Genomic DNA, 144,179 nt, shown 5'->3' with positions numbered 1-144,179 from the left:
GATGCTGGGAAAGATTGAGGGCTGGAGAAGGGGACAACAGAGGATGAGATGGTTGGATGGCATCACCGACTCGATGGACATGAGTTTGAGTAAGCTCCGGGAGTTGGTGATGGACAGGGAGGCCTGGCGTGCTGCAGTCCATGGGGTCGCAAAGAGTCGGACACGACTGAGCGACTGAACGGAACTGGCCCCTAAGCGGCTCTCAAACACAGCCCTGTGCTGCCACCTGATGGTCGCAGTCGGGCAGTGCATCAGTAGAAGTGTGTCCTGGCGGGTCCACGCGGGGACGTCAGAGCAGACTCCCTGGAGGACGTGACCTCAAAGCAGAAATGAGGGAGGTTAGGCTGGAAAGCATTTCAGGCAGAGACAGCAGCACGCTGCAAGGCACAAAGGCTACAGTCAGGGCGCCGTTCGTGGGGGAACGTGACCAATCTGCCCGTCTTTCCGTTTTCTTTTGGGAGAAGATCCTCGTGTATTTCTAGAACGGGAAAAGGAAACAGGCCCTCGCACCGGGCCTCAGAATTTCCCGACAAGTTTGGGGTGCCGCGGTCACGAGTGCCCAGAAGGTCGTTTTGGAAAACGTGCACATGATCGTGGAGAGAAAGGACCCAGTCTTCGTGCTGCAGAGTTTCATCAGGTGGAAAACCAGGGATGCGAAGGGATGGGGCTCAACCTTGCCCCCCAGACTTCCCATCCCACCCCCAACCCCCACCCTCACCCCGTCTTTTGTCTCCCGACGCTCCTCAGCCCCGGCGACACACGCTCCATTTCTCCTGATCCCTCGGAGGAGTGTAGAGCGCGGTGGGCTACCGCGGGGCTGCCAGAGATGACCTCGCCTTGAGTCCATGTACTGCCATCATGAAAACTCCAAGAAGTTATTTCAGGCCAACTCGTTTGGGCACATGGGTCGGTAGCCTTGTAAGAGTTCTTGGGGGAGGCAGGAAAATTGGGCGCTCTGGGTGGATTTAGATGAAGGAGGTCTTTTTTAGAGCTGAAGGGTAAGTCCCAGCTGACTTGTGAGAATGACCAGTTTCATCCTTTACTGTATCATCCCCAGCATTTTTGGCTCTTGCATGTGGACAAAAGGAGGACTCTCAATATTTTCTTCTTTTTTATGCTTAAAATTTTTTTTATTTGATGAACAATTGCTTTACAGTGTTGTTAGTTTCTGCTGTACAATGTGAATCAGCTCTAAGTGTACATATATCCCCTCCCTCTTAAGCTTCCCTCCTCCCGAGCAACCTTCCCCTTTAGGTGACCACAGAGCACTGAAATGAGCAACCCGTGTTGTATAGCAGCTTCCTGCCAGCTATAACCGTAGATTTTTTATGAAAGACACTGTTATGGGCTGAGTTGTGTCTCCCATACAAAATTCATATATTCATGTCCTAACAATAACCCTTGGACTGCAAGGAGATCCAACCAGTCCATCCTAAAGGAGATCAGTCCTGGGTGTTCATTGGAAGGACTGATGCTGAAGCTGAAACTCCAATACTTTGGCCACCTCATGCGAAGAACTGACTCACTGGAAAAGACCCCACTGCTGGGAAAGACTGAAGGCAGGAGGAGAAGGGGACGACAGAGGATGAGATGGCTGGATGGCATCACCGACTCGATGGACATGAGTTTGGGTAAACTCTGGGAGTTGGTGACAGACAGGGAGGCCTGGTGTACTGCGATTCATGGGGTCACAAAGAGTTGGACATGACTGAGCGACTGAACTGAACCCCAATACCTGAGAACGTGGCTATGCTTGGAGATAGAACCTCTAAAAAGATAATGACAGTTAAATGAAGCCATTGAGGTGGACCCTACTCTAGTATGACTCCTGTCCTAAGAAGAGATTGGAACACAGACATACCAAGAGGAAAGACCATGTAAAGACATTGTAGGGGACTTCCCTGGTGGTCCAGTGGTAAAGAATCCACCTGCCAATGCAGGGGACCTGGGTTCGATCCCTGGTCTGGTAGGATCCCACATGCCGTGGAGCAACCAAGCTCATGTGCCACCAACTACTGAAGTCTCGCTCTCCAGAGCCTGTGCTTTGCGATGAGAAAAGCTACCTCAATGAAAAGCCCGAACACCATAACGAAAGAGTGGCCTCTGCCTGCTGCAACTAGAGAAAGCTGTCGAGCAGCAATGAAGACTCAGAACAGCAGGAAATTAATTAATTAAAAATAAAAAGACTGCAGGGAGGTGGCCATCTACAACCTCCAGGGAGAAGTCTCTGCAGACGTCAACCATGCTGGCACCTTCAGCGTAGACATCCAGCCTCCAGAAATGTGAGACAGTAGATTTTTGCTCTTGAAGTCAGCTGGTGTGTGGTACTCTGTTATGGGAGCCCAAGCAAATTAATATAGGCATCTTGGTGAAATGATAACCCCCAGTGATGGTGAGTGAATAATGTGAGTGGTTTCTCTGTTAGACTCCAGGTCATCTGATGCTTAAGATATTATCCTGTTGACAGGGTAGCTTAGGGAGGTTTGCTGCCATTAACCCATTTTGTGTTCATATCAGGGCCTCACCTGGAGTTTTCAAAAGTAGGTGATTTAGAGCAAGGGTCAGAAACTCATAGTTGAGGCCCAAATCTGACCTGCCACCTGCTTTTATTCAGCCCATGAGCTAAGATCAGTTTTTACATGTCTAATTGGTTGGGGGAAAAAAATCAAGGGAAAGTAGCATTTTATAAGGAGAAGGAAATGACAACCCACTCCAGTACTCTTGCCTGGAAAACCCCATGGACGGAGGGGCTTGGTAGGCTGTAGTCCATGGGGTCGCTAAGAGTCAGACACGACTGAGCGACTTCACTTTCACTTTTCACTTTCATGCATTGGAGAAGGAAATGGCAATCTACTCCAGTATTCTTGCCTGGGGAATCCCTGGGACGGTGGAGCCTGGTGGGCTGCCGTCTATGGGGTCACACAGAGTCAGACACGACTGAAGCGACTTAGCAGCAGCAGCAGCAGCAGCAGCATTTTATAATGTGAGAGTTTTACAAAATTTACATTTAAGTGCCATGAACTTTCACTGGAACCCAGTCCTGCCCATTTGTGTGCTTGCCCATGGACTCTTGTGTTACAAGGACAGAATAGAGTAGTTGTGACATGCACCCGATGGCCTGCAAAGTCTAAAAAATCTACCATCTGGGGCTTTACAGGAAAGGTTTGCCCTGATTTGAGCACAGCATCGGTCAGTGATGGAAGATGGCTTTTTCCGGGACGGTTGTCATCTTCCACAGACCACATGGCTTCAGGACAGAGGTGGATGTGGGGCTTGAGGGAGAGAGTCTGGAGGAGTTGGCAGGAGCTGGACCACAAAGGGCTTAGGGCCACATGAAGAATGTTGTTTTCATCCAAACTGGTGGGAAGCCACGACTGTACATTAATATGACTCCACCATGCCAGCGAGGCCAGGTGCTTATAAATCACTTATTACACTGACCTAGGAGGAGCAAAATCCCCTTTTACCATCTGACTTTTGGATAGACTCTTTTTTTTTTTTTTTGACCATGCCATGCAACTTGTGGGATCTTAGTTCCCTGACGAGGGACTGAACCCAGGCCCTTGGCAATGCAAGCACCTTGTCCTAACCATTGGACTGCCAAGATTGGAATTCCCAAGACATTGGAATTCCCAACCATTGGAATTCCCAAGACAAATTCTCGACAAGAGATGAATTCTTCTCCACTGCTGGTGCTGTGAACTGCCAGAAAAGAGACTGCAGTTCTAAGAATAATGCTGCCAACCCACTGTGGTGAGTGGGTGCGTGCAGAGGGAAGGATCACTTCCTTAGGATTCCTCTGAGCCCCTCACTCTGTCCAGCAGCTTTTGGCCACAACCTCAGTCTGGGTAGAGACACACCCCACCACCGACCCCTAAAATCCCACCGTGCTATCTGGGTAAAAGTAGCCTGTTTCCCCTTGTTGATAACCCCAGACTGACTTGAGAACAATTTAAAAAAAAATATTTTTATTTTGTATTGGAGCATAACTGAAACAAGCAATGTGATAGTTTCACAGTAAAGGGACTCAGCCATCCATACACATGTATCCATTCTCCCCCAAACTCCCCTCCCACCCACGCTGCCACAGAACATTGAGCAGAGTTCCCTGTGCTACACAGTAGGACCTTGTTGGTTATCCATTTTAAATACAGCAGTGTGTACATGTCCATCCCAAACTCCCTAACTATCCCTTCTCTTCATCCTTCCCCCATGGCAACCGTAAGTTCTGAGAATAATTTTTTAAAGAATCATTAAATATGTGTATGTATATACACATAAATATGTGTATCTATGGGCTTCCCTGGTAGCTCAGCTGGTAAAGAATCTGCCTGCAATGCAGGAGACCCCAGTTCAATTCCTGGGTCAGGAAGTTCTCCTGGAGAAGGAAATGGCAATCCACTGCAGTATTGTGGCCTGGAGAATCTACATGGACAGAGGAGCCTGGTGGGCTACGGTCCATGGGGTCACAAAGAGTTGAACACGACCAAGCAGTTAAACACAGCACAACAGCACGTGTGTATCTATATACATGTAGATGTGTTCTGTATATACACATATTTGGTAGTTCTTAAGAAAAAAATACACACACAGAAGGAGCTGAAGGACAGAGAGAAGACTGCCTTATATTCATAGACTCTTCTTGCATTGAAAGCTTGCCTGAGATCTAATACATTACTTTCTTTCCTTGGGGCAAAGAAAAAGTTGAAAGAGTCTCCAAATTTAGGTACCAGTTTTAGGTAGAAAAACTGCAGGTTAACGTCTAAAAGAAAGTGTGAGTTGCTCAGTCATGTCCGACTCTTTCCAACCCCATTGACTGTAGCCCACCAGGCTCCTCTGTCCATGGAATTCTCCAGGTGAGAATACTGGAGAAGGCTGATGCAATTAGACATGAAGGTCCTTTCAAGAGAAAGACACTCCTGTGTGCCTGATGCAATGAAAGGCCAAGCAGGAGAGCACGGGTAAAGGACAGCAAGCTCTCTCTTGTTAGAAATAAGCTTTGTGGTTTCAGAATGCTGCTTGGCCCAGTTTCTCCACTGGTTTTGAAAAATGATAACCTTTGCTTATCCCGGGGGTGGCATGTGAACTGTTGTTTAAAAGTTACAATAATAAGATAAAGGGTAAGTGGGTGGAACAAAATGCAGATTGCTGGGTCAGTGACGATGCGCATTGTCATCATATATCAAAATTTTTTGTCCTCTCACATTCCTCCCCCCCAGTTACAAGACATTAATCATTATTGTCTTCAGATACAACAGGGGAAGCCTCAAAAGAGCTTTCATGTGAAATGGGGAAATGGAAAGAGTGATGAGGTCTCCCTGATTGATTCGTAGTAAAGGTGGTTTAGTCTTCAGGGGAGCGCGGCTCAGGCATCCCATTGTTTTCCACCAGGTCTGCAGTGTCTGGCAGCTCCATGGGCACCAGCTCCTTGGCTGCACCCTGCGGTGGGCACAGGCTGTACATCTCCAGGGCCAAGAGCACCCTTGGGCTCCAGGGTCTCAGGTCCAGGCTGGAGGCAGTGAAGGGTATGCCCACCCATTTTCTGCAAGAGAGGGAAGGAGGGAGGGTAATGGATGGAAGCAGGGACAAGGGTGCTCCGTTGCTCAGTCGTGTCCAACTCTTGTGACCCCATGGATTCTAGCCTGCCAGACTCTTCCGTCCATGGGATTTCTCAGGCAAGAACACTGGAGTGGGTTGACATTTACTTTTCCAGAGGATTTTCCTGACCCAGGGATCGAATCTGTGTCTTTTGCATTGCAGGTGAATACCTTACCAACTGAGCCACCCGGGAAGCCCTCACTGGTGGATTATTCTCTAACAAATTCCTTGAACCACTGTCGACTTTTTTCATAGTCTTACTTCTCAGCTTTTTCTATTTAATAAGTAGTAGGATAAAGAGGTCAGATGAACTCTCCTGCCACTGACCAACATTCAGCTGGCTACACTTCCACTTTCTTCATAATGGGACTGTTCTGTCTTCCGTGGCTAGGGGCATGGCTGGGGTTTGAAGCCAGGGTGCCCCGGGAGATCAGAGAGTGGGCTGGAAGTGACAGCCTGGTTAAATATATGTTTAGTTGCTCAGTCATGTCCAACTCTTTGCAACCCCATGGACTGTAGCTTGCCCGGCTCTTCTGTTCGTGGGATTCTCCAGGCCAGAATAGTGGAGTGGGTTGCCACTCCCCTCTTCAGGGGATCTTCCCAATCCAGGAACCGAACCTGGGTCTTTTGCATTGCAGGGAGAGTCTTTACCTTCTGAGCCATCAGGGAAGCCCATTGGTTAAATGCAGACTCTCCTTTGCCTTAAAGCATCAGGACCAGACTGGCTAACTCCCCGGGGAGACTGTCTGATAATTGACTTTCAAAAGAAAGTTGTGGAATCATAAGATGGGGAGCAGTGCAATTTTGTGACACTCTTTTTCTGCTAAAGTTCATGGGAAGATTCACTCTTGGTGAATACTATTGATATTTTTAGTTTGCTCATTGGTACCGAAAGGGAATGGCTTGGAAATTGTTCCTATGTGGTTTATTGTTTGTCAATAGCAATATACTCTGGGCTCATTTACTAATTTGGAAATTCTTTAGGCCCTGAAACTTTCTTAGGGCACATAGAAAAAAAAGTGTGAGAAATATGTCCTGGAGGTTGTGCAAACATGTGGGATTCCCTCTGTGTCTCGTTCCTCCTCTGTTAGTTCCTGCATGATGAAAGTGTGTTTCTATTTCTGTATCTTCAGGTGAAAGCAATCTAAATGTCCATCAAGCAATGAATGGACAAAGAAAACATGAACTATATGCATATATATGCATTTTATATATCATAATGGAATACTACTCAGTCCATAAAAAAGAATAAAATTTTGTCATTTTCGGCAACATGAATGGACCCAAGTAGTATTAGGCTTAGTGAAATAAATCATACAGGAAAGGACAAATACTATTTGTTTTCACTTATATGTGGAATCTAAAAAAGAAAAAAAAAACCAAAAACTAATGTAGCAAAACAGAAATAGGCACAGAAATACAGAGAACAAACTAGTGGTTACCAATGGGGGTGGGGTGGAGTGAAGGGTAAGATGAGAGAAGGGGATTAAGAAATATAGACTCCTATGAATAGAATAAACAGGGTACAAGGATGTATTGGGTTGGCTGAAAAGTTTGTTCGGGTTTTTGCATAAGCAGTAAGAGAAAAACCCGAACGAACTTTTTGGCCAGCCAATAATATTTTGCACAGGAAACATAGCCAATAAGTTATAGTAACTTTACATGGAGTATGAGCTATCAAAATATTGACTCACCATGTTGTACACCTGAAACTAATATAATATTGCAAGTCAACTCTGTTTCAGTTGAAAAAGAAAACATACCTTGGCTCACCGTTTGGAGGTTAATTGCTTTTAGCATGCATGTTTGCACAAGTTTTGCGTTGTATCAAATAACCACTTGACTTCAAACAGCACACATGGATTGATTCTCTTACAGTTCTGGAAGCCAGAGGTCTGAAATCAGCTTCCCTGGGTGCCCGTCAAGGTGTGGGCAGGACAGGGTTTTCCAGAATTCTCTGGGGGGAGGGTCCACTTCCCTGTCTTTGCTATGGATGGTTTCTGGAGACCTTGTGGATTCCTTGACTTGTAACCCCTTCTTTGAATCACTGCAGCCTCTTGCTTCCACTGTCGCATCGCTTTCTTCTTCCTCTGTAGTCAAATCTCCCTCTGCCTCCCTTTTTTTTAAGATTGTGTGTGTGTGTGGACCATTTTTTAAAGTCTTTATTGAATTTGTCTCAGTAATGCTTCTGTTTTATGTTTTTAGGTTTTTCTGGCCATAAGGCATGTGGGATCTTAGCTCTCTGACCAGGGATCAAAACTGTGCCCCCTGCATTGGAAGGCAAAGTCTTAACCACTAGATTACCAGGGAAGTCCCATCCTCCCTTTTATAAGGACCCCTATGATTACATGTATGGCCTGGCCTGATTTCTGGAATAAATTTCCCATCTCAATCCTTTAATCAAATCTGCAAAGTCCATTTTGCCATGAAAAGTTGCAGGTTCTAGGCATGGGACCTGAACATCTTCGGGGCCGGTACTCAGCCAACCACACCACCTTTTCAAACTGGATGACTCTGAGGATCTTGTTTAGTACAGGGGAAAACTTTGAAAGATCTGAAAGTATTTGCAAAATATAAAGCTGACAGGCTACTCCAAAAGCAAATGTGTTAGCTTTAAGAAGTGTTATTTGGTCAAAGAAAATCCTTTAGGAATTCAACCTGCTAGCAAACAAAATGTTTGCTGAGAAATGCATTTTACTAGAGTAGCAGCTCTTTATTACAATTCATACTTTGTGTATCATTATTGGCGCTGTCATGATGACTTCTGATAATTTCACCCAGCCTTGTCAGATAGGTGTTTTCCTTAGAGTTTCCTCATTTCTGGAACTTCTTTTTCAAACTGATCACGAGTCTATGGAACTTTGGGCTGTGTCAAAGAACACAGGACCTTGTTTTGCACACAAGAACTTGTAGAGGGAGCGCTCTTCAAATGAAGAGAAAGGCTGCTGGGTTTTGGAGGAGTGTTAATTTCCTCCACTTCAGAAACAGTCCTAGAGAATGTGCTGGAATGCTTGAGGAAGGTGGACACATCCTGCATGCCACAGCTAAAGCTCCTGCACGCCCCAGTGAAGATAGAACGTCCAACATGCCACAGTAAAAACCCAGCACAGCCAAATAAAAAAATAAACATTAAAAAAATAAATGTAAGAAACAGGTGAATGTAGTTACTCCAGGACTGATCTGAATAGCAGCAGGTAGGGGTATACGCCAACCAGGTGACTAATTCAGGGCTGGTCCCTTGCCTTCTTTAACCCTGGGCTCCTCACTATTTGTTGTTGTTTAGTCGCTCAGTTGTATCCAACTGTTTGTGACCCCATGGACTGCAGCACGCCAGGCTTCCCTGTCTTTCACTATCTCCCTGAGTTTGCTCAAACTCTGGGGCTTCCCTGGTGGCGCTAGTGGTAAAGAACCAGCCTGTCAATGCAGGAGGTATAAGAGACACAGTTTTGATCCCTGGGTTGGGAAGATCTTCTGGAGAAGGAAATGGCAACCCCCTCCAGTATTCTTGCCTGGAGAATCCTATGGACAGAGGAGCCTGGTGGGCCACAATACATGGGGTCACAAAGAATCAGGCATGACTGAGGGACTTAGCACGTGTGCGTGCCCATTGAGTCAGTGATGCCATCCAACCATCTCATCCTCTGTCGCCCCCTTCTCCTCCTCCCCTCAATCTTTCCCAGCATCAGGGTCTTTTCCAATGAGTTGGCTCTTCACATCAGGTGGCTAAAGTATTGGAGCCTCAGCTTCAGCATCAAGACTCTCAAGCGTCTTCTCTAGCACCACAATTCAAAAGCATCAATTCTTTGCTACTCAGACTTTTTTAATTGTCCAACTTTCACATTCATACATGATCACTTGAAAAACCACTAAAAACATAGGGTTTTGCTAGGCTATCTGTAGGTCTCCTTCCTCCCTTCCCATGCTGGAATTCTTTTAAGTTAAGTCTATTCTTGAACATTTCTTCTCTGGGTCATTATTGAGGTTCTCCCCTTGGGACTCGACTCCTTGAGATCCTCAGAACAATGAGGATCACACTTAAAGCATGAAGCAAACCCATAAACCCAGAACATAAACCAAAGAAAAGAGAGAAAGGGTTTGAAAGCTGTAGAAAGTCATATATTTATTTGCTCTGATTATAACTTACTATATGAATGAAATTCATACTTGTCATTGGCCGGTCCAACCTTGTAAACCATACAGCTTACGCTATTGGCAGAACACTTAACTCTTGTTTGCTACCACAGGCCATAAGGCATGCATACATGGTGTAAGCCAGTGATTGCTTTGTTCTTTAGGTTCTAACTCAAACATTCTGGGGTTCTCTAAGGTCTGCAGTCTCCCCCAGGGCTTCTGACAGTAACAGGGATCTGTGTCTAGCTAAAGTGTCACCTTTCTATCCTTCCCCTACTTTATCATTATAAATCATCACCAGGGTTCTGTTGATTTATTTATATTGAAACTTTTTTTTTTTTAAGTTTTAGATTCATAGCAAAATTGAGAGGAAGGAGCAGAAATTTCACATGTACTGCCTCTTCAGCCCGCTCAGGTTTTCCCACCATCAACATCCTGCAGCAGATGGCACGTTTGTGACAAGTGACAAACCTACATTGACATATCAAAATCACATAATCACTCAAGTCCATAGTTTACACTAGGGTTTGTTCTATGGGCTTGGACAAATGTATAATGAAATTAATCCATTATTATGGCGTCATATTTTCACTGCCCTAAAAACTCTCTGGGCTCTGCCTTTTCATCCCTCTCCCTTCCCCACCCCCAACTCCTGACAACCACTCATCTCTTTACTGCCTTCATAGTATTGCTTTTTCCAAATGTTATATCATTAGAATCATACATTTATGACCTTTTCTATTGGCATCTTTCACTTAGGAATATACCTTTAAATTTCCTCCATGCTTTTTCCATGGTTTGACAACTCATTTCTTTTTCACACTGAATGATGTTCATCACCTGGATGTTTCAAAGTTTGTTTGTCCATTTACCTGTTGAACGACTTTTGACTAGCTTCCAAATTTCGCAATTATGAATAAAGTGGTTATAAATGTCCACCTGCAGGTGTTTGTTCGAACATGAGTTTTCATCTCCTTTGGATTAATACCAAGGAGTACAACTGCTGGATTGTATGGTAGGAGTATGTTTAGTTTTGTAAGAAACTGCCAAACTGTCTTCCAAAGTGGCTGTAGGTTTTCCCATTTCCCCCAGCTAGAGTCTCACTGTTATTTTAATTTGCATTTCTCTGATGACTATGTGGAGCAGCTTTTTCTACTATGTGGAGCAGCTTTTCATATGCTTATTTGCCACCTGTATATCTTCTTTGGTGGGGTATCTGTCAATGTCTTTTGTCCATTAAAAAAAATTTTTTTTCTAAATATGTTTTAAAAATTTTTGTATATTTTGGATAACAATCCCTTATCACAAATCTTCTTGCAAATATTTTCTCCCTCCTTTCTCATTCTCTTGCCCTTGTCTTTTGAGGAGGAGAAGTTTTAAGTTTTAAAGTCCAATTTATCAAAATTTGATGGATTGTAAAAAAAGTTGTCATGTACAAGATTTTTTCCAGTGTTACCTTCTAGGAGTTTTATGTTCATTTCTATTGATTTTTAATGTAAAGCACTTTAACTTTCTCTTTTGTGTCTTTATTTTTGCTTGTGATGAATTTACCCACTGATCATGACATTTTGCTTACAAAAAGAGTTCCCTTTCTGAGAGTATTTCTAGCAACAACGATTACAATTATGACATCTGCATGATTAATAGTATTCATGGGTGAGAGGGTAAATTGTTGCCCAAGGTAAGATAATTTTGAGCTCAATCTGGAATGTAATCTTGCTTGGAAAGCATCACTTTTTTTCTAAGCAAATAACAAAAATAAATAGAAATTTATTATGTAATGATTAAACAGTTCCTTTTCAATAACAGAAAATTATCATCTCTGGGCTTCCCTGGTGGCTCAGATGGTGGAGAATCTTCTTGCAATGTGGGAGATCCAGGTTCAGTCCCTGGGTGGGAAGATCCCCCGGAGAAAGGAATGGCAACCCACTTCAGTATTCTTGCCTGGAGAATTCCATGGACAGGGCAGCCTGGCGGCTACAGTCCGCAGGGTTGCCAAGAGTTGGACACGACTGAGTGACTAACATTTATTTACTTACTTATCATCTCTGGACTTCCCAGGTGGTGCTAGTGGTAAAGAATCCACCTGCCAAGGCAGGAGATGCAAGAGACATGGGTTGGATCCCTGGATCAGGAAGATCCCCTGGAGTAGGAAATGGCAACCCACTCCAGTATTCTTGCCTGGGAAATCCCACGGACAGAGGAACGTGACAGGCTACAGTCCATGCTAAGCTCACAACTGAGCATGCACACAGTTAGTTCGATTGCTCAGTTGTGTCTGACTCTTTGGGACCCCATGGACTACAGCACACCAGGCTTCCCTGTCCATCTCCATCTCCCAGAGCTTGCTCAAACTCATGTCCATCGAGCTGGTGATGCCATCCAGTCATCTCATCATCTGTCGTCCCTTTCTCCTGCCTTCAATCTTTCCCAGCTTCAGGGTCTTTTCCAATGAGTCAATTCTTTGTATCAGGTGGCCAAAGTATTAGAACTTCAGCTTCAGTATCAGATTGAGCAAGCACATACATCATCTCTAATTTCTCCTTTGGCCTTCTTCTTGTGGCTGTGAATCCCTTTCCTTTTAATGTAATCATGAGTAAATTGACCCTTTCTCCATATCTGAACACCTATTTTTTTTTTTTCCCCCAAAGTGAGATGAACAGAGAGAGTGAGAGGTAGGTGAAAGAACTACAGCTTTAGAGTTAGAAGACCTGGGTTGGAGTCTTGGTTTGTCACTTATTAGATAACTCACCCTGGAAAATTACTCAGTTGATCTGGACCCTCCATTTCTTTATCTGAAAGGTGAGTGGCTCTGCTAGATGGCTCTCAAGTCTCTACAAAAACATCTCTGAACTCTAAGTAGGTCACTCTTCATAGCAGGTTTTTCCACATCTCTGTTGACCCTAGAAAGTCCAAATCTAGGTAAACGAGTTTAAAAGAAAGACCAAGAATACGAGAGGAAATGAGTCTACAGTTTTCCATTTCTTAATTATTAAAATCAAAATTCTGGTAAAATCTTTCAGAATTTCCATTAATCGTGAAAAGGGCACTGGGCCTCTCTGCTGTCTCTGTTACTAATTGAAAATCTTTCATTTCTCTTTCACCTGAAATTATAGGAGTTTTCTGTGTTCTTAACCTTCTTGCTGGTTTGGTTATCATAGGGTCACCCATCAACCCTGATTTCTAAGAAATACTGTCTTCACATTTTATTCCTGGCGTACTGGTGTTTCACCTGCTTGGATAGAAACTGGAGAAAAATTCTCTCCCACACCTTGAAAACTCTTGTGAAAAATGATACTAACCGCAAAGGTCTTCCTTGAAATGAAAAGAAAACTGTTGACATTTTTATGTTTTGGTTCAACTTTTTCTTCCTGCATTGGTGCTGACAGGTACAATCCTGACACATATGTTTCATCTTCTCGTTGCTGTTCTTTACTTTACCTCCCTTCAAACAAGACATTTAAGAAGAAAAATAATAATACCTCTATCAGTTCATGGTTTCGGCCTAGAAGATGAGAGTTTTTTCTGGGAGAATGTCTAGGAAATTGCTTTATCAAGGGTAAGAATTCCAGGGGTAGAGCTAGAAGGGGGCCTGCTTCTCCCCACATCAGAGTTTTAGTGACTTAACCAAAAAGGAAATGCTGATTTCTTTAAGCCCTGAGCAGGTAGGAAGGCAAGAAAGGGTTCTCTTTGCTTTCAGATGAGTCGGGCATTTGGAACTCTTCTTCTTCTTCTTTTTTTTTTTTTACAGCTTTATTAAGATTTAATTCACATACCATATAAAGTGTAAAATTCAACATTTAAAAAATCTATTTGGATGTGAGAGTTGGACCATATAGAAGGGTGAGCACTGAAGAATTGATGCTTTCGAACTGTGGTGTTAGAGAAGACTCTTGAGAGTTCCTTGGACTGCAAAGAGATCAAACCAGTCAATCCTAAGGGAAACCAGCCCTGAATATTTATTGGAAGGACTGATGCTGAAGCTGAAACTCCAATACTTTGGCCACCTGATGAGAAGAGCTGACTCATTGGGAAAGACCCTGATGCTGGGAGAGATTGAAGGCAAAAGGAGAAGGGGGTGGCAGAGGATGAGATGGTTGGATGACATCACCAACTGAATGGAGAAGAGTTTGAGGGAACTCGGAGACAGTGAAGGACAGGGAAGCCTAGTGTGCTACAGTCCAGGAGGTTGCAAAGAGTTGGGCATGATTTAGTGACTCAATAACAGCAACAACAAAAGTATATTTACAGCACTGTATGGCTATCATTACAGTCTCTTTTTAGAATATTTTTATCTGTTCCCCCCAAAGAAGCCCACAGACTTTGGCAGTCACTCTTCCTTTTCCTCTACCTCTCTCTTCTGGCAACCATCCATTTACTTTCTATCTCAAAGGATTTGCCACTTTTGGACATTTCATATAGATGGGCTCATACATGATCTCATCTTCTGTATCTGGCCTCTTTCACTCAGTCTAAAGTTTTTGAAGTTCATCCATGTTGTAGGATGTCTCAGTACTTTACTGTATCATTTTTTTGCTGTTAAATATACCATTGTATGGATATATCCCATTTTATTTTTGGTGACTGACTCCCTGACAAGGGGAGGAGAAAGCTGGCAGAGATTTCACACCAAGGATAGCGTGGCCTGGTAGATAGGAAAAAAGCTATAGCTACCTCTTTGAAAGAACTGGGGTTTCCATAGAATGTACATTTCCTAAAGCAGAAATGATGCTTCTTCCGTGTATCATGCTCTGTGTCCATCTGGTCCTCCTCTGCACTCCAGGCTGAGACACCTGGACCCCCACCTGCTGGCACAGCATTGCCCCATTTTAAGGACCTATTTTCAATCTTGGGGCTGGAGAATTAATTTAAGAAACATTGCCTCATTATTTCCCAAGAAGTGTTTTGATATTCCAAAAGCTAACAAGAGATGACCTGTTAAAAAACAAAAAAGGCATTCTGTGATCAAATATATTGGAAATGCCTTACCTTCCCTTTCTGAAGATTTGAAATGAAGCTGAGTACATGACTGTCTCTGCAGTAACAGCAGTAAAGTATTTGGTTAAGTTTGCTTAGCCCAGGGCCACGGACAAGATTACCTATCACCATCTCCAAGGACAATGCAGTCCACAGAAAAGTGTGGAAGATGTGTCCTTCAGGGACCACTGGGACCCCTGGCCCAGCCTGACCACAAGCCACAGCTGTGATCCTGGAGCTTCTGCCCTGATTGCTGGGACTCTGCTTCCCTGATGGCTCAGCAGGTAAAGAATTCACTTGCAGTGTAGGAGACACAGGAGATGCAGGTGGGTCAAGAGGATCCCTGGAGGGGGAAAATGGCAACCCACTCCAGTATTCTTGCCTGAAAAATCCCATGGACAGAGGAGCCTGGCATGCTCAAGTCCGTGGGGTCACAGAGAGTTGGAAATGACTGAGTGACTAACACATGCAAGCCATATCTCAGGACTCAGGCCAACGCTCCTGTCTTATTCTCCGTGTTTTTCTGCTCTTATCAGTTCACCCAGGGACCCCAACCCTCCCCTGAAAACTCAGCCCGGGGCTGGGGTTCGGTTAGCTCCTGATCAGTTTCCCTGTTGTCCTGTGCATACTTACTGGGTAAGTCCCTTCATGGATTGCTTGGGATACTCCAGTTTCTTTCATTCTTTGCATCCCGGCAACACTTTCTTCTTCCTGGATGATCTATAATTTGCACAGCCCCCAATTTCTGTCCCTCCCTGGGTCCTGGTCCCAGCCACCCAGGCCCCTGTCCCACCGTAGTTTAGGTGTCCCAAGGCACCCTCTGGAGTATCTCCCACAAGGTGGACGCATGAGGTCTTTTTCTGAAATTGCAGCAGGATAGCATCAGTCTGCTCATTCTCTCTTGGCTTTGATTCCGTACCATGTCGCTGCTGAAGAACTATGAGCTTTGGAGTCTGGCAGACTCAGGTTTTGTTCTTGGCTCTGGCACTTAATGGTCATGGGACTGTGTGTGGGATGCGAATTTCTCTGCATCTCAGTTTTCCCATCTGTAAAAGAGAGGTTCATATGCTGACCTCACATGGTGGTTGTAAGGACTGGTTTTGAATTGATTTAGAAATCATCATTGTTAACAAGAGCACCATGATTCTGGTATGAGTACTTCCCAAATATCGTTTCGAGGGAGACCAGAATAAATAATAGATATGAAATCTCCTAGCCGAGAATTTATGTATGTTGTGAGTTAATATATGGAAATCACTAAGAATAAGACCCAGTACATAAGGTGTCTGAGCACTATGTAAGTGATAAAAGAAGAGATTTCTCTTTCTTCTACATAGTAAGGACCTTGAGTCATTGGCTTAAGGAAGGAACTGGAATATCACCTATATGGCGAGACTCATCATACCAGGATTTGGGGTGATGGCTCACTTTAGTCAGATTCCATCATGGCAACACTGGACCACAGAGGACAACCAGAACCCCAAATAGCATGGAGGAGCTGGAACTGTGTTGGCCGAGAGGTGAAATTCAAATATACTTTATAAAGTTTTTTCTTTAGCTGGAGTATAGTTGCTTTACAATGTATGTTAGTTGCTACTGAACAGCAAAATGAGTCAGTTATATGCATACGTTTGTTCCACCTTTTTTGGATTTCTTTCTCATTTAGGTCACCACAGAGCATTAAGTGGAGTTCCCTGGTGTATACAATTGCTGTTGTTCAGTTGCTAAGTCAAGTCCAATTCTTTGCGACCCTAAGGACTGCAGCACATCAGGCTTCCTTGTCCTTCACTATATCCTGGAGCTTGCTCAAACTCATGTCATTGAGTCAGTGATGCCATCCAGTGATCTCACTCTTTGTCACCCTCTCCTTCTTCTGTCCTCAATCTTTCCCAGCATCAGGGTCTTTTCCAGTGAGTCAGCTCTTTGCCTCAGGTGGCCAAAGTATTGGAGTGTCAGCTTCAGTATCAGTCCTTCCAATGAATATTCAGGATTGACTTCCTTTAGGATGGACTGGTTTGATCTCTTTGCTGTTCGAGGGATTCTCAAGAGTCTTCTCCAGAACCACAGTTCAAAAGCATCGTGGTTCTCATTAGTTCCTATTTTATACAGAGTGAAATAAGTCAGAAAGAGAAAAACAAATGTCATATACTAATGCATACATGTGGAATCTGAAAAAATTGATATAGACCCTCTTATTTACAAAGCAGAAATAGAGACACAGACCTAGAGACCAAAGGTGTGGCTACCAAGGGAGAAGTCAGGATTGAGATGAATTGGGAGATTGGAACTGACATATATATACACCATTGATCCTATTTATAAATGTACTTTTAAGGAAATCATCTTGCCCAAATGAAAGAAAAACTATGTAGCCATCAAGCATATTTCTGATTCCCAAATCATGTAGCAATTTCCTATGTACTGCCCCTCATCTCAAGTGCCATCTCGAAGACCTCTGACTTTCTTACCAGGAAACCCACCTTGCCCTCCTTTGTCCACTCAACTTCAAGCCCAATATCACAGCCTCTCCCCCTTCACCTGCCTCCCGTCCCCAACTTCACTTTCCCAGATCCCCAGGACACCAGGGAGAGAGAATCCACAGCACTCAAGGACTAGTGTGTTCTGACTGTGTCTGCACTTACCTGAACTTGGAATTCATGGTGGCTTCTAAAGAATAAAATGAGAAACTAGCCATCAATTTCTCCTTTTTGTCTCTCCTGGGGGAGTTGCAGCTGGGAGGCAGAGAGGTGTGGCAGAGTTGACTGGACCCTTTCAGTGGATCATTTCCTACTGGAAAGAAAATGAGGGTGTCAAGGTGCTGAATGGAGAGTCTCCATCTTGCCTGTGGGGGCCCCTGAACTACACAACCAGCAGAAACTGCTGTCAGCTTTCTGCAACAAAGCTGTCTTGGCAGATGTCATATTTCAGTGAGGGGTTTGAGAGCCTGCTGCTGAGTCCAGAAATAGTTTCTACACCTTGATCCATGAAGCCAGTGGGCAAATCTTCAGTTGTGTTCCATTTAAATGTGTCCACAACTTTGGTCTTTATTTACTTTCCTTTTTTCTTTCTGTAGAAGCAAAATTCTTTTCAGAGCAGGTGGTAGTTGGCTTATCTAAACTGTTTGTGTATTATTTATCTTAGGCATCTAGCCAGGAAAACTACTTCCGTATAATATACCTACTGGAGAAGGAAATGGCAACTCATTCCAATATTCTTGCGTGGGAAATCCCATGGACAGTCGGAACCTAGTGGGCTACTGTCCATGGGGTCACAAGGGTCAGACACAACTTGCTGACTGCACTGATGTACCCACATGTTCTTGGTGTTGCAGCTAAGAAAGTGGTACATAAAGTTAGAAAAATAGTGATTCAAGTAAGAAACGAGCATGTGTGTATCTTGAATTTGGTGGTGCACTTTGGCTTAAGAAAAAACTTCTCCTGACTCTAAAGCTAATTAGTTTTTAAGATTTTATCAAACTGTTTGCTGTGTGGTTGGCTTATTTGTTGAGTTGAGTGAATAAATTCTGTAGTATTATCTTTAAAAAAGCAGAACTAAACTTCCTAGATCTGTGATTATAATTTGCAGCAGATGATTCGGAAAAGGCAATGGCACCCACTCCAGTACTCTTGCCTGGAAAATCCCATGGACGGAGGAGCCTGGTAGGCTGCAGTCCATGGGGTCGCGGAGAGTCGGACACGACTGAACGACTTCACTTTCACGCATTGGAGAAGGAAATGGCAACCCACTCCAGTGTTCTTGCCTAGAGAATCCCAGGGACAGGGGAGCCTGGTGGGCTGCCGTCTGTGGGGTCGCACAGAGTCGGACACGACTGAAGCGACTTAGCAGCAGCAGCAGCAGCAGCAGCAGAAGATTGAAAATAGAAAACTGATTTTTTCCTATTTAAAGGAGAGCTGTCACATAAGAGAAGACTAACTGCCTCTCTAACTATAGGGTAAAATAAGAACCAACAGGTAGAAGAGATTTTACTCAATGTAAGAAGCAGTCACTCAGCAGTGAAATGGGCTGTAAGTGAAGTGGTGAACCACTCATGGCTACAGATGTTCTCTGAGAGGGTTTGGGAAAGGTTAGGTCCTCCTTCCCACTCTGCGATACTGTGTTTCTAATATTGTTACTTTCACGCCAAGTAATCTTAGTGACCCGGGAAATCATTGTGCTCCTTCTGTATTCCTCTCTTACAGAGAATTACTGATGCACAATTACTTACGATAATTATTTATATATAAGAACAATTCTTGATATTACATTATTTTTGACATCAAAACAGTAAAAATGCTTGGTAGAATTTTCCAGGGGCGGTGGGGGAGGGAGCGGGCATGAAGTCACAACACTAAAATTTTACTGTGGATCTCAACATTCTATCCTTTTCCTTCCAAACCAATTTTGCATTTCTGATTTGAAGCTCTGAATTGGCAAAGATAGATGACAGGAATAAAGTAGGTCCACATTCTTTATGTTTCCCAACAGGTCTGAGTTTTTCTTTTGGGGAATTGAAACAAACGGAAACAAAAACATAAAAAAACATCACCACCAGGATAAACTGGGCTCTGGTCCCAGCCCCAGGAAACTACCTGCTCAGCCAGGCAGAATAGGGAAATCTAGAGATAAAGGCCCCGGGAACAGCATATCAGATTTTCAAAGGAGGGGGAATTGTGTTTAGCAGGATTATCTGAATGAGGATAAAGGAAAGGAGGGTGGTGCCCAGGCTAGGAAATTACCAACTCGAATCATAGGAATCTGTAATTCTATCCAAGGAAACCACTCAGAGCCCATTTTGTGCTGCAGAAAATCCTTTGGGGAGTTGACAGTCCTTTGCATGGTGGGTTCAGGGAAATGAATTTAAACAAATAAGCACAGATTTTTTTTTTTTTTCCGAGAAAATTTTTTAAAATTGCAGAAATGCGCCAAGGCAGTGATTCTTCAACTCCTTGGAGTTGAAAGTGAAAGTGCTAGTTGCTAGTCATGTCTGACTCTTTGCGACACCATGGACTGTAGCCTCTGTTCACGGAATTCTCTAGGCTAAGAATACTGGAGTGGTTTGCCATTCCCTGAGAGAACCCTGAAAGTCTCTGATGAAAGCTGTGGCCTGTCTCCTCAGAAACATGCACCCATGTCCACAGACCCAACATTTTTTTTTTCAGACAATTTTTTTTGAGCAGTTTTAGGTTCACAGCCAAATTGAGAGGAAGGTAGAGAGATTTTCCATATATTCCCTGCCCCTACAAATTCAACAAAATGGTGCATTTGCTATAATTCATGAACCCAGATGGACACATGATTATCACTCCAAGTTCATAGTTTATGCTAGGATCCACTCTTGGTGTTATACATTCTATGGGCCTTGATAAACGTATAATGACACGTATCCATTATGACAGTATCATACAGAGCATTTTCACTGCCCCTAAAATTCTCTGTGCTACACCTGTTCGTCTCTCCCAACACCTAAAACCCTTGTCAACCACTGTCTTTTTTTTTTTTTTACTGTTGCCATAGTTTACCTTTTCCAGAGTGTCATATACTTGGAATTATACAGTATTTATCCTTTTCATATTGGCTTCATTCACTTAGCAATATATTTGTTCCTCCAGGTCTTTTCTGTGGCTTGATAGTTCATTTCTTTTTGGCACCATTACAGTTGACCCTACATATCCCTGTATTCAGCATCTGTGAACTTAACTTCCCAATGGGTGGAGGGAAAATATTCAGAAAAAAGTTCCAGAAATTTACCAAAAGTAAAATTTGATTTGCTACAAATCAGTAACTATTTACAGAGCAATTTATATTGCATTAGGCATTATAAATAATCTAGAGATGGTTTAAGGTGTATGAGAGGAGGATGTATGTAGATTATAAACAAATGGTGCAGTAATTTAAATGTGGGACTTGAGCATCTAGGAACTTTGGTATTCGTGATGGGCCCTGGAATCCTCCACAGATGCTGAGATAAGAATGTATTCCATTGTCTGGACATTGCTGTTGTCGTTGTTCATTTGCTCAGTTGTGTCCGACTCTTTGTGACCCCATGGATGGCAGCACGCCAGACTTCCCTGTCCTTCACCATCTCCTAGAGTTTACTCAAACTCATATCCATGGAGTCAGTGATGCCATCAGACCATCTTGTTCTCTCTCATCCCCTTCTCCTCCTGCCGTCAATCTTTCCCAGCATCAGGGTCTTTTCTAATGAGTCAGCTCTTTGCATCAGCTGGCCAACGTATTGGATCTTCAGTTTAAGCATCAGCCGTTCCAATGAATATTCAGTGTTGGTTTCCTTTAGGATTGACTAGTTTGATCTCTTTGCTGTCCAAGGGACTCTCAAGAGTCTTCTGTGACACCACCATGAAAGACTGGGAAATATTATAAGGAAACAGAGAGAAGCAAGGTTGTTAAGGTGGAAATGAAAGCAGAAAGTTGAAGAAGCTCGGATTTCAGAATAAGGTTGATCAGTATTGAAATTCTCATTCTACTGCAGAATTATAGCCATGTGAACTTGGGCAAGGGTGACTTAGTACACTTGATAGTAAGGTGTGCAGTGATAATCCTCATCTTTCTCCTTTTCTGATCAATATAGAAGAGGCAGGTGATGGAGAAGCAGCATGAACTGCATGTCTGGAGTGATCTGGGTTCAAATCCCAGCTCTGATGTTATTAGTTGGGTGACAAGGAACAAGTTACTCAATTCCCTAAATCTCTTGTCTCTAAGAGAGGTATAGAAATACTGTACCCCTAAGATGATGCATAGGTAAGTAAACTGTTTTCTAGAGAACATTCAACAGTTAATAGTCATTATTATAATGAAGGAGGCCAACTTAATATCAATGGAAGGTACATCTTGAGAGGAAATGGAAGTTTTACAAAGAACCTAATGCCAAATTGTAAAAATTAAAGAGAAATTAAGGTCTGACAGAATGTGGTCCACTGGAGAAGGGAATGGCAAACCACTTCAGTATTCTTGCCTTGAGAACCCCATAAACAGTATGAAAAGGCAAAAAGATAGAACACTGAAAGATGAACTCCCCAGCTCAGTAGGTGCCCAATATGCTATTGGAGATCAGTGGAGAAATAATTCCAGAAAGAATGAAGGGATGGAGCCAAAGCAAAAACAACACCCATTTGTGGATGGGACTTGTGATAGAAGCAAGGTTCGATGCTGTAAAGAGCAATATTGCATAGGAACCTGGAATGTTAGGTCCATGAATCAAGGCAAATTGGAAGTGGTCAAACAGGAAATGACAAGAGTGAATTTAACTCAGATCACCATTATATCTACTACTGTGGGGAGGAATCCCTTAGAAGAAATGGAGTAGCCATCATAGTCAACAAAAGAATCCAAAATGCAGTACCTGGATGCAATCTCAAAAATGACAGAATGATCTCTTTTCATTTCCAAGGCAAACCATTCAATATCACAGTAATCCAAGTCTATGCCCCGACCAGTAACACTGAAGAAGCTGAAGATGAACAGCTGTATGAAGACCTACAAGAACTTCTAGGACTAACACCCAAAAAAGATGTCCTTTTCATTATAGGGGACTGGAATGCAAAAGTAGGAAGTCAACAAACACCTGGAGTAATAGGCAAATTTGGCCTTGGAGTACAGAATGAAGCAGGGCAAAGGGTAATAGAGTTCTGCCAAGAGAACGCAATGGTCATAGCAAACAACCTCTTCCAACAACACAAGAGAAGACTACACATGGACATCACCAGATGGTTGACACTGAAATCAGATTGATTATATTCTTTGCAGCCAAAGATGGAGAAGCTCTATACAGGCAGCAAAAACAAGACAGGAAGCTGATTGTGGCTCAGATCATGAACTTATTGCCAAATTCAGACTGAAATTGAAGAAAGTGGAGAAAACCACTAGACCATTCAGGTATGACCTAAATCAAATCCCTTATGACTATACAGTGGAAGTGAGAAATAGATTTAAGGGACTAGATGTGATAGACAGAGTGCCTGATGAACTATGGATGGAGGTTTGTGACATTGTACAGGAGACAGGAATCAAGACCATCCCCAAGAAAAAGAAATGCAAAAAAGCAAAATGGCTGTCTGAGGAGGCCTTACAAATAGCTGTGAAAAGAAGGGAAGTGAAAAGCAAAGGAGAAAAGGAAAGATATTCCCATTTGGATGCAGAGTTCCAACGAATAGCAAGGAGAGATAAGAAAGCCTTCCTCAGCGATCAATGCAAAGAAATAGAGGAAAACAATAGAAGGGGAAAGACTAGAAATATTCTCTTCAAGAAAATTAGAGATACCAAGGGAATATTTCATGCAAAGATGGACTCAATAAAGGAGAGGAATGTTAGGGATCTAACAGAAGCAGAAGATATTAAGAAGAGGTGGCAAGAATACACAGAAGAACTGTGCAAAAAAGATCTTCACGACCCAGATAATCATGATGGTGTGATCACTCACCTAGAGCCAGACATCCTGGAATGTGAAGTCAAGTGGGCCTCATCACTATGAGCAAAGCTAGTGGAGGTGATGGAATTCCAGTTGAGCTATTTCAAATCCTGAAAGATGATGCTGTGAAAGTGCTGCACTCAATATGCCAGCAAATTTGGAAAACTCAGCAGTGGCCACAGGACTGGAAAAGGTGATTTCATTCCAGTCCCAAAGAAAGGCAATGCCAAAGAATGTTCAAACTACTGCACAATTGCACTCATCTCACATGCTAGTAAAGTGATGCTCAAAATTCTCCAACCCAGGCTTCAGCAACATGTGAATGGTGAACTTCCAGATGTTCAAGCTGGTTTTAGGAAAGGCGGAAGAACCAGAGATCAATTGTCAACATCTGCCGAATCATCAAAAAAGCAAGAGAGTTCCAGAAAAGCATCTATTTCTGCTTTATTTACTGTGCCAAAGCCTTTGACTGTGTGGATCATAATAGACTGTGGAAAATTCTGAAAGAGATGGGAATACCAGACCACCTGACCTGCCTCTTGAGAAAACTGTATGCAGGTCAGGAAGCAACAGTCAGAACTGGACATGGAACAACAGACTGGTTCCAAATAGGAAAAGGAGTATGTCAAGGCTATATATTGTCACCCTGCTTATTTAACTTATATGCAGAGTACATCATGAGAAACGTTGGGCTGGATGAAGCACAAGCTGGAATCAAGATTGCAAGGAGAAATATCAATAACCTCAGATATGCAGATGACACCACCTTTATGGCAGAAAGTGAAGAAGAACTAAAGAGCCTCTTGATGAAAGTGAAAGAGGAGAGTGAAAAAGTTGGCTTAAAACTCAACATTCAGAAAACTAAGGTCATGGCATCCATTCCCATCACTTTATGGTAAATAGAAGGGGAAACAGTGGAAGCAGTGGCTGACTTTATTTTGGGGGGGCTCCAAAATCACTGCAGATGGACTGCAGCCATGAAATTAAAAGACGCTTAGTCCTTGGAAGGAAAGTTATGACCAACCTAGACAGCATATTAAAAAGCAGAGACATTACTTTGCCAACAAAGGTCTGTCTAGTCAAGTCTATGGTTTTTCCAGTGGTCATGTATGGATGTGAGAGTTGGACAATAAAGAAAGCTGAGTGCTGAAGAATTGATGTTTTTGAACTGTGGTGTAGGAGAAGCCTCTTGAGAGTCCCTTGGACTGCAAGGAGAATCAACCAATCCATCCTGAAGGAGATCAGTCCTGGGTGTTCATTGGAAGGACTGATGTTGAAGCTGAAACTCCAATACTTTGGCCACCTCATGCAAAGAGCTGACTCATTTGAAAAGACCCTGATGCTGGGAAAGATTGAGGGCAGGAGGAGAAGGGGACAACAGAGGATGAGATGGTTGGATGGCATCACTGACTCAATGAACATGGGTTTGGGCGGACTCTGGGAGTTGGTGATGGACAGGGAGGCCTGGCGTGCTGCGGTTCATGGGGTCGCAGAGTCAGACACGACTGAGTGACTGAACTGAACTGAACCGAACTGAATTTTAATTTTTTCCTTTCTCTAAAATTTCAAACTCAGGGTTGTTTCCCCAAATCTCTTTACCTCACTCTCTTTCTGTAACCCTTCTATACTCATTCATTTTTTTCTCTCTGTCATTTATGACTTCTCTTAAGATCTAGCTCCTACCAAGAGATCTTTTCTAGTTTTTTCAAAAAAGGCCCCATAGGGAAGGTAAACTGGTCCATATCTTATTTTCCTCTCCTTGGGAACCAAACAAACAGAACAACGGACAAGTTTCTCCATATCATTATCATAATAATCTTAAATTTTTTTTAATTGGAATATAATTGCTTTGCAATGTTATGCTAGATTTTGCTGTACAATGAAGTGAATCAGCTATATGTATAATTTATCCCCTCCTTCTTGAGCTTCCCTCCCTCCCTCCAGCTCCCCATCCCACCCACCTACATCATCACAGAACTTCAAGCAGAGCTCCCCGTGCTATACGGCAGCTTGCCACTAGCTATCTGTTTCACACATGGTGGTGCAAGTATGTTCAACACTACTCTCTCAGTTCGTCCCGCCCTCTCTCCCCCCAACCTCCACCTCCATGCCTGTGATGGGCTGACAAGGCATCAGAAAAGTACCATATTAATGCAGACGTGGGAGTTCTGAGAACTGAGGGCAGGGCAGCTGTGATGGGAGACAGAGAAATGAGTTGGAAGCAAAGTGTGTAAGAGAATTAGTGGCTAATAGAAGTGGGGAATGAGGGGTGAGAGTAACCAGTGGTGACTTGGATTGGTTGAGTCATCTGGCACATGTTCTTGAACATTTGGCCTCCATCAGGCACTGTACAGAAAAAGACTAGTACAGGTTCTTATGTGATATGAAAAGCCAAGTCTTATGGGAGTTCAAAGTGAAGAACCTTTTCATCCAATTGTGGAAACTGCCCTGGAAAAGTAGCCTTTGACTTAGGTCTTGAATGATAAATAGGACATGGACATCTAACAACAGTGATGGACCAGTTAGGGGTAGAGGTGACATAAGGAGTTATTCCAGAAATGAGGCTGATACACAGGAGAAAGGCCTTTTCTTTTTTTTTCTTTTTTAAATTTTTTTCCATTTATTTTCATTAGTTGGAGGCTAATTACTTTACAATATTGTAGTGGTTTTTGTCATACATTGACATGAATCAGCCATGGATTTACATGTATTCCCCATCCCGATCCCCCCTCCCATCTCCCTCTCCACCCGATCCCTCTGGGTCTTCCCAGTGCACCAGGCGCAAGCACTTGTCTCATGCATCCAACCTGGGCTGGTGATCTGTTTCACCCTAGATAATATACATGTTTCGATGCTCAAAACATCCCACCCTTGCCTTCTCCCACAGAGTCCTAAACTCTGTTCTGTACATCTGTGTCTCTTTTTCTGTTTTGCGTATAGGGTTATCATTACCATCTTTCTAGATTCCATATATATGCGTTAGTATACTGTATTGGTCTTTATCTTTCTGCTTACTTCACTCTGTATAATGGGCTCCAGTTTCATCCATCTCATTAGGACTGATTCAAATGAATTCTTTTTAACGGCTGAGTAATATTCCATGGTGTATATGTACCACAGCTTCCTTATCCATTCGTCTGCTGATGGGCATCTAAGTTGCTTCCATGTCCTGGCTATTATAAACAGTGCTGTGATGAACACTGGGGTGCACGTGTCTCTTTCAGATCTGGTTTCCTCGGTGTGTATGCTCAGAAGTGGGATTGCTGGGTCATATGGCCGTTCTATTTCCAGTTTTTTAAGGAATCTCCACACTGTTCTCCATAGCGGCTGTATTAGTTTGCATTCCCACCAACAGTGCAAGAAAGGCCTTTAAATCAACATGTCCTTATTGAAGAGCTGACTCACTGGAAAAGACCCTGGCGCTAGGAAAGACTGAGTGCAGGAGACGAGGGGGGCAACAGAGGATGAGATGGTTGGATGGCATCACCAACTCAATGGACATGAGTTTGAGCAAGCTCTGGGAGGTGGTGAAGGACAGGGAAGCCTGGTGTGCTGCAGTCCCTGAGGTCACAAAGAGCCAGACACAACTTAGTGTCTGAACAACAGCAGTGTTGCTGAGTGATAGACAAGACCAGAAGGACTCTTAGGTTTCTGAAAACTTCTTATGATGATAAGAGTTGTACGTTGCGGAGTGTGGGCAGAGCTCCCGCAAGCAAGGACCTCCCACCTTCTGAGGGTCTCCCCCAAGCCTGCAGATATGTATGTTGAGTGTTGCCCACTCTGGTTGCTGTCCCCCTCATAGTGGTTGGGGCTCTGAAGGCCTGGCTCCAAAAAGGGTGTGACAACTCACAGAGACAAGCATAATTAATCCCTCTGCCCTCCAGTTTTCACTCTTTTTTCTTTTCCTATTTCCTCTTGATCACAGCCCTGGTGTTGGTTCTAAGAAGTGCAATGCAATCCCTATCAAGCTACCAACAGTATTTTTCACAGAACTAGAACAAAGAATTAACAATTTGTATGGAAATACAAAAAAACCTCGAATAGCCAAAGCAATCTTGAGAAAGAAGGGAACTGGAGGAATCAACCTGCCTGATTTCAGGCTCTACTACAAAGCCACAGTCATCAAGACAGTATGGTACTGGCACAAAGACAGAAATACAGATCAATGGAACAGAATAGAAAGCCCAGAGATAAATCCACGTACCTACGGACACCTTATCTTCGACAAAGGAGGCAAGGATATACAATGGAAAAAAGACAACCTCTTTAACAAGTGGTGCTGGGAAAACTGGTCAACCACTTGTAAAAGAATGAAACTAGAACACCTCCTAACACCATACACAAAAATAAACTCAAAATGGATTAAAGAGCTAAATGTAAGACCAGAAACTATAAAACTCCTAGAGGAGAACATAGGCAAAACACTCTCTGACATAAATCACAGCAAGATCCTCTATGACCCACCTCCCAGAATATTGGAAATAAAAGCAAAAATAAACAAATGGGACTTAATGAAACTTAAAAGCTTTTGCACAAGAAAGGAAACTATAAGCAAGGTGAAAAGACAGCCCTCAGAATGGGAGAAAATAATAGCAAACGAAGCAACAGACAAAGGATTAGTCTCAAAAATATACAAGCAGCTCCTGCAGCTCAATTCCAGAAAAATAAATGACCCAATCAAAAATGGGCCAAAGAACTAAACAGACATTTCTCCAAAGAAGACATACAGATGGCTAACAAACACATGAAAAGATGCTCAACATCACTCATTATCAGAGAAATGCAAATCAAAACCACAACGAGGTACCAATTACACGCCAGTCAGGATGGCTGCTATCCAAAAGTCTACAAGCAATAAATGCTGGAGAGGGTGTGGAGAAAAGGGAACCCTCTTACACTGTTGGTGGGAATGCAAACTAGTTCAGCCACTATGGAGAACAGTGTGGAGATTCCTTAAAAAACTGGAAATAGAACTGCCATATGACCCAGCATTCCCACTTCTGGGCATACACACCGAGGAAACCAGATCTGAAAGAGACATGTGCACCCCAATGTTCATCGCAGCACTGTTTATAATAGCCAGGACATGGAAGCAACCTAGATGCCCATCAGCAGACAAATGGATAAGGAAGCTGTGGTACATATACACCATGGAATATTACTCAGCCATTAAAAAGAATTCATTTGAATCAGTTCTAATGAGATGGATGAAACTGGAGCCCATGATACAGAGTGAAGTAAGCAGAAAGATAAAGACCAATACAGTATACTAACGCATATATATGGAATTTTAAAAGATGGTAACAATAATCCAATATGCAAAACAGAAAAAGAGACACAGATGTACAGAACAGACTTTCAGACTCAGTGGGAGAAGGCGAGGGTGGGATGTTCAGAGAGAATAGCATTGAAACAAGTGTACTATCAAGGGTGAAACAGATCGCCAGCCCAGGTTGGATGCATGAGACAAGTGCTCAGGGCTGGTACACCGGGAAGACCCAGAGGGATGGGATGGGGAGGGAGGCGGGAGGGGGGATCGGGATGGGGAACACATGTAAATCCATGGCTGATTCATGTCAGTGTATGGCAAAAACTACTACAATATTGTAAAGTAATTAGCCTCCAACTAATAAAAATAAATGAAAAAAAAAAAAAGAAGTGCATTTTGAATTCCTCATTAGAGTTTGTGAGCCTCGTTCTCACCGCCCTGGATAAAGTGATCAGGTAGTTCAAGTGTGATCTTGCTAAGTTGCTCTTAGTCACTTCTGGGAGCTGGATTTGGTTCAAGTTCTAAAGCTCTGACTCTGACTTGACACTGACAGATTACTTTCTACTCCCACAATCAAGTCTCTTCTTGGAATACAGGAAATGGTAAATATGTCACAAGTCAGGCAAAACTAAAAAGATCAGCAATCTTTAAACTGCAGGTATTGAAGGCCAGGAGGAAGCCGTGGTGTCCTTGCCAGACCTCCTGGTGGAATGGCCCATGTGTTGGGGAAAATTGTCAGGTGGTGTCATGCATGTGGTGGGTGGACTGAAAACTCTTTTGGAATAACAGGATGGGAGTGTGGCATGACTTGTTTTTTTCTTTTTCTAATTTGAGAAGATGCACGCAAGGAATTTTCACATGTGCCCAGAGGTGATCTTTCCACATTTACGAAATTTCATAGTTTTTTTGAACCAATATCGAGTATGTTTTATTTATTTTTAAAGAAAGAACTTCCATTTCCTCCTTTTGGGTAAAATGTCCATGTTAGATTCCCATATCCCACCTTATTTTTTTTTCTTTCTTTCTTTATTTTTTATTAGTTGGAGGCTAATTACTTCACAACATTTCAGTGGGTTTTGTCATACATTGACATGAATCAGCCATGGAGTTACATATATTCCCCATCCTGATCCCCCCTCCCACCTCCCTCTCCACCCGATTCCTCTGGGTCTTCCCAGTGCACCAGGCCCGAGCACTTGTCTCATGCATCCCACCTGGGCTGGTGATCTGTTTCACTATAGATAATATACATGCTGTTCTTTCAAAACATCCCACCCTCACCTTCTCCCACAGAGTTCAAAAGTCTGTTCTGTACTTCTGTGTCTCTTTTTCTGTTTTGCATATAGGGTTATCATTACCATCTTTCTAAATTCCATATATTTGTGTTAGTATGCTGTAATGTTCTTTATCTTTCTGGCTTACTTCACTCTGTATAATGGGCTCCAGTTTCATCCGTCTCATTAGAACTGATTCAAATGAATTCTTTTTAAAGGCTGAGTAATATTCCATGGTGTATATGTACCACAGCTTCCTTATCCATTCGTTTGCTGATGGGCATCTAGGTTGCTTCCATGTCCTGGCTATTATAAACAGTGCTGCGATGAACATTGGGGTGCACGTGTCTCTTTCAGATCTAGTTTCCTCAGTGTGTATGCCCAGAAGTTATCCCACCTTATTTTTAATAGCATCACCCTCACTTCTCTAAGGACAGAGTAGTTCTTAAATATCATTATTTCCCTGAGAATGCTCATTGGAGTAGGTTTTCAAAAGGTTGTTCGTTATCTAAACAATAAACTTCCTTTAATACCATACTTTTTTTCTTCTTTCTCTTTACCTTTCTTCTCTTTCTCTGCCTCCTTTTCCTCTTTTTCCTCTTTCCCCTTCCCTCACTTTATCTCCCCTTTACTCCTGGATTTAAATTTCACTTTTCATACTACCTGTGACTCTGGGAAATTTACTTTATATTTCTTTGTATATTTCACTTGTTAAGAGAGAATAATATTAGTCATTCCTATATATGTGAGAGATACATGTATAAGATATATATAAGACATATACATGCTTTTCATCTTATAATGTTATGTAATGACTGTTGGTGTTTAGTTGCTAAGTTATGTCTGAATCTTTTGAGATTCAACCCCAGGGATCAAACCCATATCTCCTGCATTGGCAGAAAGATTCTTTATGCTGAACCACCAGAGAAACTCAAATATTCCTATTATCTGTAATTACATTGAATAAATTTCAAAATACATAAAGAATAGATGAAATATAAGCCCATTTTGGCCTTTGGTATACTCTTTAAAAAATTCATGTATTTTTATTCATGAAAAGCATATGCTTTTCATCTTATAATGTTACTGTAATGACTGTTGGTGTTTAGTTGCTAAGTTATGTCTGAATCTTTTGAGATTCAACCCCAGGGATCACCAAACTATGTGTTAAAATAACTATGAGGCCATAATCTTCAGGGTCTGCGACAGTCCTGGTAACATTCACAAGGGCTGCTCTCTCTTGTCCTTCTCAGACTAAAGCCCAATACATAAGGCTTCCCCTTTAGATTTGAACATAGAAGAGAAATATAGACTTAAAAGAAAAGTTGCTTTGCTGTTAAATGTAAAGTCAAGAAGAAAAAGAAAAGGAATAATGACAAAAAATTTTTAAACAGGTATGGGTTATATAGAACCTATTCTTCATTTACAAAAGGATTTCAAGCACTCCCAGGAATTAGACAAAATTTAAATCAACCAAAAAGATAAAATGGAATGTGCATTTGAAAGGAGAATTGATGATACTTCAAATATGCTGCAAATATATCTAACATCCCCACCATTTGAGAAAAAATAAGAACTCTATTGCCTAGTTCTCTTAGGTAAACTAACAGTTTGGCAAGAATTAATTTTCTGCTACTACAGAGTAAGTGCTATAGTTCAGTTCAGTCGCTCAGTCGTGTCTAACTCTTTGCGATCCCATGAACCACAGCACGCCAGGCCTCCCTGTCCATCACCAACTCCTGCAGTCCACCCAAACCCATGTCCATTGAGTCAGTGATGCCATCCAACCATCTCATCCTTTGTTGTCCCCTTCTCCTCCTGCCCTCAATTTTTACCAGCATCAGGGTCTTTTCAAATGAGTCAACTCTTCGCATCAGGTAGCCAAAGTATTGGAGTTTCAGCTTCAACATCAGTCCTTCCAATGAACACCCAGGACTGATCTCCTTTAAGATAGACTGGTTGGATCTCCTTGCTATAAGGAAACAATAAAAAAAAAAACAACCAACCAATAAACATTTGCATTTGATTCACACCCTACATGGTACAAAGTGCTTTCATCTAGATTCCCTTATCAATCCTCTCAACAATACTTGGGTGCATATTTATCCCAACTTTTAAAATGCAGAAACTGAGGCTAAAATTTAGTGGTGCCAGAGGGCTAGTTTGTGCCAGAGGGCTAGCTTGTGACTCAGGTGCCACCAGGCCTTAGTCTTAACTTCTGGCCCAAAGCTCTTTCCTCTAGCCAATCTCCCCACATGGCAGTTGCCCAACAAATACTCATGGGTATTTATGTGCTTCCCTGAGATGGTTCTTCTTTCACATTCTATAGAGTATTTACCATTCAGTGTTGATTTCTTACTTGTGTATCTGGCATGGTTTGAATTCCTGAAAGATAAGGTTTTTCCAGTATATTTTGTTGCTATCAATTATAGGAAGCGTAACATTCAATACCCTCTTCTCTGCTCTTCCTTCAGTGAAAGCTCTCATTAGATTTAGCTTTCCAGATTCTCCGAATAATTCCCTACTTCCATGTAATTATTCTCTTATGTATGTTATTCATTGTGACACTCAACAAGGATCAGAATTCCTTGGAGCTGGAGTGATGAAGAACATTATATCTGAATGAATTCCATAGTTGTTCTTGCTCTAAAATGAAAGCTCTTTCATTTATAAAGGCTTAAGTTATGTCCTCATGTTACCACCTTAATATAACTCCCAAAATTCTGTGAAAGAATCAACTAATGTATTTTCTACTGGGGGCAGAGGAGGAAAGTATAACATAGATATTTTTAATCAATAAGTAAAAGAGTCAACATATTTTCTAGCATTGACTAAACAAATTATACTTGAAAAGACCCTGAAGCTGGGAAAGATTGAGGGCAGGAGGAAAAGGGGACAACAGAGGATGAGATGGTTGGATGGCAGCACCGACTCAATGGACATGGGTTTGGGTAGACTCCAGCAGTTGGTGATAGATGGGGAGGCCTGGCGTGCTGCGGTTCATGGGGTCGCAAAGAGTTGGACATGACTGAGCGACTGAACTGGAACTGGAAACATTATTTGGTGCAGAAAATGAGAAGGAGAAAAAGAACTATAGAAAGACAAGGCAAACTAGATCTTATATTTTATACATTGAAAGGGATAAAAATGGGGAGGATGAGAAAAGGAGAAAAAAAAGAAAAGGAAGAAAAAAAAAAAAGAAAAGGAAGAAGGAGAGAGAAAATAAGCTAAAAATCTTGAAAGAAAGATGAAGCTATATTAAAATAAAATGAATTCAGAGTAAGATAAATGAATGAGAGAGATCCACATGAAGACGCTTCATATGCTACCCAGGGTCCTTAATGTTTAAATTTCCTGTTTTTAAATTGTATTTCTAAAGTGAGTATGTGTCTCCATTAGTTAGCAACACATAGTTTTGGGTGGAAAATTCTCCAGTGGTTTTCCTGGTGATATAAATCATTTCTTAAAATAACATAGCTTTTCTTAACTTTTTTTATTCTCCCAATGGTCCTATACAGCATCCAGCTTGGTTAAAAGTCATCAGCTGCAGTTGACTCATTTCTAGCAGAAAGTTCTTTCCTAGAAAACATAGTCTGTATGAGATAGATGTTTGAACGAGTCTGACAATTTTCACTCGTGCTTTTCTACAGAGAGGATATAGTAGTCCTCAAGTAGGGTGGAAATATTTTGGAGGATACTTAAATTCAATCAGCGTGAAGGGTATATCCTTCTGGCTGACCATCATAAAATTGTTTTGGACTTGTTCTAGAGATGCAGTACTGATAGTTATTTTAGTATAGACCACAGTTTGTACCAATACCTTTACCACCACTCACAAGCCCCTTTACAGATGATGGGCTGGAGTTAAGGTCTGTAGAACAGAGGCAAGTCAAGGAGTCTTTTCAGTAATGAGTCCAGAGCTTTGACCTTATTGGCGTCATTTCCTGGCGAGCTACCATAGCACTCCACCCAGTAGCTATGAAACATCTTCAAATCAAGTCAATGATTCATTTTATCTTTCCTAACTGACACACAAACCCCAAGACGATTGGTAGCTCTTGACTTGAGCTGGAGGGCATGGCGGTGCATTCCAGTTGCTTATCTGGTTCCATAACTGGGTTCACTCCCAATGGGCACCTACGAGCCCTGAAGGAATGTACCGTAAATGGAAATGTATGTAGTTAAAAGTGACAGGGTATCTTAGGATTTGCCTAACCTTTTGTGAGAGGAAGGACGATCAGGATGGTGTGATGTTACATAATCAATAAAAATAACAAGATTCAGAATGGATGCTTCCTTAGAGTCAGACCATGGTGAAACTCAAGCATGTGTTTGTAAGTCTACTGGTTAACTGGTTTATTATAAGCTAGTTAAATCATGAGACTATGCAGAACTGATGGAAACAGAGTAGAATGATGGCTAACATAACATAATAGGTTGCAGACTGGGGAGATGTTGGGCAGTGAGTACAAACTTGCAGTTAGAAGGTGGTAAGTTTTGGAGATTTAGTGCACAGATTTGTGACGATAGTCAGTAATACTGCATTGTATACTTCAGAGTTGCTAAGAGAGAAATCTTAAATGTCCTCACCATAAAAAGCCAATCACAAGGCTATAATACTACAAGAGGTTATAGCCATTTCTTTTTATTCATGGAAATGAAGCTGCTAATTAATAAGATCTATAAAAGAATTCTCCTGTATCATTGAATAGTATATTCCTTCCAAGAGAAAGTTCAGAGAGTGGGTATTTGTACAGCACTTATTTTCTGACAGAGATGCTAAGACCCAGAGAACATAATGGCTGCCCAATCACGCAGCAAATTACTGGTATGGTTAATCAGTTATTCTTGAGCCCTAGCCAACAAAGTAACCTATTTCTGAAACTGTTTTATGGGCACTTTCCCCCTTAGTTAATAAAGAAACTTCACTACTAAATTTTGAAAAAACTACTGGCCCATGTAAACTATTTGTAGTTAGCTTTCACTTATTTTATGTTGCAAAATCTAACACAAAATATAGCATATTATTGATATCTCTTGATATAGTATATTGTTTCTAGGACTATCCATTAAGTTGGGGGGACAGTAAAAATTTTGTAAGGCTTGCCGTAATATTTTCATAAAAGCCTGGTATTCTAAGAAATAAGATTATTCTTTATCTTCCAATAGCAATTCTTTACTAGAAAATATTAAAACTCTGAACAAAGGTAGCCTTTTAAAATCATATTTGTAAGTTAAGTACTGCATATACTGTGAAATAAAGTTCTTTTTATAAGTGGTTTTGAAAATAGTTTATTCTTTTCTGATTATAAAGTGTTTACTGTAAAAATTGATATAGAAACAATATGAAAAATAAGGGTGGGGAGTCCCCCACTACTGAAGATCATTTCTGTTTCCATTTTGGTGATTTTCTTTCCAATTTGTTTATTTTGAATAGCATGGATATGAACATATACAATTTCCCATAATGTGTTAACAGAACATTTAAAATGTTGTATCATACAACTTTATCATAACGTCATTGAGATTTTCCCTTTGATCAAATGATTCAAAGTTGTTTAAATGGCAACATATGATTCAATACTCTGGATATCCTACAATCATTTTAATCTCTACTCTATTATTAACTGTTGGGGTATTTTCTTTCCTGGCGTCTGTAATGCAATGAACAGTCACGTGTGTAATTTTCTCAAGCATTTCTGATTATATTCTTGGTAGATACGGATTGCCTTAAATGAAAAATTACGTGTAGTAATTTCTAGAAAAGCTCCAGAACATAAACAGATGAATAGCTGAATGATACCTAGCAGGAGTGCAGCAAACCTACCTAATATTGGAATGTTTAAACATCACTTATTAGAACTTGGAGCATGTCACATGCTGGCCTTTGAAACTGATGCTGTTCATATAGACCAGGTGAAAACTGCTGGCTCAAATGTGAAACCACCTGCTCTGAAGGAACTTGTGGCCTCGGTCCCTACCTGTGCCTTGACCCAGCAGCATTCCTAAGCAAATTATTCTCTGTCTCATTCGGTTATTATAGCTGGCTTCTTCATGTCAGCTTTGAGAGGCATGCAGGGGAATTTTCACATTTACAACAGGGAGCTACCAAGATTTCATCATCAGAGCAATAACTCAATTACCTATTTAAAACCTTTGATCTGTTAAATAAATACACTTAGTACTTAGAGGCTCCTTTGGAAAGTACAGGACTGCCCTCCTCCCTTTCATTGGCTCTCTTCTTCCGGTTCTTCGATTTCCCTGGCAAAATATTTACTTTAAGAGTTCAGGGTGTGGCATGTACATTTCACAGGGCATTTTGTCTTTGTGACAGAAAAAAATAAAAAGTACCCAACAGTGAAAGAGACAGAGGCTAGGACTTGTCACAGTAATTGATAGTGTGCTGGCATTTGCTGCATTTTAGACTTTTATTTCATAAAAAGTCTCAAGTAAATACACGTATTTCTGGATACTGTGAAATGTACAGGGATCTGGGTTTACCTGATCAGAGATTTCTAGTAGGTAGCTTTGCAATCTCAAATCTATTGATATTAAGTATGTATACTTTTTAAAGACCCTGAAATTGCATTTCTTGGACCTACTTTAAGAGAGTAATTAAGATTATGTGCAAAAATTCATCTGTAGTTTGTCCTTCATAGTGCTGTTTATAAAAACTGAAAAACTAGAAACAGCCTAAGGAATTAAAGCAAGGATGATTATGCAATGGGAAACTACACAATAATTTAAAACAATGGCATAGAGAGTATATTTTTTAATATGAATGGATGATTTATCCATATTCTTAAATGAAAAGGGTTAAGGTTTGGAAAATATGAGCACTCTGATTAAATTTATGTTAAATATGTGGATACTCTAATAGAATTAAGTCTAGAAGTTTACACAGTTTTTTTTTTAAACCATTGAAATCCTCTAGATGGTGAATGCATGATAATTTTTACATTTCTCTTTTGACTTGTTTATATCTTTTTTATTTAAACAGATTATATGGTGTTGTTATATTTTTAAGTGCACAAATATCTTTAAAGCTCTGTTTGTTTCTGCATTATGTCCTACAGACTTTCTTCATCCTTAAGAGAAGAAAAGACACTAGAAAACTTATGTATTCAGCTTGACATACACCCTTTATGATATATATATATATATATATTTTTTTTTTTTTTGGCAAGGAAAAGACTAAATATTCAACCATTTCTTTTAAACCATTAAAACAATCCAGAAGCAGATATGACTCCAGAGTCTATAGATAAATATGATGCTCTCGTCATTGCTTCCCTCATCTCACAGCAACCATTCCTAATACATAATGAAACTTTTCTCAATGTCCTGTAGTTAGCCTCAAAATCCTTGTTAGCATAACAGTTCATAAAATGTTAGCTTCTGTTTGTCTCATCGGGAAGTTATCATACTAAAATCAGTCATAATACTGTTGAATATTTATTGCATTTTCCACTGAATATCATTAAAAGGGGACTCTATTAAACCAAGAAACATTAGCATCTCATCAGTGAAAACCCTTTAATGAAAATATGACTTATGCTTTAGAATGATAGACAAAAGAAGTGAAACCTAATTTTAGCAGGATAAAATTTAAAATAAATGTTGCAAATACAGAAGATTAAGACTGTTTTTGAAATATAACATGCCAATCATTGTACATGGTTCAACAGTGTAAACCTAGAAAGTTTAGATGTCTTCTCATTGCTCCATACCCATACACATCCAGCGTGAACACTGAATACTTTGGTATCTTGTATGGTATTTATTTAATTTCTTAGGAGATTTCAATTTCATGATGTTTTGTGTAGCCTTTTTGCTCTTTTTCAACCTGGATTTCAAGGCACACATCTTGGCTTGAACCAGCCAGTCTTGGGGACTCTGTTAGTAATTAAGCAAAGAAAGGCAGCACCAGTTTTATAGTATCAGTACTATAATTTGGAAAGTTCATATTTTCTAAAAGACTTGAAGATAAAAAAAATCAACCACATTGATGGCATTAAGTTGTCTCTGTAGATGCGATTTTTTTATTTCAAAGAAAAATTTAGTCATGGGCTGTTGACTGGCTTGATGATGCAATCTATTTTGAAGTAATAAGGGAGATTCATTGGCTTCCAGATTTATAGTGGGAAACTCCTGCTAAAATCTCCTGAGCCCTCATGTACTCTGAGAATTGTCTCCTTCATAATGAAAGATTTCTTGAAAGGCAGCCAAATTCCCAGATTCTTCATTCAGAAGAAGCAAAATACAGACTATCAGAAAATCAAAAGAATTTTAAAGTGATGGGTCTGGAATAACCAATGTTATACCATCTAGTAACAACAAACTTAGGCTTCCCCGGTAGCTCATCTTGTGAAGAATCCGCCTGCAATGCAGGAGACTCCAGTTCAATTCCTGGGTAGGGAAGACCCCTGAAGAAGGGATAGGCTACCTGCTCCAGTATTCTTGGGCTTCCCTGGTGACTGAGATGGTAAAGAATCTGCCTGCAATGTGGGAGACCTGGGTTCAAACTCTGGGTTGGGAAGATCCTCTGGAGAAAGGTATGGCAACCTACTCCAGTAATCTTGCCTGGAGAATCCCCATGGACAGAAGAGCCTGGCGGGTTACAGTCTATGGGGTTGCAAACAGTTGGACATGACTGAGCGACTAAGCCCAGCACAGCAGCAACAAACTTTCAAAAAATGAAACTATAATTGGTTTGCAGTATTGCATTAACTTCAGATATACAGCAAAATGATAATGTATTTGTGATATATTTTTTTCAGATTCTTTTCCATTATAGATTATTGCAAGATGCTGAATATGGTTCACTGTGCTATACAGTAAATCCTTGATGTTTATCTATTTTATATATAGTGGTGTATCTGTTAGTCCCATAGTCCTAATTTATCCCTCCCCTACCATTCCCCTTTGGTAACTGTGAATTTGTTTTCTAAGCCTAATGACAGACTTTTTGATCACAAGAACATTGAATTTGAAAATTAATGTGAAAGAAAGAGAAATTGTATTTAAAAGTGCTTTAAAATAATGTGGCTTACTTTCACACATATAGAAGTTTTTCTAAGTATCTGAAGCACTTTCCCCCAGACAGTAGCATATCCTCTCCTGCTTGAGTTTTTGTGGTTTCCATTTGTTGAGGATATGTTATATGTTCTTTTTGACCTGGGAAATGTATTAAGCAATGACTCACATTTTGGAAAGACTGGGATTTCAAAAGCTAGTCTTGAATTACATAAAACATTTCCCTCTCAAATGTCCATCGTGGCTTTAAAATTTTTTCCTTAGATTTGTAGCATACTGTGTAACATTAACAGTGAAGGTTCTGTTATACATACTAGTGGCAAAAATGCAATGAAACAACCAATGCCCCCAACCCATGTTGAAAGTCAGATTTCTTGTTTATTTGAAATTTCATTAAATTAAGTATAATCTAATGTTAAAAATGTCTAAATAATCTCTAAGGTGGCTTTATGTTCAGTTCCAGACAGTTATTGATTTTATATTGGTTGTAACCAATTAAGTCCTCAAAACTGAGGTTGGCTTCAGCTACGCCTGAGTCCAGGTGAGACTGTCATATGTGGGGGAAGGAAGCATCTCCATTTGGATGTCCATTGAGCATTATAGACAGGACAGAAGTCCTGATTCTGTTCTTCCCTCAATAACCCACTCGGCTCTCACGGCTCCCCAATTAAATTGCACTACCACTCCCTTATTCAAGACAAAACACTTGGAATCATTCCTACTTTTTCCTTTCACATTCACTATCCAAATATATATAAAATAACTCTATTTTTATCTTTATATTCCCAATTTAACTACTTCTGACCACCCCTACCATGTCCACCCTGCTATCAACAAACTTCCTCACTGCTTTCCTTGCTTCTATCCTGTTCTCATTTTAACATTTACTTTTATTTCTTTATTTACTTCACTGCACCGGATCTTAGCTGCATGTGGGGTTTAGTTCCCTGACCAAGGATTGAACCCCGGGCCCTCTGCATTAGGAGTGCAGAGTCTTAGCCAATGGATCACAAGGGAAGACCTGTTCTCCTTTTAAAATCTTACACTGTTTCCCTACACACATTTAGCCAATGGCATCCCATCCTGTCCCATTTGGGCTTCCCAGGTGACTCAGTGGTAACAAATTCACCTGCCAAGGCAAGAGACATGGGTTGGATCTCTAGATTGGGAAGATCCCCTGGAGGAGGAAATGGCAACCCACTCCAGTATTCTTGCCTGGAAAATTCCTTGGGCAGAGGAATTTGGTGGGCCACAGTTCATGGGGTTGCAAAGAGTCAGACACGACTGAGTGACTGAGCATGCGTGGACCCCCATCCCAGTTAGAACAATCAAGCAAACTCCTGCTCAATGCCAACAGAGTCTTTCCTGATCTCTCTCTTGACTGCCTCTCTGTCCTCATTCCATACCGCCCTGCCCCTCACTCCCTCTCCTCTAGCACACGGGCCTTGCTGTCCCTCCAGCTTCCCAAGCAGTTCCCTGTCTTGGAGATGTTGCCCTTGCTGTTCCCTCCATTTGGGTGCTCTTTGCCCAGATACCTACAGAGCTCTCTCCTTGACTTCGTTCAGTCTCTGCTCACTGTCTCCACCAGAGATTCTTTCCAGATGACTTCACCTAAATGGCACTCATGACCTTTCCTGATCACCTCACTCAAATGGCACTCATGAACAGTCTTTTTCATCATCCCACTTTAGTTTTCTTCATAACACTTACATTACTTAATATTAAATTACTTATCTGTTAATGTCTTTCTTGTCTGTCTCATCTACTACAATCCAAGTTGTGTGTGGGTAGAGAAATTGTTTTGTTTACTATGCTATCCTCGGAGCCATGAACAGTCTCTAGTGCAAATAAATGCACAAGTACCCTTACTGAATGAATGAATTCCTCTTCTCTTGGGTGAACAATAGGGCCCGTGTCAATGAGGCACCCTCTCTGGATCTTTCCTTGGAGGGGTAATTGTTCCCTTTCTTTACCCTTCACCCCTTACTTTTCCTTTTATGTGAATAGAAGTATAATCAATCTTAAACATTCATTGGAAGGACTGATGCTGAAGCTCCAATACTTTGGCCACCTGATGCAATAGTCAACTCATTGTGAAAGACCCTGCTGCTAGAAAGGATTGAAAGCAAAAGAAGGGGGTAACAGAGGATGAGATGGTTAGATAGCATCACAGACTCAATGGACATGAATTTGAGCAAACTCCAGGAGATAGTGGAGTACAGAGGAGTCTGGCATATTATAATCCATGCGGTCGCAAAGAGTTGGACATGACTGAGTGACTCAACAACAACAAAACGTATTTGTGTGTGTGTTTGTGTGTGCGTGTAAATGCAGGTGTGTATATGTTTTTAAAAGTAAGGCCAAGCAGAAATGATTTTCTACAGCAGGAAGGTGGCCATAGCATTTTCACAAATCAGAATTCCATTTAGAATTCAGTGGGAAAGATTCATTCTATCTCATAATGGCAGAGCAGAGAAAATGTTTTCTAGATGTCTGCAAAGAATGTTTTCATTTTCCCAATGTCAAAAACAAGCACCAATGGTCCATCTGCTGGGCCCTCCATAGACTTTGGGATGTTACCGCCCTAGTATCAACAGGTTTTCTCACTGCCCTCTCTTATGTTCTCCTTTTAAAGTTTTTATAATATTTGCTATTAAGTGAAGGGGAAGAGTGACTTCCTAGTTGGTCAAAACATTTGGGCAGAAGATACTGAAGGCTGTCAGTGGGGTGATGAAACTGCTCTTAATGTGATTTTGGTACCCTTGAGAGGAGGCAAGTCTTCATTGTCAGGTGTATTGGCTGCAAAGAAGGTAACCCTCAATCTGCCAACTTCAAAAGGACCAGAGGCTATGTAGCCCAAGATGACAGTGAGATGGAGACTTTGACAGTAAGAGAAAACTTAGAATTTTCAGTGTCCATTTGACAAGTATGGATCAGTCAAGCAAAAACAAAAACAAAACAAAACAAAAAAATCCCAGCATACTAATGAAATCACTCAAGACCTTGACATGAGCCAAGTGGGGGACCCAAAGGTGGGAAGCCAGCAAATTTAGGGGAGTGTCTGGAGGAGAGAGAAAGAGTACCAGCATTAGAATGGAGGGAATTTCAGATCCAATGGTCCTATGTTTGGTTAGCCCACCATCAACTTGCTGTTCAGTTGCTTGGTCACGTCCAACTCTTTGAGACTCCATGGATGGGAATATGCCCAGATTCCCTGTTCTTTACTGTCTCCTGAAGTTTGCTCAAACTCATGTCCATTGAGTCAATGATGCCATCCAACCATCTCATCCTCTGTCATCCCCTTCTCCTCCTGCCTTCAATCTTTCCCAGAATCAGGATCTTTTCCAATGAGTCAGTTCTTCTCATCAGGTGGCTAAAGTATCAGAGCTTCAGCTTCAGCCTTAGTCCTTTAGTGAATATTCAAGATTGACTTCCTTTAGGATTGACTGGCCTGATCTCCTTGAGGTCCAAGGGGCTCTCAAGAGTCTTCTCCAGCACCACAATTCAAAAGCATCTATTCTTCGGCACCCAGCCTTCTTTATGGTCCAGCTCTCACATCTGTACATGACTACTGGAAAAATCATAGCTTTGACTATACGGACATTTGTCGGTATCATGGGCTTGGATGCTGGCCTCTCAAATGCGACCCTTCTCCTGGTGAAGATGTCAAGGCAGGGAAGGAGCTTCGTCTTCTCCTTTCATCAGACTCATGACTCCACCTTCAAACTGTTTAATAGCCTTACCTTGTTGGCTTTGGGAAGGTGAGGTTTTATGGCTATGCATAGGAAACTTTGGCACCATCTGCATCCACTGGTTATGACTGTGAATCCTGTAATAGCTCTGCTGATTTCTTCCCGTAGGTCATTAATGACACTCCTCTGCTGTGACCACCCAGAAACCGAGGAGATGGAACCTGGAGAGTATTGAAGAGCCTCCCATAAGGATAAACAAAGCAGGGAAGAGTGAGCCAAAATTTTATTCCTCTTCCTACAGAGAAACTAAATCTGAACTGGAGGGTCTCTCAGTAGGTTGGAAAAGGAATACACACTTTTCACATATAAAACATATACGACTTTGGTCATAGAATGAGGTGGGTGTCCAAACTCAAAAATTTACTTGGCAGCCCTCAAACTCCATTCCTGTTATAATAAGACTGATTATAAGGGTCTTTATTTTGGTCTAAACAACAACCCTGCAGAAATTCAGAGTAAAGCTGACGTCCAGTTTTACTGGACCTACAACCATTGCTTTAACAATCTCTCAGTGGTATCTCTTTTGGTTCTTGGAAAAAAAAAAAAAACCCAAACAATTAATGCATGAGTCTACCAGTGGCTGTGCTTCTCTGGGAGCTCAGATGGTAAAGAATCTGCTTGCAGTGCAGGAGACCCAGGTTCAACCCCTGAGTCAGGAAGATCCCCTGGAGAAGGGAATGGCAATGCACTCCAGTATTCTTGCTTGGAGAATTCCATGGACAGAGGAGACTGGTGGGCTTACAGCCCATGGGGTCTCAATTAGTCAGACATGACTGAGTGACTAAACAACAACAACAACCAGTGGCTATCAGAGGGTAATGTCATATATATATTTTTGAAAACTGGTATCTGACTTTTTTGACATCTGACTTTTGACATCTGACATTTGATATCTGACAGTTTTTGAAAACTGATATTTGAAAACTGATATACTCCCTGTAAAAATGTTAAGAAGAATTATATTGACAGGTGTCTTGTATTTAATGTAGAGACTGGAACCTTCTTTATCGTGGTGTTTCTCTTCGTGATGTTTGCACCGACCTAGTACCTCAGCTCTGGATCACACTGCAGGTCACAGTGGCATCTTTTGGTAATTCCTCTCTTGACTGTATCTTTAGTGGTAATGATGACATTTTCAGGCTTCTTTGTGAGCCTCAGAAATATTCAGCTTTGGTTTTCCTAGATCCAACATATAAGTATTCCTCAGTATGACTACACAGCCTTGCAACATAATGGATTTAGGACAAAGCTTTTGTCTCAGGATCAGTGGGATACAAGGAAACAAGACATGTGCATATTCAGTATGTTCTGGAAAATATTTTTTGCAAAACCGAGCTGTCCTCCTGGGTTCTGGGGGGAATCACCTGGCCTTAGCATGTACAGTAGTTATTTTCTTTATAATTGCTTGCTTCAAATTGGTATTCCTAGGAAAGCTTTCTTAAACCATTGTAGCAAGTTATTTCTGAAACCTACAGTCACATTCTTTCAGCTCACCTTTGATTTCAGCCCCAGGGGTACTGGAGTGAACTGAGATCATATCACTTGGACAGTAACTTATCTGGAGGATGCTATGCTTGTCTTTCTGCTCCAAAACTTTATCAGGGCTGAGAGAGCATGCTGGACCAACCTCCTCACTCCTGAGTGTGTGTTTGTGCTCAGTCATGTCCAACTCTTTTCTACCTCATGGACTGTAGTCCACCAGGCTCCTCTGTCCATGAAATTTTCCAGGCAAAAATATAGGACTGGGTTGCCATTTTCTACTCCAGGGGACCTTTGTGACCCGGGGATCGAACCCATGTCTCTTGCATCTCCCGTATTTGCAGGTGAATTCTTTACCACCAGCACCACCTGGGAAGCTCAAGCATAGCTTGAAACTATAGGGGGTTGAATCCCCCCAGGACACTCCTGAGATAATGAGGCATGTGAGCTGGCTGACAAATGGACAGTCTGCCACTCTTCAGGGGGATAATTCTGTAAGACATGTCTTTGCTTCTCTGGAGGTTCTAGTGTAACAGATCGCCCAGTGTCCACAGAATGACCTTGAAATCCTTCCCTTGCTTCATCTCCCTGCCTGACTCTTGTTTCCTGGGATTATGTCTCAAATAAGTTATCTATGCCTGAGGCCCGGCTTTCAGGGGAGTCCAAACTCAGATACCAAGAAGCAAGATGCTTGATTTGTTTCAAGCTGTCATTGTGGGTATTTGCTTTGTTGCCGCCCTCCAATGAAGCAGGGGCTTGTTATTTTTTTCGTTCGCCATCTCTGTAATGCTTCAGTGTTTGGTGTACGTGATTAAGCCTGTACAGAAACTACAACTCGCGTCACTATCTAAAGAAAACAGAAGTATAAGTTGATGATATATAATTCCACCCATTTGATAATCGGATAATAAAACTTTGAGGAGGAAATGCAGAACAATCTCTGACCTGGGGAGGAGGATCTGAATTCTAGATCTGGTCGTCATGGTTCAATGCTGATGAAGTCAAACCACTCTCTGGCTTCCATGTCCTGATCTTTAAAATTAAGATATTGAGCTGGATGGTCACCACCCTTCTCTATCTTAGAAATTCTACAATTTGGTACTATTCAGAAACCATGGTAAGATAAGAAGCATGTTTGTTCCTTGAAGCTCAGCCAGGACCCACTTGTGTGGAAGCCAGAGAGTTCAGGGCTGCCTAATTCCTTGTCTTTGCATCGTGTACACACCTGTAAGGAAACAGACATCAAGTTCTCTGTTAAGACACCCAGCACATAGTAGTGATCAATACATGCTATTTCTTAAAAATGTGCTTTAATTGTGATAAAAGTCCCATAATATAAACTGTATTACTTTAATCATGTTTAACCGTGCAGTTCAGTGGCACTACGTACATTCACAATGTAGTACAACTTTCACCATCATCCATCTCGAGACTCAGCTTTTCACCTTCCTAAATTGAAACTGTCCCCATTAAACACTAACTCCCCACCCGCTCCTACCCCTGCACTCCTCAGCCCCGGGCATCTACCAATGTGCTTTCTGACTCAACGACTTTAACTCTTCTAGGTATCTCAAGGGCTTCCCTTGTGGCTTCCCAGCTGGTAAAGAATCCACCTGCAATGCGGGAGACCTGGATTTGATCCCTGGGTTGGGAAGATCCCCTGGAGAAGGGAAAGGCTACCCACTCCAGTATTCTGGCCCGGAGAATTCTCCTAGAAGTGGAATCAAAGGTGCAGAATTTGTCTGCACCTAACGTATATTGGAATGCCAATCAATGCTATTTTACAAGGAACTTGTATCATCACCCAAAAAACTTTACATGGAATCCCTAGCAGGAAGAGAATAGTTTTTGATGGTTACTCTGTTAAGTCAGCGTGGCATGTCTTGTGTTCATCATAGAAACGGAAGGGGAATTAAGTCATTTTTAAGTGACCGCATTTTGTTAATTTCTATGAAAATATTTCATATAATATGAAGATGGCACTGGCCATATTGCTAGGTTTTATGGTTATTTGTGTGTTTTCATTTTCACTTCCCTAGTAGCTCAGATGGTAGAGCATCTGCCTACAATGTGGGAGACCTAGGTTCAATCCCTGGGTCAGGAATTTTTCTGGAGAAGGAAATGGCAACCCACTCTAGTATTCTTGCCTGGAAAATTCCATGGACGGAGAAGCCTGGTAGGCTACAGTCCACGGGGTCACAAAGAGTCGGACACAACTGAGCGACTTCACTTTCATGTTCACTTTTCATTTTCTTATAGGTTCACTTGAATGCTGTTGTCATGAGCCACTCTGTACCTTCCACATAAAATACGTATCAAACTTTTTTTCTGGGGGAAAAAAAAGAAGCAAGATACCAAGACTCTACTACATGAAGGAGTTAGGACTCATCAGGAATGCCTGACATTTTTGAAAAAATAGCCAGAACCTGAATTCCAGTGTGATATAGCTTTGTAATAAATTAGGTTTGAAATAATTTTCTTATGTTAACCTCATTAGTATGTTCATCAAATGAGCAAAAAATTAGTTGAAGTTCATATTTTTTAAAAAGTTTTAAGTGACAAATATGAAATGACACATCTATGAAAAGAAAGAAAAGTACCTGTGGGCTGGGGTGAGCGTTAGATGTAGGTGGGTGGGAGAATTTTTGTTGCTGCTGTTATGAAATTTATTGAGATATAATTCACATACCATAAAATTCACCCTTTTAAAGTGCACAATTCAATGTGTTTTAGTATATTCACAGGATTATAGAAGTCATCACTATATATTTTTAGATTAAAAAAATAAGGAAGAAACATCATAACCATTAGCAGTCACTCTTCCTTCCCCTCCCTTTCCCCTAACCCCTCAGTCTATCCTCAACTATCAGTAGTTGACTTCCTGTATCTATAGGTTTGCTGGTTTTGAACATTTTATATAGATGGACTCATATAGTATGTGGCCTTTTGTGTTTTTTTTTTCTCACTTGTTTAGATGTTTCCGAGGTTCATCCGTATTGTATCATCCACTAGTACTTTTTTCATTTTTATTGCCAAATAGCATTCCATTGTACACATTCACTACATTTTACGTATCTGTTCATCAGTTGGTGGCATTTGTATTATTTCCACTTTCGGGCTATTATGAATAATGCTGCCATGACATTCATACAAGTTTCTGTGTGGAGATAAATTTCTCTTGAGTTGTATACCTAAAAGTGGAATTGCTGGGTCAATGTTACAGTTCCACAATCAGCCATTTGAGGAACTGTCAAAATGTTTTCCAAAGTGACTGCACCATATTAATAGATGAGGATTCCAATCTCTCCACATCGTTTTTGATGATATCCATCCCTGTGGGTGTGAAGTGGTATGTTACTGTGGTTTTGATCTACATTTATCTAATGACTATTGATGTTAAACATCTTTCTATGTGCTTTCTGATCACTTATGTATCTTAGAAGAAATATTTACTTAGGTATTTTGTCCATTTTTAAATTGGATTATTTATCTTTACATTAGGAGATGGGGGTGACAGAGGATGAGATGGTTAGATGGCATCATCAACACAATGGACATGAGTTTGAGCAAATTCCAGGAGGCAGAGAAGGACAGAGAAGCTTGGTGTGCTGCAGTTCATGAGGTCACAAAGAGTTCAGCATGACTTAGCAACTGAACAACAAAAATCGTTACATTATTGAGTTGTAGGAATTCTTAATATATTCTGTATTCAAGCAATAAGTCCCTTATCAGATGTATAATTTGCAAGTATTTCCTTCCTTTCTGTTGATGGTTTTCTCACATTTTTATAGTTCTGCGTGAAGCATGAAAGTTTATAGTTTTGATAGAGTCCAGTTTGATTTTGTTGCTTGAGCTTTTGGAATTGTATCTGAAAAATCATTACCCAACCCAAGGTCATGAAGGTTTACTTCCATGTTTTCTTCTAAGAGGGTCAGAGTTTAAACTCTTATATTTAGTTTTAGATCCTTTTTGAGTTAATTTTTGTGTATGGTGTGAGGTAATATCAATAACATTATTAACATAATTTTTTTGCATGTGGACATCTAGTTGTCCCAACACCATTTGCTGCAAAAACTATTCTCTCCCTGACTGAATGGTCTTGGTACCACAATAAATAATCAGTTGACCATAGATACCAAGGTTTATATCTGGACTCTCAATTCAATTCCATTGATCTATTTGTCTACACTTGAGCCAGTATCACATGTGTTAATTAGGTTTATAGTAAATTGTGTAGTCAGGAGGCTCTTTGGGATTCTTTGCAACCCCTTACGAATTTGAGTACCATCTTTTTCCACTTCTGAAAAGAAGTCAGCTGGGAATAGAGATGCAGATATAGAGAACTGACTTGTGGATACAGCAGGGGAAGGAGAAAGTAAAGAAATGAAAGAAAGTGAAGTTGCTCAGTCATGTCCCACTCTTTGCGACCCCATGGACTGTAGCCTTCCAGGCTCCTCAGTCCATGGAATTTTGCAGGCAAGAGTAGTGGAGTGGGTGGCCATTTCTTTCTCCAGGGGATCTTCCCGACCGAGAATCAAACCCAGGACGTCCTCACTGAGGGTAGATGCTTTAGCGTGTAAGCCACCAGGGAAGCGTAGGGGAAGGAAAGGGTGGAGCAACTGAGAGAGTAGCATGGAAACGTACACATTAACCACATGTAAACAGACAGCCAGTGGGAGTTTGCTGTAGGATGCAGGGAGCTCAACCCAGAGGGGTGGGATGGGGTAGAAGATGGGAGGGAGGCTCGAGAAGGAGGGGATATATATACATACCTATGGTTGATTCATGTTGATGTATGGCAGAAACCAAAACAACATTGTAAATCAGTTATCTTTCAATTAAAAAGGAATTTATAAATATATAAACAATTCAGCTGGAAGTTTGCTGGGACTTGTGTTGAATCTATAGATTAGTTTAGAGAGTTCAGTTCAGTTCAGTCGCTCAGTCGTGTCCGACTCTTTGCGACCCCATGGATCGCAGCACACCAGGCCTCCCTGTCCATTACCAATTCCCGGAGTTTACTCAAACTCATGCCCATCGAGTCGGTGATGCCATCCAGCCATCTCATCCTCTGTCATCCCCTTCTCCTCCTGCCCCCAATCCCTCCCAGCATCAGGGTCTTTTCCAATGAGTCAGCTCTTCGCATGAGGTGGCCAAAGTATTGGAGTTTCAGCTGCAGCATCAGTCCTTTCAATGAACACCCAGGACTGATCTCCTTCAGGATGGACTGGTTGGATCTCCTTTCAGTCCAAGGGACTCTCAACAGTCTTCTCCAACACCACAGCTCAATAGCATCAATTTTTCGGTGCTTAGCTTTCTTTATAGTCCAACTCTCACATCCATACATGACCACTGGAAAAACCATAGCCTTGACCAGACAGACCTTTGTTGGCAAAGTAATGTCTCTGCTTTTTAATATGCTGTCTAGGTTGGTCATAACTTTCCTCCCAAGGAGTAAGCGTCTTTTAATTTCATGGCTGCAGTCACCATCCGCAGTGATTTTGGAGCCCCAAAAAATAAAGTCAGCCACTGTTTCCACTGTCTGCCCATCTATTTCCCATGAGGTGATGGGACCAGATGCTATGATCTTTGTTTTCTGAATGTTAAGCTTTAAGCCAACTTTTTCACTCTTCTCTTTCACTTTCATCAAGAGGCTCTTTAGTTCCTCTTCACTTTCTGCCATAAGGGTGATGTCATTTGCATATCTGAGGTTACTGATATTTCTCCTGGCAATCTTGATTCCAGCTTGTGCTTCATCCAGCCCAGAGATTCTCATGATGTACTCTGCATATAAGTTAAATAAGCAGGGTGACAATATATAGCCTTGACACACCCCTTTTCCTATTTGGAACCAGTCTGTTGTTCCATGCCAGTTCTGACTGTTGCTTCCTGACCTGCATACAGGTTTCTCAAGAGGCAGGTCAGGTGGTCTGGTATTCCCATCTCTTTCAGAATTTTCCACAGTTTATTGTGACATCTTAATAAGGATCTTCCAACCCATGACGTGGGAGGTCTTTCCATTTATTTAGAAGTCTTCTTTAAAATGTCTTTAATAATGTTTTGTAATTTTAAGTTACTTTTCACTTCTTTGGTTAAATGTATACATAAATATTTTATTCTTTTATACTACTATAAGAGTAATTATTTTCTTAATTCTATGTTCAAGTGGTTTATTGATATATAGAAATACAATTGATTTTATGTAAGTTGGGAGGTTCGTGACATTGTACAGGAGACAGGAATCAAGACCATCCCCAAGAAAAAGAAATGAAAAAAGCGAAATGGCTGTCTGAGGAGGCCTTAGAAATAGCTGTGAAAAGAAAGGAAGTGAAAAAAATAAAAAATAAAAAGAATATAAAAAGCCAAAAAAAAAAAAAGGGAAGTGAAAAGCAAAGGAGAAAAGGAAAGATATATTCATTTGAATGCAGAGTTCCAAAGAATAACAAGGAGAGATAAGAAAGTCTTCCTCAGTGATCAATGCAAAGAAATAGAGGAAAACAATATAAGGGGGAAGACTAGAGATCTCTTCAAGAAAATTAGAGATACCAAGGGAATATTTCATGCAAAGATGGGTAGGACAGAAACGGTATGGATCTAAGAGAAGCAGAAGATATTAAGAAGAGGTGGCAAGAATACACAGAAGAACTATACAAAAAAGATCTTCACGACCCAGATAATCACGATGGTGTGATCACTCACCTAGAGCCAGACATCCTGGAATGTGAAGTCAAGTGGGCCTTAGGAAGCATCACTATGAGCAAAGCTAGTGGAGGTGATGGAATTCCAGTTGAGCTATTTCAAATCCTGAAAGATGATGCTGTGAAAGTGCTGCACTCAATATGCCAGCAAATTTGGAAAACTCAGCAGTGGCCACAGGACTGGAAAAGGTCAGTTTTCATTTCAATCCCAAAGAAAGGCAATGCCAAAGAATGTTCAAACTACCACACAATTGCACTCATCTCACATGCTAGTAAAGTGATGCTTAAAATTCTCCAAGCCAGGCTTCAGCAATACATGAACGGTGAACTTCCAGATGGTCAAGCTGGTTTTAGGAAAGGCAGAGGAACCAGAGATCAAAGTGCCAACATTTGCTGGATCATTGAAAAAGCAAGAGAGTTCCAGAAAAACATCTATTTCTGCTTTATTGACTATGCCAAAGCCTTTGACTGTGTGGATCACAACAAACTGTGAAAAATTTTTCAAGAGATGGGAATACCAGACCACCTGACCTGCCTCTTGAGAAATCTGTATGCAGGTCAGGAAGCAACAGTCAGAACTGGCATGGAACAACAGACTGGTTCCAAATAGGAAAAGGGGTGTGTCAAAGCTGTATATTGTCACCCTGCTTATTTAACTTATATGCAGAGTACATCATGAGAATCTCTGGGCTGGATGAAGCACAAGCTGGAATCAAGATTGCCAGGAGAAATATCAGTAACCTCAGATATGTAAATGACACCACCCTTATGGCAGAAAGTGAAGAGGAACTAAAGAGCCTCTTGATGAAAGTGAAAGAGAAGAGTGAAAAAGTTGGCTTAAAACTCAACATTCAGAAAACAAAGATCATGGCATCCAGTCCCATCACTTCATGGCAAATAGATGGGGAGACAGTGGAAACAGTGGCTAACTTTATTTGGGGGGGCTCCAAAATCACTGCAGATGGCGTTTGCAGCCATGAAGTTAAAAGACGCTTACTCCTTGGAAGGAAAGTTGTAACCAACCTAGACAGCATATTAAAAAGCAGAGACATTACTTTGCCAAATGGTGTATATGTACCACAGCTTCCTTATCCATTCATCTGCTGATGGGCATCTAGGTTGCTTCCATGTCCTGGCTATTATAAACAGTGCTGCGATGAACATGGGGGTGCACGTGTCTCTTTCAGATCTGGTTTCCTCAGTGTGTATGCCCAGAAGTGGTATTGCTGGGTCATATGACAGTTCTATTTCCTGTTTTTTAAGAAATCTCCACACTGTTCTCCATAGTGGCTGTACTAGTTTGCATTCCCACCAACAGTGTAAGAGGGTTCCCTTTTCTCCACACCCTCTCCAGCATTTATTGCTTATAGACTTTTGGATAGCAGCCATCCTGACTGGCGTGTAATGGTACCTCATTGTGGTTTTGATTTGCATTTCTCTGATAATGAGTGATAGTTGTAATAGTTTTTTAGTAGCTTCTTTAGATGTTCTACGTACGAGATTATCTCATTTGCAAATTAAGACAGTTACTACCTCTTTTCCAATCTGGGTGCCTTTGCCTTTTTCTCGACCAGTTATCCTGACTAGAAGCTCTAGTAGAACAATGAATAGAAGTGGTGGGAATGGGCACTCCTGTCATGGTTTTGCTCTCAAGAAGAAAGCGTTCATTACATGGAATATTACTCAGCCGTTAAAAAGAATTCATTTGAATCAGTTCTAATGAGATGGATGAAACTGGAGCCCATTATACAGAGTGAAGTAAGCCAGAAAGATAAAGAACATTACAGCATACTAACACATATATATGGAATTTAGAAAGATGGTAATGATAACCCTATATGCAAAACAGAAAAAGAGACACAGAAGTACAGAACAGACTTTTGAACTCTGTGGGAGAAGGTGAGGGTGGGATGTTTTGAAAGAACAGCATGTATATTATCTATAGTGAAACAGATCACCAGCCCAGGTGGGATGCATGAGACAAGTGCTCGGGCCTGGTGCACTGGGAAGACCCAGAGGAATCGGGTGGAGAGGGAGGTGGGAGGGGGGGATCGGGATGGGGAATGCATGTAACTCCATGGCTGATTCATGTCAGTGTATGACAAAACCCACTGAAATGTTGTGAAGTAATTAGGCTCCAACTAAAAAAAAAAAAAAAAATCTTAATTTACCCAACTGGAATTAGAAGAATAGTTGTAAAAAGCATATTGAACTTGGTATACTTTCATACAATCTGGACTCTATAATTCATTAAAAAATTTTTGAAACAAACAAACAAAAAAAAAGTATGTACAAGCTGTGCGATTTTCATAGATACCATTGCTAGTTTGTTGAGTTTTTAATTATGATTGGGTGTTGGGTTTTGTCCAACACTTTTCACATGGTTTTTGTTTTTCATTCTGTTACTATCATATATTACATTTCCTAGGTTATGGTGCATGATCCTTTTTATATGTTGTTGGGTACAGTTTACTAGTATTTTGTTGAGGACTTTTGTGTCTGTATTCATAAGAGATATTAGTCTGTAGTTTTTTCTTGTAATGTCTCTATCTTATTTTGATATCAGTACAGTACTGTCCTCATAGAGTGAGTTAGAAATTGTCTTCTCCTCATGTACTTTTAAAAAAAGTTTGTAAAGGATTGGTTTTATTTATTTTTTTTTTTGAACATTTGATAGAATAATCCAGTGAAGTCATCTGTGTCTGGACTTTCCCTTGTGTAAATATCTCTACTTACTAATTTGATTGCTTGTTGCATATTCAAACTTTCTACATCTATTTGAGTCAGGTTCATAATTTGTGTCTTTCTAGTAATTTGTTTCTTTCATCTATTTTATCGAATGCATTGACATACAGTTGTTCATAGTATTCCCTTATAGTCTTTTTCATTTCTTAAAGTTGGTAGTGGTGTCTCTTCTTTCATTTCTGTATTTAGAGTTTGTCTTCTCTTCACTCTACCTCTCCCTTTTGTTTCTTGTTTAGTCTAATTAACACTCATTAATTTTGTTGATTTTCTCTAAGAACCCACTTTTTATTCCTTTGATTTCCTCTACTGTTTTGCTTTGCTCCATTTATCCCTGCTCTAAGTTCCTTTCTGATCAGTGCTTTTGAGGCACCATACAAGTTTTGGTATGTTGTATTTTCATTTTATTGCCTCTCAAAATATTTTCTACTTTCTTTATTGACCTCTTTTTTCACACATAAGTCATTTAGACACGTATTGTAGAATGTGTTTAGACATAGCTGTTAATTTCCCAAAATTTCTTCCATTACTGAATTCTGATTCCATTGTGGTTTGAAAACATATTTTTATATGGTTTCAATCCCTTTAAGCCTACTGAGATGTGTTCTATGCCTTAGCACATGATTTATGGAAGAATGTTCCATGTACACTTCAGAAAAATGCCTCTTCCATGGTTGTTGGCTAGAGTGTTCTATTAATGTCTGTTAGGTTTAGTTGGTTTATACTGTTGTTCGAATCTTCTGTTTTCTTGTGCATCTTATGTTTAGTTTTTCTTTTCATTATTGAAAATGTGGTATTGACATATCTGACTTTGATTGTTGAATTATTTATTCTTCCCTTCAGTTCTGTTTATTTTTGCTGCATGTATTTCGAGGTGTGGCTGCTAGCTGTACTGCTGTTCAGTCACTAAATCCTGTCTGACTCTCTGTGACCCCATCACCTGCAGCTTGCCAGGCTTCCCTGTCCTTCACTATCTTCCAGAGTTTGTTCAGACTCATGTCCATTGAGTCGGTGATGCCATCCAACCATCTCATCCTCTGTCACTCCACTGTAAATAGTGCTTCAGTGAACACTGGGGTACGTGTGCCTTCTTCTGTTTTGCTTTCCTCAGGGTATATGCCAAGGAGTGGGGTTGCTGGGCCACATGGTAGTTTTACTCCATTTTTTGAGGAATCTCCCTATTGTCTTCCACAGTGGCTGTATCAATTTACATTCCCACCAACAGTGCAGGAGGGTTCCATTTTTTCCACACCCTCTTCAGCAGTGTTTGTGGATTTTTTGATGATGGCCATTCTGACCAGTGTAAGGTTATAACTCATTGTAGTTTTGACTTGCATTTCTTTAATGATGAGCGATGTTGAGCATCTTTTCATATGTTTATTAGCCATCTGTGTGTCTTCTTTGGAGAAATGTCTGTTTAGGTCTTTTGCCCACTTTTTGATTGGGTTGTTTGTTTTTCTGGTGTTGAGTTGTATGAGCTGCTTGTATATGTTGGAAGTTAATCTTTTATCAGTTGTTTCATTTGCTATTATTTTTTCCCATTCTGAGGGTTGTCTTTTCACCTTGTTTATAGTTTTCTTTGTTGTGCAAAAGCTTTTAAGTTTAATTGGTTCCCATTTGTTTATTTTTGTTTTTATCTTTGTTACTGTGGGAGGTGGGTCGTAGAGGATCTTGCTGTGATTTGTGTTATTTCTTTATAGTCATACCCTTCCTACAAACCCATTACCTAGTTTACAATGATATTATTCCTAGTGGAGAGTTCTTATATTGTCATAAGTTAGGTATTCATACCACATTATCATTATCACTGTAATTTGACCTTTGTTTTGTTGATTATTCACTTCTGATAGGCTCCCCCCACTTTTTTTTTTTTTCCTTCTGAGGCTTTGTATTGAGTTACGCAACCACATTGGCATGAAGGGTTAAGGGAAGAGGGGATCTCACTTTCTGAGCTGCAGTATTGATTAGAATCACATTAATGTAGATAAAGAAGACTGAACCTGAAACTAAATGAAGTCGAAGCTTGAGTCTTACTTAAGAGCTGGTATTTTCCACTACTGGTGGCTCAGCAGTAAAGAATGTCAATGCAGGAGATGTGGGTTTGATCCTTGGGTCAGGAAGATCCCCTGGAGAAGGGAATGAAAACCCACTCCAATATTCTTACCTGGGAAATGTCATGGACTGAGGAGCCTGGCGGGCTGCAGTCCATGGGGTTGCAAGGAGTTGGACACAACTTAGAGACCAAACAACAACAGCAAATTTTCCACTAAAACTGGAAACACTAATATGAATTTTTATATTACCAGCTCTGAATAGTAGCTTAGAAATTCAAAAGCTTTGCTGACAGTTGAGCACCAATGATGAAATCATAAATGCTTTGGTGTCCCACCTTGTCCTCTCCCTCCCCAGTTGCCCCTGGAAAGCTCAGAGTGTAGCAGTAGGAGTTCTGGAATGTTCCTAAGTGGGGCTGACCTTTGTACCACTGTTAATCCTTGTCCTCTCTTCTCAGAGACAAGAGATTAAGTTAAAACTGATACCTCTTCTGGGACACAGGGTAAAGCTACTTTTCCTTCTTTGCAAATTCAAAGGATTTTCCCTGTCTCAGCCTTCCCTCCCCCTCCATCCTGACCTCACACCTTCCCGACATTAGGGAAAGGCAGGAAGTTTTCCCTGTGGTTTTTCTTTGTGACGACATGCTGGGGCGGGGTAATCAATGGGGAAAACCCCATGTGAGAACACGCCTTCTATGTACATTCCCAATATTTGCTATAAGTAGGGCCATCCCAGGCCCAGGCTGCTATCAAACTTCACAGCACTCCTGAGGCACTGGGTACCCAGCACTGAGACATCTATTCCTCGAGTTGAAAATGATGTGCAGTAGCAAGAGTTTGCTCCTGGCTGCTTTGATGTCAGTGCTGTTGCTCCACCTCTGCAGCAAGTCAGAAGGTAAGTGTTGTTCTTTCTGCCAGCTCAGGAGGAAGAACTCTTCATTTCCCTCTAAGCCTTGAGCTCATCTAGGGGTGTCCCTGGGGAATGGAAACCTGTTAGAAAATCTTCTAAAGGAAGTGATGGGGGTTGTCATCTCACTGGCTAATTGAAGAGGGAACAGTTATTGCTGCCTATCAGGCTTTTTTCTCTGCTGTCAATCTCAGCAGATTTTTTTCCAGAATGGGCTCTAGGGACCACTGAGATCCGGAGAAAGGCCGAAGTTTTATTTCTGGGAGTGATGGAAATTGTGTAACACTACCAGTGAATGGGGTCACTTTGAAATGTAAGCAACACTCTCATTTCCCCAACTTTCTCACCTCTCAACTAAATAGCTTTGCCAGAGTTCAAAACTCATCCTTTAGGGGTGGATTATGACGCCTAATTTCATCCTTGCAAGGCCTTGGGACATCACTTGCCAACTCTGTGACTCTAATTATCCCTTACGGCAGGTTAGAGATACAGCAGGTTATAATTTAACTTGGAGGAGTGTCCAAGAATTGCTTTATTACTATAAGAGGACATCACTTTTATCAATAGGTGCATTCCTGAAAATACAAGTGTTGAACTTTTATGAACAAAATTAAAAATTCTCATTAACTAATATTACCATTTCAAAAGTCTTTAATTGTAGCTCATATTACCAGTTCCTATAAGCCACATTTTCCTTTGTACCTTCTTGTCTTTTCCCTCCTCTCAATGTTCAGAAGCCAAGATAATAGATTAAAAATCTGCCAATTTCTTTTCTGAATTTAAAAGATTATTTATAAGGGTTTCTTCCAGTGGTAGGTATTTATATTCTTGAGTGATTATAGTGAACTGAAATAAAGCACTATTAGTTTGTGTTTATTACTAAAGCTATTCCTTGGTGAAAAGTCATACGCTTCTATATTGTATTGTTGAACCAAAATTTCCCAGCACACAAACTAATATTTTTAGGGGAACTGAAAGCTATGCTAAATTGGGTCTCAAAGACATTGGAACTGTTCCCTTAAACAGTTAATTTGCCATATAAATTGGGTTTTAGGTTTTCCACAACTTCAAGTAGTTCTGTGTGGACTCAATACCTTTCATTTCTTTTTAGCAGCAAGCAGCTTTGACTGCTGTCTCCGATATACAGAAAAAATACTTCACCCCAGTTTTCTTGTGGGCTTCACACAGCAGCTGGCCAATGAAGCCTGTGACATCAATGCAGTCATGTAAGTTACTAAGGGATTCTAATTCATTTTTATCAGGAGCACATGGGAATTTCAGGTAGAGAAAGCTTTTTGCCTTTTTGGAGTTTCATTCAGAAATTACTGATGTGGCAAAGATAACTTTGTGTTAGGAGTACATATATCTTCAAAGTTCACTTTAAATAGGACTGAAATAAGGCAAAAGTTTAGTTTAAAAAATGTGAACATAGTTGAGGGCAAAATCACTTTTGAAGATAAATTTATAAACTAAGATGCTATCTTAGGAAAATAGGAAAGACATAAACTTTGAAATGTGCATCTTCTGCCAGAAAGTGGTTGCAGCTCTAAGTAAAAACTGAGAGTAGTTATACCACCACATACAATATTCTTGATGTATCTAAGATATTATATTTGAAATGATGTGAGTTATTGATCAGGTATATCCATATGTCATGTAACCACTAACAACAAAATTAGATAATTCTGGGACTTTATCTTCTTATTACAGCACAATCATTCATTAAATTGCAGAGAAAGTTAGGGAGAATCACTTTCATTTCTTGCATCAAGCTTTATCAGAAGCTTTATTTTTTCATTTTGTTTCACCTCTGAAACAAATGAATTGTTTAGCGTGTAGAGCAATCAATTGGAGTATGAAATTTCTATTGTATGTTCTGTGAAAAAAAATTAAAACTTCTTGAAACATAAATCAAATTGTCTGATTTTTTTTTCAGCTTTTACACCAGGAGAAAACTGGCTGTGTGTGCAGATCCAAAGAAGAAGTGGGTGAAACAAGCTGTGCATATGCTCAGGTAAGGAACCTTTACAGTCCATCAGCCTCGCTCCAGATGTTTGGGGTTAGTGTTGTTAGAGTGGTGGATCACAGGCTTGCTGGAAGGCTTTAGCCTAAGTGCTATGGCAATTTTAAAGGGTAATTTGAATGGGGCAAATTGGCGCTAGTGGTAAAGAATTCGCCTTCCAATGAAGGAGACACAAGTAGATTTCATGGATGATAACAGAGTGACATTTTATCAATGGACAGAATCATTTCACACCAGGGTGTCAGACACTCATTATGAAGACACAGTGTTTACATTCTGCTTCTGTCCTTGGCTAGCTGGCTTATGTTGGGCAGGGTCACCCTCTCTGAACCCTGATTTCCTCATAGTGCCTCTGAGCTGCTTGGTATCCTGAAATGAGACTAGGGAGTGTGGGTCAATTTCTGCAGGCACAAAACACGTTCCCACCTGCCTGTCACCCTATCTTTGCTGATCTTTTTCTCTTTGCAGTCAAAGAGTCAAGAGGATGTAAAAATGGATGCTCCCTGGAATGGAATTGGGCACAGCCCAAGAATGAAAGGAACCTGGCTGAGTTGACAGCTTCACTTATGCCTTGTTGAGGGCTCAAAGCTTATCTGATTTCTGTCTCATTGGACTTGTCTCATTTGTCCAATTAGTGAAGTTGATTCATATTGCATCATAGTTTGCTTTGTTAAGCATCATGTTATATTCTATTTTATGTTATGTTATTTATATGTGTGTTTTTTGTGTGTGTTTTGCTATTTAATACTAGTTTCCATAAGCTATTTGGTTTAGAATGAGGTATACAGTTATGCTTGAAGGAATAAGATACGTGGATTTTCTTGAGCAGAAGGCTATTTTAAAAAGACGTTTAACACTCTTGTTTGTATAGCTTTGTTTCCTAAATTGCTGTAATTACTTTGCAAAAGACAAAAATGATGAGAAGAATAAAAGTTGAAAATAAAAGAACTAAACACTGTTTGTTGATTGAGTTAAATAGCATTAAGAGGTATATTAAAAATATTTAAAGGTTTAGTAAATATGAAAATGCCCTGCAGTGCTTTTCTTTTAATTAAATAAAATTTTTTAAATTTACTTTTGGCTGCGATGAGGCCTCATTGCTGCACGAGGGGCTTTTCTCTAGTTGTGGTGTGTGGGGGCTACTGTCTAGTTGTGGTGTTCTTCTCATTGTGGTGGCTTCTCTTGCTTTGGAGCATGGGCTCTAGAGTGCAGATTCAGTAGTTGTGGAACACCAGCTTAGTTGCATCATGGCATGTGGGATCTTCCTGGACCAGAGAGTAAACCCACGTCCTCTGCATTGGCAGCTGGATTCTTAACCACTGGACCACCAAGGAAGTCCTGCTCTGAAACTCATGTTCCCCATTTATTTCTTTGCCTAGTTGTTCTATTTTTGGAGTAGGAAATGACAACCCATTCCAGTATTCTTGCCTGGGAAATCCCATGGACAGAGGAGCCTGGCGGGCTAAAGTCCATGGGGTCGCAAAGAGATGGACACTACTGAGTGACTAAGCATGCATGGTTGTTCTCTTTGTCTTTATCTCTTGTGGTCCTGGTTCATTCGATATGAATTATAATAGAAAGATTTTTTGATTTTTTTAAAATTCAAAGTCATTTAAACCATAATTTAGAAAGATTCCATATCTGTGACATAGTTCAATGTTTCTTGATATAAAAATTTTCAAAATAAAAAAGTATGCCTATCTATTTTGTGACTGCAGAGACACAGTGACCATTTAGAAACCACTGAGTCCATACATCTGTCACCAGCAGGGTCCAAGGAATGGGCATCTCAGCAGAGGTTTCACTACTTCACAAGTCCTTCCGAGTCACCTTTAAGCACTTGCCAAAAAGAAAATGACTATACAGTGGGTTTTGAAAAACTCATTGCCTCACTAACCAGAGGAGAGACAACAAGAGTGTGAAACCTAGCAAGAACTCAGAAATAAGGCAAAAAGACCCTGGACTAGGGTAGTTATTGTCACAAAAGTCATTCACTTAAGCTCACAGAGTGCCTGACAGCACTCTGGCTGGACAGTCAGCTTCAGATTCCAAAGGCCATGAAGGATTAGTGCAGGCAGGCATGCTGATCATAGGATTTAAAATCCAGACGCACACATCCATAAAATGGGCAATGACAGGTCACTTGGTATAGAGCCAAGTGACTCTATAAGTGTGACTCAATAAGATCTGTGACTCAATAAGATCTGAAGGCAGCTCTGTGCCCCAAGTACTAACACTGAATCATCAGGGAAAGTATGCTCAGTTTCCTATGTGTGTATTCATCCAACATGGGTTAGTACTATTATGAGCCAGGCACTGAGCCAAGTGAAGCTGGAGATACCAAGAGATTAAATTATGACTCGGTGCTTTCTCTTCTAGATAATTAGGGCCAAGCAGTATGGGGAGAGGGAGGGAACCACTAGAAAAGCAGCTGTTACAACACGGGGTGGTAAGCATCTGGGTAAAGGAAGTTGTGAAAGGCTGTAGGGCATTATTAGTGAGGGTTTCCAGAAGAAAGAATGTTCAGTTGAACCATATTAAATGGACTTCCCCGGTGGCTCAGACAGTAAAGAAACTGCCTGAAATGTGAGAGACCCGAGTTTGATCTGGGAAGGGAAGATCCCCTGGAAAAGGAACTAGCAACCCACTCCAGTATTCTTGCCTGGAGAACCCCATGGACAGAGGAGTCTGGCAGGTTACAATCCATAGAGTCACAAAGAATTGGACATGATTTAGTGACTGAACAACAGCAACAGGAAGGGCCAGTAGGAGACACCAATTGGAAAAGGGGCATCAGGGGATGTTTGGAAATATCTGGGGGCATATTTTAGTTGTCATAATGTGTGAAGGTAGGGTACTAAGGCACTCAATGGGCAGGAGACAGGAATGCTACACCCATTGAATTTCACGGGATAGTCTGGCAAAATGAAGAAATGAAGTGTCTCACCCAAGTGTCAATTATGCCATGAATTGAGCAATACTAGACAAAGCAGGACATATGCTAAGAGTGGGTATGGGATGGAATAGCTGCAGATTAACTGAAACTGTTATCTCCAGTGGCTCAGTGGTAAAGAATCCACCTGCCAAGCAGGAGACGCAGGTTCAATCCTTGCATCAGGAAGATCCCCTGGAGAAGGAAATGGCAACCCTCTCCAATATTCTTGACTGGAGAATTCGATGGACAGAGGAGCCTAGTGGGCTACAGTTCATGGAGTTGCAAAGAGTCAGACATGACTGAGCAAATGAGCCCACAATTCCCTGATATCACCAAATATTCAGTCAATATTCTAATTTCCCAGTTGGTTTCCCCAAAAAGGTTGTTTTATTTATTTATTTCAGTTTGATGTGTTTGAATGAAGCTCCACATATGGTGCACACACTGCATTTGTGTGATTTCTTTTTAATTTTAACCTATGTTTCTTACCGCTACCACCCTTCTCATTTTCCTTTACAATTTATGTTTTGAAGAAACCAGGAGGTTTCTTTCTGAGTTTCCCTCCTTTTGTTTCTTTTGCTGATTACATTCCTGTGGTGTCACTTAACATGTCCCCTGACTCTTAGTTGGAAATAGAGGCTGATTTGGGGAGCGGGCCAAAACCACTTGAAAAGCGGCCCTCTGTCACATGGTTATAACGTTGCCTAAACTGATGTCAGCAACAGGAATGAAAGAGGAGATGGTGAATATGGTCCAAATTCTTCAAGGGTAGTGAAGAACTGATGAAGACCTTCAATTGGTAGCCAGAAGGAGGGGAAACAGATGATCTAATGACACACATACACTTCAAAGAATGGGGAGGAATGTAGGCGTGAAGAAGTGCCATCATGGAAGCACAAAAATGCTGGTCTCTGGCTGCTCCTGGTCCTGTGGACATCTTGAGAAAACCATAAAAAAAAAACCCACAGGGAGAGTGTTGTACTTGTGATGGACTCAAGTTTCAACTCAGGCAAGGAGATAGGAGAATGAAAGATGGAAGGACAGGAAAGAATTGTCAGGGAAGGCCAGAGGGACATCCTGGAGATGAGTTGGAGGCACACAACAGTATTCAGAGGAAAGCATGAGAAATATGGGAAAGGACATATGGATGCAGGGAGTTGGGTTTGGATTTGGATAGTAATCATGCATTAATAAAATCTAGATAATAAGCAACAAGTGATGTGTTAATATCATTTGCTAAGATCATTGATGTATTATCTCATTTAAAGTGAGCAGGTACAATTTTAATGCCCATTTTGGGTATACAGAAACTGAGGGTCAGTGGAGTTAAGTACCTTACCTAAGATCATGCAGTCCTTAGAGACATAATGGAATTAGCTGGTGTCAAGTTTTTGATCAGGTGACTGGTGTTTCTGGGTCATGTAGGCAGTACCTGTGGTGTCTAATGTTTTTTCATGTCAGTTCTTTTGTTGGTTCTTTTTCATCTTTTTCAGTTCAGTTCAGTCTCTCAGGCATGTCCGACTTTTTGTGATCACATGTACTGCAGCATGCCAGACTTCCCTGTCCATCACCAAATCCCGGAGCTTACTCAAACTCATGTCCATCTAGTTGGTGATGCCATCCAACCATTTTATCCTCTGTCGTCCCTTCTCCTCCTGCCTTCAGTCTTTCCCAGCATCGCGGTCTTATCCAGTGAGTCAGTTCTTCACATCAGGTGGCCAAAGTATTGGGGTTTCAGCTTCAGCATCAGTCCTTCCAATGAATATTCAGGACTGATTTGCTTTAGGATGGACTGGTTGCATCTCCTTGCAGTCCAAGGGACTCTCAAGAGTCTTCTTCAACACCACAGTTCAAAAACATCAATTCTTCAGTGCTCAGCTTTCTTTATAGTCCAACTCTCACATCCATACATGACTACTGAAAAATTATAGCTTTGACTAGATGGACCTTTGTTGGCAAAGTAATAGCTCTGCTTTTTATTTTATTTTATTTTTATAGCTCTGCTTTTTAATATGCTGTCTATTTTAGTCATAGCTTTTCTTCTGAGGAGCAAGCATCTTTTAATTTCATGGCTGCAGTCACAATCTTCAGTGATTTTGGAGCCCCAAAAAATGAAGTCTGTCACTGTTTTGATTGTTTCCCCATCTATTTGCCATGAAGTGATGGGACCAGATGCCATAATCTTAGTTTTCTGAATGTTGAGTTTTAAGCTAGCTTTTTCACTCTCCTCTTTCACTTTCATCAAGAGGCTCTTTAGTTCTTCTTCACTCTCTGCCATAAGGGTGGTGTCATCTACATATCTGAGGTTTTTGATATTTCTCCCAGCAATCTTGATTCCAACTTGTGCTTCATCCAGCCTGGCATTTTGCATGATATACTCTGCATAGAAGTTAAATAAGCGGGATGACAATATACAGCCTTGACATACTCCTTTCCTGATTTAGAACCAGTCTGTTCCCTGTCCAGTTCTAACTGTTGCTTTTTGACCTGCATGCAGGTTTCTCAGGAGGCAGGTCAGGTGGTCTGGTATTCCCATCCCTTGAAGAAATTTCCACAGTTTGTTGTGATCCACATAGTCAAAGGCTTTAGTGTAGCCAATAAAGCAGAAGTCGATGTTTTTCTGGAACTCTCTTGCTTTTTCGATGATCCAACGGATGTTGGCAATTTGGTCTCTGGTTCCTCTGCCTTTTCTAAATCCAGCTTTAACATCTGAAAGTTCACAGTTCACATAGTGTTGAAGACTGGCTTGGAGAATTTTGAGCACTACTTTAATTTTGAGCATAACATTATCAACATTTTAGAACATAGAACATTTTAGACTTTCTTACTTTGGTATCAAAAAGACTTCAATACTTGCTTCTTCAAGGAGTAAATCCCAATTGTGACGTTGCTACCTTATTCCCCAGCAGTGTGACACATATCACAGTCCTTTTTTTCCTCATTAAATCATGGTTTATTTAGTGAAAGTTATGTTCTCCACCCATTCATTCATCAGTGGACAGCTATTTATTGAGCATCTACTATGAGACAGGCATTGTTCTGGTCACTGAGGATGAGCAGGATGCCATCCTTACTTTGATGTAACTTACAGAAGGAGAGACAGGAAACAAACATATAACCAAGTAAATGTGTAATATGAAAGAAGAATAAAGTCAGGTAAAGGAATAGAGATTGGAGATGAGGATGGAGAACTTCTCCATACCTGTGAAGAACCTGTCGTAATTTACTCTCTCTCTGAAGCAATGCCCATGTCTTCCCCTTGGCTGAGCAAGAAATCTAGATAAGGTAAGAAAGACAAACATGATCAAACCTCCCTCAGAATATACTCTTAATTTTCTGAGGTACAGTAAGATCCAGGAAGGACTGTTGTACCAAGCCCTGGCTCTCTCTGACTTTTTCTGACTGAAAGGATATGTCATGAATTAAAATTACTCAGGCTGTAAACTATTCCGCATTGGATTGACTTTTTCACCAAGTGTCAAGACTCCGACTGAGGACTAACATAAGGTACTTAACTATATCCTCAACTTGGTGATTTAATTAGCACAAACCAACATTTTTATCCACACACTTTGGTGATTTTGCAAATTTGTTTTCTTTCTATGCTCCTCACTCAACTGAAACAAGGTTATGAATGAATCCGTACAATAATGTGGTTATAAAAAAGGTTGCCCATGCTCTGGCATGGCACAACACATTCTCCATTCCTCAAATTATTAGTATCCAGGCATTTTTAACTATCAGTGACCACAGGTTTGAAAAGCTTAACATAGAAAACTTTTTTCACTTTTCTTGTTCCTGCTTCTTTCCTTCTTCCCTTCAGTATCAGTTATCTTAACAGGCATATATTAAGTTTAAATTCACCTAAATTCCAGGTGACAAGCCAAGTGTTGGATTTAGGTTCATTTGGAGTCAGGCCATAATGAGTTTCATGTTTCAGAGGTCCAAATCTGAGGAAGAAAAGAGCTTCTGGATTCCTGAGGGATGAAGTCTAGAGGCTGACCCAGGAAGACAGAGGATCCAAGGTGAAGGGGCTTTTATGGGCTGAACTGCTTCACCCATCCCCCAAACTCACATGTTGAAGTCTTGATCTCCAGTTTGATGTGACTGTTCATAGAGACAGGGTCTTTAAGGAGGTAATGACAATAAACTAAGTGATAGGGATGGGCCTTAATTTAATACAACTGGTGTTGTTGTAGGGAGGGGACATTTAGACAGACATGCACAGAAGAGGGCTTCCCAAGTGGTTCAGTGGTGAAGAATCTGATTGCCAATGTAGGAGATGTGGGTTCAATCCCTGGGTCGGGAAGACCCCCTGGAGAAGGAAATGGCAACTCCCTCCAGTATTCTTGCCTGGGAAATCCCATGGACAAAGGAGCCTGCAGGCTACAGTCCATGGGGTCACAAAAGAGTCAGACCGATTTAGTGACCGAACAAAACAACAAATGTGCAGAGGAAAGACCATGTGAAGACACAGCGTGATGATGGGCATCTACAAGCCAAGGAAAGAGGCCTCAGAAGAAACCAATATTGCTGGCACCTTGATCTTGGATTTCCAGCCTCCAGAACTGTGAGAAAATTAATTTATACTGTTCAAGGCTCTCAGCTTGTGATATCTGTTTCGGCAGCCCTGGAAGACGGATGCAGGGCTCAAGGAGAGGGAAAGCTGGTCCTGAGTCTTTTGGGAGTTATCACAGGTGTTCATAAATCACTCTTAGCGTGGTCCGTACAAACCATGTTTTCGCACCAGATCTTCTGTTTCTTAGGTGACATCTTCTGCCACAGAAGTTTTCTCACATCGATCTCAGCCATGTTACTAGGATGGAACTTGTGAGGAAAAGGGCTGGCAAAGCATAATTAATGAAGGTCTCATCCAACCTGAGGGACTTCCCTGGAGGCTCAGTAGTAAAGAATCCACCTGCCAACGCAAGAGACATGGGTTCAATCTCTGGGTTGGAAAGATCCCCTGGAGAAGGAAATGGCAACCCACTCCAATATTCTTGCCTGGGGAATCCCGTGGACAGAGGAGCCTGGTGGGCTACAGTCCATGGGCTCACAAAGAGCTGAACATGACTTAGCAACTGAGCAGCAATATCTAACCTGAACTCCCTGGTAATGAACTACCTTCACGTCTCAAGGCAGAAGCTGACACACACGTTCTTCCCTGAAAGCAGGAAGGTTACCATTGAGTTCCCCCAACTCTGCCACCAGTAACAAAAGAGGCAGGAAGCTCTTCTTCTCTCTGTGTTATAGACCCCAACTGCCTGCCCTTGGTTCAATACATGTCAGGTGGTGGCTCCAGGTAGAAAGGTCAGGTGGCATGTGTCTCCTTTAGTAAACCAAGTCTTAGGCAATTGCGGTGAATGCCTTGAGCTTCTTTCTTCACCCCATGGGACTCCCTGGATTCGACACATTCGGTGCAATTTCCTCTGGCCCAGATTTCATTCGCTGCCAAGATTCCACTTCCTCAGTTTCCACCATCAGGGTTCCTGCCCACCTCTTGTGGCATCACCACCCTGCTTATTCACTCTGACTTTGTCTGGACTTGAACGACCCACCCCTCCTCTCTGCTCCACTGTGAAAACCGGCTCACAACCTTTAAATGTGAAACCTGCCTGCAAATGAGTCAGCCCGGATGGAAGTGTCAGCTGGGGTAAAGGACGCTTTTCCCTTTTACAGTTTGGGGTTGGGGAGTAGAAATATTGTCTCCCTTCAAAGTAGAACTGTGACAACAAAACCCCTGAATTTCACGTTTTAACCTACGATTGAGGAAGAGGTTTTTTTGTTTTTGTTTGTTTTTTAAACCCATAAAAGCACTGTGTATTAGAAATGCTACGGAAGTTAAGGGAACACATGGGTTCTGCCTGGGACTTGCAGAAGGCATCCAGGATCAGAAAACGCAGGAGCTAAGCGTGTGTGCACATGTTTGAGGCGGGCATAGAGACATATGTGCACAAACAACCACATGCTTGTGTGTGTGTGTTTGTGTGTGTGTGCATTGTAGAAATGACTGGAGCTGAGGGTGGAAAAGGAAGTAGTCACTTTAAGAAAGTGACATTGTCCCTGAGACAATGAGAAATCAGTAAAGGGATTCTAGCAAGGAGTAATGAGGTCAGACTGGGCTGACGCCTCTCTGAGGATGGTTATCTCTCTTCTTGCTACTACTCACATTTCCTTATATCTGCTTTGCTTTGTTTTTAAATCACACCCAGTCCTCTAATTTATTGACTTCTATCTTTTCTTTTCATCGATCATCAGGTTCTAATTCTTCTCCAGTCAGCCTAAACCCCATAACATGTCACCAGAACAATTCTCCTGCTGACATCCTTGTCCTTTTGCTTCCTTGTGTCACATCCAGGCTATAAAACTCCACGTGGGGTTAAGTTCAGTGCTCCATCTTCTTAACTTGCAGACGGCTAAGTCTTGGTGGCAGAGTTCCACCATCTGTGGTTCAATGCTATTGCAAGTTCATGGTCTCCCAAGTCAGCTGGGCTTTCACTATGGCTGTCAAAGCAAAATTTGCCCTGGACAAAGTTAAATAAGCAAAGATGATTTTGTTCAAGGCTATTGCAATAGGGGAGAGAGAGGGCAGAACTAAAGTCTGGACCCAGTTCCACTGAAACACAGGGCAAGAGGGTATTTAAGGCCTGTGTTAGGCTACTATAGTCCATCTGTGTTTGCTAACTGACTTTACCTAGACAACGTATTACAAAGCAGAGATATCTCTTTGCTGACAAAGTCTGTATTATCAAAGCTGTGGTTTTTCCAATAGTCATGTACAGATATGAGAATTGGACCATAAAGAAGGCTGAGCATGGAAGAATTGATGCTTTTGAACTGTGGTGCTGGAGAAGACTCTTGAGAGTCCCTTGGACAGCAGGGAGACCCAACCAGTCAATCCTAAAGGAAATCAACTCTGAATATTCTCTGGAAGGACTGATGCTGAAGCTCCAATAACTTGGCCACCTGATGTGAAGAGCTGACTCATTGGAAAAGACCCTGTTGCTGGGAAAGATCGATAGCAGGAGAGGGGATGACAGGGGATGAGATGGTTGGATGTCATTGCCGAGTAAATGGACATGAGTTTGAGCAAGCTCTGGGAGATAGTGAAAGACAGGGAAGCCTGGTGTTCTGTAGTCCATGGGGTCTCAAAGAGTCAGACACAACTGAGTGATGGAACAACAACTCCAAAAAGTAAGCTTTCTGGTACCTTCATTACATAAAACACTTTTGTAACCTGGAACAAGGTGCCTACTGAAGTTAGGCTTCCATCCTTCTGCAGAGGCTGGGAGATAGTGGTCGTCATTGATGATTATATTTCACAGAAATGTTTCCCAGGTGTTTGAGAAAGACACTCCTGAGTTGTAAAACTAGCAAAAAGCTTTTTAAAATGATTTACCTTTCAAAGATCAAATAAAGAATTAGCAATGGCAAGTTTTCTATAGCAGATGCTCTGAGGAAATGGAGATCAGGAACCTAGAGGGAAGAAGACCCAGGTCTAAAATTGGCTCAGCCTCAGGGGGAGGTGGCAAGGCCCTCTTTGGTCACTGCCAAGTGCCCCCTTTTAGGCAAACTCAGCAGCTTCTCCTTGGCATGGACTCAAAGCTGGGGCTTGTTTTGGAGCTGCCATGGGGCATGCTTTCTCACCGCCCTCACCTCTTTTCTGTGGCTCTCATCACCTAAGAGGTTTTCCAGCCTCTAATCTCTTCCCGTTTGAACATGCCTTGTGTATCATTGCCACATCCTCAAAATTTGATTTTTAACATTCTGTGGTTTATAAACAGCTCCTGGGTTCCTGTCAAGTCCCCAGACTGGGAAGCAGGGCTCTCCATGATGCAGTCCCTTCCCGCCTCTTTAGTAGCTTGGGTTCTACATACTGCAGGCACGTTGACTTCCTTTCCTTTGGGCTTTGGCAAACTGGGCCATTTTCTGTCTTCACATCTTTCTCTATGCTTCATTTAGATTGCTGCCCTCATCCGCATCTAGAACAAGACCCAGTTCGTGTTCTTCCTCCTTCATGGACCATTTCCAGATCAGTCTAGTCCAAGCTATGCCCTCATCCCTCTGATCCTTAGCAGGCTGAGTCTCTCTCAGTGGTGGAGCATGCATTTTGTTCGCCCATGAACTGTACCTACCACATGTGCTTCATCTCCGTACGGTATTGGGCTCTCATTTAGGAAAAAAGTGTCACATTGCTTCTACCTCTTTGACTTTCTTGCAGTGCCTAATACAGGGCTTTGCACCTAGAAGGTGCTCTTCAGATAACTGTGAATGCCTAGGATCAATATCAAACTCTGAGATCCTGGGACTTCCCTGGTGATCCAGTGGCTAAGACTCCACGCTCCCAATGCAAGGGGCCTGGGTTTGATTCCCAGGCCTAGATCCCACATGCCACAACTTAAAAGATCCCGAATGCAGCAACTAAGACTAGGCAAAGCCAAATAAATAAGTAAATAAAATAAAATAAAGCTCTTGAGATCCTGATACTCTGTTTGTCAGATGCAGAATCTGTATGAAGTGGTTAACCATGAACTGACCCAGATAAGTCTCATGTTATTTATTTGCTAATGTAAATTCTCTACCCTAAAGGTCAGATCAGATGATTTCTGTGGTATTTAACTATATCATTTAGTCATTCAGATTTATAATTTTCAGATAACAGTGTAGTTGATACCCAAAAGAGAGGTGAGCTACTGAAAGGAATTTGGATGGACCTGTGGTTTACCTCTTTCATCAACTGAAAGCAATATTCAGCGAAACTGCCAGAGTCAGAATCTTGGAGTGGTTGGGCTTCCATTTCCAATTATTTCTCAGGCTCTCAAAGGTGATGTTTGAAGAGACATTGCCCATCCACTTGGATTTAGGGTTTAAATTCATTGTATACATAACCATAATCTCTGGTCTCTTTCCAAATTACAGGTGTTTGTTATTTTTTGTTATTTTTGTTTTGCTCTTTCTCATCCATCTTTAGTCAACTTTTCAACTAGGTATGTTAGAGTTGGATCCACAGAAGAGATGAAATTAATGACCATCTCAGGTAAGACCTCAGTGACAAATAAGAAATGAATAAGTAGGGAAGCAAACATAAACTGGCATTTATCTCAAAAGAATCGTGAATGCTATGTTAAATACATTGCTCTCTGCTCAGCCAACAACTGGGTAAAAGACCAAGCTCAGGATCTCTGGAGTCACTTTTTTTCAGTATCATTAGTTTTAAGTTGTGCCTGCCACTCCAGGTCCCTGTTTTAAAACAGTTATCTTTAAGATTACTTCTAATCTTGTATCTTGCGGTTCCATGATCCTGAGAAATACTGCTTTGAGATGCTGTTCTGAAATATTAGCAGTATCTAGAATGTGCTTTAAGCTGATAAAAATATTCTTAAAGAAATTGATAGTCTGCCAGACTATTAAAGTTTAGTATACATTCTGCAAAGTGAGACGTGGAATTTTAAAGCCACAATTTAGCTTGGCTATTTCCTTTATTGCACACTTTTGGAAGAAGTTATTTCATTCTTTCTGTGATGTGGCTTTTCTCAATAGTTTCTGCCACGTTGATAAATTATTGCAGACAATAATGTAATCTGTAGGAGAGGAAGATTGGGAAATATCAAAATGTCAGCATTGAGATTCTTGCATCACTTGGCAGATTGGCTCTCATGATGTCTACAAACCTTTCCATCTTGAAATCGTACGTACCTGTCCATGGATTTCCATGCTAGGCATGTTGCATCATAATCACTTGGGGAGATTTAAAAAATATAGCCTAGGCTCCACCTAGGGAAATATTTATCCTGTAGTTTCGGGTGGAGTCAGGTAGTTATTCTTTTCTCAAGTGTTCAAGGTGGTTTGCTGTTCCAGATTTTGGAAACTCTGCCCAAGGGTAAGTTTCAGTTTAAAATCTCTTATTTTTTTAAAATGCTTGTTTCTCAGACTCATGCAATTTTATCAGTCAGAGTTCAGTGTGGACAATGAAAACCACTCTAGGCATTAAAAAAAAAAAGGCTTTAAAATGAGAAGTTAGGTATTAGAAAATTATTGGAAGGGCTCATAGAATGGGTTCAAAGCTGGATGGCCCTCCAGGGATAATTCTAGAACTGAACAGAACTGACCCATCGCGGGAGCTATGCCAAGACCAAGATTGGTGATGGAAATCCCCAGCTGGTAGAGGTGGCACTGTGGCTTCCACTTTGGCCGCCTCTGAACTATCCAGAAACTGGGGAAGTGGAGTCTGGAGCTGCAGTCCACGGGTCTGGAAGCCTCATCAAGAGGCTCTAGTGACGCATTATCCCCTGAAGCTAGAGATGGACCTGGAGTGCTAGCAAAGAAACCTCATGTATTACTCTTGGCTTTGCCAGATAGCAAAAACCAGAAAGAAGGCATGTAAATATGGCCTTGCCTTATTTCTACATTCCAAATCTTGAACAAATACATCCAGTAGGCAGATCCTATCACATCCAGCTCCCTAGCTGCACATGAGTTTGAAAAATGTTGCTTTCGCTTTCCAGCCTCTCCAATTAGAAGAAGGAAGAAAGGGCAGTGGTTCAATCAGTCATCTCCAGTCTCCACGGCAGGAGAACAAAAGAACCTTTGATATAAAGAGTGTTTCTGTAAAGTGGAACAAAGTCATTTGTCTGATTGTTGCGGGGAATACAAATAGGAGTCTGTCAGAAGGCATGCAAACTTAGGATTTGATTCTAAACCACTGAAGGATGAATAATAAGACCTGATCTTTTCTGAAAGCTCACTTTGGCTGCAAGGCCAAGTACACTTGTATTACTCACTGCAAATAGAACCACAGTTTTGTTTATATTTTCCAATAATATTTCATATATTTCAGTTTGATACTATTATTTTAATTTTTATTTTTGGCGACATGTTGGATCTTAGTTCCCTGACCAGGATGGACCTCATGCCCTCTTCATTGGAAACACGGAGTCTTATCCACTAATCTGCCAGGGAAACCACTGATAACTGTCATTTTAAAATTATACTCTAAGTTTTAAAAGATTATTTTATTCATTACTATTCATTTCTTTTGTTAACACTTTTTACTATAAAAACTTTCAAACATACAGAGAAGTTGAAAGACTAGTATAATGAACACCATGTACCTAGCAATTACTTTCAACACCCATAAACATTTTGTTATGTTGTTCTTTTGCATTCTTGATCTCCCTCTCTCCGAATTATTTTGATAAATTATTCAAAATAGTTTGCCAACATGATGCTACTTTGCCCCAAGACTTTAGCAAGAATCTCCTAAATCAATGAAATTCTCTCCCACAATGGATAGGTCAATATGATATCTAATAAAATTAACACTCATTCGCTAATATGTCTAGTCCCTAAACCACATTATATATCCTCAAATTGTGCTCCATCCAAATCTCTATTTGTTTGTCTGTTTTTTTCTTTCAAATTAATTTCTGACAAAAGTTTGCACATTACAGTTCTTGACTGATAGCTTTTCTAGTAGAGAAACTGTGCTAGACCTCCCTCTTGTTTCTTTGCATCTTATTGACTGATCTATTGTTTTATCAAATTGTACATTCTGAATTTGATTATTGTTTCTTTTAATTTAACTTGTTCTCTGTCTCCTGAATTTCCGTTAGACTGAAACTTAAGTCTATAAGTTGACTAGATTCAGATGAGATTTTTCTGATATAACTTCATAGTTGAGGTTTAAATTTTATGCTTCCCTTCACCAAGCACATAATGCCAGTTTGTTCCATTATTAGTGATGCTAATTTGGCCACTTGGCTAAGACAATGACACACATCTCTCGTATTTACCTTCAGCAATGTGAACAATTTGTAGGGTAATACTATGACATCATGCCAGTATACCCAATATAATTTACATGGTAGTTTTATATTCACAGAAGATCTCGCATGAATCAATTGTCACTTTTGTGATTAAAAATACCTTATTCTTCGGACTGTATCCTGCCAGGCTTTTCTGTCCAGTGAATTCTCCAGGCAAGAATACTGGAGTGGGTTGCCATGCCCTCCTCCAGGGGCTCTTCCTGACCAAGGTATCAAACCTGGGTCTCCTGCATTGCAGGCAAATTTTTTACTGCCTGAGCCACCAGGGAAGTATCCCCTCTTTCAATATTATTAGCTGGAATTCTGCTGTAAAAAGCTTTCTCCTAGTATCTGGCTTGCTGTATAGTGCTTCCCCCAAAGTGCTGCTTTTCAAAGGAAGGATTTGATGTAATCGACACTGCCAATGATAACAAATGTCTCTTTTTTTCTTTTTTTGAGTAGTAGTATGGATTTTTATTTATTCGATGAGTCACAATCACTTTTTGTGGAGCCCACCGTGTCCTAAAATTTGACACATGCCCGTTCATTTGTGAGCATCTCTTGCTTTCTGTAACAAGATGTCCCAGGCTTGCCTTGCTCTTTCTTTACCTCAGGCTTGAAATTAGCTATTTCTCCAAGAAGCCACAGTTATGTCTGGTATGGGGTGGGGTGGGGGGCAAAAATGGTACATACAAACCAAGATCTGCAATATATAAGGTATTGATTGTAACTAAATGCACTGCTTCTAATACCTTCCAGGGAAGAAGAGCTGGGAAATGTATTTCTAAAAATGTGTGAGTGCATATTGATGTTTCTAATTAAAATGTAATATTACTGAGTTTTTACTCAGCCTCTTATCTTTTCACACTATCTAGGACGTGCACCATCAAAGCCCTAGCCCCTGTGCTCTTTCTGTTCTGCAAAGTCTCTGCCATTTGATCGTGTTTTTTCCTCTTTAGTGATGACATTCTCTTCTTGCAAAAAGTCGCTTATTCCTGACATTTAAATAATAGCATGGCTGAACAGGTGGGCAAATGTGTTCATTTTGAGTGATGTTTTAAACCTATTTTTGTTCCATTGATTCAAAACTATAATTCACTAACAAGAATTCATTCATTAATTAGGAAAGAATTTGATGAGGTTTGTTGAGGCTGATAGCTAGACATCTTTCTTTTTCCATATCTCAAACATCACTTTTTGAGAGTGTTAAAACAATCTACAAAATTTCTCTAAGGGCAAATATTCTCTTTTCCTATCAGGTTTTGAGGAATTTCTTCTTAAAGGGAATGCCTTCTCTGATAGGCATGTATGTAACATTCAATTTGAAGAACACTTTTAATCGACATTATCCAAAAGAGGAAGTATTAAAAATGAAAAAAAAAAAAACCTTTATAGATGAGAATTTTAAATCCACTTAGCACAGAGGCTCTAACCAAGAGACATTTGTAGAATGTTAACTCATACATTCAAGTTAACATTTGAATTAAGGGAAACATTCGTTTGTAGGTGGGGAAATTTTTATTAGCAATACTTCACTGGCATTCAAAAAAAATCCTTGAACATGAGTTTATAAGTGGCAGTTATTTTGTTTTGTCATTTTATTCCATATCACTTTTTCTACCACTCTAATAAATGATTCCAGAGAAGTATAAAGACCAATGTGAGGTCTGTCCAAAACTTTCCTTTTTCACTTCTTTTAATGTAAGAAAATCAATCTGTAGGGACTTCCCAGGCGGTCCAAGGGTTAAGACGCCCAGCTTCCATACAGGGGTGTGGGCTCCATCCCTGGATAGGGAACTAAGATCCCTCATGCCAGAAGGCATAGCCCCCAAAAATTAATCTGAAAGATTGTCATTTTAGAAAAATTTACTAGTAGGCATGTATTAATACACTGTGGTGGGAGTTTAAGGGGCAGGGGCTCCCCGAAATAGCTAGAGAGGCACTGCCTATATCTTGCCTCCAGAGGCAGGAGAGTTCCACAAAGGTTCCTGGTACATTCAAGTCTCTTGAATCCAGAACTGTTTCGTGAGACAGAGATGAAAAGTCCCCTTCTGTCTCAGGAATGGAAGACTCAGTGAGCATCCTTCATCCCCATCTTAGGGTTAAAGTCTGGCCGGGTGATGGACTGCAGTCTCCCTCACTCTGCTCCATACAAACTTTGCCCTATAGTCCAACAGTACTAGTGGACTAAATCTTTTTCCATATTAAAGAAATTTTCAGAGTAGAGGCCCACTTATGTTTGACCACAGTCCTCCCCAGGTAGATCCTTGAAAAGTTCTCAGACGTGGAATAAATCTGTAATGATTCATAAACAGAAGGGAATTTTATGAATTAATAAGGGCTTGGGGGTATCTTTAAAAAACCCGTCAACTGGGTAGCTCTGGGCATACAGAGATGAAAATGCCCATCCATGCCCATCAGATGGGCCAAGTTTGGCAAGGCTGTGGAGCCAAAGGAATTCCCATAGACTGGTGAGTGGGAATGGAAATTGTTACCACCTCTTTGGTAAACAGTTTGGCAACTTTTTACAAAGCACAGACATACGCACATGCTGTGACTCAGCAATGCTGCCCCATTCATACCCTGGAGGCATGCATGCACACGTGTGCCCAGAGTCTTGCCCAAGAATATTCTCAGCAACACTGAAAATAGTAGCTCCAAACTGGTTCATCAACTTTAGAGTGGAGAAGTAAACTGTGGAATATCGTGTGCAATGGAGATCTAAATGCAAGAGTAGCCTAGAATTTTCTTTTAGAATTTCATGTTGTATTAAAGGTGATTTACAATGTTGTGTGAGTTTCAGGGGTACAGCAAAGTGATTCAGTTATACATACACACACATCTATTCTTTTTCAGATTCTTCTCCCATTTAGGTTATTACAGAATATTGAGTAAAGTTCCCTATAGGGAACAGTAGGTCCTTATTGATTATCTACTTTAAATATAGTAGTGTATATCTGTTAATCCCAAACTTCCTAATTTATCACCCTCCCCCACCTTTCCCCTTTGGAAACCATAAATTTGTTTTCTAAGTCTGTGTCTGTTTCTGCCTTATAAATAAGCTCACTTGTATCATTTTTTTTTAAGATTTCTCATGAAACGGCATCATATGATATTTGTCTTTGTCTAACTTACTTCACTTAGTATGATAATCTAGGTCCATCCATGTTGCAGCAAATGGCATTATTTCATTCTTTTTTATGGAATAACCTGGACTCATAGGTTATTGAATAGCATTGAATGAAATAAAAAGCATGAGAGAGAGCAATATATAAGATCTATCTACAGATGACCCCATTTTTATAAAACTCAAAAACAGGAAAATAATTAAACTTCATTGTGTAAGAAAGCATACAAAAGTAGTAAAACTAAAATAAAAAAAAAAAAAGAAAATGAGAAAGGGATTAGCACAAAGGCAAAGAGAGTAAGGAGAAGGTGACCAGAACAGGATACTGTGGGGTTTTGGGTAATGCTAACCTGGGTGGAGGTTCTATGAATTTTTCTTTTTAAATTTTTGGCCGCACCCAAGGCATGTGGGACCCTAGTTCCCCAACCAGGGATTGAACTCACGCCCCCTGCGTGGGAAAGCAGTCTTATCCACTGGACCACCAGGGAAGTGCCTGAATTATTAAAAATAATAGTTCAGTACACTGTATGTTTGTTTTATGCATCTCTTTCGTATGTTGTTATAAGTGACTTTTTAAAGGTTAAATTCATCTTTAATTACTGAAATTCAAGCTATGACCAACCTAGACAGCATATTAAAAAGCAGAGACATTACTTTGCCAACAAAGGTCCGTCTAGTCAAAGCTATGGTTTTTCCAATAGTCATATATGGATGTGAGAGTTGGACCATAAAGAAAGCTGAGCACTGAAGAACTGATGCTTTTGAACTGTGGTGTTGGAAAAGACTCTTGAGAGTCCCTTGGACTGCAGGAGATCCAACCAGTCCATCCTAAAGGAAATCAGTCCTGAATATTCATTGGAAGGACTGATGTTGAAGTTGAAACTCCAGTACTTTGGCCACCTGATGTGATGAACTGACTCATTTGAAAAGACCCTGATGCTGGGAAAGATTGAAGATGGGAGGAGAAGGGCATGGCAGAGGATGAGATGGTTGGATGGCATCACTGACTCAATGGACATGAGTTTGAGCAAACTCCAAGAGTTGGTGATGGACAGCGAAGCCTGGCGTGCTGCAGTCCATGGGGTTGCAAAGAGTCGGACACAACTCAGCAACTGAACTGAACTGAACCAAAATTCAAATGGTTGAATTTTGATTGATCAGGAGGTAAACCCATGAAGTGATAGAAGCACAGAAGACGTGTAACTGACTGGTCTAGGAAGATCAGAGGGAAGGTGACAGATAAAGCTTGGGTGAACGGTGGAGGTTAGGCACAGAAAGCAGGAAAGCGTTTTAGGCTGAGGTAAGACTGGCCCAGGAGAGTGAGCACGTGGTCTTGGTGGCCAGATGCCAGGTTTCTGTGTGAAGCTGTGAGGAATGGTCTGGTGAGGTAGGTCTCAGGGGCCAGGAGAAGTCCTGTTCATGTCTGGATTTACTGGAGGTTTTTTTGGTTTGTTTTTGTTTCCCCCCCAAACTTTAAACTTTATATTTTGTATTGGGGTATAGCCAATTAATGATGTTGTGGTAGTTTCAGGTGAGCAGTGAAGGGCCTCAGCCATACATCCAGATACATACACATGTATCTGTTCTCCTCCAAACTCCCCTCCCATCCAGGCAGCCACACAACATTGAACATTGTTCCACATGCTGTGCAATGGGTCTTTGTTGGTTATCCATTTTAAATACTGCAGTGTGTACATGTCCTTCCCAAACTCCCTAACTATTTCTTCTCCCCGGGGCAACCATAAGTTCATTTTCCAAGTCTGTGAATTTCTTTCTGTTTTGTAAGTAAGTTCATTTATATCATTTCTTTCTAGATTCCACATATAAGGGGTGTTATAGGATGTTTCTCCTTCTCTGCCTGACTTACTTCACTCAGCATGAGATTCTCTAGGTCCATCCACGTTGCTGCAAATGGCATTTCATTCTTTCTAATGGCTGAGTAACATTCCACTGTATATAGGTACCACATCTTCTTTACCCATTCCTCTGCCAATAGATATCTAGGTGGCCTCCCTGTCTTGGCCCCTGCAAACAGGGCTGCAATGAACACCTGTGTGCATGTATCCTTTCGGAACATGTTTTTCTCTGGATATACGCCTAAGAGCAGGACTGTAGGGAAAGCTCCACTTCGAGTCTTTTAAGGAACCTCCATACTGTTCTCCACAGTGGCCGCACCAATCCACATTTTTGCCAACAGTGCAGGAGGGCCCCCCACCCTCCCTCCACACCTTCTCCAGCATTTGTTGCTTGTGGATTTTTTGATGATACCTGTTCTGACCAGTATGAGGCAACATCTCACCATAGCCCTGACCTGTATTTCCCCAATAACCAGTGATGCTGCACATCCTCTCATGTGTCTGTCTACTGGCCATCTGTATGTCCTCTTTGGAGAACTGTCTATTCAAGTCTTCTGCCCATTTTTTGAGTGGGTTGTTTGTTTTGAGGCTGGTGTTTTAAAATGAGGACATTTTTGCTAGGAAGCAAAAATAGGAAGACCCTTAAGAAAAGAGGAGAAAACTAAGGAAAACTTAGAAAACTGAAGCATAGACAGAAAGAAGAAGAGAGGATAGAGGATGAGTCAGGAGGGAGATAGAGAGGAAAGATATTAAAGACATAAAAACTAAAAACGGAGGCAAGAGAGAGAGTGAAAAAAGGGAAGAAGCAGACAGAGCAGGTCTGAGACACTGAGTTATGAAGCCCATTTCCCTCTCAGGGGAAGGAAGGGGGAAATAAATGAGAGAAATTAGGGAAAAAAATTTTAATTTTTATTTATTAAAGTTTTAATTTTATATTGGCATATAGCTAATGAACAATGTTGTGATAGTTTCAGAAGCACAGCAGGGCGACTCAACTCTATATGTACATGTATCCATTCTCTGCCAAACTCCACTAACCAGGCTGCCGCGTAACCTTGAGCAGAGTTCCCTGTGCTATACAGTGGGTCCTTGTTGGTTATTCATTCTAAAAACAGCAGTGTGTACAGGTCCATCCCCAACTCCCTCACACAGACTTTTAACAGAAAAAAAAGAGAGAAGTTGGTCAGAAATGTCTAATGGGAATGTGAAAGGTAAAAGTCTGCAAGGCAAAAATAAAATGAGGCTTATTTTTAGAAGAAAAAACATTTATAGAAAACCAAGGAGGCTCAAACTTCTAAGATCAACAAAACCAAGTAGTGGAAAAATCTTTAGAAAAGAAACCAGAATGGCATAAGAGAAAACTCCTAATACTTTAATCATTTAAATGTCAAGGGAAATAATAAGGTGAAAGGAGCAAAAAAAAAACAACCCGCATTTGCGTTATGAGGCAGGTGAAGATAGAGACGAAGAAAAAGGGCAAAGACTGTTCAATTGTCTAAATTTCAGGACTCTTTGCATCTTACTCTACTAAAAGTAAAAGAATAGCGGAGGCAAAAGATGAAAAACACCACAAAGCCATCCATTTTGAGTCACTCCAAGTCATTAAAACAGGGGAAAACCAATCATTGCAGGAAGGACCGGGAACCTGGTGAAAGTTGGGAGGAGGATGGGAAAATAAAAGTAGAGAGATGCCAAGATTATGAGTTTACTTTTCCTTGGGGGTGTGATACTCCCTCAACTGGAAAGTCAAGTTCCACTCAAGCTAAGGGAGCAGCTAGGAACTGACTTCATGAAAGTCTTCCTCTCCTCTGGGGTAATTTGTGCCTTTCATGATTTAACTCAGACTACCACATCATGACCTAGTTGAAAACTGGGTCAGACCATTTTTTCCTTCAACGGAAGCCTAAAAACCACCCTTCTTTAAACAAATTCATATTTTGAACTGTATTCTATGTTCAGTTTCTTTTCATCTTTTGGGAGATGTTAAAAGTTGCTTGAGCCAGTTGAAGACCTTTTCTCTAAATGTATAAAGAATTGAAAAGAAATCTGGGATTTTATAAGATAGTAGGATACTTACTCACAGCCCCTCCCTGTATGGCCCTGGGTATTAATTTATGTTACACTTAGCTCATCTTTCGGTCCCAACTTTTCTGAGCAGTTACAGAGGTCTATTAATTCCATTTTGGCTCAGAGACTTATATGAGGTGCTGAAGGAAGACAGTGTGGAAGAAGTTGAAAAGTGCTGAGTGAGTCATAAATGAAGCTGCAGAAATAGGTTAGGGGCAAGGATTCCTAGGTAATATAAATATGTTTGGGAGGATTATAAAAAGAGTGGTACTATGCACAGATTAGCATTTGGATGCATATCAGAAAGGCGCTAGAGTGGCTGGCAAAGTGATGTGGAAGAAATTTTCCTGAAAGTGGGGCTAGTAATATACTCTTCATCAGGAGCAGACTTTCATCCTGGCCTGGACCATAAATGCTGCTTTGAGAATGCTTGTCTATCTCTTTTCCCTATCTGACTGGTTGGAATGGATATGATCCCCAAGGAAGTTTGCCAGATAAGTAGAAGATACCCAGTTAATTTTGAATTTCAGATAAGCAACATACTTCTTTAGCATTATTATGTCTCATGGAAAATTTGAAACATATTTATACTAAAAGTATTATGTGCTGTTTATCTGATATTCAAAATTACCTAGAGAATTCCATGGACTGTATAGTCCATAGGGTTGCAAATTCAGACACAACTGAGCAACTTTCACTTTCTTTCTTTTATTTTCATAGGCTAAATCTGACAATTGTATAATCAAGGAAGTCTAGGCAGCCAAAAGTAGTAGAAGATATAGTCAAAGGATGAATTTCCATTTGCATGGGATACCTTTTTCCATCCCCTCACTTTCAGTCTGTATGTGTCTCTAGGTTTGAAGTGGGTCTCTTATAGACAGTATATAAATGGGTCTTAGTTTTGTATCCATTCAGACAGTCTGTGTCTTTGGGATGGAGTATTTAATCCATTTACATTTAAGGTAATTATCAATATATATATATATATTCCTACTATCATTTTCTTAATTATTCTGCATTTGTATTTGTATGTCTTTTTCTTCTCATTTGTCTTCCTTCTAGAGAAGTTCCTTGATTAAAATAGTATGTTTTATATTATGTGACTTATACCGTAACAAAAAATGTTTTTAAAAGTTTAAAAAATAAATAGAGAGTTCCAGGGGGAAAAAGCTGGAAAGAGCCTGGGTCTCTGAATCAAAGGTTTCATGATGACTACACAGGAGGATTGCCTAGATTTTAGGGCTTCCAACCTCCAGAACTATAAGAGAAAAAAACTCACATTTTAAGCCAGGAAGGTTGTGGTAATTTGTTACAATGACCATAGTGAGAAAACACATGATCTAATACTCTGGAATTACTGAACCTCTTTTCATGTCTTTTATTCCTTTTTCTCTTTCTTTGTGTATTCCAGATACACAAAGGATGCCGTAGCTGGAAAGAACATTGGAGAGCAAAAAAAAAACAATTTGCTTGTTTTCAGAGGAAGGAACTGAGGACAAAGTCACCATTTAATTCACTTGCAGAGGAACTCTCAGCAATTTTTCCCCTCCGTGCTACCTATGCAGTCTCTTCTATTTCACTTCCTTTTTCTCCCCCTCATCTAATTATCTCCTCTTCCCAGATTCTTTTAGTCTTTCTATTTTCATCCTCTTTCCTTTTCTCCTTCAGTTATCCAAGCTCCATCCATCCATCCATCCAGCATTCTTTTCCCTACTTTGTTCATTATTTTAGAGAAGCATTTTTCAAATTCATGAGTCCTTGCTTCCTCCTGGTAGTCATTTTGATGTGTTACTAGTTATAGATCCATTTGAGCAAAGAAACTTCCTTTTTAAAAATGCAGTATCTTAAGGGGTGAATGGGATGAATTGTAAGATTGGGGTTGACTTATATACACTATTGATACTGTATATAAAAATAGATAACTAATGAGTGTCTACTGTATAGCACAGGGAACTCTGCTCAATACTCTGTGGTGACCTCCATAGGAAGGAAATCCAAAAAAGAGAGAATATATGTAAGCATATAGCTTATCCCCTTTGCTGTACCCTATCCCCTAATGCTATAAAGCAACTATACTCAAATAAAAACTTATTAAAAATGCATATCTTTGCCCAGTTTTCTTATGCAAGAACCATCTGCGGCACTTTTTAAGATGCTATTATTTTGGAGAAACTCATGTTTGTATAAATAAATATATTCATATATTGCTTAATATATGTATAATATACTTTGTCTATTTGCATGCTGTTTAAATACAGAGAATCCATGACTTAACAATGGCTTGACTTGAGATTTTTTGACTTTATGACGGTGTGATATGCATTCAATAGAGATTGGGCTTCAAAGTGAATTTTGGTCTTTTCCTGGGCTCATGAAGTGTGTGGTACAACCCTCTCTTGTGATGTTTGGCAGCAGTGACCTCAGCTCCCTGTCAACTATACAGTCCTAAGGGGAAACAACCCACAGACTTACAGCCTCTCTGAATTCAGACTACTGATCTGCTTTTCCCTTTCAGTATGGTATTCCATAAATTACAAGAAATATTCAATACTTCAATAAAATGGGCTTTGTGTTGGACAATTTTGCCCAATTTTAGGCTACGGTCAGTGTTCTGAGCATGTTTAAGATAGGCAAGGCAAAGCTATGATGTTCAGTACATTAGGTGTATTAATAAAAGCATTTCGACTTCTGATATTTTCAACTTACCATGGGTTTAATGGGATGCAACCCCGTCATAAACTGAGGACTATCTGTACTTTGAAAAGCATTTTCCATAGGCTACCTTTTTTCCAGACTCTGGAGTTTCAGAGATCAGTTTTTAAAAATTTCTATTGGAGTATAACTGATTTGTAATATGTTAGTTTCAGATGGACAGCAAAGTGAATCAGTTATAGATATACATGTGCTCAGCCACTCGCTCATGTTTGACTCTTTGCAGCCTCATGGGCTGTAGCCTGCCAGGCTTCTCTGTCCATGAGATTTCCCAGGCAAGAATACTGGAGTGGGTTGTCATTTCCTTCTCCAGGGGATCTTCCTGACCCAGGAATCAAAGGTGCATTGGCAGGTGGGTTCTTTTCGACTAGCACCACTTGAGGAGCCCATGCTTACACAGATATTGACTCTTTTTAAAAAAAGATTCTTCATAAATGAGTGTTGAATTTTGTCAAAGGCTTTCTCTGCATCTATTGAGATAATCATATGGTTTTTATCTTTCAATTTGTTAATGTGGTGTATTACATTGATTGATTTGCGGATATTAAAGAATCCTTGCATTCCTGGGATAAAGCCCACTTGGTCATGGTGTATGATTTTTTTAATATGTTGTTGGATTCTGTTTGCTAGAATTTTGTTAAGGATTTTTGCATCTATGTTCATCAGTGATATTGGCCTGTAGTTTTCTTTTTTTGTGGCATCTTTGTCTGGTTTTGGAATTAGGGTGATGGTGGCCTCATAGAATGAGTTTGGAAGCTTACCTTCATCTGCAATTTTCTGGAAGAGTTTGAGTAAGATAGGTGTTAGCTCTTCTCTAAATTTTTGGTAGAATTCAGCTGTGAAGCCATCTGGTCCTGGGCTTTTGTTTGCTGGAAGATTTTTGATGACAGTTTCGATTTCCTTGCTTGTGATGGGTCTGTTAAGATCTTCTATTTCTTCCTGGTTCAGTTTTGGAAAGTTATACTTTTCTAAGAATTTGTCCATTTCATCCAAGTTGTCCATTTTATTGGCATAGAGCTGCTGGTAGTAGTCTCTTATGATCCTTTGGATTTCAGTGTTGTCTGTTGTGATCTCTCCATTTTCATTTCTAATTTTGTTAATTTGGTTTTTCTCTCTTTGTTTCTTAATGAGTCTTGCTAATGGTTTGTCAATTTTGTTTATTTTTTCAAAAAACCAGCTTTTAGCTTTGTTGATTTTTGCTATGGTCTCTTTAGTTTCTTTTGCATTTATTTCTGCCCTGATTTTTAAGATTTCTTTCCTTCTGCTAACTCTGGGGTTCTTAATTTCTTCCTTCTCTAATTGCTTTAGGTGTAGAGTTAGGTTATTTATTTGGCTTTTTTCTTGTTTCTTGATATAAGCCTGTAATGCTATGAACCTTCCCCTTAGCACTGCTTTTACAGTGTCCCATAGGTTTTGGGTTGTTGTGTTTTCATTTTCATTCATTTCTATACATATTTTGATTTCTTTTTTGATTTCTTCTATGATTTGTTGGTTATTCAGAAGCGTGTTATTTAGCCTCCATATGTTTGAAGTTTTAACAATTTTTTTTCCTGTAATTGAGATCTAATCTTACTGCAGTGTGGTCAGAAAAGATGACTGGAATGATTTCAATTTTTTTGAACTTTCCAAGACCAGATTTATGGCCCAGGATGTGATCTATTCTGGAGAATGTTCCGTGTGCACTTGAGAAAAAGGTGCAGTTGATTGTTTTGGGGTGAAATGTCCTATAGATATCAATTAGGTCTAGCTGGTCCATTGTGTCATTTAAGGTTTGTGTTTCCTTGTTAATTTTCTGTTTAGTTGATCTATCCATAGTTGTGAGTGGGGTATTAAAGTCTCCCACTATTATTGTGTTACTATTAATTTCCTCTTTCATACTCGTTAGCGTTTGCCGTACATATTGCGGTGCTCCTATGTTGGGTGCATATATATTTATAATTGTTATATCTTCTTCTTGGATTGATCCTTTGATCATTATGTAGTGTCCTTCTTTGTCTCTTTTCACATCCTTTATTTGAAAGTCTATTTTATCTGATATGAGTATTGCGACTCCTGCTTTCTTTTGGTCTCCGTTTGCATGAAATATTTTTTTCCAGCCCTTCACTTTCAGTCTGTATGTGTCTCTTGTTTTGAGGTGGGTCTCTTGTAGACAGCATATATAGGGGTCTTGTTTTTGTATCCATTCAGCCAATCTTTGTCTTTTGGTTGGGGCATTCAACCCATTTACATTTAAGGTAAAATAAAAATAAGAAACTAAAAAAAAAAAAAAAAAAAAAGATTCTTTCCCATATAGACCTTTATAGAGTATTGATTATAGTTCCCTGTGCTACAAAGTAGGTTCTTATTAGTCATCTATTTTATATGTAGCCACGAGTATATGTCAACCCCAATCTTCCGATTTATCCTTCACATAGATCCATTTTAAGAAAGAAGTGAGGCATTCACAATGAAGGGAGGTTGATGAACAGCATTACCAATCCTTTATTTTTCAAGGCAAAGTCATAAAAAACAAATGAATGAAAAAATACACCATAATTTTATTAAAGGAAGGCTATTTCCACACCATAAGTATGGGCAGAACAATTTCAGAACACTGGGAAATTCAACTTAAGAAGCATAGGAAGTAAAGTTACACTGATATCTAAATATTTTAAAAAAAGAATGTATTAAAGAATTTAGATAGATAAAAATAAATAGCAACATGACAGCTTTTCTTACTTTATTTGAGTGCACTTTGAGTGCACTTTGTTTTATACAAGCTTGTCAATTTGCACATCTATTTTTGGTGTGGTGTGAAATGAAGTGACAATATCCTACTTCTTTCTGGATTTAATCTTTATCAGTTATTGTTGAAAATCTGTTTCCACACGCATATGTTGACAGAAATAGATGCAACTTTCTTAAGGTTATTTTACTCAATCTAAAGTATTTGGGAAAATTATAAAGAAGGGACTTCGTGGCTCCAGTCATTTCTCCTGGCTTTCTCATTCTCAGTAACAGAAGCTGCTCTAGTTGGTGATTTTTCTGATTGAGAAGTAAACAGCCAGAGGTTGCAGAGCTCCCTCTCTTCCTGGTAGCACTTCCCCCAGGGCTGGTCCCCCTTGACGGGAGCTGAGCTTGAGCACCTGGGACCAGTGAGAGGAGTCTGGACTGGGGAAAACATCATCCCTGACAGATACTACATCTCAGACTACTTTTGGGAGAGCAAACTTTTCATCGTCACCTTTGGAACAGTGATGAAAATTTTCTGGCCAATGGTTTCCCAAAGCACATTGGAATCACCCATATGACTTTAGAACTGTAGAGGTACTTGGTCTCACTTCAGAACTGTGGGATCAGATTCCCTTTGACATCAAGGAGACCCAATCAGTCCATTCTAAAGGAAGTCATCCCTGAATATTCACTGGAAGGACTGATGCTGAAGCTGAAGCCCCAGTACTTTGGCCATCTGATGGAAGAGCCGACTTATCAGAAAAGACCCTGATGCTGGGAAAGGTTGAGGGCAGGAAGAGAAGGGGACGACAGAGGATGGAATGGTTGGATGGCATCGCTGACTCAGTGGACATGAATTTGAGCAAACTCCAGGAGATGGTGAAGGGCAAGGAAGCCTGGTGTGTCGCAGTCCATGGGTAGCAAAGAATCAGACACTACTTAGTGATCGATCAACAACAATATGCATGTATCCACACAAGTGATGTGTGGATACATTTCTTCTTCAGGAAGAAAGGACTGGACAGAGGGGTTTCAAGGTGGTCTTAAAGGACACTTACAGCCAGCTTCCACTGGGCTCTCTTGTAGAAGATGGATTTGATTTGCTGGGTCCGGTCTCAGCGGCTGAACTGGTAGTGGATGCCAGCTGAGAATTTATCCTATTAGAAGAAAGTTCTCCCTAACTGCCCTGAGAAATGTGCTCTTTATTATTAGAAAGAACCAAGATAGGCTGAGCAATGGCTGTGGGCAGGGGGGCAGTGGGGGTGGGGTGGGGTTAGTACCTGTCAATATCTTTGCAACTGACCTTCTGTGATTCTGTGATGATTCCCATCCTCATGCAGTGACTGAACAGGGCTTACTCTTTCTGTACTAGGCACAAGGGATACAGTGGTAAACACACAGACTTGGCAAGCAGAGAGGAAAGAAAAATAAACAGTTTCATTCCTACACTTATGATCGCTTGTTCTAGAAACCTAAATTGGAATTCAGATTATTTAGCAGTGTGTTTGTATCTTATTTTAGATTTACCATTTATTATATTTTATATTGTAGACATCATCTCTCTCAGTTTGTTCATATGCCCTATATTTTCCTCTTCTTTGTCTGTTTTTAATGCCTCTTTTCCTCCTCCATAACCATCTGTCTTTTTCTCTTTTTTTACCCCTTATTTTCACCTTTACTTCTTCCTGTCTTCATTAATAAATAGGTGGAATTAATACATTTTTAAAACAATATCTAAGTACTATACACATATAGGTATATACCTAAATGTCAATTCATCATTTTACCATTCCTGGTTATATCAGAAGCATCAAATGAATGTAGTCTGGAAAAAAAAAAAAGTTGACATGCAACTCTCTTTAGGCTCCTGAAACACTTTAATAAAAGAGAAAATAAATTCCTTGTCTCCTCCAAACCAGTTCTCAAAGGTGAACTTCTGCCCCTCACCTTGGATCTGGAAAGTACTGAACAGTTTATAACAGAAAATTCATCACATATTGCATAGCTTGTTACTTGATAGTGAATAGCTTTCTTGTTCTGCTCTGGATTATCAGAGACCAAACACTGACAAAACAATAGCCTCAGCGAGACAGGCAGCCCTGAGAGGTAACTTCACTTTGTTGTTTCAAAAGTGGTGGTTTCCACTGTGAAGAAACACAGGCTGAATTTTTATTCTTTTCACCTCTGCAGGTTCAAGCCATGGGTGAATTCTGAGAACAAGCAATTCAAACAGTTCTGCTTTAGCATGAAAGTCAAGAGCATGTAACAACATATTTTAGGAACTTTAACTTGGAAAGTACTAAAATTTAAAAAAAAAAACACTCTAGGCAATTGCTAAGTATTAAATGGCACTTCCTGTTCCATGAGAGAACTAAGGTGTTAGAGGAGTCAGAGCACTGGGGTTGGGGGCTACAGAAAAATACAGTTCTACCATCTGAAAACTACGTAACTATGAGTGGTGTGGTCCAACATTTTAATGCGATATTGGCCCTATATCCTAATGGGGGCTTTTGTCCAGATAAGCTTCTACTTCTAAAAAGAAATCATATCCTAGCTGGAGAGATATTTCCCCTGGTTTTATGCCCAGTTAGATAATATCATAATTGCTTTTCTTTCCTGCAGTATTGCACATTTTTTACTCATTGTATCTGGGGAAAAGATATGACCAGTTGCCAAACTAGCAAACAGATATGTCAATTGTTAGGAGATGAGGAACCAGCTTTTGGTGATGTGTGCCAGGTACTATACTAGGTGGTTTACACGCACGATCTCTTTTATTTCTCACGGTAGTTTTCCCAGGGAGAGGTTATCATTACACCCATGGGATGTTGAGAAGGTCAGGAGATTGCCCACATTCTCATAGCATTTGATAGCAGAGAAGGGATTCAAACTCCCATCTTTCTGACTGTAACTTTTCGGAACTTTCTATTGTAGTCGAGAACATAGCCCAGACCTGGGTTTAAGCACTTCTTCCCCCATTTTTTTTTTTTTTAATTTTTACAGAGGGCTCAGGTGGCAAGGTCACATGGGAAATCTGAGCTAGAAGGATGTCTGGGAAGTGTAGTCATGAGTGTCTCAGTCCTTAGCTTGCAACAACACCTGATACAATCAACACAAGGGGCTTGTTGGAAGCACTTGCTGGAATCAATATCCAGTTCTTGCCAGTAACAACACCTTTTACTATGGACACGGAAGAATTTCCTTTTTCCCTCAGAAACTCTCAAATCATAACAACAGCAACAACAACAAAAAACACCCATTGTTGCAATGAAACCTTCACTCTTGCCAATAAGAATACAATTTCCCACCCAAAGCAGAGACCCTGAATGTCTTCAGTTGCAGCACTCCCCCCAGGGCATCGACATTTACCCCTTTAGTTCAATCATAGTCTTGATTGTTATACTATAACACATGGAGGAAATTAAGCCCTATGTAAAGTAGTAGAGAAAAAGGAGAGAAAAGGTAAAAATATGACATAAAATGGAGAGAAGGAATATGTTAAGTACAACAGTGTTCATTTCTGCACCACTTTTTTTTTTTGTTTCTTGTATCTTTGTTACTCCACCACCCATTCTGTGTTGGCTTTGTCTTCAGCCAGCCCATCATCAGGTTAGGATTCTTTGTTCAGAGGGTAACCCAAACCTTCACTCCTAAAGGGTTTGAATCTTAGGAAGGTCCTGGTTATATAGTTCTCACAGTCTTCCATTGACTTTTATCACTTGACAGGGCATGAAATGGGGTCCCCACAGAATTTCTTGGTTTGAGGAATATTTTTCCATTGTTTGCATAATTTAACAGGAATTTTGTTTCCCCCTGATAACCAACTTACTCTCCCCAGTGTAACTAGTTTATCCAGGGATACAGGGGCCTGAAATGGCCAAAGGGCAGCTCTTAGCTCTGGGAACATGGTTGTGTCTAATTTAATATTTTCGTCCCCAGAACTCAGACTTCTAAGCTAGCAAAACCACACTTAAAAAGTGTGATAATCAGACTATTGGAGGTGAATTATTAGGTGGAATGTTGAGAGATGCCACTCTAATTTCCCATCCTTTGTATGCCAGAACAATGGTTTCTCTGGGAAAGTCAGCACACTTTATGTTTGCCGGTTCAGGACAGACAACCAAACCAGGAACAAATCCCTCAAGCTAACCAAGAATTGCTTTCCCCTAGCCCTGGAACTAAGTCCTCTGTTGGCCAGTTGCTTCCAGGTGGTGAGGCTGGGGTAAGAGCAGGGAGTCCTCTGACCACCTTAATTCTTGAGCAGGTACATGATGCTGCACTCAGTAGCAACATTGTTTGGATATCATTAGCAACATTGTTTGGCTATCATGATGATACATGGTTTAGTCTGTTCCCGCTACTGTAACAAAATACCACTGACTGGGCAGCTTATAATCAACAGAAATTTATGTCTTACAGAGCTGGAGCCTGGAAGTCTGAGACTAGGCAGCAGCATGGTTTAAGGAGGGCCCTCTTCCAGCTTATTGCTATGTCCTCATGTTGGAGAAAGTTTGAAGGCAGGAGAAGGGGATGGAAGGGGATAAGATGGTTGAATGGCCTCACCGACTCAATCGACTTGAGTTTGAGCAAACTTCAGGAGACAGTGAAGGACAGGGAAGTCTGGCACGCTGTAGTCCATGGAGTCACAGAGAGTTGGACACAACCGAGCATCTGAACAACAGCAACACATGGGAGAAGGGGCTTGGGAACTCTCTACTTTTTATTTTTATTTAGTTTTTAATTGTTTTTAAATTTTAATTGGAGGATAATTGCTTTACAATGCTGTGTTAGTTTTTGCTGTGCAACAATGTGAAACAGCTATACATATATCTCCTCCCTCTTGAGCCTTCCTCCCACCCCCATCTCACCCCTCTCCGACTTCTTCGTAAAGAGAATTAATCTCATTTATAAGGGCTCACTCTCATGACCTAATCACCTCCCAAAGTTCCCACTGTCTAATATCACACCTGGCATTAAGATTTCAACATATGCATTTTGAAGGGGACACACATAATCAAACTACAGAAATGTATGAGGCAGGTTGTCCAGCGGGAGGGAGCATGGTTGGTCAGAGAGGGAAAATTCTTATCCAGCATCAGCGTCTTTTCCACTGAGGGCAACTTTCTGTCCTGTCCATCCTACCAGTAAGGAAAAACAGAACTGAGTGAGCCAACCTGTCAGCTCTGCCAGAGTGGCCAGGTAAGAGTTTCAGGAACAAAAGTACTTATCAGCTGATTAAGTACGAGAAAAAAAGAGAACGGAAAGTCTGGGAAGTCTTTGAAGAGGACCTGGTTTGGGAAAGTGATGCTGTTACGTAAATTGAGTTGGAAACAATGGCAACATGGAAGTGAAACACCAGAAAGAGAGAAATAGATCAGAAAGGCAGGAGGAAGCCAAAGAAGTTTTGAGAAGGAAGTGCCAGAGAGGTCAGAGAAAGAGAAGGGGGAAACATGTGGAAACTCACCTATGCCAGATCAGCTGAGAGGGTCAGCTACATCTTCCCAGAATTACCCACCTATCAGTGCTGTTCTGAGATGCTGGGGAGGGGATGTAAGGCCTGAGAAAAAAGAACAACAGTGAAACAGCAGCACCCTATGGTCCTTGCCCCACCATATCCTCTGTCTGCCTTTTGCCCATGGAATTTAGCCAAAGAATAAGTCTAATCAGAGTACTGAGAAAATGCAGGAACAAAGGAAAACAGTCCAGGGAGACCAAATAATAATTATGTAGTCATTAAGCAAAGTCAAGTACTTTCAGTTCCTCACCAAGGGCTATAGACAATCAGTTCAGTTCAGTTCAGTCGCTCAGTCCTGTCCAACTCTTTGCAACCCCATGCAGTGCAGCACACCAGGCTTCCCTGTCCATCACCAACTCCTGGAGCTTGCTCAAACTCATGTCCATCTAGTCGTTGATGCCATCCAACCATCTCATCCTCTGTTGTCCCCTTCTTCTGCCTTCAATCTTCCCCAGCATCAGGGTCTTTTCCAATGAGTCAGTTCTTCACATCAGGTGGCTAAAGTATGGGAGTTTCAGCTTAGGATTGACTGGTTGGATCTCCTTGCAGTCCAAGGGACTCTCAAGAGTCTTCTCCAACATCACAGTTCAAAAGCATCAATTCTTTGGTGCTCAGCTTTCTTTATAGTCCAACTCTCACATCCATACATGACCACTGGAAAAACCATAGCTTTGACTAGACAGACTTTTGTTGGCAAAGTAATGTCTCTGCTTTTTAATATGCTGTCTAGGTTGGTCATAGCTTTTCTTCTGAGGAGCAAGCATCTTTTAATTTCATGGCTGCAGTCACCATCTACAGTGACTCCGAAGCCCAAGAAAATAATGTCATCCATTGGGACTGGATTCCATGATCTTAGGTTTTTGAATGTTGAGTTTTAAGTCAGCTTTTTCACTCTCCTCTTTCATCAAGAGGCTCTTTAGTTCCTCTTCGCTTTCTGCCATAAGAGATAGGGCTCAGAATATGGCTGTAGACAATATTCTGAGCCGTATCCTGTGAGCTGTCTTGTAGATACTGAAACCCCCACCAGGTGGAAGAAGTTAACTACATGATGGCCAGACTGTAGCCACAGCATAAGCTGCCACAATTCTGAGAATTGGCCTCAAGGAAATGGGAACAAACTGACCCAGGAACTAAAGATTAACTGTATCTAAAACAATCAAGATGACTCTGGGCAGAATACTGACAGCCAGTTTGAAGATGACGGTCAGGGCTGACTGCGCTGTGTCTGCATTAGCCTCCTCCCTCAGCCTCTGAAAACTCTTGCCCACTGACTGTCAGCCTTCTGACAGACATCTGCCCTCCACCCTGGTTGCTGGCATCCAAAATGAAACAAACTTTCCTTTCCATCAAACTGGCCTCATGGGTGGCTTTTGAGCCATGAACAGCTGAACCCCACTTTAAGTTATAATAGAAATGAGAGCAATAATAATAGCGCCATAGAGCTCCAAAGTTTTTAATTTTGAAAAGTATTTTTGTATATACTCCTATGGAAAACAAAATAACATAAAAGAAGATGGATTCTCTTCCTGTTTTAAAATATTACTTTTTATCAACTATGCACTCATTTCAGTTCAGTTCAGTCACTCAGTCATGTCCGACTCTTTGTGACCCCATGAACCATAGCACGCCAGGCCTCCCTGTTCATCACCAAATCCCAGAGTCCACCCAAACCCATGTCCACTGAGTTGGTGATACCATCCAACCATCTCATCCTCTGTCGTCCCCTTCTCCTCCTGCCCTCAATCTTTCCCAGCATCAGGGTCTTTTCAAATGAGTCAGCTCTTCGCATCAGGTGGCCAAAGTATCAGAGTTTCAGCTTCAACATCCGTCCTTCCAAGGAACACCCAGGACTGATCTCCTTTAGGATGGACTGGCTGGATCTCCTTGCAGTCCAAGGGACTCTCAAGAGTCTTCTCCAACACCACAGTTCAAAAGCATCAATTCTTCTGCACTCAGCTTTCTTTATAGTCCAACTCTCACATCCATACATGACCACTGGAAAAACCACAGTCTTGACTAGACGGACCTTTGTTGGCCAAGTAATGTCTCTGCTTTTTAATATGCTGTCTAGGTTGGTCATAAGTTTCCTTCCAAGGAGTAAGCATCTTTTAATTTCATGGCTGCAATCACCCACAGGTAAAGTAAAAAATCCTGGCTGAGAGGTAGCCAAGCTCTCATGGTCTTGGAGTTTGTTAGATATGATACAGTGAGCCCTGCAGGGGCCAGAGCTCTTGTGTTGGCACAGACTCAGCTCAGGAAAGTAGTATTATGAGCAGTTCTTCATTTGTGGTGAATGTGTTACTACATTCTTAAAAAAAGAGAGAGAGAGGCAGGAGAAAATAGAAATTTAGGATTTTTTTCTAAATTAAAATTTTTTAGACTAAAAGGCAAGCAAAAAAAGTTGGTTAAGTAAAAGGACTATTTTTAAAAGGCCATAAACAGAGAGAAAGAAGCTCAAACTATCTTATCATCTTAGAACTTCAGTTTCTTACCTGTGAAATGGGGATCTTTTCCGTCATGGAGGTTTTGTGAAGATTAAATCAGGTAATAATTTGTGCAATGCACTTAACCCAGTGCCTGGCACAAAGCGGGCACTCAGTAAATGTTAACTATTATTGCTGTCATTGCTAGCATATTTGCTTATCATTAACATTGTGAAGCATTATCTCACATGTTTTGATTTCTTACAGCTATGCCATCTATGGGCTTTCCCAGGTGGCACAGTGATAAAGAAGTCACCTGTCAATGCAGGATCGATTGCTGGGTTGGGAGTGGGAAGATCCCGAGGAGAAGGAAATGGCAACCCACTCCAGTATTCTTGCCTGGAATATTCCACGGATAGAGGAGCCTGACGTACTACAGTCCATGGGATCGCAAAGAGTCTGACACAACTGAGCACATACACATGCCACCTATATTTATCATTATTATTTTATTATACATTCAAAAATTGACCTTTTTTAGTCACTCTCAAGTATATTAAGTGTCGATTAAGAATACAGCAGTAACTTATTAGGAAAGTTAAGTACAATAGAAAATAACAACAAACGTCTACTGCACCAATTTTGAATATTCTTTTAAAACAACAACACGTTAAAATTATAAAGCCTCAACAAATAAACACAAAATTATAAAAAGATAAAAGAAATAATAATCTGTCTTCTGGACTGTTCTGGTATATCCAGGGAGTACTTTCAAATATAGTTTTCAAGAAGGCAGAAGAAAGGTGCGTTCTTGGCTCACAGCTTACACTTTTTTGTTGAACCCTGGCTCTGGGCTTGGAAAGGAAACAAGTGTTACTGTTCATCTCTACCGTATGTACACTGCTGCCCCCTGCCGCCAATGGGTTGCTTAACAGCTAAGAAACAAGATTATTAAAAAAAAAAAAAAAAATCCCTCAAAATGATATTTTATTCTGAACAGATGGTTGAATATATTGTGTATGTATGTATTCCAGAGTGAGGTAATTCGGTTACAGAGACAGATAACTGTATCATGATAAGGTTTAAAGAGAAAAAATTCAGTTCAGTTGCTCAGTCGTGTCGGACTCTTTGCGACCCCATGAATCGCAGCACGCCAGGCCTCCCTGTCCATTACCAACTCCCGGAGTTTACTCAAACTCATGTCCATCGAGTCGGTTAGGTGCCTACAAATTGAAAGGGGTACACACTGCAATGCATATATTTACATCATTTAGGCAAAAGGAGAAGAGGGTGACAGAGGAGGAGATGTTTGCATGGCATCACCAATTCAATGGACACAAACCTGGGCAAACTCCAGGAGATGGTGAGGGACACGGAAGCCTGGCATACGGCAGTCCACGGGGTCACAAAAAGTCACAAAGAGTCGGACACAACTTGGCAACTGAACAGCAACAATCGCTACAAGAATCCCACAGGTGGGTACTATTAATATTATTATCCCCACTGTAAGTAAAGGAAACTGAAGTTTGAAAACGTACTCAGCTAGTAAGTGGCAGAACTGTCATTCAGCCTCTGACTCCTCTTTGAACCTTTTCCAAGTCAAATCTCCCTGAAGGGAGTATTAGACCAACTATGTTCATCGAAAGTGTGACCCTTGGCAAGTCTAACCAAACAGCATGGTGTGCTATCTCCCCCCAGTTTCTTTTGCATTGAAAAGGAGCTTGCAAGCAAATGCACTTCAGGAGATCACGCACCAAGTAGGGAGGTTTAGAGGAGTCAAGGCTATGAGCCTTGGGCAGGTTGTAAGTATCAGCCATCCTCTCCGCACAAGCGGAGGGCTGCCCTGGCTGATGGGTTCTGCAGGCAGCCTGGGCAACTTATGAAGACCTGCCAGGGAGGATGAGTTGGGGGGAAACTGGTCCATGCTTATCTTGGGTCAGCCAGCTGTGGAAGTGCCTCCTTGAAGCCTGGCCCTGGAAGTCCAGGAGGAGTGAAGAGATACCTTGGTAATCCTCTAACCCATAGGTGACATCTATTTTTTTTTAAGATTTATTTATTTTATTTTTAGCCATGGTGAGTCTTCATTGCTGTACATGGGGATTTTCTAGTTGTGGTGAGCAGGTGCTACTCTCTAGGTGCAATGCGAGGGCTTCTCATTCCGGTGGCTTCTCTCACTGCAGAGTAGACTCTAGGTTCACAGGCTTCTGTAGTTATAGTGTGTGGGTTCAGCAATTGTGGTGCCTGGGTTTAGCTGCTCCATGGCATATGGGATATTCCCAGACCAGGGATCGAACCCATGTCCCCTGAATTGCAAGGTGGATCCTTAACCATTGGACCACCAGGGAAGCCTCGACATATTTTTATAATCTGCCCAAAGGCATGACTTTGGCTGGTGGTAGCACAAAAAAAAAAAAGCCCTGATGGATGTGTTTACCTGCTTGCTCATTACTCACAAGACAAAGAGGGACCTTTTTCTCAGGCAGGCAGAGGGCATTGGCAAAATGATCTTAAACCAATCCCATCCCTCAGGCCCAGCACCACAATCAAAAGCATATTTAGGAAACAATCCTTTCATCTGGGTGAAGAAAGAAGGATGGAGAGTTTACTATGGTGAGTGGTGGGAGGGTAGGGGAGAGGACCTTTGGAGTTTGGGGATCCAAGCAGAATGAAGAGAGATACCAGCTTTCTGAGATGATATTGGGATTCAACAAGCCTCACAAAGGAGCTTTCACGAATCAAAGGAATGAATGGAAATCGAGTAGAAATGGCCTCTCAACGTAAACTGGAGAGAGCCCCCTAGGTTCTTCTGGTCAATCTGGTAAGTTTAGATAACTGCAAGTTTGCTGGACTCCTTAGTAAGGCATGAAAATTAGCAAAGAGCTAAGGGCTTTCTAGGTGGCACCATGTTAAAGAATCTGCCTGCCAATGCAGGAGACACAAGAGATCTGGGTCTGATCCCTGGGTCTGGAAGATTCCCTGGAGGAGGGCATGGCAACCCACTCTAGTATTCTTGCCTGGAGAATCCCAGGAAGAGAGGAGCCTGGTGGACTACAGTCCATAGGGTCTCAAAGGGTCAGACACGACTGAAGTGACTTAGCGCGCATGTGCACAAACACACACACACACACACACACACACACATACACATGGCCTACTAGGTCTCTCTCCTAGAGTAAGCAATTAAGAGGTGATGTTCAGTAGAGTGTCCAGCTTGGACCGAAAACAGGACACAGTTACATCTCCTCAATTGACTGTAACAAGGTGGGAGGGAGTTCTCTGACAAACAGGGGGAGGGTTGTACATGCAAGTAGGAGCCTGAGGCCAAGGACAACCAAGACTGAGAATTTTAGACCTTTTCTCCATCAGTTAGTAAGAAGTGGCTATGTTGTAAGACCCCTCAGGAATTTAGAATACACTCCATTGGAGACTTCTCTGGAGGTCCAATGGTTAAGACTTCGCCTTCCAATCCTGAGGGTGCAGGTTAGAATACCTGGTCAGAGAGCTAGGATCCCACAGGTCTCAGGGCCAAAACACCAAATATGAAAACCAGGAGCAATATTGCAATAAATTCAATAGAAAAACTTTAAAAATGGTTCACATTAAATATATACATATGTATTTATATATAAATATTTATATCATATATATATTTAAAAAACAACTCTGTTGGAGGAAGAAAAAAACAACAGTTCTGAGGGTAATGTGGTTTTAAACATGAAATGACCAAGGAATCAGTGGTTTCTCATGAGTTTATCTGACAGTGGCCAGATGCAGCTTTCCAAATGGGAGCTTGAGGCAGGAATTGCCTGGAGGCAATAATTCAGAAACTGTGATGTGAAACTCACACCTACCACATACTGTTGAATTGAAATAAGCCTGTGCAGAAGGTGATCTAGCCTGGTAAGACTTCAGAACAGGTGAAGTGGGAGGCTTATCAGGTGGAAAGAATGACAAGAATAAAGTCCCAGAGCATGAATAAGCAAGTTGTAGTATGCTGAAGTTGCATGGAATGAAAGAGAGTGATTTACAGGTGAGTAACCAAGGGTAGGAATGTGACAAATGACTTTCTTAAAGGTCGCTGATGAGAAGGCCAGCGTTGGAACTTCTGTCTTCCAACTAGTGACCCACCATGGTTCACCTTTCCACATGCATTCTCTTATAAAAACACATGAAGAGCACAAAATCATGGAATCATAGCATCAAAAGGGAAACTAGACCTCTCTTATCTAACCCTGTTCTCAGCCAATTTAGCACTGCATTCTGCAATAATCTTGGCATCTGGGCAAACTGCCTCAGCTAGAACACTTCCTGTGATGGGAAATTCTCAGCACTTTTTCTGGCATTACTGGACACACTGGCACAAAATTCTTTATTTTGAGCGGAACTCTGCCTCCAGGTATCTGGCTCTCTTAACCCTGCCCTGTCTCTGCACATAATTAGCTCCTTTCTCTTGCCAATGCATCCTCTAAACTCTTGAGCACTGAGCATCAATGGAAGACCTACTATGTACCAGGCATGGAAGGTAGCATCATGCCCACCCCAGATATCCTTGTTCATGTTCCTGACATTTTCAGGTCCTTTTATATCTTATTGTTTTTTTCTGGACTATCACTAGACTTGTTCAGGCATAGAACTCTCTCCATACTTCTAAATCGTCACCAGCCATTTCTTTAAAAAGACAAATCAGTTAGGATCTATAGAGAAAGTCGTTATTTCTTAAGAAATGTAAGCTAGTTTTCTTATTTATACTAATTGCTCAGTCACTCAGTTGTATCTGACTCTTTGCAACCCTACAGACTATAGCCTGCCAGGCTCCTCTGTCCATGGGATTTTCCAGGCAAGAATTCTGGAGCAGGTTGCCATTTCCTCCTTCTGGGGATCTTCCAGATCCAGGGATCGTCTCCCACATCTCCTGCATTGGCAGGTGGATACTTTACCACTGAGCCACCTGTTAGAATAATGCAAAATATCATACGTAGTAAAGCATGCTGCTGCTAAGTCACATCAGTCGTATCCAACTCTGTGTGACCCCATAGACGGCAGCCCACCAGGCTCTGCCGTCCCTGGGATTCTCCAGGCGCGAATACTGGAGTGGGTTGCCATTTCCTTCTCCAGCGCATGAAAGTGAAAGGTGAAAGTGAAGTCACTCAGTTGTGTCCAATCCTTCCCAACCCAATGGACTGTAGCCTACCAGGCTCCTCCGTCCATGGGATTTTCCAGGCAAGAGTACTGGAGTGGGGTGCCATTGCCTTCTCTGGTAGTAAAGCATACCTGTTGTTAAATATCATACAAAAGACTCCGAATTGAATGTAAGTGATTGCCAGAGTAATTTTTGATCTAGGTGATCAGTTTCAATAGGAACAATATGGATACATTCTTTCCCCAATTTGAAACACACAATCATAGGATAATAAATGCTTACTGTTATCATTACCATCCTTGATAGCTACAGAATGTTTCTGATTGAGCCAGACTCAGCGAGAACAACTCTGTTATTCAGAACCTGTGATCATTCCTGTCATTCCAATGAGGAAACTGAAGCCACAGGGATTATGGACCATGCCCAAGAGCACACAGCTGGTAGTGGCAGAACGAGGCTTCCGGTCAAGCAGTCCACGCTAAGGAATCACAACTAGCTGCGAAGCTTTGTTAATCAGCCCTGTTGGTATTCCTGCCTTTCTCAGTAGTAGCCCCTCTCTGAGTGTCAGTGTGGTCTCACCTAGAGACGTGCCCCTCTCCATAAATGCAATAGTTTCAAACCCATTTGAGGTCTGAGTCTTTCTATGAATGAGTCCCCTGAAGTATTTTTTTCAGAATTAGATCCCTTTGTGATTGGAACATGCCTGGAACGCACAGGTCCTCAATACACACTGATTGAATGATAAAATTAGCAGACCTCAGCCCCTGCAGTTTTCTGGTCTTAGGAAAGATCAGATGCTTTGATAATCCTTCAATGGGATGGAGGCAGGATGGGAGAAAAATAAAAAGGGATGTGTCATCAGTGTGTCTGTACCCTGATGCAGTTCCTTGCTTGGGGGTCTGCTGGGGCAGACTGCTATTAACTGGTCTCACAGCTGACCTCTACTGCCCGGCTCTGATCTTCTGAAGGGATTGTCTTTCTCTCCAGAAGGGAACTGCACTTCTCTTTTTAACCTACCACTCTCAATGAGGACTAGTGATGCAGTTTTTCATTGATGCCATGACTCTCCAAGATAAATGCAGTCAAATGGGAACCACCAAGCCCCACTGTAGCTGGAACCCTTCCTGCCCCATCTGTCCCTCATCAGTGCTGAATCTGGATCCCCCAGACCGACTCCTGCCTCCCTCCCTTCATCCTTCTCCCCCTCTCCCATCTGTAGGGATTGCCCTGCTCCCCACCTTCTTTCCTGGGGGACTTCTTCTCCCGCCCTCTGTATGATGTCCATCGGTCCCTCTCAGTATCTGAAACCCAAGTATGCAAAGCATTCCCTCTCTTCCCATGTTGTTTCTGGGTCTTATTCACATCTTCTGAGCAACCAGTTTACTGTCCCTGACAATCAGGGAAGATGGTTTAGAATACAAAACAGGCCTGATGGCAGAGTGAAGGTGTCCAATTTCACTCAGACCTGGCCGAGCCAAAGTAACCTACTACACTAGTGCAGTGGCTTTCAGACTTCATCACTCATTAGCATCACCAGGAAAGCTAATCTAAACACGAACTGCTGGGCCTTACCACTAGGACTTCTGATTCTGTAGGTGGTGTCGGGGAGGGCAAAAATGTGCATTTCTAACAGGTTCCCAGGTGATGCTGCTGCTGCTGCTAGTCCAGGGACATACTGTGAGAACTGAATTTCAGGGTGGCTTCAATGCGTTGGACTAAAGTGGTTTGTGGGAATAAAATTATTATCACTAACTTTTCAGTTTCTGATAGTTCAAGACAGTCGTCAGTGGGAAGAAACCCAGAGTTGAATATTAGATTTATATGTACAAATACATATGTGTGGCAATTGCTGATCTAGAGAGTGAATGGTCAGATCAGCACAGAATGCCATGAATTGATGAAAAGTGTTCTACAACTTTTAATTGTTATTTTTCAGTCGCCAAGTCCTGTCTGACTCTTTGCAACCCCAGGGACAACAGCCCTCCAGGTTCTTTTGTCCATGGGGTTCTCCAGGCAAGAATACTGGAGTGGGTTGCCATTTCCTTCTCCAAGGGATCTTCCTGGATCAGGGATCAAACTTGCATCTCCTGCATTGGCAGGCAGATTCTTAACCACCAAGCATCAGGGAAGCCCACAACTTTTAGGGAGGCCTCTAAAGCATTGGAGAAGGAAATGGCAACCCACTCCAGTGTTCTTGCCTGGAGAATCCCAGGGACGGCGGAGCCTGGTGGGCTGCCGTCTGTGGGGTCGCACAGAGTCGGACAAGACTGAAGCGACTTAGCAGCAGCAGCAGCTAAAGCCCTGTTAGAGTCTTACGAGGTTCTCTGTACGCTGAGATGAGCACTCATCATCGTCACCAGGACAATGTAGGGGTTTTATTTATGTAAATTTCTGTACATCATTCACAACCAAAGGCTCTGATCTAGGGGTGACCTTTAGGATTGACTGGTTTGATCTCCCTCAAGTCCAAGGGACTCTCAAGAGTCTTCTCCAACACCACAGTTCAAAAGCATCAATTCTTCCGTGCTCAGCTTTCTTATGGTCCAGCTCTCACATCCATACATGACTACTGGAAAAACCATAGCTTTGGCTACACGGACCTCTGTCGGCAAAGTCAAGTCTCTGCTTTTTAATACCTTTTCTAGGACTGTGAGTTAGCGCGGTATGTGGAACAGCCACCCCAAACGTAGGCGACCACGCTGAGGTCATTTTTCTTTTGTGGGGGCAGGGACATAAGGGGCCAGGAATGGTAACCGCGAGCGGGAGTTTACTCCCACCCTCCGGATTGGAAAGCCAGTGGGTTAAAGCTCGTGTGGCCCAGGCTGCAACCGAGGCCCTCGGTCCTCGGCCGCGCCTCGCCCCTTGTGAAGTCGCCCTGACTGAAGACACCAGGGGAGCTCGTCCCACCCACCCCGTGGAGGTGCAGATTCTGGCAAAGGCGGTGTGGGCGGGAGCGTTCTCCCTGCGCGGCGCCCTGGACCCCCTATCCCGTTCCGGGAACCCCCAGAGGAGGGCGGCGGAGGGGGCAGGCTGCGCTTTGCGCCCGCGAGTCTCCGGGACCCGCCAGCCAATCCCCGGACGCCTGAGCGGCAGGATGAGCCCCGACAGCCAGAGCTCCAAGCCCCGAATCCCAGGAGCTTGTAGTGGCCCCCGCGCATGCGCGCCGGAGCTGGCCGCTGTTTGGACGTTTCCATGGCGACCAAGTCTGTTGGCTGGTGGTCCCCCAGCGAGAAAATGAAGCTCAAGAGCCTCCTGCTCCGGTATTATCCGCCAGGTACGGTCCAGGCCCCCTCTGCTTTCACGTGGAGGTCTGCACCGGGAGGGTCTGGGACAAAGGAAAAGTGCTGGGGTCCGAGCGATGGTGTCCAGATCGGGTGATCCCTTGGGAAGCCTGGTGCTTCTTAACTTGCGCTCTTCACTGCTTCGGATGTTGTACTTGGTTTCGCAAAACTTAAAAAAAAAAAAAAACTAAAAAAAAAAAAAAAAAAGACTTTCTTCTTCTTCTTCTTCTTTTTTTTTTTTTTAAAGGAAATCCTTAAACTTTTAAATGGCTGAGTTGTAATGCTTTCTGGTTACTTAGGAACGAAGTGGAAGGGGAGGGAGAGGGAGCGATTAGTGATGTTGTGGAATATTGTTTCTGGAAGGGAAGACGCTGACAAGGGTCACATTATTTTTTATTTCAAAGGCACCAGAATGATCAAGTCAAGGTTTGTTGAGTATGGGAAGAAAAGCGCATACTTAAAAAGCATATTACCTTAGTGACCGAATTCCAGACTGTACATATCAATCCCTCGATACATTTACTGAAGCCCTGCCTGGTGGCTCAGATGGTAAAGAATCTGCCTGCAATGTGGGAGACGTGGGTTCGATCCCTGGGTGGGGAAGATCCCCTGGAGAAGGGAATGGCAACCCACTCCAGTATTCTTGCCTGGAGAATTCCATGGCAGGCTACTGTAGGTGGGGTGGCAAGGAGTCGGACAGGACTGAATGGCTAAGGCATTCACTTTACTGTGTACACTTTGTGCTCTTGCAACATGGGGCTTTGAAAAGTTCCAGTGAGCTCAGGAACTGTGAAATAAACCCAGAGAATGCTAGAATGCTCTAATTTTAGAGTAGGGCATTGCTTCTTGGTCTTTTGGCTAAAATCAAGTGTCGAGTAGGACACTCTCGCCTATTGACTTTTAGAGGATAAGTGAAGTCCACTGGTCATACAGATTGACAAGGATAGAAATAGGAGCAGAATTCTTGGCTTCTAATTCAGAACTCACATTGAAACTAAAAATATAAAGTAAAAAGTCCTCAAAACTTGCCACAAGGCAGTAGAAGACAAAATACACTTGCTCAATGAAAAGTCGAACGAAAACTGTCTTTAAGACGTCAAATGGGGGGTGATATCACTTTGGACTGGTTTGATTTAGGATAACTTTGGGAGGGGTGGGACTTGAAGAATTTAGCACTGAGTACCTCACCGTTCACAGTAATGCATCCAACTGCTTACTCACAATCTCCATGAAGATGTCTAATAGGCACAGACCTCATGGGTCATTTTCTCCAGTCCCCTCCTAGTTGTGTAGCTGTTTCAGGCTGGGCTCGGTCCACGGATGGCACCACCACCTCATCTACTTTTTCTAGCTGAAACCTCAGCCATCCTTTGTTTCTCCCTTGTGATTCACTGACTCTCTCTGCACTCCTGTATCCAGTTCATTAACAAATGCTGTCAGCTCTACTCTCGAAGTATTTTGTGAGTCCATCACATTCTCCTCATTTCCTTGGCACAAGTTTCTTGACCCCACACACCTTCCTGCTTTCACCTCTATCCCTACCTGCATCTCACCCACCATCGCTTCTACTTCCTCCATCCCTGGGCATGTCAACTGGATTCCTGCTTTAACTCCATCCTCTGCCGTCTGTGTGTCACTAACAGCCAGTGGAATCTGGACTCAGTAGCTGTTCATCTTGTTCAAAATAAGATCCACACTCTGTAGCATTTAGCTTACACTCACTACACCTCAGATTTCTTTAGATGCTCTTCCAAGACTTCATGGAGGGCATTTCACTCATCAGTCTCTCTTTCTGGACTCAGATGTCCCTAGACTTTGGCCATTTTTATTCATTTGGTCTTGGTCAGTGTCACCTACTCAGAGACCTTCCATTACCACTATTCAAAGAAGCACTTCCCCTCATCAATCTTACTCTCAACCATTTTGTTTTATTGTCTTTTATTATATTCATCAAAGTACATTTATTGTCTATGTTTTGAATGACTCCCTCCCTCCCATAAAATGTAAGCTCCATGGGAACTGAGACCTCATCTCTTCTTCAGCTGTAAAAGAGACTCTGGCATATAGGAGGCCCTTAGTGCTTATTGAGTGAGTTTATGAGTAAATGAATGTGTATGATAAATGAGTTTGATCCAGACATAGAACTTGTGATTTTAAAATAAATGTTTAAAAACTCAGGAGATCCTCCTTCTGCCTCCCTGCATGAGTGCAACTTTGACATGAAGCTAGTAGCAAGTTTGTAGTAAGGACACTCAGTTTTTTTCCCCTCTTAAGTTTCCAATTAAAATTAATTAAAAGAATAACTGGATATCAGCATGTGAAAATGTGGAACTTGAGGATTTGTTTGGTTTTGATTTGTTAAGGCATCAGTCAGGTGGTGGTAATAACACTTATCCCATATGTCTACTGACTCCCTTTAGCTAGTCTCTCAAGTCGCTCTTGGGAGTGAACCTTCTTGCAAAGAATGTTGTCCCCGATTTTTCTTCTTCCTTTTGTTCTGAACTCACTCCTGTCCTGGTTTCACCCTCACTGAACCACTGAAACTGTTCCAGATCCTCAATGACCACCTCCAATAATGCTGAATCCACTGGCCACGTCCCATCTCAGTCTGTCTTTTTTGACCAGGCAGCAGCACTTGATCCATTGGATCACTCTGACCCCCTGTGACTTCCAGGACACACATTCCATGTTTTCTTCTCATTGTCACTCCTTGGTCTATATTGTTAACTTGTCCTCTTCTGTCTGATTTTAACGTTGGAGTGTCCCTGAATTCTGTCCCTGGACTTCTCTCCATCCGTCCGTGGTTGTGCTGTCATGTCGGACTCCTCGTGACCCTTCAGACTGTAGCCCACGAGACTCTTCTGTCCATGGAATTTCCCAGGCAACTGTACTGGAGTGGGTGGCGTTTCCTTCTCCAGGGACACATCTCCTGTGTCTCCTGCATTGCAGGTAGATTCTTTATCTGCTGAGCCATCGGGGACTTCTCTAACTCTATTCATTTGCTGGACGATCTCATCTATTCTCAAGGCTTAAAAATCATCCTGAGTAGTCCTAAGTACCTGCCTGCCTGGTTCTTCATTCAGAGGCCCAACTTACATCTCTCGTGGGGCCTCTGATGGTCTACCTCCTGTCAGTCAATGGAAGCGCCATTCCTCCACTTACTTCTGTCAAAACCTTAGACTTGTCTTTTTCTCCTCTCCATGTCTGGTCCAGGGACAAACCCCGCCAGTTCACCTTCAAAATATATACAGAGTTCAACAACTTCTCTCCAGAATCACGGCCACCATTCTCTTTATTGCTAGAGGCTCTATACTTGCCCCACTTCTGTGGAGGTGACTCTGTTAAAGCGTAAATCTGATTATGTCACCAGGCTTCTCCAGCCCTCCAGTGGTTTTCATTTCTTTTAAAGTGAAAGGGCCATGATGCCGAAGACCATATAGGGTCCACCCGCTTTGGCCTCTCTGACTTCACTCCCCCTCCAGCAGCACTTCTCTGCTTTGTATTCCTCGGGTGGGCCAGGATGCCCCCAGTCAGGGTCTCTGCAGTTGCTGGATTTTTGCTTGGAATAATCTTCCCCTGGATATTGTTACTTTTAGCTTTTTTAGCTTTTTTTTTTTAAATAAAACATAAGTAAAAGTGAAGCCTCCCCCTTCCTAGAATTTGCAGCTTCTCCTCATGGTATTTCAGAACCCTCTTCCTTGCTTTGTCTTTTCTTAGCATTATCTCAATTCAACCAAAATAAATTTTACTTATTTATCTTGCTTAGTCTCCCCGACTAGAATATCAACTTCATGAGGGCAAGGACTTTGCTAATTTCACTTACAATGGTATCTGTAGCTCCTAGAGTAGAACCTCTAAATGAGCCTCTAGTAGAGCTGGGTGCATAAATGAGTGCTCACATATGTGTTAAATAAATGAATGGTTTAAATGAGATGATGTGGGTTAAGCAGAATGTGTAGAATCCACCTTGAAATGTGAGTGGGTCAGACTCTGAATCAAGAATTCTAAAAGCAAGTAAACTCAAGTAAAACTTTAGACTCATGGTTGTGACTATTGCCTTAATGGTTACCTTATAATAAATAAGATCATCTCCCTTAGCATGTTAGATACTTAAATTCTGATCTTTGGTAAGCCACATGATATTGCAAGTTTCCAAGGTACTACTGAATAGCAGGTGGGTGTTAAATAACATTATCAAATAGGAAAAGTATGGCTCACCACTGAATCATTTTCATGTTACCTTTATCCCTTCTGTATAAAGCAGAAGGGATATGTTTCACCTCCTAATCTTTTAATTTCAGTCCTCCCACCCTCTTTTGAATAGTGTATAGGTCAGGAGCATTCTTTTGTTGGCATCCACTGAATAATTCCTCTCCCTAACTTAGATTCCCGAAACTAAAGGAACATAGCAGTAATATGGGTAATCAAACTTGGGGCCTTCCCTTTTTATCTTTTATCCTTCAGAATCTCTTTGCTTTGTGAAGAGTAGGTGTTGAATACACGCTTTTCAGTTGACTCAGTTATGACAATCTTTGTCGTTTATTTATTGCATGTGGGCCCCTTGTTCTTTGGCCAGAAGAAGGATCTAAATAAGCATTAATTGAACTGGTTGGTATTTTGTGCACTTTAAAGGTTTCTGTTGATTGAATATGAGCTGGGTAAGCAATACTATTTTACCTTTTGAAGCTTGGCCTTTTGGTACATTACAGAATTGGGGGAGAGGTGAGCGTCTTCTTACCCAAGTGTTTTGGAAATCACACATTACCTATGGTTCACAGCCAGGAGACGACCAAGAATATTAAGATACTGTGAGAAACAATCTCTGACGAACAACAAGTATTCCTGGAAGCATCTTTATCTATTTTCTGCTTACACTTTTCATTGCACATGTCACAGCCTCTTGCTTGTATTGGAGTTCAGTGAGCATACTGCCTTAATGCCTTGTCACGGTGAAGCGGTCAAATAAATGTACATGTTTCAGATTTTGCACTCTATTTTCTAGATTCATTTTTACAGAAACCCAACTAATTTTTAGTAGTTGGCATACAAATGTTTAACATTTTTCATCTTATTAAAAATAAGATAGTTGTGAATAAGGAGAACAATTTTGCTAATTTGCTTGCTAGATTTTGAAGATGCATCTATTTAGGAAATTGGATTATGCCGTGTGGGTCCTGAAGTGCTAGTTCTTTCCAACCTTTCTCTGAGTTATGAGTGATTATATGACTTAATGTTACATTATTTATTTACTCAATTACTTGTTGAATATCTTCATATGTTTTATGTTGAAAAATTTCAAAAATGGAAAAAAAAAGAAAAAATTGTATCTAAGTAGGTTAACTTTTGGCCTTAGCTGTCATCATAAGTGTTTTATAATATATTTGTTTATTTTTTAGGAATTATGTTGGAATATGAAAAAAGTGGACAGTTAAAGACCAAATCCATAGACTTGCTTGATCTTGATCCCAGGTAAGGTAGCTATATAAATGCAGCATGTATTTCATATCCAAAATCATTATTGGGAAACCCTGACATAGGATGGTGTGTGGATGAGCTCATAAAACTGCAGACAATGCATTGCTAGGTGTATTATTTCCTGTTTGTCTTGGTGAATTTTATATTAGTGTCTTGCTGAATGGGCTTCTGGGGTGGCTCAGCAGTAAAGAATCTGCCTGCAATGTAGGAGCCACAGCAGACATGGGTTCGATCCCTGGGTTGGGACGATCCCCTGGAGGAGGGAGTAGCAATCCACCCCAGTATTCCTGTCTGGGAAATCCCATGCACAGAGGAGCCTGGTGGACTACAGTCCATGGGGTCCCAAAAAGGTGAACATGACTGAAGTGACCGAACATGGCTCCCGCTTAAATGAGGAGGGCGTAGGAAAAAGATGATCAGTCTGTCCTTTTCTTCTTCCCAAACCAACCTTATTAAAAAATAATAAACCTCTTGGTTTGAAAATCTGTTTTGGTTTGTAACATTTGTTGAAAATCTTTCCAAGAGGCATTATTATCTTTTGAATTCTTATGCAGGTCTAACTCTATTGACCCCTGAGTTTTTCAAAGTCATTGTTAGGAACCATCTCTGATTCATTTCCGTTCCAAATATCCACTCTTATTCTGAAAGACTGTATTCCTTGAGAGCTGGCACCGTATCTTGGACACTCCCTGGGCCTAACTTATGGCAAGTAATCAATGTTAGTTGAGTGAAGGGTCTCCTAGTTCAGTGCCTGGCACAAACCTGGAGCTCAGGACATGTTTATTTATGAAAAGGAGGATGCTTATTAGACTATGCATTTCTGCAAAGCAGATGCTGAGGCAGAAGGAGGTGAGTACAAGGTTGTTGGGAGGTGATGCCTGGGACAGATGAGAGAATGAGGCAGGGTTGGGCAGAAGGGGAAATGGCCAGGCTCACAGGACAGAAGTGGCCAGGCTCTTGCATGTCCCCCTTGCTTAGCCAGGGGCTGAGGGCTGAAAAGAAGAGCAAGCCCTGGGCTCAAACTCTGGTGTGAGTTCTGAAGGAGCTGTAGCTGGAGGCTGTTGGCCAATCTCTCCCACAGCAGCCCGGCCTGTGAATCCTTTCTCGATTTGGGGACGTGTTTGGCAAAATGACCCTATTCTGGATGTTTTGTGGTGTACAGACCTTAATATTTGTCTTGAATTAATATTCTGAACTAGCAAAATTTACTAGAGTTGCTGCAAATTATTTGCATGCTGGGGGAAACTTGCATCTGTATTTTTCACACTGGTTCTCTTTCAGGCAGATGATGTTATAGTCTTAAGAAATTAATAATCATGATAGTTCTTTGAATGTCTGCTTTGGTGAGGTACTTTCTCTTTTTCCCAAAATACAGGAAATTGAAACTTTCTGAACCTCAGTTTCTTCATCCCCAAAATAGTTATGAAAAGCATTAAATTTTAGAGGGTTGTTATAGGATTAAATGGGAGATCATAGGTAAAGTGGAAATTAAGGTAGGATTGGGCAACTTTAATATATATTTATTTAAAAGAAAAAGAGAAACAGGAAAAAAAAATAAAAGAGCTCTTATTCAGAAGCAGCCCTTGGCCTTCTTAGATGAGCAAATCAGAATCTTTGCACACCTTCCTCGAGAGAAGTCTCAGGTAATGGAAAGGCATTGACGAGAACCCAGGTAGCTTTCATCCGTGCTCAGATGCTCTTTATTGATTTCTGTGATTTTTTCCCCTGGAAATCTCTTGGTGAACATGATGATGCTGTTCACATTTTATATTCTTGAACTTTGTAAAGCAATGCAATCCTTCATGTAGTGAATGTATATGCAATTTCTGACATAGAAAAAAGTAACTTTGTGTTTTTTGGTGAATTTCAGTACAGATGTCAGTGCATTAGTAGAAGAGATACAGAAAGTAGAACCTCTCATCACGGCTTCACGATCAGACCAGGTCAAACTTTTAATACAGAGATTACAAAATAAACTTGGACAGCACAGCAATCACAAATTCTATCTTTTTAAGGTAATGCATGTATAAAGATACTAAGGGGAAGAACTTCAATGAATTAATTCTACTAATCTAAAATAAAACATCAATCATGTTTTCTTTCAGGTCCTCCACATTTTTGCTAACACTAAATCTTAAATGTTTGTTGAATGAATGAATAAAATTCAAAAACTGGTTTCTTGACAGGTTCTTTTTTAAAAAATTTATTTATTTTAATTGGAGGCTAATTATTTTACAATATTGTAGTGTTTTTGCCATACATTGACATGAATCAGTCATGGGTGTACATGTGTTCCCCATCCTGAACCCCCCTCCCTCCTCCCTCCCCATCCCATCCCTCAGGGTCAGCCCAGTGCACCAGCCCTGAGCACCCTGTCTCATGCATCGAACCTGGATTGGCGATCTGTTTCACATATGATAATATACATGTTTCAGTGTTATTCTCTCAGATCATCCCACCCATGCCTTCTCCCACAGAGTCCAAAAGACTGTTCTGTACATCTGTTGACAGGTTTAACTTTTATTTAAAATGATAAATCTAAACAATAATCATTAAAGTAGCTTTAAGTTATTAAATAATCAAAATTTTTTTCCAGTTGGAGTAATATTAAGATGTATTTCATGGTGTATCAACATTTCAAATTTTCTGCTTTCATGTGAACTAAACTATATTTCAGTAAATTATTTATTGATATGGATCATACAATAATTTTAATTCCATTAAGATATGTTTATTTTCATCTATAATCTTGGCAACTAAATTAAAATAAATGTCATTTATTACTTCAATAACAGCTTTCATTTTTAAAAATTATTTAACATTTAATGCTTTATTCTAGAAATGATTTATATTACACTGAGTTTATTTTTTTATGACTTATATATACTTGTTATTTATATACTCAGCATATTTTGTCTGATGCGAAGTATTCAACAATCTGTATTCGGTCTTTCAATTTACTGCAAGATAGTCATTCTTGTAATAATTCTTTTTCCAGCAGGTGTCACTATTTTACTTCAAATATGAGCTCTATAACTTAGATGACCTTGTAATTTATCCTCTAAAGGGAATATTTTGATAGTGAAGGAGGATACTATTAATAGTTACACTCTGGCAGTAGACATAATTAGGACTGTCCCAGTCTAGCCAGTCATTATACCTAGAAACAGATGCTCCAATTTAAGTATATTCATTCAATAAATATAAAGCATCCACTATGTGCTAGACAACGTAGGGATGGAAATATAAATTCCATGACATATCCTGACACTAAAGAAGCTTTAAGATTCAAAAAGTAATGATTCATTGTCAGTCTGTATTTGAAACTTCTTTGGTTTATTTCCTGCATATACTGTTTATGTATATATACAAACCATGTACAATATGTGAAAGAGAATATAAATTAATGAAAAGACCCTGGTGCTGGGGAAGACTGAGGGCAGGAGGGGAAGAGGGCAACAGAGGATGAGATGGTTGGATGGCAACATCGACTCAATGGACATGAGTCTGAGCAAACTCTGGGAGCTAGTGAAGCACAGGGAAGCCTGGCGTGCTATAGTCCATGGGGTTGCAAAGAGTCAGACACGACTGAGCAACTGAACAACAACAGCTATATGATATCTCATAGACATAATCTATCTAAAGGCAAATTGATAGAAAACATAGATTTGATCATGCTTCTGTAATTATTTGTAACCTCCAGATGTGTTATTGGTATTAATAAGAGAAAGTCCTATGTGTTTTCCTCCTTTGTTCAAATATTGGGTACTATCCATTTATTATATATAATTAAGATGCATTTGAATGTCTTCATTGGTTGGAAGTTAAAATGAATGGGCTGAATAATTTTGTTCGAGTTTGAAATAAATGGTGTTTTCTTTTATTGAAGGTTCTCAGAGCACATATACTGCCACTGACTAATGTTGCACTTAATAAATCAGGCTCATGGTAAGGTCCTCTGTTTATTAAAAAAAAATTTATTGGATTTTATTTTCTTAGAGCAGCTTTAGGTTCACAGAAAAATTGAGCAGAAGGTGCAGAGATTTCCTATCTATGAATAACTTCTGCCTTGCTTCCCCAACCCCCAGCAGCTTCTGTCACTATCACCATCTCCCACAAAGACCTACATCTGTTGCAACTGTTGAACTATATTGACACATCATTATCACTGAAAGTTCATAGTACACATTAAGGCTTTGTACATTGTACATTCTTGGTCTTGTACATTCTGTGGGTTGGCAAATGTATAACAACATCTATACAGTGCTATGTTATCACGCAGAGCAGTCTCACTGTCCGAAAATCTGTGCACTGCGTATTTATTTCTGTGTGTATGTCTATTCCTGTTTCTTTATTTCTAATTTTTAACAACCAAGGGATACAAATCTTTTTTTTTCCCATTTATTTTTATTAGTTGGAGGCTAATTACTTTACAATATTGTAGTGGTTTTTGCCATACATTGACATGAATCAGCCATGGATTTACATGTGTTCTCCTTCCCGATCCCCCCTCCCTCCTCCCTCTCCATCCCATCCCTCTGGGTCTTCCCAGTGCACCAGCCCTGAGCACTTGTCTCATGCATCCAACCTGGGCTGGTGATCTGACAAATCTTTTTTAAAATAAAAATTGCCTCCCTACAATGTGAGGAGGGCTTGGCAACCCACTCCAATATTCTTGCCTGGAGAATCCCCATGGACAGAGGAGCCTGGGAGGCTACAGTCCATGGGGTCACCAAGAGTCGGACACGACTGAGCAACTGAGCGCTAGCACCCATGAGGTATCCAGCATGATGATTTGATACATATGCATAGTGAAATGTTTATGACAGTCAAGGTTACTAACATCTTATCTCCACAGGGTTACCATTTTTGGTGCACCTGAAACTATTCTGTCAGGGTATTTCCAGTATTCATTACAGTTTTATTAACTGTAGTCATCATGGTGTACATTAGATCTCTAGACTTACTCCTCCTACATAACTGCAACTTTGTACCCTTTGACCAGTGTTTCCTCATATCTCCCACCTCCCTAGCCCCTGGTAACTACTGTTCTGCTTCTGTGAGTTCAACTTTTTTGTTGCTATTGTTTAGATTCCACCTGTAAGTGAGATTATGTGATATTTGTCCTTCTGTGTCTGGCTTATTTCACTTAGCATCATGTCCCTGAGATTTGTCCATGTAGTAGCAAATGGCAGGGTCGCCTTCTTTCTCAAGGTTGAATAATATTTCATTGTATGTATTGATCTATCTATAGATATATATCACATTTTATTCACCTATTCATCCTTTGACAGATATTCAGGTTATTTCCATATCTCAGTCATAGTGAACAATGCTACAGTGAGCATGGGAGTATAGGCATTTCTACAAGATCCTGATCCCATTTCTTTCAAATATATGCCCAGAAATGGGATTTCTGGGTCATATGGTAGTTCCAGTTTTAATTACTTTGGTAACCACCATACTGTGTTCCATAATGACCATACCAATTTACACTCCCTGAGAAGCTAGGAGGAAAATACCAAGAAGAGAGTGAAAAGCACACTGCCTTGTTAGCTTTCCTGTTTAGTTGGGTTTAGATAGCAGAATTTGTTTCACCTTTTATCATCACCACTTGACATGAAGACTGGCTTTTCAATGTTGTGCATTTTTTCTGTACTTGGGAATTATTTTTTCCTGATGGAATATTTAGGAATAATGAAGATACTATGATTTTAACTCAAGCTATTAGAGAACAATATACTAATAATTCCTGTAGTAGAACAGTGATGTTAAAGGATTGTTAAATGTTAAACAAATATTTATTGAACACCTCTTGGTGTACCAGTCATGTTCCAGGGCCTGGGGGGTGATGACGGTAAACCGGATGGGTAGAAAGATGAACGTTTTTGAAAGAAACAATCCAGGTCTTCAGAGGCTAGCTTCCTGCTGATGGAGAATGTGACTGATCAGACTATGTTTTTGGGAAAAGTTGAGATCCCGGAGTTAGCCAGGGCTGCTGGCCTTGTGGACCATGAACAGAGTTTGCATTTTCCTCTAGATTACTAAGAAGCCATTTGAGGAAGTTTAAAAAAGTAAATGCAGTTTCTATGAGGAAAATAGATATGTAAGAACCATGTGTGAGCCACACCCTAATAGAAGATGGCTTTGTTTAGACAAGACATGGAGGTGATGGAGCTAGTGAGACATGACCATTCTGAGGATGTATGCTGAGACTGGGCTAATAGAATGAATTGACTGATAGATTGTGTGTGGGATGTGGGGGAAAGAGAGGAATCAAAGACTAAACCAAGATCTTATGGTCTGACTGACTGGAAGAATGATGTTATTTATTAAGATATATTAGATTTTCAGAAAAGGTTACTGATTATTAACATTTTTAGCTATGTAACTATAGTATAAGAATGATTATTAGAAGGATTACTCTTTATTTAGTAACTCCTTTTTGGGTTTGGGCTACAATTGAAAAGTTTCCAAGTCAAAGGATTTAGATATTGTTCTCAGTTCAACTCTTTGTTCTGCATACACAATTTCCATTGTAAAAAGTGAGATAAATGAGATTATGAGGGCTTCCCTGATAGCTCAGTTGGTAAAGAATCTGCCTGCAATGCAGGAGACTCCAGTTTGATTCCTAGGTCGGGAAGATCCTCTAGAGAAGGGATAGGCTACCCACTCCAGTATTCTGGGCTTCCCTTGTGAATCAGCTGGTAAAGAATCCACCGCCAGTGCGGGAGACTTGGGTTTGATCCCTGGGTTGGAAAAATCCCCTGGAGAAGGAAAGTCTACCCACTGCAGTATTCTGACCTGGAGAATTCAATGGACTGTATAGTCCATGGGGTCGCAAAGAGTCGGACATTACTAAGTCACTTTCACTTAACTCTTTGTTCTACATACAGAATTTTCATTGTAAAAAGCAAGATAAATGAGGTTATAGTTTTGCAAGCAAAAACATAGGTCTTTATTAACACACTGCTGGTCTCACCTTTTGCTGTATTTCCACTGCTTGTGTTAGCTTTATCACAGGAAGCTATGATCGGACATGCAAGCTCTGGGACACTGCCTCTGGAGAGGAGCTTCACACCCTGGAGGGTCACAGGAATGTGGTGTATGCCATAGCGTTCAACAACCCTTACGGGTAAGAAGACATCCATTCATTCAGTGATTCCTTATTAATCCACTGATTCTTTTTTTTTTTATTAGTTGGAGGCTAATTACTTCACAACATTTCAGTGGGTTTTGTCATACATTGATATGAATCAGCCATAGATTTACACGTATTCCCCATCCCGATCCCCCCTCCCACCTCCCTCTCCACCCGATTCCTCTGGGTCTTCCCAGTGCACCAGGCCCGAGCACTTGTCTCATGCATCCCACCTGGGCTGGTGATCTGTTTCACCATAGATAATATACATGCTGTTCTTTCAAAACATCCCACCCTCACATTCTCCCACAGAGTTCAAAAGTCTGTTCTGTACTTCTGTGTCTCTTTTTCTGTTTTGCATATAGGGTTATCATTACCATCTTTCTAAATTCCATATATATGTGTTAGTATGCTGTAATGTTCTTTATCTTTCTGGCTTACTTCACTCTGTATAAGGGGCTCCAGTTTCATCCATCTCATTAGGACTGATTCAAATGAATTCTTTTTAACGGCTGAGTAATATTCCATGGTGTATATGTACCACAGCTTCCTTATCCATTCATCTGCTGATGGGCATCTAGGTTGCTTCCATGTCCTGGCTATTATAAACAGTGCTGCGATGAACATTGGGGTGCACGTGTCTCTTTCAGATCTAGTTTCCTCAGTGTGTATGCCCAGAAGTGGGATTGCAGGGTCATATGGCAGTTCTATTTCCAGGTTTTTAAGAAATCTCCACACTGTTTTCCATAGCGGTTGTATTAGTTTGCATTCCTACCAACAGTGTAAGAGGGTTCCCTTTTCTCCACACCCTCTCCAGCATTTATTGCTTGTAGACTTTTGGATAGCAGCCATCCTGAGTGGTGTGTAATGGTACCTCATTGTGGTTCTTTTATTCAACTCTCCCTCCATCTAGTGGGGAAGGAAAAGAGGAAGATGAAGAACCAAAAGCTGCTGAGTGTCTGATGCATGCTACAGTGTGTGCATGCTAAGTCACTTCAGTCATGTTTGACTCTATGTGACCCCATGGACTGCAGCCAGCCAGACTCCTCCTTCCATGGGATTCTCCAGCCAAGAATACTGGAGAGGGTCGCCACGCCCTCCTCCAGGGGATCTTCCCAATCCAGGGATTCAATCCATGTCTCTTATGTCTCTTGCATTGGCAAGTGCGTTCTTTACCTAGCGCCACCTGGGAAGCCCAACTCAGCCATAAAAGAAATGAAATCGGGTCATTTGTAGTGATGTGGATGAACCTAGGGCTTCCCAGGTGGCTTTAGTGGTAAAGAACCCGCCTGCCTATGCAGGAGATGGAAAAGACAGGGGTTTGATCCCTGGGTCAGGAAAAACCCTGAGGATGAGCATGGCAACCCACTCCAGTGTTCTTAATTGGAGAATCCCATGGGCCGAGGAGCCTGGTGGGCTATGGCCCATAGGGTTGCAAAGAATCAGACACGACTGAAGTGAACTGGGATGGTTGCAGGTACGGATGAACCTAGAGTCTGTCCTACAGAGTGAGGTAAATCAGAAAGAGAAAAACAAATATTGCATATTAAGGCATATATATGAAATCTAGGAAAATGGTACAAATGAACCTATTTACAGGGCAGGAATAGAGATGCAGACATATATGGACACCACGGGAAGGGGAGGATGGGCTGAATTGGGAGCATAGCGTTGTGTGTGTATAAAACAGATAGTTAGTGTATAAAATAGACTGCTAGTGTATAAAATAGATAGCTAGTGTTCTGTATAGCACAGAGACCTCAGCTTGGTGCTCTGTGGTGACCGAGAGGGGTGGGATGGGGCAGTGAGAGGGAGGCTCAAGAGGAAGGGGACATATGTATACATATAGCTGATTCACCTCATTGTACGCAGAAATGAATTCAACTTTGCAAAGCAATTATACTCCAACAATAAAATAAAAAATAAAAATAATTTAAATATCTTCTTCAGTGTTCAAAGTAGCTTTAGGATGGGTATTACTGGCCTCATATAACATAGATAAAATTCAGGCACGCCGCCTAGGATCACACAGTAGTAGAGCAGTGAGCAAGAGTTCCCGTTGATGCAGGATTGACTCTCTGCCATTGGAAGTTCTCTGACTGGAAGATGAACTCTGACCGGAAGTTCCTGCTGATGTTTCTAGCCCTGGACCACAAGAGAGGGGCTGTGCATGCATAACACGGTTTACTTTGTGTAGAAGTTAAATTATAGTCTTATCAGGTAGAAAACCGTGTATAGTGACACGCTAAATAACAGTACAAAATGCAGTAGAACCATTTTTAAGCTAACTTCTAGTTAACCCATTCAGTAGATCTTACCAAGGTCCTCTATCCTTCTGAATGACGTACTACTTACACCTATAGTTGTCTGAATGCCTGCAGCAACTAGTCTATCCAACTAGTCTATCCCTTAACTTCTTTTTCCACTAGGGATGTTTTCAGCTTATCAAGAGTTAGTTGTATTTGTCCACAAACCTGCTTGTGGGGGGTTGTGCTTTTAATTTGTAATAATCTAAGTTAATTCGATATTGCTTAAGATAGTGAAATATGATGTGTGAAATTAAAGCTGTTGTCTCCTATGAAAACACAGATAAGGTAAATATTTGAAAAAATTGTTACTAAATGAAGTTGTAGATGAGACCATTATAAAAATTAGAGAAGACATTGTAGAAAGGACCCTCTTTTCATTTCGTGTTAGAGACCACAGAAAACCATGTGGGGGGACTGAGAACAGAGGAGAGATTCAAGGCATTAGAGTTAGTCTGGATAATTATAAAGTCTGCAGCTGTGCTGAGCACTTATAATTTTTGGGGGGATATGTATTTTGGGCCATAGGACCCCTACATTTTTGTTTTACAAAGGAAAAGACGGATGGACTTCAGTACAGACAATTTAACATATGTATGTTTAAAAATGAATACATAAACGTCAAGTGATCACTGTGAGAAAATTTGTAATATATGCAACAAAGAGTTATTATGGAGAACATGTAAAGAACTCCTTTACAAATAAATAGAAACAACACATTAGAAAAATAGCTAAAAAATATGAATAGACATACTCAACAACTAGGTAAATATGAATTTTAAAATTATTTTTATGTTTTGGCCATCTGAATGGCAAAAATTAAGATGTTAATAAATTACACACCATTTTGTTGAAGAGGAACTAAAGACCCTCTTCGATGAGGGTGAAGGAGAAGAGTGAAAGAGCCGGCTTAAAACTAAATATTAAAAAAAGTAAGATCATGCCATCTGGCCCCATTACTTCATGGCAAATAGAAGGGGACAGGGTGGAAGTAGTAACATATTTCCTCTTCTTGGACACTAAAATCACTGCAGACAGTGATTGTAGCCATGAAATCAGAAGACGTTTGCTTCTTGGCGGGAAGGCAATGACAAACCTAGACAGTGTATTGAAAAGCGGAGACATTACTCTGCTGACAAAGGTCCATATAGTCAAGGCTATGGTCTTCCCAGCGGTCATGTATGGCTGTGAGAGCTGGACTGTAAAGAAGGCAAAATGCCAAAGAATTGACACATTTGAACTGTGGTGCTGGGACTTGGACAGCAAGGAGATCAAACCAGTCAATCTTAAGGGAAATCAACCCAGAAAACCCCTTGGAAGGACTGATGCTGAAGCTGAAGCTGAAGCTCCAGTATTTTCATCATCTGATGCAAACAGCTGACTCGCTGAAAAAGCCCCTGAGGCTGGGAAGACTTGAGAGCAGGAGAAGAGGGAATCAGAGGATGACACGGCTGGATGGTGTCACTGATGAGATAGACATGAACTTGGGCGAACTTTGGGACACAGTGTGGGACAGGGAGGCCAGGCGTGCTGCCATCCAGGTCACAAAGAGTTGGACATGACTGGGCAACTGAACAGCAACATTGTTGAAGATGGGGTAAAATGAACACTTTCCTACACTTTTGAACAGTGAGCTTGCATTGCAAGTGATGGCCCAACTGTGTGAACTTTTGATGACTTGCTATTAGTACAAAAGACAGACAGGGGTCAGGGTAAAGGAAAAGATGTTAGTTCCCTGGTTGAGGGTTGAACAGGCTAATTTACTCTTACTTGTTGGGTGTTGATCAGTAGCCCTGATCCACATTAAATGTGTGAAGCTTCTTGCTTGAAAGGAACGGAAGTCATTATCGTATTTCCTCTCCAAATCCTCTTTCTTCTTTAAAGACCTTACAATTGGAAAAATACAGATTTTACTTTCTCAAGGAGACACTTACTGTCTAACTTCTCAAAACCTTATCTAGGCACATATTTAATTGGATTTATATCTTTCCATTTTCCTTCTTTTAAATTTGATATTACTGTCTTCAGTATATCTAACAGAATTTTTCCATATTCCTACAACCATATTACACATTATTAATTTCCACTTGTTAGTAATTTTCTAAACTAAATCCTTTATGATTTTAATTAATGAAAAATTATTGCAATCTTAAACACAATTTATATTTAAAATGTAAAATATTTAAAATTGAACACATAAAGAGATACTATTCAAAGATTAGAATATTATTTTCTTTTTCACTGCAACAGATACAGGATTGCTTATTATTTTAGCTTATTTAAAATTTTTATTTTATATTGGAGTATAGTTGATTTACTGGATTGCTTATTATTTTAAAAGTGAAATAAAATTTTTTGTGCGGGTGGGGTGGAAAGGGGCACTTCCCACCCTCAGGACTCTTGAGGGTAAATAAATTACTGAGTAATAAATTACTTATTTATTTTTTAAAATTAATTTTATTGAAGTATAAAAAGTGAAGTAGATTTCTAAATAGAGATCCGTGTATTAATATCTTGTCTTAATTCTGTGTATCAAATACTGTGATTGATTTTGCTTTCAAATTCCATGTATATATTTTTTAAATCTTAGTGACAAAATTGCCACTGGGTCCTTTGATAAGACTTGTAAACTATGGAGTGTAGAAACTGGAAAATGTTACCATACCTTTAGGGGTCATACAGCAGAAATAGTGAGTATATTTATTTTATTATATTTTCATTTTATTTTTATGTTGTCATTCCTTTTGCTTTTGCTTTGTTTTACTTTTTTATTTTTATCTTTTTCAGTAGATCTTATTTTTTAGAGAAGTTTGAGTCTGACAGAAAAATTGAGTGAAAAGTGCAAAAATTTCCCATACCTTTCTCCTCCTCTCCTCCAAAGCATGCCCCATTGTCAGCATTCCCATCAGGGTAGCACATATATTGCAAGTGACGAGTTTACATTGGGGCTTCACATCATTGTTATTTCTTTTCAGGATTACATTCCAATTTTAGTATATGTGCTGCCAAAGCGAGCACTCTTTTTAGGATTCCATTGCAAAAGTAGTTGCTATATCTTTACAACTAATTTAAAAATCTGTTATTTTAAATTTCTCTATATTATATATGATAGTATTTATATCATTCACGAGCTACTCTAGTTTTAATATCTTGCAGATACTGTCAAAGACTCATATCCTGCATTGACTAAAAATAATGGGATAAGTATATGAATACAATATCCAATCTGATGTCTTTTTTGTTGACTTGTCTTTAGAGAATTGGCTTGATTGAGGGTTGGTGAACTTCTTAAAATAGCTTTTAAAATAACTTTTTTATACCACCTAAAATATCTAAGCTGACTGTTTCCTGGATAAAATTAGAACTCAGATTTGCATAAGTGGTTTGATACTCTAAATTGCTTACACTATTGGGAAGCCCTCGTCCTTAACTAATTCTGTGCTAAATGTCTTACAACAATTAGTGAGATCATTTGCACCCTGTGGAACAACTGATGGCTTTTAAAGAGTTTGCTTATTTTAGGAGTAAAATTTATTTATATTCATTCTTCATGTTTATTGTATTTTCATCCAACAAGAGCTATGTTGAAGGTACTTTGCTGGGGATGTTGCAGTGAAAAATTATACAACTTTTTTATGTATATTAGCTTAGTTGTTCCTCATAACAACTCTAAGGGGTAGCTATTTCTCCATTTTTCAGTTGAGGATGCTGAGGTATACAGAGCTTAAGTAGCTCGCACAAGGTCATAAGAAAGACACAATCTTCATTTTTATAGTGTGGCCGTGTTTCCATACTCCCTTGGAATTTTGAAGGTTTTCCTCTTTTTAATAGTTCCTAGGAAGACATTCAGATTTTGGGATCAATGACATCAACCCAGTGAATATTTGCTAAGTACTGACTATGTGAAGCCCTGGTCTATGTGTGGGGGGGTCAAATTGCAGTTCTTGGGCCCTGGGGATTTTGCAGTTTCCTAGAGGGAGTAGAGGTGCCCATGGATAAGTTCAAAGATGTATTGTAGATGGGCTAGAAGTTGGTGTGGAGTTCAGTGAGAGCACAGAGGGAACAGCCAAGCCTCCTTGGCCAGGAGAGGTATTCAGGGGAGACTCTGCAGAGAAGTGGTAGGTGCGTTCCGGGCAGAGTGAGCTGCACCAACAAATGCCCAGAGGAGGCGTGTAACCATGGTACGTGCTTGAGAACGCAGGAGGCTGAGCATCCAGAGCAGCACTCCCCCAGCTTCACTGCACAGAAAGTGCTTATATGGAGATACACACTTGTAAGCATTGCCTGCCCACAGTCAGAGGTGATGGGCAGGGAACCCAGGTGTTACCCAGTTGTCTGGGCTAAAGGTGTCAGTGACTTGGCATATGTGTTGACCTGCAAAGCTAGGTCCCAGTCTTTGCGTGATGAAAGTAGGCGAGGCAAGAGAGGCTACACTGCAGATTTATAGAGGGTCTTACATGCCGTGCTAAGGGATTGGGACTTTATCCTGGAGATATTGCCACACTGTTGAGAATTTTCACGTGAGGGGGGTTATGGTCAGTTTTTGCATTTGGGGAAGATGGTTCTTTTGCCATTGTGAAGGAGACATGGGGGGAGGATGATATGGGAAGTATGAGCCAGTGGGGATCTGGTAAGTATGCAAACAGAGATATCAAAGCCCTGTTGTGAGGAGAATGCGAGAGAAGGTAAGGGGTGGGAGGGGTAAGACTGGGTTACCAGGGAGATATGAGGCCTGAAGGAAGAAAGTATTTAGGATGATTTCCTGATTTCAGACTCGGGCAACTGACAGCGCCATTCACCAAGTCTGTGCAGAAGAGAGAAACAGGTTTCTTCATTTGATTTGCATGTCTTAGACAGGGTGCTAAAATCTCCCTGTGTGATGTCCAAAAAGAGGCATCCATTTGGCAGATGGCATTTTGGGGCTGAGCTGAGAAGTGAGGTCTGGATAAAAGACACGGATGTGTGAGTCACTGGCATCTGGCTGGCAGATGCTGTTGCTGCTGCTGCTAAGTCACTTCAGTCATGTCCGACTCTGTGCAACCCCATAGACGGCAGCCCACCAGGCTCCCCCGTCCCTGGGGTTCTCCAGGCAAGAACACTGGAGTGGGTTGCCATTTCCTTCTCCAATGTGTGAAAGTGAAAAGTGAAAGTGAAGTCTCTCAGTCGTGTCCGACTCTTAGCGACCCCATGGACTGCAGCCCACCAGGCTCCTCCGTCCATGGGATTTTCCAGGCAAGAGTACTGGAGTGGGGTGCCATTGCCTTCTCCGGAGTGGCAGTAGAAACCACCAAACAACTGAAAAGTTCCCAATGGGAAAGGTAGACAATGAGGAGAAAACTGGTGGGATCCTGGGAAGATGGAGAAGAGAAACTTTGAAAAGATACAACAAAAGAGATAAGAAGTAAGAGAAAAAAAGCAGAGCATTATCAAAATAGTCAAGAAGGAAGAAAATATCAAGAACCTCAGGGAGGTTAAGTGAGATGACCAAGACCAACCAAGCCTCTCAACTGGACATTTATCCAGAGTGGTCCGAGTAGAGAAGATGGGAAGCGAGTGTTGGTAGACTATTTTTCCAAGGAATTTAGTGGTAAAGGGAAATCAAGTTAGTTTAAAAAGGAACAGATAGAGTCAAGGGAGAATTTGTTTTCATATGGGAAGAACTCAAGCATGTTTATAGGCTATTGGGAAGGATCTAGTTTAGAGTGAAAGGAAAGTTGGTGAGATCATCTCCCGGTGGAGCACAGGGAATGCAGTGTCTTAAAATGACAGCAATCTCTCTGAGTCTGAGACTGGGGGAAAGGAAAGTGAGGGTCAGGGGAGGAAGTTCCCACCAGACAGGTAAGTTTTTTTCAGGGATGTGTTAGGAGGCAAAGTTATCTGATGAGCAGGATTAAAGATGGGAGTGGAGTCAAGAATAGGGAATGGTAGAATGTACTGAGTCGGAGGCATGTTGGGCAAGGTAGGGAATGGTACTACGGTCACATCTGAGGATGGAAGGCACGAATGAGCAACACTAGTTTTCTGCCATGCTGTCTTCTTAAACTACCTTGGTTGAGTGATGAGGTAGGGCTGGCAAATGAGTGGATAAATTCCCAGGCTGATATAGGTTGTTAGGAGATTTGTGAAGGGTGCAGGTGGAAGATGGGGGCTAGGAGTTTTGGGCATGCTGGCAAGAGTGATTCTCCAGGTGTCAGTTGACTGGGGCATGATGGACCAGGAGAAGACAAAGGGGTTTACATGAGATGGAAGTCATCCTGCAGCGGGTAAGGGGTCTGGGCTTGGTGAAGAAGACAAAAAGCAGAAGTACTGGAAAACTGGAGCTCAAGATTGGTGTATCAGGAGTGAATTTCCTAGAGGAGGTAACATCAAGGTCAGGGTGTAGCCATGGGGGTGATTATGAAAAGGAGTCCAGGTTCGTGGGTCTAGGGGTGTTGGATGAACGGCCCACAGGAAGGGTACCGGGGACTCGGAACTGAGACTGTAAGCCAATAACCAAAGTCCTAAGCAAGTGAGGGGATGTGATTGACAGGAAGATGGGAGCCAGGGGGACTTCTCTGATGGTCCACTGCTCTTCCACTGGAGGTGGTGTGGGTTCAATCCCTGGTTGGGGAACTAAGATCCCACATGCCCCGAGGTGTGGCCAAAAGGTGAAAACAAATAAACAAAAATGGAAGTGAGCCAGACAGCATGAATCTCAAAGGAGTGGGCTTTGCTTTTGTTCTTGACCTTCTGTGGTCTAGAAGTGACTAAGGGGAACCAGTGCCCCTCCAAGCCTGAGCTGGGTGACATGGAGAACAGCAGCCTCTGCTCAAGCAGAGAATGCTTCCGGGTCAACCTGCAGATGGATGGCTACCCATATCTAGTGTTTTGCCTACTTATCTGTGCAAGGAATTAGGCTGAATCTGCTAAGGGAGTGGCAGCTTCAAGCTTCTCTATAGTAGGATTAACTATCTGAAACTATCTTTCTAAAATCTCTCCTATTTCATGTAATTCAGGTATGTTTATCGTTTAATCCTCAAAGCACATTGGTGGCTACTGGAAGCATGGACACAACAGCCAAGCTCTGGGACATTCAGAGTGGAGAGGAAGTGTTCACCTTAACAGTATGTTGCTAATGTTAATAACTTTAAGAGCTTTATATTTTCATTAGCTATTCCTTTGGAGAAGTCTTTTACCTGAGGTTTTTTTTTTGTACTTTTATTACAAAATGAACTCTAAGTTAGAAGATGTTTTTGAGCAATTGATTTTCAGACTGCAGTAAGACAGTGTTTCAGTTGGTTTGCTGGCTATTCCCAAAGACTTAAATGGACACACTGGGCTTTTGGGCTTTTTAAAAGCCCATAAAAAAGCCTGATGGGCTTTTTATTTCAACTAGCTTCAGTCTAAAAAAGGTCGTGGCTATTGCGTAAAACCTATGGTCATCTACCTGGCTAGAAGCAAAGGACGTGGAGGCTGGCACCTTTGGGAAGAGGCAGAACTGGAGGAACCTGCCAGAAGATTTCTTAAAAGGATGAATGTTAACTCCCTTCTTCTCTAACCTCCAATCAGAAGCTTCCTGTATCACAAAGTCTGAAGTATAAGGGGCAAGTGGCAGGAGGTGACAAGGTCAAAGGGGACTGCCCAAAGAGTGGATGCTAATGTTGTATCTCAGCGGGGGTCCTGTGTGTCTCCACCACATGTCCATTCAGCACTGTTCTTGACTGCTCCCCTCCACTTCTTCCCGCCCCAGCCTAACAAAAAAGGGTGATTCCCAGTGGCAATAGGTGGGAACAATTAAATGGGAAATCATGTTATCCTATTCTTTTGAATTATAAATGGATTTAAAAAATAGAACCCATTTTATAGGTGAACTTCTTCTAACAAAGTTTAAAAAAAGACTAGAAAAAGAGAGGAAAAGCAGTGCTTTTAACTAACAGCAAGAGTGTTTCTTTATTAAATGAATGTCTTGTTCTATTTACATTAAGCATAGTTTTTCACATCTTCGCCTTCATCAGTTTTCTGCATTGGGCTTCCTCACCACCTCTTCTTTCAGACAAACGCCTAAGAGCCTTGAAAGGCCCATGTCCTGCTCTGCACACTGTCTGACACCAGGGAATACGTTTGTGTGCTCAGAATTTTAATTTTCGGCTCCATTTAATCTTTGTCATTTGGAATCAACCAGAAATTTAATTTGTAAATGAACTTTTTTTTTATGAAAAAAGTAATTAAGTGAATTTACTGAAATCGTTAGGCAAAACGAGCGCTACATCCAAGCAGGATCTACAGCAGAGGGGGGCCCATTCTTACCACTGTCTCATACAGTTTGATTCATCCACCCCAGAGGACATCCAGATGAAAGTCAGGCCAAAGACTAGATATATATTAATCTATTTCATGTTAATTCACTATAAGAATTTTAGTTTTTAAAGCATTAGCTTTATTTTGCAAACTTTTTGTCTTTTGCCCATCACCTATTATTAGCTCATAAAGCATACAGGGCGCTTTTCTGTGGCTCAGATGGTAAAGAGTCTTCCTGCAGTGCAAGAGATCTGGGTTCAATCTCTGGGTCGGGAAGATCCCCTAGAGAAGGGAAGTGCAACCCACTCCAGTATTCTTGCCTGGAAAATTCCAGGGGCAGAAGAGCCTGGAGGACCATAGTCCATGGGATCGCAAACAGTTGGAGATAGCTGAGTAAGACTTAAAAAAAAATTAGCCCATAAAGCATACAGACCTTTTTAGCGTTTCCACAACAGTATGAATGAAGTCCTTTGAAACACGTATCCTTTTCTTTCTCTTTTTTTTTGTAAAATAGTTTCAGTTCAGTTCAGTTCAGTCACTCAGTCATGGCCGGTTCTTTGTGACCCCATGGACTGCAGCACAACAGGCTTCCCTTTCCATCACCAACTCCCGGAGTTTACTCAAACTCACGTCCGTTGAGTTGGTGATGCCATTCAACCATCTCATCCTCTGTCGTCCCCTTCTCCTGCCTTCAATCTTTCCCAGCATCAGGGTCTTTTCAAATGAGTCAGCTCTTCGAATCAGGTGGCCAAAGTATTGGAGTTTCAGCTTCAGCTTCAGTCCTTCCAATGAATATTCAGGACTGATTTCCTTTAGCATGGGTTGGTTGGATCTCCTCAATTTTTAGTAAATTTACAGAATTGCACAACCATCACCTAGACACTAGTTTTTGACCATTTCCATTACTCCCCACACCCCTCAAAAAACCCTTGTGTCCTTGGCTTACAGTCTTTATTCCCACCCCACAACTGCTAATCTCTCTTCTCCCTATAGAGCTTTGCCTTTGTGTAGCGCTTTCTTTTGAACTGTTATGTGATACATGGGTAGAAATTGTTTTATTTACAGGTATGCATGTTGATATCTGCTCTTTTCCTAGGGACACTCAGCTGAAATCATCTCCTTGTCCTTTAACACATCAGGAAACAGGATCATCACAGGCTCTTTTGATCACATGGCTACAGTGTGGGATGCTGATACTGGAAGGTATCCTTGATTTTTAAGAATTTTTTTAAACCTGGATCAGAAGATTAAGAAAATACTTGCTATTGATCAGCTTAATATTAAACCTGTTAACTGTGCCTTGGATTTCATAGGAATAGGACACATTGGAAGCAAATCAGTTCATTCTTTAATGATATTTCTTTTTAATTTTAATTGGAGGATAATTGTTTTACAATATTGTGTTGGCTTCTGCCTTACAACATGAGTCAGCCATAAGGCTTCCCTGGTGTCTCAGATGGTAAGGAATCTGCTGGCAGTGCAGGAGACCTGGGTTTCATTCCCGGGTCGGCAAGATCCCCTGGAGAAGGGTATGGCAACCCGCTCCAGTATTCTTGCCTGGAGAATTCCCTGGACAGAGGAGCCTGGCAGGCTAAAATCCATGGGGTTGCAAAGAGTCGGACCTGACGGAGCAACTAACACTTTCACTTTCATACATGTGTCTCCTCCCCCTTGAGACTCCCTCCCGACCCCCAGCCCATCCCACTCCTGTAGGTCATCGCAGATCAAGCTCTGCATCACTTGAACTGAGCCCCCTGTGTTAATTCAGCAACTTCCCACTGGCTCTCTGTTTTGCATATTGTAATGTATGCGTTTCAATTCTACTCTCTCAACTCTTCCCACTCTGTCCTTCCTCCTGCTGTGTCCAAAATCTCTTCATTATGTCCGCGTCTCTATTCCTGCCCTTCAGATAGGTTCATCAGTACCATTTTCTAGGTTACACATATATGTGTTAATATATAAAATTTGTTTTTCTCTTTCAGACTCACGTGGTATATATGCTTCCTCAGAATTCTGAGCAAATAATGGCAAACAGCAACATAAAGGAGAATGTTAGCAATAGCCTGGTTTATAGCTATTATTTATTCCGTGTACTGTGTAATCAAATTTCAATGGCTTGTCTTTAGGGTCGGCATGGATATCATGAATAAATAAAATCACGGCTAATGGTCCAAATTTAATTTAGTCCAAGAACTTCAATATTATTCCTAATTATTTTTGGTTCTAGTTGCTAAGAAGTCAACTAAATTAGCTAATTTGTGTTGTAAAACTCCACTCTTGGATTTGTCTGCATTTTGATAGTGGGGTCAGTTTTCAGGGATCCCCATTCAGATGGATGCATTGAGAAGGAAGGGTTCTTAGACGACTGATAGATAGTTTCTGAACTACAGAGGGGTCCACCCATCTGGTGTAAAATTAGTTCCAGGATTTCAGATTACCTTTATTATTCTTTTTGTTTTTGCCTTTATTATTCTTTATCCGTGCCTTTCTGAAGCACTGTCTTAAGTGATGTTGTTATCATGGGTTGTTTAAATTTTAATTATGTGTGTTACGTGAGTCACCCAGTTGTGTCCGACTCTTTGCGACCCCGTGGACTGTAGCCCACCAGGCTCCTCTGTCCATGGGGATTCTCCAGGCAAGAACATTGAAGTGGATTGCCATGCCCTTCTCCAGAGTATCTTCCCAACCCAGGGATTGAACCCAGGTCTTCTACGCTGTGGGCAGATTCTTTACCGTTTGAGTTACCCTGGAAGTCTACCTGAGTTACCTGGGAAGCCTACTTAAGCCTAAAATTTTAAATATATTCTTGTTGAGATGAAATTAAGAGCCTAGTTCACTCTTTTTGAGCCACAGTGAAGCCATCACAGATATTTTGTAAAAGCTGAAATTCATCTTGTACACTGATGACTTGGCATCATTCTTTGTGCACATATCCTGAATGAATGCATCTTCCACCAGTCTGAACTGTTTCTGTTTTGTAGGAAGGTGTATACCTTAATCGGACATTGTGCTGAGATCAGCAGCGCCTTGTTCAACTGGGATTGCTCTCTGATATTAACTGGCTCTATGGACAAAACCTGCAAGGTAAGCTCGAGAAATACCTGGGCTTTGTAACTCTCATATTTGTGCTTTGTACTGTGTCAAGTATTCATGGCAGCATTAACATGTTTTAAAGGTGCTAGAAAATTAAGATATTAATTTATCCAAAAATTGGTAATTTTTAAGTTTCAAGTTGCTGATCCTCTAAGTGTGAAGGATTTATGATGTAAAATAGCTTTGATGATTCAAATGTATTAAAAGATCTTTTTTATTGGAGAATATTTGCTTTATAGTGTTGTGTTGGTTTCCGCTATACAGCCCAGTGAATCACCCACACATATACATGTATCCCTTCTTTTTTGGATTTCTTTCTCATTTGGGTCACCACAGAGCACTGAGTAGAGTTCCCTGTGCTAAATGATCTTATTTTTTGAAGGCACATTGTCTTTGTTTACTCTCTCTCTATTCATTTATTAAACTTCAAGTAACGCTAGTAAACTTCAAGAAGTCTCAACGTGACATCTCCCTGCCTTTGTGTTTCTGTTGCTAAGAGCTTATGCTCTAGGATTATTATTAGATATATAGATTGTATATTAAATGTATTATAATCTGAGTGTACTTTTCATTTCTTAGCATTGTAGTTTTAGATCAAGCTCTGCATCACTTGATGACCCTCATATGAAAAGAGGTTGCTTCTACTCCATCAGTGAAGCACACACTTTGAGATTTTTTTTCCTAAAATAGTGACAGATTTGTATTCTGAAGTCTGTCGTTGATCTTCTCTGTGTTGAAAGTGTGCCTTGTTAGATGGTTGGCTGCCATTTCTGGTTGTGAATCAAAGAAAATGAATAAAAGGTGAAAATTATGCACATGATTTTGGTACCGTTTTTTTAATCAGCTGTAAACATGTCATAAAGACTACTGGCCATCTTTGTATGTTAGAGAGGAAGTCAGAGTCCTCATCATTTCTTTTTTTTTCTTTTTTTTTTTTTAATTGTAGCTATGGGATGCTGTAAATGGAAAATGCGTGGCAACCTTAACAGGCCATGATGATGAAATACTAGACAGCTGTTTTGATTACACTGGAAAGCTTATTGCAACTGCTTCAGCCGATGGTAGGTAACCTGCTTGTACATTTAATTTATGGAGGGATTTATGTTTTGTTTGATAAATATATGTGAGTCTACATTATAAGTCATCTCCCTGATGACCAGCTATGACAGAAACGACATGTGCCTCATCTCTATGATGTCCATGCCGGTCACTACACTGTGTCTGTATCATATTCTTGATACCACATGCAATGCTGTAGAAGGTTTGTATCACCTCCTTGACAACCACATATGATGTCAAACTATATCTCCATCATCTCCTTGATAACTATACATATTAGTATATCTTGGGTCATCTCCCTGATGACCATGCTACACTGTGTTGTTCTCATCAGCTTGACCATTACCAATGGTGATATAATAAATCTGCATTTTCCCCTTTATGATCACATGTGCTGCTCTACCATGCCTAGCAAATCTTCACGATGAACATATATAATGCTGTGCTACCCCTCATCTTCTTGAGTACCACTTATGAGTCTACGCTATGTCTATGTCATCTTACTGATAACCACAGTCAGATGCTACCCTGTCTAATCATCTTGACAACATGTATAATTTTATTCTTTGTCTGCATCATTTTCTTGATAATAACAAATGAAGTTATGCTATATCTACATCCTTTTAAAATAATTATGAGTGTTGTTATTGTTGGGTCTTCCCTGGTGTCTCAGTGGTAAAGAACCCACCTGCCATGCAGGAGATGAGGGTTTGATTCCTGGTCCAGGAAGATCCTCTAGAGAAGGAAATGGCAACCTACTCCAGTATCTTGCCTGGGAAATCCCATGGACAGAGGAGCCAGGTGGGCTACAGTCCAAGGGGTCACAAAAGTGTTGGACAATAACGAAGTTATGCTATAGCTACAGCCTTTAAAAATAATTATGTATGCCACTATGCTGCTGGTTATCTCACTGATGACCCTAGATTGTGCCATAAAATTGTGTTGTCACCTTGACAACCATAAATGATGAGGTGCTATGTGTGCAAAGTCTGTTTAGCAAGCACATGTGATGCTATCTCTTTGATAACTATGATCTTTAAAGTAAGACTTTTCTCTTTGATAATTCCACATGATGAATGTCTGTGTGCATGTACTCTCCTCAAAAGCTCAGTGTGATGTTTTACCTTGTTCTATCATTTCCTTCACAATCATGTGGCGTGCTGCCCTATTTTGCATCATCTCCTAGACAACTGTGTGTGATGACTCAGTTTGCTTCATATCCATGAAGGCCATGTATGGTGCTGCAACATATCTGTGTCATCTATTGATAACCACATATGTTGCTATGCTGTGTATGTGTTATCTCCCTACAGTCCACAGATGACTATACACTATGTCTCCATTATCTGCTTGATGGCTTGTATGATGCTACCCTATGTCTTTTCACCATCTTGAGAAGCACACATCATCCTATACTAAAGCTGTGTTATCTCTATGGTAACCACACACACATTGCACACCGTGTCTGCATCAACATTCTGACTGCCATGTATGACCCTACCTTATACTTGAATCATCTTATTGATGGTCCTGGATCACGCTACACTATGTCTGTCTCGTCTCCTTGATTCTAAACTGTATCCTTGTGATCTTCTCATCGGTAATCCGTGACACTCTGCTGTGTCTAGGTCATCTCTCTGATGAACATGTGTGATGCTACACTCTATCTGCATCATCCTTTTGATCACCTTTGATTCTAAACTATGTCTGCACCATGTCCCTCATGACACCATCATGCTTGATGCCATCCTCTGTCGACATCCTCTCTGTGATAACCACAGGTGACTCTGAATCTGTCACCCACTGTGAGTGCGTGTCCTGCTACTCTATGACTGTGTCATTGCCCTGACAATATGAGCAAGCTTTCACTCTAAGTCACCTCTCTGATAATCATGTATGTTGCTACACATATGTTTAATTCTCTTACTGACCATATGTGACTACATTATGCTTATATAAATTCCTTAATAACTTTTTAAGAAATTATGGCAAAAATCAAATGCTGTTTCTAGGCTGTTTCTGTTCACTTCTTTGCCTATATTTGCTCCTTGAGACTAGCATACTTTTAAGTAGCTACTTTGTATTGTAATCAGTTGTAGAATTTGGCCTGTGATTCATTTTAATTACAGTCTTCATTACTGTCTCTTCAAAATTATGTTTGCAAGCTGTTCTCTTACTCATTAGGACTTTTCAAAGGTGATCCTTTGATCATACACACATGTCTTTTTTGCCTCCTGGAATACAAACACCCTGAATCTGGAGAATTTTATTTTTTAAACTAACTACTTATTTTCTCATCTTCTCACAGATCTTGGCTTTTAAAAATCATCCCTTAAAAATAATGAATCTGCCCTTTTCATTTTAAATATCATTCTCATTTATACAAAAGAATCTGTTTATTAAATATATATGGAGTGCCTACTTTGTGCCAAGAATTCTTTTAGGAACACAGGATTTATCGATGGGAAAAAGAGATGGGCATCTCTTCCCTCCTGGAGCTATGTTTTGAAGGGGGAGACCTCAAACAATACCATACATGTGTCTTATATAGAATATTAGATTATGTAGAATGTCAGGAGTTGTCAGTGGTATGGGGGAAGAAATAAGCAGGGACAAGTGATCAGGATGCTGAGGGATGGAAGTGAATAAAATATAAGTTCAAGTCTTTTAGTTTTGTCCTTTCTATCATCTGCTGTTTTCCCCAGCAGTGATTCTGTTCTTTCCTTTCTTCAATAGCATATTGCTTTCAAAAAACATCTTTCTCTTTTGGTTTGTGTTGTAAACTTCTTTTCATTCTGTCCCTCCTAAGAAGTCTTGATGTTTAGAGCCATTTTTTATTTACTTTTGGTCTTTGCTCCTCATTCCCATCTTAAAATTTGATTTCATTCAACAGAGTTACTTGCCTCTGCAGCTACAATCTGTTTCTTTATATTTATTGCCTCTTTCACCTTCACTGGAATTACTCTCAAGGCTGAATTTTTTTGATGTCTTATTCATATTTTTATCTTATAAAAATTGCAATTTCAGGCTATATTACTTTTGTGTTTTCTGAAACTTAAAAATACCTTTGCAAAATTTGATGTATTAGTCTATGCTGCATATTTTTGTCATATTCACAAACTCTTAAAACAAGTGGATCACTTTCCTTTAAAGCTTTTGAAATACCCAATGAAGTAGCAATATTATATTTTAATCATATTAATTCTACTGTAGCAATTTCTGTCTACTTCCTCCTGAAGTTGTCAGAGAGGAAAGTTAAAAATTAAGATATTTTGCTTCTCTCTAAATGGAAATTAAGTAACCAAAATTCCCTATCTTTGGGAACTTTACCTTGATTTTATACTTTGTGTTGCGACAGCGTCCTTCACCTGGCCAGATAAATTTTAATTTTTTATGACAACAATTTCATTACTTCTATTTTTTTATCCTTCTATGCTTATGTAACAACTCTATTCCTTAATCCTACAGAAATGTTATATCACTTCATCTATCCATCCATCCATCTATTCATCCATTTATCTATCAATCTTTCATCCATCTACCATCCATTCTCATTTCCATCCATCCATCTACCCATCCATCCATCCATCTACCCATCCATCCATCCATCCTACATCTATTTATTGAGTGTTTAATATGAGTTTGGCATTTCTAGGTACTGGATATAAAGCAGGGAACACATCATTCTATTTGTCTTTTCTGTTGAAAAGGTTTTCTAGCTAGCACCTATTCTTCATTCTTTGTAAGTAGTGGTTGCTGACTCCTCTCAGAAGGCCTCTGTGTCTTCTGTAACCTTAGACTCATATTTGGTGTATGATATTAGTCTTGCTATTTATTTCTGTAGGTAATCAGAATCATCAAAACTTGTTGTGAGTCCCAAATTTTTCTCTTTAAAATTTGATTCTTTTTGAATTCTTGTCCCTTCACCTCCATCTATCTTGGAACCTTGTGTCTCTTCTAATAAGCTGGGGCTAGAGAGATGCTTCCCCCGCCCCCACCCCGCCCCGTTCTTCTCCTGTAGGGGGATCAGCTTGCATTTATAGTATTAAGTGTCTGGCTCTCACCACAGGCAAGAAGACAAACTTAGCACAGAGCTTACGTGTCAGAGGGATAGATATTTAGATAATTCAAGGCATGCGGTTCAAAGTCCTGCATTTCTGATGAATTTATATATATCTCCACTCCTCTCAAAAAGGAACAGCAAGAATTTTCAGTGCGGCCACAAGAAAATGTATTACCAAACTGGAAGGCCATGAAGGAGAAATTTCAAAGGTGAGTTGCTTTTCTCATTTGGAGCAATTTATTTATTTTCAAAAATAAGAATCAGGCTTAATATAAATCGATCTGTTGTCACTGATAGTACCAAGGTTTTGCCCAGTTATCTCATTCTTTGTAGAAATCATTTCCCTCAAGAGTAACTTTTCAAATGTGTCCTCAAACTCAGTTTAGTAAAATGATTTCTAAAACCTTTTAGAAAGTATAAAACAGCATTCTCCTCAGCCAAGAAAAAAGTTTCAGTTAGCAAAGCATACTTATTAAAGCTATTAAGAAGCTAGTAAAGTGCTTTTCCTGGTTCTAGTAAACACACTCCTTTTATATTATGCAAAAGAACAGGCTGCACTGCAAATATTAAGTGTCCTGTAGATCACATGCCATTGAGGAAGTATTTCCTAGAAATATTTACGGCTTAAAAAGTTAAAAATGACCTATCTTGAAACTTGAAAGCTGTAGTTTAGGATTTCATATGAACTCCTCCCAAAAGCTTATCCATGCAGGATGGCCATCCACTCAGTGATCTGAGGTTTAGAGATGTCCTCAGAAAGTTGTAGAGAAGGCTTTGGACCGGTGACTCTCACCCCCAGCTCAGCCCAATTCCTTGGCCTCGTGCCTAAGATGAGATTGTTCTTTCTTTTTAATGTATCAGCTCAGTGGATTCAGGTCTCTGCAGGCTCCCCTGCTATTGGTGGCCCTTGCCCTCCTGCCCATCAGCGTTGGTCTCTGAGACATTGCAGAGCACATCCTCTGTGTTAGGCTGGGAGGCCAGGGAGATTGGTAGTAAGAGAGATGAGGGATATGGCCACGGGAAACAGGCCATGAAGAGAGACTGAGCTATGTTTCTGAGTGTCTGGCATGGCACACTCAACAAACGCACATGTTTTTGTGTGTGTCTGAGTAGAAAGAGTTCTCAGTCTCTACATTATTGCATTTTATGCTTGTTAACTGATATATTACCTATTGAATTGCCATCCAGTAATGGAGTTTCTATGGGGTGCCAAGCTAAAGTATTCTTTCATTCATTTTGAGAGCTTCCAGTATGCTAGGTATCACGCCGGGCCCTGGTGACACTGTAATGAAAAAAGCCATAACCTTGGGGCTTGCCCTCATCAAGTCACAGAGGAAGTGACCCACATCTCCACCCTCTGATGATTTAGAAAAGGTTATCAACATGATGTCCAGAGGAACTGAGGACTGACAGTGTTCTTTACTGCTCACATACCATGTGACAATGCCTGGCCCATTGGGGCTCTCAAGCCCACACGGATGGAAAATGCTGCACTTTAAGTAGCAACACAGAAAGTCCTCTCCTGCGGACCCTGACATTCTGTGCCGCAGATTGAAGGACTATTTCTACGCTCATGATGACAGAAAGTTGGTCTGTAGAGGTGACACCGAGGTTTGGGTTTGAAGATCTCTGACTTGTGCTCTCATCCACACCAGGGCTCTGCCTCTTGGTTTGAGTGGAGAGGTCGATGTCAACAGCCTTTGCTCCTGAAATGAAAAGAAGCTGGGTGGGGGAACACTCAAAGTATAAGGGAGCTGTGGTCTTTATCCTTAGACTTGTGTGTGAGGGATAGGCAATCAGACATCATTGTCTAGATTTCAGTTTTCATGTATTAGTCTCTGCAGTCTTTTTCCCACCCTGAAGGAACTGTTCTAGGTAAGAATAAGTACCAGGCTGGGAAGATGAACAGGTAACTCAGTGATGTCCCCTTTTTACTGATGAAAAATATACTGGGAATCAAATTACACCAACCTGTGATCTCTTTTTTCCCCCTCGCTTGCCTGTAGATTTCTTTCAACCCCCAAGGCAACCGTCTTCTCACTGGCAGCTCCGACAAAACAGCTAGAATCTGGGATGCTCAGACTGGTCAGTGCCTCCAGGTTCTTGAGGGACACTCGGATGAGATCTTCTCCTGTGCTTTCAACTATAAAGGTGACATAATCATTACAGGTAGGGGAGAAATAGACCCCATCAACTCAGCTTTCCTTTCAAATTGGTTATTAGAGTTTCTGAGCTGAATACCAAAAGGAGCCCACTCCTATCCCCACCCTTCTTCCAGGGTCCCTAGCTCACCTGGGTGCATTTTATGTCCATTATTTAGTTTTAGCTGCTTTGCAGGACCACAGGAGTGGGCTCTGCCACTGACTGTAAGGCTTTGTGAATCCTGAATTTCGATTGCCCCAGACAGGGTAAGAATTTAGTAGCCTGCCTTACTGTTGACTGCATATCCCCAGGCATCATCCATCAAGTGGTTAATATTCAGTTGATGGCAGTAAGTCTTAGTAACTAAAACAAGTCAGGACCTAAGTTCTCCAGAGAGGGATTTACAGCCCATTAGAGCTTTATTCTTTGAGCAAAACTGTTTTCTCCTTGGATGTCCCCTTGTAACACATTAATATCTGGGGGAAAGAGCACATATTGAATGTTTTTTCCACCATTAACAATTTATTGTGAGTGAATTATATCAGCAATGTTTCATAAGAACTGGATTGAGAGCAGGTTAGTTGAGATTGTAGAAAAGGGAGAAAATGCCAAGAATATGGCATAACTTGAGTAGGTGTCTCTAGAGGGAACCCTTGCAGGGTGCAGGGTGCTAAATGATAGTGTGGGTTGGGGATACCCACAGGGGCATGAATCTGCTCAACTCTCAATGATTCTCATTGTGCTGAGAAAATTTTTAAATTGCTTAACTGGTCTAAGGAGTTAAATGTCGCATACGCAAACTTGGCTTCATATGTTGGCTGATTTTATTTATTTTAATCAGACAACTTCAAAGATGCTGAGAATAATCTCTGCCTTTGCCCTAAAATTCCAGTCCTTTCTACTTAATGATGGATGATTTCTAAAATTACAGATTACTTTCTTTGGGCCTATGGTTTGCAAGTGTTACTATAATGCAGGTATTCCTAAGACAATACCATAATAAATAGGATCAAATCCTTTCTCTTGATGATGAAGGATGTGAGTGGTTGTGACAGAGAACATTGAAGCTGGGGCTGGTTTGTCAGAGGACCAACCTTTCCTAGTCCACCCTGTTTGTGTTAAGCCGGGCAAGCCCTGCAGTACCTCTTTCCGCATCCACAGAAGGCCCTGGAGAATTTAGGGAAGGAATATTAGTTGTTTGTGCCTTGTTTTAATGCTGGCCTTCAAATGCCTGAGCTCTTTTAAGATATTATTAGTTTATTTAGTATTTCCCAAAGCAAACGCCTGGAGATAGTAAAGGACAAGGAAGCCTGGCATGCTGTAGTCAATGGGGTTGCAAAGAGTCATGACTTAGTGACTGAAAAATACCAAAAATAAATCAATAAATAAAAGCACCAATATGCTAAATACAGGTCCACTCTATGACAGTGCTTATGAGACTGGGAAGTGACATGTCTTCCTTGCCATCAGCAGAACACTTTGTTTGAATATGAATCTGCCCTATTTTCCTGGTGGACTCTGGTGTGGTTAACTGCATGCATTTTCAGTGGACTGCCTGAGGGTTTAGAATCACAAAATGGAAGCAAACTGTGCAGAGTGGTCAGGACACTTTCAAAAAGATGAGATACCTTTGGGTACAATGTACAGTTTTCACAGGCTTTTGCAGCCCCGACACTGCTTGTATTGATGATACATGCCTGGCACCTGAGGTGGAAAAAACCAACAGAACCCAGCAGTGCTTCATACTGGGGCTGCCATTCCCAGGGCACGAATGTGGATGGGGTCCCTGGGGGAGGAGTGTATCAAGGCTGCTTTGGAAGAGTGTCTGTTGCTGTCGTGGGGAGGGCAGGAGTTTCACATTTTGACTGATGAGAAAAATCCACTGTAATTTTGAAACATTCCAAAGTGGAATGTGCTGCTTCCTCATAAATTGATTACTCAAACCTGGAGATGTTCCAAGTCATCATATTTGCCACTTGGTGGTGATGCATGAAGCGGGATGGGGATAAGCAGAGGGGTGGGTGGTGTGGTGACATGCTAGGGTCCTCTCTAACCCTAAAATGCCATGAATCTTGCAGAAGGGAGTAGAATGTGAACTTGCCCAACTTATGACCAATGGGCAAGACAAACAAAAAGATCCCCTCTCCCCAAACACCTGAACTGCTAACGGGTTCTGCAGCTGGACACCCAGGAGCTAGCACATTGAGCACGTTGATCATCCACAACGACCCAGAAAATGTCAACCTGTAAACACAGAGAGAGTTAAATGAGTAAAAAAAAGAAAAATAACTTGGTGAAATTTACTTTATTAGGCAGCAAGGATAATACCTGTAGGATATGGCAGTGATTGAAGAGAGTCAGTCAACGAAGAAACTTGCCAGCCATGCTGATCAAAAGTTGGAGCGTCATAGCCAGCCAGCAAGCTGTTTTGATATTTCAAATGTTTTCTCTTTATCCACAAGTCAACCGTTTGTATACTGTCCTTAGCTTCACAGATATGACTGTTGAAGTTATATCATTCCTTGATGTCTGATAGAGATGACAGGAGTGAGCATATTGCTTGGCAAACTGGTTATTTCAATTTTCTTTTATATCTTGATAGCATCACCATACTGATAAGTGAAACCAGAATGATTTAACAATGTGTCTCCTACATTCTACTTTGCAGGCTATTATAATTTCTGTTGAATAAATTTTCTGGAGAAAATTTCTGTGAATTTGCATGTCTGTATGATGTATGGTTTCTTTCTTATGGTGAGAACTTTAATGATGTACTCTTTCAGCAGCTTTCAAATATGCAATACAGATTTACTAACTACAGGAACCACGATGTACATGACACCCCCACGACTTAAATATTTTATAATTAGAATATTGTACCTTTTAATCCCCTTTCACCCATTTTTATCTCAGTTCTCTGTATAAGTTCAGTGTTTTTTTTTGTTTGTTTTAAATTCCACATATAAGTAAGATTACATGACATTTATCTTTCTCTGCCAGACTTATTTCATTTTAGTTTTATGCCCTCAAAGTTCATCTGTGTTGTGGTAAATGACAAGATTTTTCTTTTTATGGCTGTATAATATTCCATTGTGTGTGTGTGTGTGTGTGTGTGTGTGTGTGCATTTTCTTTATCCATTTTTCCATCTTGGCTATTGTAAATGATGTTGCAGTGAATATAGGGGTGGATATATCTTTTTCAGTTATGGTTTTTGTTTTCTTCAAATATATAATCAGAAATGGAATTGCTGGATTATATTATATTTTTAATTTTTTTTGAGAACCCTCCATGCTACTTTCCATATTGGCTGTACAAATTTACATTCCAACATTTTTTAGGAGGATATGTAAGTTTGAAGTTTGATTAGAAGTTTTATTATTTATTTAGCTATTTTACTTTTATCAGCTCAGAAAGAAAGAGGCAAATAGGAATAGAAGTTTTATCTTCCTTCCCTCATATTCAAGAATACACCTACTCCTCCTTCCTCCAGAGAAAAAGTTGAGAAAGGACACAGAATAAAATATAGGGAAATATAGAAAAACATATAGGGAAAATAAAATGGATCTCATTTAGTAGCAAATGTATCCTGATTTCATAGTAGACTGGACTGTAGAAAACGCACACATGTTTTTCTCTGAGGAAAAGTTAAACAGAATGTAAATTCAGACTATTGAACTTAAAAATCTGGTTGTTAAACAATTGAGGTACCAGAGAAATCATCAAACACCAACCTGATTGATGCTGAAATACTAGACAATGTTTTTTAAAAGTCTTTTCTATGTAAAAGTGCCACAATGCATTTAAAAAATTAATGTTCAAAGATAAAGCACAAGATTTATCTTTACAACTGCTATCTGTTACAATGCAGGTAGCAGTCCTGATTTTACGCCGAGAAAGGTATATCACAGTGACGTTAAATAATTTACTAAAGACATAAAATATTAGTAGTGAAGTGGGATTTAGAGTCCAGGGATTACACTCCATTATATTATGTTCTTTGCCGCCCCCTGGTGGTCAAGAAAGCCTTTCCTGGGCTTTCCTGGTGGTTCAGATGGTAAAGAATCTGCCTGCAATGCAGGAGATGCAGGTTTGATCCCTGGGTCAGGAAGATCTCATGAAGGGAATGGCAGTGCACTCCAGTATTCTTGCCTGGAGAATTGCATGGACAGAGGAGCCTGGCAGGCTACAGACCATGGGATCACAAACAATCAGACAGGACTGAGTGGCTAACACTTTCACTTTCATATATTACATTCTTAAGTGAAAAAGTCTTAATTGTGGACGAACAGTATCAGATGTACCAGTAGGAAGGTTTGGGGTGAGAATTACCTCTCAGATCATCTGTGGATGCCTCAAGAAGAAAAAATAAAACAAAATAAACAAAACTTTAGTGCTGGAAAGGAGTAAGTAAGTTTAGAGATGGAACAGCCAATGAGAGCTTGAATTAGAGAAAACCAGGCCAAAATTTGGGCTTCCCTTGTGGCTCAGCTGGTAAAGAATCCACCTGCAATGTGGGAGACCTGGGTTTGATCCCTGGGTTGGGAAGCTCCCCTGGAGTGGGAAAGGCTACCCACTCCAGTATTCCAGCCTGGAGAATTCCATGGACTGTAGTCTATGGGGTCGCAAAGAGTTGGACATAACTCAGTGACTTTTCGCTTTCAGGCCAAAATTTAGCTGCTGCTTTGAAAATTCTAAAGAATCAGTGGACCTTGACTTTTCCTTCTAACCCTTTGATGGCTTTGGGAAGGGTGGTGATAAACAGAATATTTTCTGCCATATCAGTAAAGAGAGGATGTCACAGTAATCAGCAATTGCAGCCATAGCCAATTGTAAGTTGGGGAGCCTAAGGGCACTCAGCAAGGAGAAGAATAGCTGCTATTTAGTAGTCATCAGACTTCAGCCACTCTCTGAGGTGAGGCCTGAAGAAAATCTGGATGTAAGAACACAGGAAACTGGCCCCAGATACCTGAGGTGCAAATCAAAAGAATGATTTCATTGAGTCCAGACTCTTGCAGCTCCCCATGAGTAGAAAAGTGATAAATTCCTTGAGGTTTTTAGTTTTCTTTAATTAAGAGTAATCTTTTGTTTCTACTACTTGCTTTTTGTTGGAAAACTCTTATACAGCCTAGCTTTCTGCTTGCTTCCTTGCAGCAGTTCTCAGAGTTACTTGAGATTGCTGCCTCCTGGGCTTGAAGTCCTAAAAATTCCCACCAAATAAGACATAATGCTCAACTTGTAGACTGTGGATACATACTTTCAGTCCACAGTGAGAATACTATTTTGCTAAATCATTTAAAAGACTCAGACAACGTGTTAACCTAAGTTCATGTGCCTGACACACCGACCAAACAAACTGAAATGTCAGAGTTTGGAGCAGAGAAAGTTTTATTGCAGGGACATGCAAGGAGGTGGGTGACTCATGCCCTAAAAAGCCCCGAGATACTTGAAGGGTTTTGGAAAATATTTTAAAAAGCCAGGTGAAGGAGGTGAGGTACAGGGTATGTGATCATCTAGGGCACAATTCTCTGATTAGCTAATGACATGGAAAAGGGTGGTGTCACAGACAATAACTTTATCAGTCCTTAGGCTCCAGGAGGCTATGTGCTCACAGTCATCAACTAGTTATATCTTCCACTTGGGGGGTGTTTCCACCTCTGCAAAACAACTCAGGAAATGTACCTCAGATACTGTTTTCTATTCAATAGGTACTTTAGAGAGGAGCTAAAGCAGAGGATGAAATTAAAAGACATTTGCCCCTTGGAAGTAAAGCTCTGAGAAACCTAGACAACATATTAAAAAGCAGAGCTGTCACTTTGCCAACAAAGTTTAATTTAGTCAAAGATATGGTTTTTCCAATAGTCATGTATGAATGTGAGAGTTAGACCATAAAGAAGGTTGAGCATCCAAGAAATCACGCTTTCAAACTATGGTGCTGGATGAGACTCTTGAGAGTTCCTTTGACAGGAAGGAGGTTGAACCACTCAATGCTAAAGGAAATCAACCCTGAAAATTCACTGGAAAGACTGATGCTGAAGCTGAATCCCCAGTACTTTGACCACCTTGATGTGAAGAGCCAATTCATTGGAAAAGACCCTGATGCTGGGAAAAATTGAGGGCAGGAGGAGAAGGGGGTGACAGAGGGACAGATGGTTGGATGGCATCACCAACTCAATGGACATGGGTTTGAGCAAACTCTGGGAGATAGTGAAGGACAGGGAAGCCTGACATGCTGCAGTCACGTGCGACATGGTCGCAAAGAGTTGGACACAACTGAGCAACTAAATAAGAGCAAAGTAGAGGACATGGGAGAAGACCTGTCCTAGGAAGGTTCCATAGGGTCCTGCCGCTGTACAAATGTATGGTCATGGAGATTACCCTACGTCTTACAGACCAAAGTGAAACTCTTGGCCATAAAATGACTTAACCTCTAAGTTTTATGTTTTGAGGAATTGTTTCTTTATAGAATGCTTGTGATTGCTTTCAGATATCTCAATCTACTTTAAAAAGTGCTTACTTAGGATCATAGGGAAAGCAATAATATACTGCTGGGTGTTGGTCTCATCCCACTGATCATGATGCTATTGGCTAGCAATGCCTGAAATGCTCACCTGAGCTCCTGCTCCTTGTGGTGAGTCCTCACAGACATTTACCCACCTGAGGACAGTGTGGCTGGATTGGCCTTCCTGGTTCTTAATATGATTCTAATAGGGAAGAACAAATCTAACTCCATATTAGATATGTTTCTTTTAGTTTAACCTTTGCTCTCTGTTGCTTTTTTTTTTTTTTTAACAAGTTAATCAATAAAAGGACAATGCCTACAGTTAGAAGCAAATATAATGGCCCATCTCAAGGAATCTGCCCCCTCTGCCTGAATGCTGAACTGATATACCTTTATTCAGCTCACAGAGAAACATTCTGACCCTGCTCGCCTGTGAATGGCTGCAGGAAACAAGAAGGAGAACACATCCCCTCCCAGAGTCTGGTCAAGTTAGGAAATATTTGCAAAAATTATGGGCCTTTTTGCTTTACCTCCTGCCCTCCCCCATCTCTCCTATAAAATAACTAGCATCCAGACCCTGGTAAGACAGTTCTCTAGGACTCTAGTCTTCTGAGGCTTCCAACCTTCCAAATAAAGTCTTTCTTCCTTGCCCCAACACCTCATCTCCCAATTTATTGGCCTGTCATGTGGCAAGCAGAATGTGTTTGGACTTGGTAATATGATTGTAAGAGGCACTTCAGCAACAACCATTAGGGAACTTTGAAAAAAACTAGATTTTATTACCCACATGTCCTGGAGGGTACAAGTCACATAGGAGGCCAGGTGGAAGGAGGGATCTCACAGGTTCACACTTCAGTGGTGAATTTAAAACATAAGAGTGGGAATTAGGGCTTGGGAAGAAAAGAATCAGGGTCACTCAAGTGAAGTTTTCTGGGTCACCCAGGGCTTTCTAGAAGAGAATGCCATAGGTGAGGCGGCGTGGCTCCTTATCTGGTTGTTTAGCTAGTGTATGTGTCATCACAGAGCTGTAAATATGCTCTTTTGAGATGGGTATTTTTGAAATGGATGCCTCAGTAGTCAAAAGCTTATTGTCAGGCATTTTCACTACATATACTCACTTTATTTTCATCTGGAGTATTGTCAGGTACAGTGAAGTGTGTGTGGGGCCTGGAGTCAGATTCTCTACGTATATATTCTGATTCAAACTCTTATTCTTGGACAAGTTATAATACCTTACCACTCTGTCTGAGGTTTCTCATCTGGAAACTGGTGGCAATAAAAGTTCTTGTTTTGAGGATTAGGAATACATGGCACATAATGAGCATGAGGGTAATATTTTCCATTATTATTTATGATCAATAACTTAGGAGATCTCTTCAAAACAAATTGCACTTCATATATGAACACATTTTTCAGGGAAGAACACAGTGTTGTTTTCTCTGAAATAATAGTTGTAATATAACTCATTTAATTTGTTAAAAACATCTTAGGGAGGATTGTATATCAAATTTTTGTCAATTAATTTAAAATTTAAGTCTTTTCTAACTTTCATTTTAAAGGTTTTCTTTCAGAGGAGCTGAGATGTGAGGAGATCATTAATATAGACGATTATGGTCTAACCTATCCTCATGCATTTAAATTTCATATATAATTTTATGAGAATGAACTGTCTTCATAAAAATGAAGTATCTTTTCTAACAACTCATCTCTAAAACTGCAGTAGCTCATGATTTAGCATAATGTCTGATTTAAAGCAAAATAAATGCTTTTTGAACTAAACAGTGTTTTTTATACACAGAAGTCTCTTATTGCCATTTAAAAATGCATCAGTGATCTTTTAAATTACAAAGAAATTTGTTATGTTTTCCCATTGCTCTGGTTCTCTTAAACCAATTCAGCATTTTGGGTCTCTAAAGCGATGAAATTTGAAGTTAAAAAAAATTGTGAATATAGTAAAAGGCATACTCCTTTTCAAAAAATGATTTACAAGCTAACTCAAAATACCTATAGTCATTGTAGTTATCTTACCAAGATAATCTTAGGTTTCATTTAATTTAGGTTCTCTGTTATCTCAGTTTGGGCTGTAAGTAACAAAATACTTAATTGCCTTAAACAAGGTTAGTTAGTCCCATAGTGAGCTATTCAGGGGCATGGGGACAGAGGGACACTCCATCTGGGGGCTATCCCCT

The 144,179-nt window shown here is 40.8% G+C and overlaps 2 protein-coding genes across 3 annotated transcripts; both read left to right on the top strand.

The window, feature by feature from the left end:
* Positions 1–56,177: 56,177 nt before the first annotated feature.
* Positions 56,178–59,310, top strand: CCL20 (C-C motif chemokine ligand 20). 2 transcript variants are annotated; one of them, XM_043910601.1, is made up of 4 exons: positions 56,178–56,327; positions 57,454–57,565; positions 58,276–58,353; positions 58,831–59,310. In XM_043910601.1, the coding sequence occupies exons 1-4, from the start codon at positions 56,249–56,251 to the stop codon at positions 58,850–58,852; spliced, it is 291 nt and encodes a 96-aa protein (XP_043766536.1). In that variant the 5' UTR covers positions 56,178–56,248; the 3' UTR covers positions 58,853–59,310. The 2 variants fall into 2 exon arrangements, with proteins under 2 accessions (XP_043766536.1, XP_043766535.1); XM_043910600.1 differs by having other exon boundaries at positions 56,192–56,327; positions 57,451–57,565.
* An 11,834-nt stretch (positions 59,311–71,144) lies between these two features.
* Positions 71,145–138,207, top strand: DAW1 (dynein assembly factor with WD repeats 1). The gene is made up of 13 exons (XM_043910599.1): positions 71,145–71,177; positions 107,331–107,403; positions 109,280–109,424; positions 111,299–111,357; positions 114,422–114,544; positions 119,447–119,546; positions 123,852–123,959; positions 126,230–126,336; positions 128,115–128,217; positions 129,173–129,287; positions 133,481–133,557; positions 135,355–135,517; positions 137,803–138,207. The coding sequence occupies exons 2-13, from the start codon at positions 107,336–107,338 to the stop codon at positions 137,835–137,837; spliced, it is 1,203 nt and encodes a 400-aa protein (XP_043766534.1). The 5' UTR covers positions 71,145–71,177; positions 107,331–107,335; the 3' UTR covers positions 137,838–138,207.
* The last annotated feature ends 5,972 nt before the right edge of the window (positions 138,208–144,179 follow it).

Source organism: Cervus elaphus, chromosome 8 (assembly GCF_910594005.1).
Source record: "Cervus elaphus chromosome 8, mCerEla1.1, whole genome shotgun sequence".
Taxonomy (NCBI): Eukaryota; Metazoa; Chordata; class Mammalia; order Artiodactyla; family Cervidae; genus Cervus; species Cervus elaphus.
The sequence above is the reverse complement of the archived record's forward strand: the minus strand, read 5'-3'. Positions and strand labels throughout refer to the sequence as shown.

Excerpts from the sequence above, each read along its gene's own strand:
- CCL20 (XM_043910600.1), top strand. The coding sequence starts at position 56,249 with ATGATGTGCAGTAGCAAGAGTTTGCTCCTGGCTGCTTTGATGTCAGTG. Across the intron at positions 56,328-57,450 it reads CCTCTGCAGCAAGTCAGAAG|CAGCAAGCAGCTTTGACTGC; the intron begins GTAAGTGTTGTT and ends ATTTCTTTTTAG. Across the intron at positions 57,566-58,275 it reads TGTGACATCAATGCAGTCAT|CTTTTACACCAGGAGAAAAC; the intron begins GTAAGTTACTAA and ends TTTTTTTTTCAG.
- DAW1 (XM_043910599.1), top strand. The coding sequence starts at position 107,336 with ATGTTGGAATATGAAAAAAGTGGACAGTTAAAGACCAAATCCATAGAC. Across the intron at positions 129,288-133,480 it reads TGCAACTGCTTCAGCCGATG|GAACAGCAAGAATTTTCAGT; the intron begins GTAGGTAACCTG and ends CCTCTCAAAAAG. Across the intron at positions 133,558-135,354 it reads ATGAAGGAGAAATTTCAAAG|ATTTCTTTCAACCCCCAAGG; the intron begins GTGAGTTGCTTT and ends GCTTGCCTGTAG.